Here is a 144,179-nt window from a genome sequence, read left to right on the forward strand (position 1 = left end):
AGATATGTTGCTAAGTTACCTCGTAAGGAGGAACACCACACCGTACTACACAACAAAATTATTGCGCAACGAAGAACAGAAAACGCAATTAAGCGTCTTAGTCGTGAACTTACACCTTTACAGAAAAACGGAAAAATTATAAATGGACAAGAAAAACGTGGATTTATCGAGAGAGTTGATAAACTATCTACCAAAACAAATGTTTATTCCATACTGCACCATCATTTCCGTAAAAAGTCGTCAACCACGCCAGTCTGAATTGTATTTGACTGCAGCTGCAAACATTCACTTTTAGTCTGAGCTTAAATGGTTGTTTGATGGATCTTCGGCCACACTTTACTGATTTAACCGGAATTTTTTCTCCGATTTAGAATGCACAAATACGCCCGTGTCGACAGGTAGAGGAAAAGCCTTTCTTAATATTGGTTGGATGAAGAGGATCGTGATGTTACTAGATTATTTTAGCTTAGCAACCCGGATGACCCAAATAGTTAACTAACCGCAAACAGATTCAAGTCAGTATAATTTGGAGCAACTTAATATCCATTTATTCTTTATGCTGGTATACGTTAACATTTGACTGTAATTCCACAGACTGGACAACTATGTTAAAGAAAGACTTTTATGTTGGCAATATTATTTCGATCTTTAATAAACAAAGAGCTTTGTTAGACTTCTTTCATGCATCACGTTTAGTATTTGTAAATGATTTGTATGATGCGAGAGCATAAGAAATTGAAAATTTTTCAAAATCATCATATGGAACCGAGAAGCTTAATTTTTATGGAACAAGTTTGTTCGGCGGATGGTACGAGAGATTGAGAGGAATAGCGAAAGGACAATCACTTATGGAAACACTCAACACGATAATAACTGCAGTAGAAAGATAACTCAGTGATCGCCCACTAACATACGTTTCATCGGATCAAGCGGACGAAGAATCCCATGCTCCGTCACATTTATCATATTGAAAACGGACCAAGACGCTAACGTATTATGGCATTGAACACTGTAGTTCACAACCAGAAACCAAAAACACTACGCATGAACCAGAAACTTCGAAAATCGAAGTTTTTTTCATTAGTTCTTAAAAATTACATAAAAAGGTGAAAGCAGGAATACATTAATTCCCTATTACTGATACACAGATCGAAAAACATAGAACATTCAAGTCAGAGATGTACATTGTAGTTCAGATTCATGACTATGTATCAAGAGTAAATTGGACTTTGGCGATCACTGACAAATTATTTTACGGCAAAGATGGACTTACACGATCAGCCATATTTAGAACAAAAATTGGTTTGATATCTAGACCAATCATCAAACTTTATCCGTTAGTACTGAATTCTTTGGAACATGAAAGTAGAGCAGCTCAGAGTGAGGCAAAGACAAAAAAAGCATGGACTAACATGTGTTAAATGTTAATTGTGAAAAGTAAAATGATAATGTGTGATTAGCATATGGACATTAAATGAAAATACACCGTGGGCTGCTAAATATTTTACATATAAACTTTAGAGTTTTGATTTATTTTGTTAGAATTTTAATAATTAAAGTTGTGATCATTTTTATTTATTGCAAAGTAATGTAATTCATGTGCGGCCCAAACATGTGAAGAGCAAAATCAGAAACGTAATGTTCTCGCTGCCGCTATTCATTGTAACGTCACCTAAGTGTAAGACATTAGAGCTTGGATAGAGATATTTGTTATTGTTAGCCATAAAGTTGCCAATTTATCCACTAAACGATAGCCTAGACCCGTACGAGTTTATCAGCAGTGGGTTAAAAGGGTAGTTACCCGGTTTACCACGAAGTCGAAATAAACTATTATTGGTTGGCCAAACAAGGAGATTTTCCACGCGAGCAATCATATCAGAGGGAGAGGTATTCATTGCCTCTAAAATGACCCAAATCGTTAATGCCCTAGACTCGTACGACTTAGCCAGGAAAGGATAAGGTTGGTACCTTTATATATCGCAAAGTCGAAATGAACTATTGCCAGCTGGCCAAACCAAGCAGTTTCCACATAGGTCATGGCAACAGAGGTAAATGTAATACCGTATAGCGGGTTATTTTCGCTTATTTTCGCGGATAGAAGATAATCGCCAAAATAAATTCCGCCAAATTAAAGGTGTACATGCAAAGGTATTAATAAAAGTTTTCATCCGCCAAAATAATAACCGCTAAAATATTTCGTATACCTTGTTCAATCAAAATAGCGAAATTTTACACCCGCGAAAATAACCCGCTAAACGGTAATTGTGTAATGGCCCATAGTTATTTTGCCCTAGACCCGTCCGAGTTTGTCAGTAGAGGGTAAAAGGGGGATGTTGTACTCCGATTCATCACGTAGTCGAAATAAACTATTGCCGGATGGCCAATTAAAGAAATTCTCCACGTGGGTCATTATATCAGAGGAAGAGGTAGGCATTGCTTCTAAATTGAACCATACTACTTATTCCCTAGACCCATACGACTTAGTCAGCAAAGATAAAGGCGGGTATTTTTATATAACTCAAAGTCGAATTGAACTATTGACGACTTGCCAAACTAAACGATTCTCCTCATGGACCATGATACAGGGGTTAAGGTAATAATTGCGTTTAAAATGGCCAGCAAGTACGAGAGGGACAAAAGATACCAAAGGGACAGTCAAACTCATAAATCTAAAACAAACTGACAACACCATGGCTAAAAATGAAAAAAAGGTAAATAATCAAATAATAGTACACATGACACAACATAGAAAACTAAAGAACGAACAACACGAACCCCACCAAAAATAAGGGGTGATCTTAGGTGGTCCGGAAGGACAAGCAGATCTTGCTCCACATGTGGCACACGTCGTGTTGCTTATATGATAACAAATCCGGTAAATTGTATAATTCGGTAGGTCACTTTCATAAAAGGGAAGGGAATTGTAGTTACGTCGTAAGGAACATATCCGATATCATTTGAGAAACGGTTATTCCATAACAGTCAACCAACTCGTGATGGCGTCCGTAAAATTTAAGAAGGGATGTTAGAAGTATGTTTGAATATTTTGTTATACAAGAGTACTTTCCCAACCCTTTTCCTACCAATACGTACGGATCTATGATATACGAAATATGGGCCTTTTTTTTTATAGAGAAAACACCTACGTCAATCTTTTTAATAGCCCACAAGGAGAATCTCTTATTTCTTTTTTTATTACCTTTTTAGTCTACGACATAAGAACCATTGGAAATTTTCGAGGCAACATTATATCCTACATTTGATATAATGGACAACGCCATCAGGGTAAGTGCTATGGCCTATCTTAAAGGCAATGACTACCTCTACTACTGCTAAAATGGTCCACGTTTAGAATACATTAGTCAGTCAGCTGCCAATATTTCATTTCGACTTCGTTGTACATCGGGATACAATATCCCCCTTTTAACCGTCTGCTGACAAATTTGTACGGGTCTAGGGTATGAATGTTATGAGCCATTTTATAGGTAATGAACACTTCCACCACTGGTATAAAGGCACACATGGAGAATCTCTTCGTTTAGCCAGCCGCAAATAGTTCATTTTCGAATTTGTGATATACCAGGGTACCCCCCTTCTCCTTTCCTGACTAACTCGTACGGGTCTAGGGCATAAGTGCTATGGGCCATTTTAGAGGCAATACCAACCTCTACCTCTGGTATGATGGTCGATGTGGAGAATCTCTTAGTTTGGCCAGCCGGCAATAGTTCAGTTCGAATTCGTTGTAAACCGGGATACCATATCCCCCCTTTTAACCCTCTACTGACAAACTCGTACGGGTCTAGGGTACAAGTGCTATGGGCCATTTTAAAGGCAATAAGTACCTCTTCCTCTGGTATCATTGCCCACGTGGAGAATCTCTTCGTTTGGCCAGCCGCCAATAGTTCATTTTCGAATTTGTGATATACCAGGGTACCCCCCTTCTCCTTTCCTGACTAACTCGTACGGGTCTAGGGAATAAGTGCTATGGGCCATTTTAGAGGCAATACCAACCTCTACCTCTGGTATGATGGTCGATGTGGAGAATCTCTTAGTTTGGCCAGCCGGCAATAGTTCAGTTCGAATTCGTTGTAAACCGGGATACCATATCCCCCCTTTTAACCCTCTACTGACAAACTCGTACGGGTCTAGGGTACAAGTGCTATGGGCCATTTTAAAGGCAATAAGTACCTCTTCCTCTGGTATCATTGCCCACGTGGAGAATCTCTTCGTTTGGCCAGCCGCCAATAGTTCATTTTCGAATTTGCGATATACCAGGGTACCCCCCTTCTCCTTTCCTGACTAACTCGTACGGGTCTAGGGCATAAGTGCTATGGACCATTTTAGAGGCAATACCAACCTCTACCTCTGGTATTATGGTCGATGTGGAGAATCTCTTAGTTTGGCCAGCCGGCAATAGTTCAGTTCGAATTCGTTGTAAACCGGGATACCATATCCCCCCTTTTAACCCTCTACTGACAACCTCGTACGGGTCTAGGGTACAAGTGCTATGAGCCATTTTAAAGGCAATAAGTACCTCTTCCTCTGGTATCATTGCCCACTTGGAGAATCTCTTCGTTTGGCCAGCCGCCAATAGTTCATTTTCGAATTTGTGATATACCAGGGTACCCCCCTTATCCTTTCCTGACTAACTCGTACGGGTCTAGGGCATAAGTGCTATGGTCCATTTTAGAGGCAATACTATGAATTGTTAATGTTAAGATTAATGACTCAGATTGGTCTCCGTAATTTTGAAGAACCATATGTCATTGAAATAGTAATTGACTGTTTTTTATTTTTCTGTTGATTTTATTTCTGCAAATGACTGTTTGATAGAAAATACTGTCGTATGTATTGTATGTTTTAGTTTCATGATTGGACTATATTTGTAGACAACGAACAAATTATGGAATGCCCATATGACCATCAATTTCTATAATTTCTAAATTTCTATATTTAATCATTTTTTTTTTATTTATTGTAGCTTACATTGATTCAATAATCACAAAATTTAAATAAGAACTGTTCTTTACTTTTTTGTTTGTTGTAATGTCCCGTTTAATTTCTATATTTAATTATATTTTTTTCAACATGTTATTGCTTCAGTTTACATTATCTGTCTTATCACAGAATGTTAAAAGACCATTACTTTGTTCTATATTTATGGAAGCATTTACATTGTTTTTATCACATCTACAATGTTGTTTAAAGACGCAGACCATGAAGAAGACCAAAAGTTGATTTAGTAAACGCGGACCTCGAAGAAGACACCCATTGATGTGCCTGTTTGAAGTAATATCAAATATGAATAGGAACGTTATTTAATCATAATTATCGTTCATAATTTCTAACAACACTTCTTCGAACGCAAGTCATCTCATGAATATTATTGACGGCTCATGAATATTATAAAAGGCTGGCCTCATGAATATTAACGCCGGCTGCTATCGACGGCTAGATCCACACTAGTAGTACTCTCAGATCTGTTATTTGTGTCTTTTTGTGTCGGGATGTATAAGTACCCGACCACGTACTATTGTATTTTTCGTCTATCTGATTAGTTAAAACTTTTTCAACTGATTTTTCTAGTTCGTTCTTATGTTGTACTGTTATACCACTGTCCCAGGTTAGGGGGAGGGTTGGGATCCCGCTAACATGTTTAACACCGCCACATCATTTATGTATGTGCCTGTCCCAAGTCAGGAGCATGTAATTCAGTGGTTGTCGTTTGTTTATGTGTTACATATTTGTTTTTCGTTCATTTTTTTTACATAAATAAGGCCGTTAGTTTCTTCGTTTGAATTGTTTTACATTGTTTTATCGGGGCCTTTTATAGCCGACTATGCGGTATGGGCTTTGCTCATTGTTGAAGGCCGTACGGTGACCTATAGTAACTGTTGTTAATGTTTGTGTTATTTTGGTCTTTTATGGATAGTTGTCTCATTGGCAATCATACCACATCTTCTTTTTTATAAGTTCCGTTCTCACACTGTGGAGACGAAAAGGTTACCGATCATCAATCGTGAAATAAAGATCTTTATGTGACTTCTCTTTGATTTCATAGAGGCATCCAATAAAGCTATTTTCATAATGCTTGTAGTTACATGGTTTTGATGGCTTGTTTGCTTTTTCAGTATAAATGTCTACTCTATCTCAATTACAATGCATAGACATACATGAATACAAACCAATCAAGCAAGTCTTAAGTATGTGCTGTATATAAAGACCGACATCGTAAACTGCTTTTCCTGTAGCAATCATTTGATTAATTTTTTTTTTGGGGGGGGGGGGATTGAGTTACTTGAAATGGCACATTAGTTTAAATAACAACAGATTTCTTTTTGGAAAAAAACCTATATTAATGTACGTGTCACTGAGTTATTGAAGAAAATAAGTATAGTCTAATTTTCAAAATTTTTCAAGGGGCGGGGTAGGACCCAAACCATCCTAGCAGGTTCGGATCACTACGTGAAAAAAATAGTTGTTTTTGATTGACCCTGATAAAATATACAAGTAACTTTGCCTGGAAAAAATTACTGGTTAATGTTTTTACAAGGGGGAATTGTTCTATGATAGATATTTTGTCAGACACTTTTCTTTTTTGATTTGGTTCTTATAATATGCCAAAAATCGGAATATTGAATAAAAATTAACATTACATTGTGTGTTTTACTCTAAACAGACGTATAGCCAACACGATTAACAGACCAATCGCCCATATAACTGCATATTCAATATACATGTTTTTTCGGATATTTAGCATTGTCATAAAAACGGGAGGTTTGACATGCCACAAAACCAGATTCAACCCACCACTTCTTTTTATAAAAAATGTCCTGTATAAAGTTAGGATAATGACCATAGTTACATTACAGTTCGTTTCTATGTGTTTTACATTTTAATGTTGTGTTGCTGTTGTGTCGTAGTTCTTCTCTTATATCGATGTGTTTCCCGCAGTTTTAGTTTGTATCCCGGATTTGTTTTTTCCTTAATCGATTTATGAATTTTGAACAATGAACTTAAACTTTTCTCTATGAATTGATATTAACAGAACTGTTTTCATTATATTAAAACTTACTATATTTGATTATGAATGAGAGAGGCATAAAATGTAAACGAGACATATATGTAAATGTTTTATTACAACTGTTGATGTTTTATTACAACTGTTGATATGATATCATTTCTGTAGATATCACCTCACATATGTGCATTCTGTTGACTTTCATTTTCAGCTCAGGGTATTCCTTATACAGGCTGAAAATAAAATTGTATTTGTTAAACTTTACAAAACGTTGTGAATTAAAAAAATTAAATACTAAAGATCTGGTTGTATGGACATTTCTATTTGCAGCTGGAACAGTGAAAACACACTGTGCTAGCATTTAATCATTTGAAGTAAACTGTTTTAAAATATTCCTTCAATAACAATTATAAACATTTTTTTAACGTATATAGATATAGGAAGATGTGGTATGAGTGCCAATGAGACAACTCTCCATCCAAATAACAATTTAAAAAGTAAACCATTATAGGTTAAAGTACGGCCTTCAACATACATGCATATAAGTGATATGTCAGGCTAATCAAATCAGAAAGCAATAACTCAAATGAAAAAATCAAAAGAAATCTAAATGAAAACAATCAGCGTTCCGTTCAATGAGGTTCCTATTTCACGCACTCCAAATCGTCTGTTGTCTTTCAAAGGTGAATTGATAATAGAAAGACTTCCTATGTTGCCAGACGCCTGTCTACGAACCATTGTAGCGCGAAAGCTATTGCCGGATTGGTAATTTATCGGTAAATCGTATATTTTCCTTTTGATCTTACTGCCTAATATTTTCGAGTATCAACATACTGGCAGTATCACTGAAAATATTAGGCAATACGTTGCGTGACGTTATAATTACCGATAAACAGAATAATAGGTAGTTTAGTTTTTGATACTGACTATATCATGTGGAATATCTTAACTCGCCCTAATGGGCACTTCTAGATATTCCACATGATATAGTCAGTATCAAAAACTCAACTACCTATTATACTATATATATACACTTCCAAACTCTCGATACTCTCAAATAACAAGTGGATATATGCTAAGCGCAATAAAGCGTGAATTCACGCTAGGAAATGCAGGATTTAACTTTGATATCCATTAAATGTAAGGTAAAGGACAAAAAGGAAGCGACCATGTCACAAAAACAGCTAAAAGAGTTTGAAGGTCATTATTTAGGCGAAGAACATCAATGTCAAGTTTGATAAAATGTGAACAATTATCAGAGACTGAAAACATCTGCAACCATCACCAGATTTCCTAAATGATCAATAACGTTAGGCCATGAAAGACACATACACCAACAAGGTTTCCGAATTGGGGTAAAAAAAAATAAGCAAAACTATACTTCCATATAAATTCTTAAAAAAAAACATATTCTCTTATATCTAAAAGTAAGAATTGAAGCTTCAAGTATTTATCCCGCCAAAGAATAAGTTATCCATTTAATTATGATATTCAGTATTGGATGAAAGAAATTATAGAAAACGTGTTGTGTAGACGGATAATCTTTGAATTATGTTTTGTTTATAACTTAAACCTACAACTTCACTGCAACATTTTTTTCCGCAGCAGCCTTCAGTCGTTATTTCATATGCACAGCTGGATCCACAGTAGGTATTAGAATGATTCTGTAGACAACCAGTTTCACTAGGATCACCTGAAATGGAAGCAGGTATATAAAGTGTGTGGTCTGAATTTTTAAAAAATCAATGTTAAGGAAAATCTTTAAAAGAATGTTATGCGATCTAGTCTTTTTTGCTTTGATGTTTTTTTTTTATTTCTGTCTCATTGACATTTTGAATTACTTTTTCTTAGATTGACTGAAAATTTACCATTTATTTTATTCAATGCAATATTGTGTTCTTGTTTATTCCAGAAAACATTCTGAAATACAAGAATAAAAAGAGATTTTTATGATGAATTCATGCATAGGAAAATTAAAACGAATTGATATTCGAAAAAATATTTTGGCAAACATATTCATAAAGTTTAATAAAAAAAAAAGAGAAAATACTAACATTTGTTTTTATCAATGTGCAACTTACATGCAGGAGTAGTTTCAGGGGGTGTGGTAACGGAAGTTGTATCAGGCGTGGTGATAGGCGTAGTAATGGGCGTGGTAGATATAGGTGTACAACACACTCTGTTGCCACAACAACCACTTGTATCTCGGGTTCCATTGCATGTCTCACCTTCACTGATACATGTCGAACCATCAGCACATGCGTCTATGCAAAATAAAATGCAAATTAATTTATTTAATTAAAAAATAGGATACAATTTTTTGTAGATATAAGCATTTTGGCACATAGAAACGGAACGTTTCTTAGCAAATGACAAAATCAAAAGCTAAAACAAATCAAACGAATGGATATTTGATTCAAAACAGAACGTACCTTATGAAATGGAAACCAAGTCTCATACATATCAATGTTTGAAAACAAATGTCATATTCATGAATAAGTAGAGTCATTTCTGAATGTAGATAGACAGTAGAGTAAATGAACAAACAATGGAGCAGCCAAAAGAAAGTCGAATAGTCACAGACTAGCTATTCAGCTAGTCCCTGAACAAAAACGAATACTAGTTCAGTGATAATGGACATCATATTAAACTCAGAAATATACACAAAAACTAAAATCAAAAATCATTCAAGACTAACAAAGGCCAGAGGCTCCTGACTTGGGACAGGCGCAAAAATGCGGCAGGGTTAAACATGTTTTTTTTTTTTTAGATTTCAACCCTCCTTCTATACCTCTAGCCAATGTAATAAAAACAACTTCCACACAATTATTCAAACAATTTACCGAAGAAAAGAAAAAAATGAGACTAAAAAGTCATTTATCATTACTACAATGTCTTTTACAGATCTTTTCAAATATGAGTTGATTCCCTTCGTACAGAAAATAATTTATTTATTAAAAAAGGATACGTAAGGCTAAAATCGTGAAAATTGAAGTTGATATTCATTTCGTCACAGAAAACAGCATGTATGAATTAAATAACATTTGTTCAAACGTTTTATGTAAATAAACGAACACTGTTTGACAGCCGAAACCCGCCCAATCGCATGCATGCCCAACCAAACGCCTGCCTGACGTACAATGCCAACTAAAAGGTGTACTTATTTTATGTATATATATATATGATAATTATCTACTAGATCATAATCATCATTTATCACTCTGGATACGTTAATGATGGCATCAGCCTTCTTTTGCCAAAAGCATCACCTATAATACTATGATATCGAACATAAGAGGTACCAGGAGAGGCCACCAGAGATCATTAACAGAAAAGGGTGAGACAGAGCATATTGGAAAGAATCACAAACAAAAAAATGACAATAGTAAATGACAACCACAGTCAAGGGGAGACGATTCGAATACAATCAAACAAAAAAAGAAAATTGATTTATATATAACAATAACAATAAACATCACAGATTGTATGATGCACACACATGATTGTCCAGTTGTGTTGTGCATCAATTTATGGATAATTATACATAAATAATCATAAAGCTTTAAGTGAGTACAAGAAGAAAGACTTCTCCTCGCATGTAACCTAAGATTTTTTCAAGTTCCCTTTACAATCAAATTTCTCTGTTATTATTTTCTTTACTTACCGGTACATTTGCAGCATGCGCCACATCCACAATTTACTGGCAGTTTTTCTACATTTCCTCCCAAGTCACTACATACTTTTGTGTGAGAACAATATCCACCATAAACTCTAGTACAAGCAAAGTTGGAATTTCCTATGATTTAAACAAACATGTTCATAGATACTAGTGAATACAATACAATATAGACCAACCTACATATAGAATAAACAAAAAATATTACAGATAATTAAATTGCTTCTGGAAAAGTGTGTTTTTCTTTTCGAAATCAAGAAAATGTAATTTGCAGTTAAGAAGACAACCATCTATTAAAATCTTGGATAAAGAAGAACAATTAACATGTCGCCGAGCGGCACTCAACAATTAGTAGACGCATAACATATACTAAGGTGTAAGTTATATTGGTGCAAAGGACTATAAAGGGAAGCCAAAGATTTGAATAGAACATTCATAGTCACAAGTCGAAAATACAACTGACAGCGTTATGTCAATGTCAATGTTTTTTGACGATAAAGTCAATAACCTAAGTATTACTATAACAAAACACTTAAAAAGTAAAATCACAAAAATACTGAACTCTGAGGTAAATATAAAACGAAAAGTCCCTAATCAAATGGCAAAATCAAAACCTCAAACATATCAAACGAATTGACAATAACTGTCATATTCCTGACTTGGTACAGGCATTTTCTTAGGTAGAGGTAACAAGTAAAACCACGAAATTAGGTAAAAGTTATTATTTGCTGTCATCTGAAACCCATGATGGCTAAATACTCTTAATCTACTTTGAACATAGTTAACAGGCATACCATTTTTTGTTGCTGAATAAATGTCTAAAAATGCTATGATTTACCTAATGCAGATCTTTTAAATTAGTAAGTCCCAAAAATACGGTATACTGAACATCGAGGAAAATTCAAAACGGAAAGTCCCTAATCAAAATGTCAAAATATGAAAGGTTTGATTTTTTTGCTATTCTTCTTCATACATTTATTGACTTTTTTCAAAACACAACTTTGATATGCAATCATGGTATTTTGCAAAATTTATTTTTTGGGTAACAGTTTGCATCGAACGTCATCGATAATCGGGAAAAAAACCCATGTATCATATGTTCAAGCTGCCTCATTAGACACCCACACTAAATGTCAAGCTTGTTTAAATAAAACATTTCTTACTAATAAGAGATTATAGATGTTAAATGGAGGCAAACAGATAACAAAAAATAAACAAGATAAGAGTACTTGCCCTGAAGTCATGGAACATTCTAGTTTTTTGTACTCATACTCCAAAATCAACAAATCAAAATGTTGGATTTCATGTTTCGAGCATGATTTTTTTTGTGTGCTCATAGCACAGTTTTATGAATTCAACCCAAGGTCTTACTAGTTTGGAATATTAAAGAAACATAAAAACAAGTAACTCGTTGATTTAGTAAAACTTTCACTGCTTCTTGCAATTTGCATAAAATTATGTTTCAAATTCCATTGGAATCGAGATTTTTTCTCCTTGGAAGAACCAATGCCAAATTATTACCTTAATATTTAAAAAAAATAAATTCTACACATTTTCTCTGAAAAAATAAAAATATATAGAAAATACCGAATTCCAAAATAAATTTAAAAATTCGAAAACTCAAACATATCATTCGGATTTACATAAAAAATGTCATATAAGATATTAATGGTTCTTATACAGGTAAGGAAATGTGGTATATATGTAGGAGAACGTATATTTATTCTAGTGAGTTTCCCCCAGGCATGCTTTGATGATGCTCAGAGCCTCTAAGAGAAGCTTATATCGTTAATACACCATTTCGTTCTCATGAATGTCAATTGTTTCACTAGACAATAACTTAATTGACACAAAACTAGATGCATGCATATCAAAACTTGATTTTAAACAGTTAAGGAACAATTTGTCAAAATTAGTACGAAAAGCTCTAAAAGAAATAAAACATAATGATTATATATCTAAAGCTGATAAAAAATAACACAACTGTTACAATGATTGTGAATAAGATCGATTACAACAAAGCTAGAACAAGTTAACTCAACAGTAATCATTACTTGAAAATAAATTAACACACTAATAGCGTTGTTTTCAAATCTATAAAAGAAATTGTTGAAAAACTATATATTAGAAAAAAGAAATAGCTTCACAAACTTTATATTTCTTGAAGAATAATAACGAATCAAAACATGCATGGACACATATAAAAAAGAAGATATGGTACTTTTTCAAAATTCATAACATCTACTAGAAATAATTAATGAGACATTTCGATCTGGTCATATAGTTGGCAACATAAACATTTCTTTACAATTAATCATAAATAAATATTACTCTACCACGAGACACATTGAAAGATTACTGTATCTAAATTTAAAACCATTATTGAAGAGGCATCACTCTCACATTCAACATACAAAAGACTTTTTCAATAAAATAGAGTCGCACAAGGTCAAGAAATACTACATTCGTATTGTTTATGATGTAACGTAATTGTACAAAAATATGAAGAATGATAACGTAAAAGAAACAGTTATCAATGCATTAGAATCAGTTGCCACACCGACATAAACATTATAAAATTTTAACAAAAAAGATTTAACGGCATTTGTTAAATAATTCTAAGAAACAATGAATTTTAATTCAATGGACAGTTATACACAAAAAAATCATAGGAGCGCCTATATTTTCTCAGACATGTAGTTTTACATCTGTCTTTCTTGTAATTAAATATCTTAGATACGTTCGAATGGAAAGAGAACATCAAATTACAGTATCGATACAGAGACACCAGTTTTAGGGTCTTCTCAGGCACATTAAAACATATTAAAGATTTCTCCAACATAGCGAACAAAATTGACCTCTGCTTAAATTCACATTTGGTGTGTCTAGATTTAGTTTGACCTATTTAGATACCAAAGTTTATAGAGGTGAAAGATTCCTTAATAATGTAAAACAGCCTTTGAATAAAGCGCTTGATACTCCCGTCACATTTTCATAGAATAAAGTTCAATTACTTCGCAATGGCACATTAGAAATGTATGAAAACCAAAAGAGAAGTTACATCAACAGATATAGTCAATTCATCAAAGTTTCATGATAATTGGTGAAAGCTTTTTTTAGTTAATGTCTGAAAACTGGGAAGTCCCCCCTTTGTAATGACAAAAAGCTCCAAAATATAAAATTTTAAATTGATAACATTTAAAGGGATTTCAAATGAAAAGATATAATCAATACACCATAGATTCAGAATAATTGCGTTGTTTAGTAACTTTACGAAAAAATGGCAAATCCCCCCCTTTTTTTAACATTTTACCAAAATTTCTTGCAAGTTGGTGGAAGAATTCTTCGAGTTATTGTCTGAAATCTGGAAAATCTCTCCTTTTTGCCTAGCCTTCTATTTAAGTTAAAAAAAAAAGCTAGACATAGCGATTCTATATTCCGTCTGTGTCGGCATTGGCGCGGCGTCCACACCTATTCACTCTGTGGTTAAAGTTTTTGAGATTTAAATAACTTTCTTTAACTATCCTGAATTTGTACATAACGTGGACAGAAGCTTGTTTATGATCATGAGACAGAATCAAATACAAATGCAAAGTTTTTTATTGTCAATTATGATGCCCAATAATTTCAGCAGTACAATTTAGTTCAATTTCATACAAGTGATTACTAATTGATTACATTGATTATTTAACGATTAAACAAAGTCAAGTCTTTTTCAACAAAATAATTTCTGCAGAAATAATATTTAAAGTTTTACAATATAATATAGACGGACAAACTACCGGTGACTAAGCTGTACCTATGATTGATTTTCTCTCTTTGAATAAAGTACCAAGAAGTAAATTTTGTAAAAACATTGTTTCCATATTTTACTTATAAATGAACTTAGTCTTTCTACCAGAATACCATATATTCATTCTGTGATTAAAATTAAAAAAAAATGTATAATTTATTATTAAATATCCTGGATTTGTACCAAACTTGGACAGATGCTTGTTTGTGATCAAAAGCTAGTATCTATATTACGTTCCGTAAACAGGCGAATAGAAAACTAAACGAATCAATATTTACCAATCACTAGTGCATATCCTAAACACACATTTCAAAGTATTACAGTAAGGGAATTTATACGTCATATTAGGAATAATGATGACATCGTTGAATTAGATAAACGTTAAACTAACTTACAAGAGAAGTTAGTTGAAAGAGGATATTGAGAAAAAATGACAGGAAATGTTATTAAAAACGTTTAAAATAGCACGAATAGAAAAACAATTGTATTGAAGACCAATAAAACAAGGAATTTCCCACTTACTCTCATTGCTAAATATAATCCAATGGTAAAAAAAACTTAGTAAAATTAGGGATTTGTAAAGTCTTCACATACATAGCCTTGTTAAAATTATCAGAAAACATTGGAACAATGACAAAGCCGCACTAAATCTACGATTTCTAAATACCGAAATACAATTAATTACAATTCCAGTGGTAACAATTAACTCATAGTATACTTAATGCATATAAGAAAAGTGTAAAATGCTATGTCATAGATCATGCATGGCGTTATATTATAAAAGAGCTTTAAAAATGCTCTAAAAAGCTCATTATATTAGTTTATTTGCCCTATGAAGCTTCCTCAATAATGCTCATCATTCCATGGTACATTTTATAAATGTTTTAGAACAGCATGTTTATGTAAACTGTTATTCGGTTCAAATAAAGTTTTATAGATTTAGAAACTTTTCTTACTTTCATGCACATATTGATAAATTTCTTATGTGAAAAAATATTAAAGGATTGCACAGCTTATTGCTTGCAGTGTAACATGTGTAAATTATTCAGAAAAGATCAAAAAGGCATTGTTCCTAGTTGAATACACAATTATATAAAAATGTTATCTAAAGAATCAAAACTTTCTTTGAACTTACCAACAAAAAAATATTGCAAATTATTTTTGATAATCATACTTTTATTAATGCATAGACATACTATATTAAATAGGTAATATTTTCATAATGTCAGTAATAGATTGAAACTCTACTCTAAGAAATTGCAATGTCTGTAAAATGTTAATAAGTGTACAGAACAAAGATGTATTTTTAAACTGAAGCTGCTTCTTTCTAATTTATAAACAAGCATCTTTGAAAGGCTTTTTACGAATTGAACTCAGCGTGGATTCTCAATCTGATTGATATTTATGGGATCTTAATGGTGTATTGATTATATAAGCTTTTCTAAAAGACTCGATGCATCCTCCAAGCATGCCTCGGGGAAGCTCATAAAAATAAATATATGTTCCCTAAGACTCAGAGAAACAGCTGCATCCATCAAATCTATCCAGACTTTCGTCAATAAATGTTTGAGAAACATCCTCAACATCAGATGGCCAAACAAAATATCCAACAATGAGCTATGGAGAAGAACCAAACAACAGCCAACAACCCAGACCATAAGAGCAAGAAAGTGGAAGTGGATCGGGCATACCCTAAGAAAGAAAGACACGCACATTACCAAGCAAGCCCTAGAATGGAACCCCCAAGGACATCGAAAAAGGGGAAGGCCAAAACAAAAACTGGCGCAGGGGACTAACAACCGAGCTGAGTAAAATTGGGATGACCTGGAAAGAAACAAAACAAATAGCCATGGACAGGAAGAAATGGAGAGAAACTGTAGTCGCCCTATGTCCCCCTTGGGACGAAGTGGATTAAGTCAAGTAAGTCAAGACTCAGATCGACGTCTGGTCTCTTATCGATGTCCGTTCCTCAAATCTACGTCCAAATATGACGAAACAGAGCAATAATATACCAAATCGACGACCAATATTTTTTGCTTCTCTAATCGCCGTCCTTTTTCCGGACTCGCCGTAATGACGTCACAACTTTATTAAAAGAAAACACCTATCAAATTCCGAATACAAGTGTTTAGTTTAACCTCAAACGCAAAAAGTTGCTAAACATATCTTATAAATGTCAACTTCATCGGTTAGAGACCTAGAATATTGGACACTGATTTGAGAACATAATGTAATAACAAAAAACGAAGTCGACATCGATCTGAGTCTAACATATTTACGATTGAGTCTACACTCCATAAGATACCAAAGGACATTAAAGTTTACATTTTTAATCCATCGTGAGGTCTTTCACAATGAGCAAAACTTATATTGCATGATAAGCTTCGAAATTTCAAATGATTAAATAAACAAAAATGAGAAGAACTACGGTCTAATTTATGTAAACAATAATGAACGAAAAAAACACCAAAAGTGATATTTTAAAGTAACAAACGAAAACAATTAACTACAGCTTTTTTACTAAGGACATGCAGATCCAGAATAATACGGGGTAAACAATGTTTGAAAGCGTCAAAACTTCCTTAACTCGAGAGCGTAGTGTAACGGTGCGAAATAAGAACCCACAATAACATCAATTAAAAAGGAATTAACTCATTAAACTGTTTAAAAAAAGAAAGCCATTCAAAGCAAAAACAGACTTAACATGGCGTCATCAAAACAAAAAGACACTGTGTATAATTCTGAGACTAATAGCAGTTTCTGAATGCCAGTTCAAAGCTTAAGCCAATAGCTACTCCCACAAACCTCACGCAAGTAAATGTCTATGTCCATTCAATTCATATCTTCATTATTCAAATGAATTTTGCATGAAATAAATTGACTGGAAATGTAACTGTACGACAGAATTTGAAAAAAAACCGATAACTTTTGATAATATATTTGAAGTAAAAGTAAAGAACTTCTAAGTTATACTGTTATAACTTTATAACAATTTTAATCTGATCGGCACTGATTAGTCTTATGTAGACGAAACGCGCGTCTGGTGTATATAATTATAATCCTTGTAACTTTGGTTACCATCATTATAAATTGGCAGTTAGTTAAAATTTGCCCATGAATTTTCATGATAATTTTTTGAATCACATCACAATACTACCATAAGAAATAGTTTCGAAATAGTTATCATTAAAAAATATCTTCTTTTTGCAAAATCACATTAGAAATTATAAAAATAAACATAAATTATACATTAACTGTTTAGTAACTGCAGTTTTGGTAAAAGTTTCAATAGTTTTTAACTTAACTAAGAAATTGCCGCCATTCCTGATCCAGAAAGGTTTTGTGTCTACGAATTCAATATCATCATTTGCAATGTTAAGCTACAAAACATTTTGAATCCTATAATAAGGGTACATGTGAGGAATTTCCATCAGTTTAAGATTAAAAAAAAATTCCAAATTAGGCTGATTTAAAGATTCGAATTTACTCTAATTAACACATTAAAAAAAAATTATTTATGGCCTTTTTGACATTTAATGCTCAATTTGAAATTCAAGGCTTGAATTGAACCTTATCCTTTTCTGTTATTCAAACATATTATGACGAATTCGACCGTAATGACCAGAAACAAGTCTTGCTAGCTGCAAATGTGTATATATAAGACAAATTAACCATAAGTAAACATCTCTGTATACTGACATCATTAAATGTATTTATTAAATCATTACAATTTCAAAACTAGTATTAAAAAATATATATCTAACCTTTAATCGTCGTGAAAGCAACAGCCAAAACTAGCAGAGCAATTTTTGACGTCATGATACAATGATTGCAATCTGACAGTTTTCAAAGAATGATTTAAACAACTTGGTTGATAACATAAAAGTTGGTAAATTTATACGAGTCTTGTCAGTGGGTGTTTTCAAATGGTGTGGTATCAAGGTGACGTCATTGTCGATGGAGTGTGATTGGTCTTCACATCAACGACGTGTAATTTATCATTATTTTCATATCGTCAAAACTGGTCATATCGATTAATTGCCAGGATGTAAATACAACTTCCTGGTACAAAAAATATATTAAGAAACATTTATAAAGTTCAGCAGTACTTTGGAAGTATTGTATACTCGTGGTTAATCGTTGTTTTGATAATGTATGCATACATTCCTAAAGAAAAAAATGTAATTCGTTGAACGATTCATTTCGTGGTACCCATTCACAAACGAAATCCACAAAAAATAGTATCCAAAGAAAATTCATGAATCCACAGTATTCTGTTTTTGCGTTAAAATCAAGATATATTCCGGTTTTGTTTCAAGATCAGTATACGCCTCATGCCCTTTTGTGGGCCAATAATTCCTTTAATCAAGCACATACAGTTGTATTACTTTTGGAACTTATATCCATTTAATACTTATCATACCTAATTTCGACTATTTTCTAGAAAAGTATTTGATCAGTATTACATTCTTAATGCGCCTATCCCAGTGCAAGTCGTGGCTATCGTTTGAATTTTGTGTGCCTTACTTGTTTTTCGATATTTTGTATGTTTTAACTAGACTTTTTTTTTTTTTTTTTCATTCCTGTCGTATCAAAAGTAAGATTAACAATGTGAGCATCACTTCTTAATTATAAATGAATAACACTTATTCATACAGACAAGAAAGTTAAGAAATATTGCCACTTACAAAATAGAAAAACGTGTTTTTTTTTATTCCAAATTGTTATTAAATACATTTAAATCATTAAAGGAAATTTTATTTCGTATCTTAAATAACTGTACAATACTTTGCATTCTTGTCTCATGAATTAACTTCACTTTGTTAACTTTATTCAGAGATTACAAATATTTACTAAATTTGCAGCATTTTTATACAATATACTCTCAAAAGACCGTTGCCTACTCAATCCACTGACTTTTATCCCTTTCTACTCAATGCATATGCAGATCAATGTAATATGTCTTCGATAAACTGAACGACGCCATTTTAAATATTACTATTCAACCTTAAAGAGAATCATTATTTCTCGTTCTTTTTTTTTTTTATCAATATTGTCTTTTGATAGATAAGAATGAAAAAGATGCAGTGTTGAACATACTTTTTGTAATTGTTTTAGTTAATATATATTATTTTTAACGTAAGCGTATATTTTAACCATCTGCTGGTAAATCTGAATCAATAGAAATACACTTATCATACATATCTTCCTGGTCTGACAATATGTCGACATCTTTTAAACAAAGTTCAATAAACTTGTCAGACAACTAGCTGTCACACAGTATAAACATTCCATTGCAGGAACAAAGTGTTATATATCTTGACTGGACTAGACTGGACTCTCACATACTTAAATAACAGTTAAGACCAGTCCAGTAAAGACTTTCGTAATCAATTCTAATTGTTTGCGTCCAAAATGGGTATTAATTTGTATTAAATGCAAAGCGTCAGAGCGCAAAAAAATATGTGTTTGTCTTGTTCAGGTTGTTTTGTCTTAATAAGTCTAAAAAATGTCCCTATTTTCTATATGATAATTAATTTGACCAACAAATTGACATTAAGTCAATATATAAAATATTATAGTACAGGACTGTTTTATGAGCTATGTTTCTACAGGGCATGGAGATTGTGTTAGCTATAACAATGTGGAGGGGAAGCATTTTCAATTAAAAACATTAATTTCGATTTATGAGTTTGACTGTCCCTCTGGTATCTTTCGTCCCTACTTTTTTGCTGTTAATCGGAGGCTCAACAAAATTAAGAAAAAAAATAATTAAAATATTCCCCTAGACACTGTTTTGATTGTTAGAACCGTCTGTTCGAGTTTGGTAAAAATCCAGGATAGTTCATGAATCATATAAATGTTTTAAAAACTTTAATTTCAGACTGTATGTAATGTTATCTGGAAGAAAAAGTAAGACATTTATAAGTAAAATGCGTATAAATAGTGTGCTGGTTCCACCAGTAAGTTTAAACCAGGTGATTGGGTTTAAGAAAAAATAAAGAATCAGGTACTGACTTTTATTCTTGTACCAATCCAAAAGTGGTAAATGACTGAAAATACAAAATAAAGTACAATTTCACAATTTGTTCAACAATTATTAAAGTAAATAATTCATCCGGTATGGAGAAGCGGCGTTGTGCGGGTGAAGCAATTTAAAGCTCTGATACGGCGTAGTCCAGAATGATGACATGAAAGTCTTCCAATGAAAAAAAAGATAAATTATAGTTTTGTTGCACACTTAAATTAATCAAGGGCAATTTGAAGACATCAATTAAACTATTTCAAATGTTACTCACGCTCTGGTTAGACAGAAATTGTGATCAAAAAGGAATCCTGCGACAGTCCTTTGTCCAGTGATGTGACGTGCCAAGGTTTACATGCAAAATAAGGATGTAAGGATGAGGAAACAAAAGAATATAATACGTTGAAGTCCAGATAAAGCTCTGGAAACATATAAATTAATCGCGAACACACTCCCCGTCTGATATTACATTAATATCACTATTTAATGATAAAATCACTTCGAATATACAAAACATCAATCCCATTTGAAAACTGGGTACGACACAGTTTTACATTAATTAGAAGGAAGTATCCGACGATAAGATAGTCATTTGATTACATTTGCCAGTACAAGTGTTGTTGTTGCAACGGTAAGAACATGTTTTTCCAACGTTGAAAGACGATGAAGGCGATCGGAGATTGTCCACTTCTAACCTTTCTTTAGTCACATATTGGTGAGTCTCTGACGAAACAAATTGTTTTGCCATTACGTTTAATCCGTTGGATCTATTTGTTCTGTCTATTATATACGATGATCTTGGTATTTGACTTTTTTGGAATCATATCTGACAAAAGGCGTTACTTTGTGATGATGTTCAGATAAAATCACTATTTCCTTTTCAATGAGATTCGAGTCAGACTTAACTATACTGCTTCCTACCCGGAGTAGACGTTGATTGTTCAAAGGCAGATTGTGATTTGCAATAGGTTCTTCTGTCGGAATAGGTTTGTGAATTTGACAGAGACCCTCTCCATAAACTTCAGTACTTACTGATTTCGGAATGAAATTTTCTTTATCCATAAAATGGTCTATAGCTATAGAAGTCTCAGATTTTGCTTCTAGTGACACTAGTGCTGTCCCTTTAATAAAATAATAAAATTCAAGTGTTTTCCAGATTGAGCACTAGATCCTGCACACTCAATGAATTGTATTGAGTGCGGATTTGCAACCGTGGCGTTATATTTAAAGTGTTGGACGTTATCCTGACCGACAATTGGAATTTCATCCGTGAATTATGTTTCCTTTCATGAGGCAAAACCCAGATCTGGTTCCGTGATTGAAATGTTAGTTATCTTGGTGTTGACTTCGAGTTGATCAGTTTGCTTGTCAATATATGTATTTCCAATTATGACCCAACCAAATTTCAACTTTTGGGCAAACGGAGTTTTTGACAGTCCTAGACATTGTTCAAGGACGTGGTGTGCCTCTATCAAGTCTCTTCAAATTAAGAGAAGAATTTGATGATGTTTCTCTATTGGTGGAATGCTTCCTCCGAGTTCTTTTAAATGAGGATGATGCATTGCGTTTTCCGGAGTAGGAATCTCGTCTCGATTATTTGGAATATTAATATTATTACATTCAATTAATTTAGGCAGAACAAATTGTATGTCACCATGTACAGGTTTTAAGACGAAATCTTTTCCTCTTTTCCCGGAAGCAGCTACTCTGCTGGAGCATATTGTAAGAGAGTAGCTTTCAGCTTTATCCTGAACGTTAAAAAGACTGAAGAATTCAGATGAGGCAAGAGACCGGTTGCTTTGGTCGTCAATGATGGCGTACATCAAAATAATCTTGTCTGCCCTGTTCTAGGTAAACATCCACAGGTACTATATTGGCACAAGATTTCTCACTCTAAGGATCCTTGTGGATCTCTGTGCAAGTCGAACTCACAGAGGTTAACTTAGTTTCAGCCAATTCTGTTGACGCCCCGCAATAGGCTTGTCAGGGCGAAATAGACTGAGACACTTGCAGGTTACTGTGGTCTTGGGCTAAGAAGTGCGGTGGTATGTCGTTGACTTCCACACTAATTACAATTGTGTGTGGTTGACTCACAACACTTGTAGCACAAATTGTTCTGTCTTAGTAGTTCCTTGCGTTTCTCGATTGATTTGGCACGGAACGCTCGGCATTTGTTTAAGGAATGCTTTGTTTTATGTAAAATGCAAAGACTTTGTTGTTCACTGCTGTCTCAAGGTTGCTGTTCAACTGCTATCTTGTGAACATTGACTCTAGAATATGTTTGAGGTTTAAACTTTGGCGCAGCACCTTTTGTACTTGGTGTGACGTTTGATGCAAAGATGAACCTAGGATCGTTCTTTATTATGCTAATTTTCCGGATGAAGAAAGATAATTTTATGAAAGGTGGAAAGCAAACTTCATATTTAGACTTGTATCTTGAGGACCTTGTTATCCGCTTTTCCTGGAGTAAGTATGGCAGTTTTCCACAAAAGGATATATCCCGGACGAAGAGTCGAAATAAGCAAGCAAACATCCCAGCTTGGGATTTTCCTTGTGATATTCTATTTTTGTTAGAATATCAGACAAGTCATAAAGGCGTGCGCTATCTTTGTTTGTCAAGGTAGGAAAATTGACAAAGGTGCTTGTGAGAGAGGCTTCCAACATTTCTGGAGCACCATATCGCTCATCCAGTCTCTGCCATACCCTTTGTAGGTCTCTTGTTGGGTTGTTTGCATTTGATGCCCTAATACTCATGGCATGTTTTGCAGACTCTGACCCTAGCCACTTAATCAGTTTATTTTCGATTTATGAGTTTAACTGTTCCTCTGGTATCTTTCGTCCCTCGAGCTCAATAGGTCTATCTGTTCCGAGTCTGAAACTTGTAATTCGTCTATGACGTTTCTAAGGCTGGCTTTCCATGTATGGAAGGATTCTGCCCGGTTGTTAAAGCTTGTCAGCCGGGAGAACAACAGGTGATTACGTAGGAGAAATCTCCATCGTAGGACTGATTTGTTGCTGGTAAGCAACAGGGGTATCTACTATAACGCCTTGTTTTTGGTGTGAAACAGGGATGTCTTTTTGTTTTTGTTGTAAGACATTGATCTCTTCTATATCGCATTGTTTTTGGTGTATGACAGGGATCTTTTCTTTCTAACCCTGTTTTTGGTGTTCAGCAGGGATCTAAACCGAAAGGTCTAGTGTTTGTATGCCGGCTACTATTTCCAGTCTGGAATAATGTAACTTCCGGTGACGAAGTATCAGAAGGCAAGACAGCAGATGTCTGTGGCGGCAAGTTAAGTGCAACAGATGGCACGAACGCTGGTGCTTCATGACTCAGCTTAATCTTAACATGAATTGGTTTATCGTTTGAGGTCCTGTTACTTCCCTCACAGCAGTTGGTACATGATGCGTATTAAAGAACTCTTGCACACGCTGGAGAGGGTCTTCACTTTAATTAGGGAGATCGCTAAATGCTTTGCTGCAGTCGTATTCCAGGATACGAGCCTCGGCTTCTGTGGCTGCAGCTTCCCTTTGTGCTTCTTGAATGTTCATAGCAGCTTTAATTTTGGCCTTTTCCCATGTTGTACGTGCAGCCTTCTGTTCCATTAACGTTTTCCTGCCTTACGTTTCATTTCAGCTTTCTGGTGTGTAGCTTCAGCATTTCTACGTATGGCCTCTTGCTCTGCCGAGGTTTTTCTGCTTGTGGCGTCTTGATCTGCTCTGATGGCTTCTGGTTCCGCCTCGGCCTTTATTTGAAAAGAGTATGTTCTTTTATTATTGCCTCCTGCTTTAGGAGCAAGGCCTGTTTTTAAGCAAAGGCTATACGAGATTTGTCAGCCGCTGCTTTGGTACGCTTCCTCCGTGCAAGACTTGACATGTCAGAGATGTGGGAGCGTCCACTGTGTGAGGTTTTCCTGCCCTTAGATGTCTTTGTTTTTTGTAGATTAAGCTTTTGTGAGTGCAAGACGATGCTCATGTAAGGTTTCCATGACTAGTTTTACTCTTGACAGACGAAAATCCTATGAGAGTCTACACGCAGCTATGTCTTTTTGACTCTCCAATGTCCTGTTTCTATTCAGAAAGTCCAGATTTTCGTCTGTGAGCCTACGATAATTCGTACAGGCTTTTACAAGTTTATCCTGTCCTGTTAACAGTTGCTGGAGTTCATTAGGAGGCTTGGTGATTTCTAATAACTGTGATTGTATATCTGATCAAAATGTCTCTAGTTTCTGAAAAAAACATGTCACGTTTTTCTGTGAAAACTCCTTTACCTTTTTCTGTGAGGTCACGAACTCGTTAAGTATCGACATTTCCATCTGAAAGTGTTGAATTATACGGATTTTATTATAGTTCTTCAGAAATATCTCCGTCTGGGGATTGAACCTCGTCTTGCTGTTCAACGTGACTGGGATCCATGTTGAATCAGCGTTGTTTGGTTGCTGCCTAGTACACACAAGTTATGTACTCCACTGTCAATGTAAAGGTATGTACGTTGCTACGTTGTCGTTCCTTGTATGGATATGTAAAGACAGGTTGTCAAAAATTTACTGTGTTTCAGGGATGCTCAGCCGGTGTCTGGTTGTAGACGGTTTCACTGCCGCAAGGTGTTGTAGCTTATTCACTGTGCTGGATCGACAAGACAGTTTAAACAACTGAAGGTGATTCGGTTAAGAAGAGATAAAGAATCAGGTGCTGACTTTTATTCTAGTACCAATCCAAAAGTGGTAAATGACTGAAAATACAAAATAAAGTACAATTTTACAATGTGTTAAACAATTATTAAAGCTAATAATTCATCCGGTATGGAGTAGCTGCGTAGTCCGGGATGTAGCAAATCAAAGCTTCGACACGGCGTAGTCCAGAATGTAGACATGATATACTTCCAATGTAAAAATAGTTAAAGTATACTTTTGTTGCACACGCAAATGTATCCTGGGCAATTTGAAGGCATCAGTTAAACAATTTCAAATGTTACTAACGCTGTGGTTAGCCACAAATTGTAATCAAGAAGGAATCATGCGGTAGTCCTTTGTCCAGTGATGTGACGTGGCAAGGTTTTTATGCAAAAAGACGGATGTAAGGCTACGGTAACAGTAGAGTATTGTACGTTGAAGTCCAGATCAAGTTCCGGAAAATATAATCTTACTGTGAATATAATTACACAAAAAATGTAGAAAAATTAGGGGATCCAAGGCAACACAAATAGGTACAAAATTTCATTCTAGATACTAGTTTGTGATCATAAACAAGCTTCTGATCAAGTGTGGTACAAATCCAGGATAGTTTAAGATATTTAAAAAAACTTTAACCATAGAGTGAATGTTCTATTTCTTGGCAGTGAAAACCCCATTTATAAGTAAAATACGGGAAAAAATATTTGTTTTACATAATTTACTCCTGGATACTATCTTATGATCATAAACAAGCTTCTGTTCAAGTTTGGTAGAAATCAAGGATAGCTTAAGAAAGTTTATAAAATGGAGTGATAGTTGTGGACAACGACGTAGCCGACGACCACAACGCAGACGGAATGTAGGATCGATATGTCTCGCTTTTTTCGACAAAAGTCAAAGACTCGACAACAACTATACATTTACTTGTAACAGATACAATGGTGGTCTCAAGTTGTAGTATTCGGCTGAATGTCATCACACAGAAGACGACAGCGAGGTTACTAAAGGTTTTACATCACTTAGTAAAAGGGGTTTAAAGCAAAGTTCGGAATGTTTGGTTTAGAATCCTCTTCATTTATGTTATTGATTTCACTGACTTTGGGCTTCCGAAGGTTTTGATTATAAATCTGCAAATGTGTCTTTTGTAGTCGATATTGCCTGGTGTCATAGAATAGAATCCTGGTATATTTTATAAGCGCATATTGTTCATAGCACTAATATTTCGTCCTCTAACATTCAACCAGATCAGTGGTCATCAATTATGTGCTTACATGAAATACCGTCCAAGTGGTTATTTCGTGTCAATCTACTAGTACTTCTCATTTTTTTAAAAGCCAAATCAAATTGTCTAGGTTTTCAAAAACACAATATATTTGCAATAATCAAGATGAACTGCAATTTGTTTTATTTGATATATTTATTGCTCTCATTTCCTCTCATGATTTGTCCATAAAACTGTCATGATAACTCAATAGAAAGAGTAGTATCTTTGACTAGATATATGATACAGGTTTGTTATTGCACAACATTAAAGGATATGCATATCCGTCTGTAGCATCTGATATCCCTCCTGGTTTCGTTTTGATTAACCTTTAGTTTTCTATGTTGTGATTCGTATATTATTGTTTGTATTTTGATCGTCTGTTTATATATTATTGCAATGGCATGATCTTTGTCCGACTAAGTTTGAATTGCCAGCCAGGTGTACAAAAATAAAAGCGTGATATGTTTGATGATTTTTTAGTCGCTTTGGTTGTATTACTCATTAAATATTTTGCTTTCAAAATTTTGGTATCAAGTAATCAAAGCCAGGATTAGGTGCCTACAATCAAACCTTAACCTTTTAAACGAACACTCTATGTTGTATTCCATTGTTCCTATATATTTTTTAAGGCATTTGAGATTCAAACAATTTACAAATTTACTAGGCCCCAATATAATTTGATTGTAAAAAGAAGATGTGCACGATTGACGATGAGACAACACTTCACCAGTTACCAAATGACACCAAAGTTAACAAAAATAGGTCAACAATGTGGAAAACCTTTGCCATATAGTACCTATCAAAGTTCATAAATGACAAATGTAAAATAATTAACACGAACAAACTAACGACCTGAGATATTTGTCTTAAAGCACCACCATTATAATGTGTACGATATAGAAAAGTTGTGTCTTTATGGACTGATCTATGTCTGAGAAATACGAAAAAGACATAACGACAGAATGAATCATCCTCGCTCAAATTTCAATCTAAATTTCAATATAAACATTTTAACCAGTCGGATCATTCCATCATTTATGATAAAGTAAGAGCACTAGGAGAAATCAATCATTCATAAATGATCCTATACATTTACATCTTTCTGAAATTCTAAATAAGAATCTTGCACTTCAGTGTTTTTGTTGTTCCGTTGTTTCCCTCAGTTTTAGTTTGTAACCCGAATTTAGAAAATGGTAGATTGAACCATGTTTTTAAGCTAGCTAAACCTCTCACTTGAATGACAGTCGCATCAAATGTATTATATTGACAACGATGCGTGAACAAAACAAATGTTATATCGAGTTTGAAAAAATTTAACAAATTGAGTAGATTTTGACTATATATCATGTGTGTTGTAACAAGTCATTAAACCGTTGGTTTTCCCGTTTGAATGGTTTTACGCTAGTAATTTTTTAGCCCTTTTTAGCTTGTTGTTCGGTGTGAGCCATGGCTCCGTGTTGAAGGCCGTACATTGACCTATAATGGTTTTCTTTTTTAAATTGTTATTTAAATGGAGAGTTGTCTCATTGGTACTCACACCACATCTTCCTATATCTATGAAATACATTATTTTTTGAAACATTTAGTTCATAATCAAGATAACACAGTGAGAAACTTCTAATATTTCTCTCGATGAATTTGTATCTTTACGGGTGGATATTTTCGCAATTAGATGCAAAAAATAAGAATGTCGGAATATACAAGTAATTTGCACATAGATCGAAATATGCCCTTGTTACATTTATATCGATAATTTTCTAAAATAACTTATTGCAATTAATTTAAATTTTAACTATACACCCATTTTCTCATTTTCTACAGTCGTGTGGTTTGCCTATAACTGCTAACATCCATTTCATTTGATCTTTGGTGTATATTTGTAAATAATACCTCATCTTCATATCTTTGTATTGAAGAATTTAAAATTTATCTATATTAAATAATTTCTTTTGGCGTGAAGTTTATAGTTTATTTTATCTATTTAGGTATAATGAGATGTTCATTATTTGATAATTAATTTTGTTCCAGTTTGAATTAGATGTGGAGTCTTTAAATGTCTTTTTATATCAAATAATTTCTATCTTTTACTCATGCATATTTACAAGATTTGCTATACGATATTATGGTCATAATTATAAATTAGCTTTCTCAGAATCTAATGAATTGTGGGTGAAACGTACACCAACATATTTGAATTTGTTTAAGAACAATATAACGTAACTTCATTGGCCAAAAATTAATTGTTCGTAGACCAAAATTTCAAAAATAATCGTTTTACCTATAGGCCTTTCTTTTGAAACGACGAGATGACTACTACAATTTTTTCTTCTAAATACTAAGGATTTACAATCGCATTACAATACTTTCTTTTTTGGCAAAACCTATCACACTCATGTGTCCTCTTCACCATCGTACTATATTTTGCACCAGTTTAAGTAACTTTATTGATTCAAGCGTCTTGGAGCTGAAACGCACGTCTTGCGTACATCATTTCAATTTTGGTACTTATGATGAGTTTAATGAACGATTTCATAGAATACTATTTTAGAATGGGTTTGTCTAGGGTAAGAGTTTTTGTGGACGCATATTGACATCCATATCATATGTGTATTTTTGTGGATGATTATATTGATTTGGTTTCATTCTTTGTTCACAAGTGATAATTAGAAACATGTGGTACATTTAGATAATTTATTAATTCTGATGAACATAAACATTGATATAGGAATTCTTTAACTGGTAAAGGTTACCATCTTTCAGTCGCCTTTATTTCGGAACGCTATTCCTGCAGGATAACCATATCCGTCATTTCTACGATTTCCATATAACCACAATCCGAATCTTATCCCATTGGTGTTTGTAATTATATGAGCTCCTTCCGGTATGCTACTACTGAATGTTATGTACTTTTTACCAAGAACAGTCTTTTCAAAAACTTTATCAGCCTTCATTTTATGACTGTCGATTTCGAATCCACGAATGGCATCTCCACAAAAGGTAATGCTTACAAAACTCGAAAAGTTACTGGGTATAATAACCTCGTAATCGGATTTGTATTGATTAATGCCGTATACTGTCATCATATATGAATCAAAAATGTGAGCCTCATGAGGAAAAACTGTCACAAGAAGATTGCCGATTGACTGAACCACTGATATATCATTGTGGATAAGGTCATGATACTCCCCCTCATTGAGGTGAACGTCATAACGTCTATCTTTGAGCTGAACATTGATTTGAGCTTTTCCTGGAGATAATAGTCGTCGGTACTTTTTGGTCGCGTTTGGATTAAAGGAATTATAAACTCATTATCGAGCTGGTTGATAGGAAACATCATTTCTGTTGCATGGCTGCAAGCATTATTGTCAACTTTGTTGCATATATTCCCTGAAACAACGCCTATTGGTTTAGATGATGAAACCACCGTTCCCGAAATATCATAATTATGCGATAATTGTAATGTTTGGAAGGCAGACATACTTATTTCTATAATTTCACCGTTTCCAAACTCTTTTCTATTAAATTTAACTGTCCCTTGCTTCATTTTTAGATGCACTTTTATATTTGTATTTCCGCCTAATGATACAACTCCAAAAAAACTATTGTAATAATGTTCATCATGTTTCCACACAGTAAAAGATGAAACTATATATTCAGTTGACATGTATTTGATTGGAATTGCTGCATATCCATCAGATGTACTTGAGTATGTCTGCAAAACATAAACAGTGATAGGGACTGTTGATGTAATATGTATGCCTTTATTTGCTATCCCATCTCTGGTGAAAACATCTTTCTTCAAGATGATTTCATTTTTTCCTCTAGTTATTGACATCCTACTTTTGAAACTGTTTGATTCTATTGTTACGTTTCCATTGTCATGTCCATGAATATACAACACTGGTTTTACAGTAGAGTAACTGTATGGCTCAGTAAAGATGACTGCATATTCATAGTTGCCTGCAAATGGAAAATCATAACATTTTCTTATGATAATGTAAAATAAATTCGTAAATGTATGTGAAACATGTCAGAAAGTAAATACAATAAAAAAGGCGGTTTCTTTTTAAATACTAGTTGCAACATTCGAGATGAAAATAGTTTTAATGTAAGTTCAAAATTAAATCACCAGGCAAAACAGAGGCAGCTATCCAAAATTATTAATTCAGTGAATATTACACCCGTAAACTGGAATCTGACCCGGCATGATTAACGTTTATTTTTAAATAAATTCTACTGTAGACTCATTTATTTTCATTTTGTTCATTTTACCTATGACGACGTTGTCCATTTCATACCACTTGCTTCCTTAGTTTCTATGGATACTTTTTCATATCACTCAACTACGCTAACAGAGTAATTTATCAGTCAGCAAGATCAAAGGCAAATTTCGTAAAATAGCGATAATGATGTAAACCAAATTGAAATGAAAAAAATGCAATGAAATATTTATAATGTCAACTTCATTTGTAATGTTATTTGCATTTTCATCCGGCATATTGCCGCAACTTAAAATAAATATTGAGTGAAGTTGTTTTTCCAAATTCATATCTATGGCGGGAAATTAGTCTGTACCACTGAATACACACTGGGAAACAAGGAAAACAAAGAAAAACAAGATAATTGCAAACATGCGCCCTTACTGCATGCATCAAGGTTGCGGAATTTGGACGAAATATCATAAATGATGCTGATATTTATGGTACTTAATTCGAAAAAACATTATTGAAAACATTTTGTAGGAAAAGTGTCCAACACATTATTCTGTATTTGTCGTGCAAAAACCCTTAATCATGTGCATCTCCAGAGGCATAAAACCAAGAAAAATTATGGATTGTCTCTTAAATTCGAACTTGTCTAAGATATTGCTTATATAATCATTTGACTGATGTTCCAATGATTATTGTAAGAAAGGATATGAAATCTTAATATAATATTTTAAATATTTCTGAGGTATGTGATAAGCTTATAGATAATTTAAGATACATGCAACCAGTGTGTACAATGGAAACCAAAAGGAAATCGTTAAAATAAAACCTGCAAATTTAGAGACACTTATCCCGAATTTGAATTCCAGTTCTTAAGTAATGTCTACCGGGCAGGTGTTGCTCGGTGACAATCCAACAAAAGAGGTATTGTCATATACAGCGCAAGTTTAACCATATAATTAGATTACGGCTTAGTGAATGTATGTTTCCACTCATGCAAATATAGATTTTGTATCTATGTGTCAAAGACATTTTAACAGATTGATTATGACAATGAATATACCTTAATTAATCCCTTGCTACATGTTTATTTTTATATTGTGTTTTATGTAATTGTTAAAAATAATTTACATGCAGTTTTGGAAAGGTTCTTTTATCGTAAACACCGACCTCAATAGTACTGATATTTTTTTTTGTTCTTGCTGGATCGTTTACAAATTGTTAAACGTTATCCCGACTTGAGTCTTCTAATAGTTTAATTATTATAGTATGTATAACCTAGAGTGTAATAAAAATGTGTTTTACATACCTTCACTCTTATCACATGTTTCACTGCAATTATTTTTTTTCTTTTGCAACTCTTCAGTCAATTCTTTCGTAACATTGTCCAATTTCTCATTCATTTTATGCTCCACTGCATATATTTTTTCGGCGAACTGCTTGGACATCACACTTATTTTTGATTTGACCAGTTCCGTAATTTTTTGTTCTATTGAACCTAGTTGCTCAGCGAAACCATTCAGTTTTGTTTGCATTGTTTTATCAACGGTTTTTCCAATTTTTTTTTGCAAAGTTGTGGTAAGATGTTCCGTTGATCTTTCAACTTCTGAGCTTACCATTTGTCTCACGTGTTTCTTAATTAAGGCGGGTAATCGCTCATTGAAGTTTTTGTCTATATACGTTTTTATACTACTCATATTAACATGTGCCATAATTGTTGCATTCAAGTTTAATGGTAGAGAGACGGCGCCGCCTTTTGTACGGTGACAAAACACTGCCAATAGTATTACAACAAACGGTTTCATCTCCAAAGCAATGCCTGCAAAAACATAAATATTCTCTAACAAACCACAAACCATATAGATAAGGAACATTACAACTCTACATCAACTGTAAATAATTTCATAAAAGGTTTATTTTGTAAGATCTAACTATGCTAATTTGATAAACTAAAACTTACATTGAATGATGTTCTAAAGCAATGGAATTGCAATTAGTCTGAACAATGCAACTGTAGACTAAACGTGGAGAAAAATAATATCATATTTCGATCTAAATCTAAACGAACATTTTTGGCCCACAACATGTTAATTCTAATATTAAGGTTTAAACTCAATCCAACCAAACATCAATATATATTTAGTTTGCACAGTTAATTTATGATAATCTATAGCAAAATGAAAGGCGTACCAACATAGCGCGCAATCTTTCTTTGTATAGAATATGTAAAATGTGTGCTCACTTAAATAGTACCCAATTCAGTGGTGAAGCGATTTCAACATAAGTAGCATGATATGCCATTCGATTTTTAGAAAGGGTGGGGGGTAGACTAGCACGACAAATTTTGTCCTGTATTTTTTTTAAGTTGTCATATTTTTGGAGCACAGTTGTTCATCCTGCTTTTCCATTACTTACAACTCTTATCCTTCCGTTTGTCAAATTCCATCCTAGAACTTCCCATAAATCAAATGCTAGCACCCTTAGAGATACTTCATGCTAGTTATCATTAGTTATCATTAGAAGTTTTGTATAATTATACGTTCAAAGAAGTTATATCTAAAAAGATTGATAAATTATTCTGTGCATGCAGGGTTAGGGTTAGTGCTGGTAATAAAGCTAACACTGTCCATTGATTCAAATTCAATGTCTTGTGATGTTAAAACTTTTTTACAACTGGAGCGTAAATAGTTAAACATGTCGTATCTAAAACGGAAAAGCAGGACTCCATTAGTTATTGTTTCCGTTGTCACTTTTTAGACAATGTGTGGTATTGAAACGTTTGAACACACCACATGTAGAAAGAAATAATTGGGATATTTTCTTTATAATATTTTGGGTATACATTTTTAAATAATTCATACATTTTGATGGTCATTTTGAAAAACATATCCCACGGATAATATTTGGATACCGGATTGACACATATTTTATAACACAATAACACGTTTCTCTTTTGTGTTATTTTTTCACCGTAATTTGGACACAGATATATATATAATAACCATACATTGTTTCGAAATATCAATGATATTTTTACAAGGCTTAGAAACAGGTAGAAAGCGAGTCTGTGCCGAGCATTTATACCTGTTTCGAGCCGAATACAAATAACCGATTGATATTTCGAGACATTGTATGGTTATTCTTTATATACTGCAACTCTCATAAGTGTGATAAATGGAGTATTTAGGGTAAAAACCATCATTTTGTAATTTGTGGACGACGTAAATTTTCCGCGAACCTGTATGTTTTATTGACTTCATAAATAAAACTCTACGAAAACGCATTGTCAACGTCATAAACAAGATGATATACGGTCAGTGACTGTATATCACATATGAATATACAGTCAATGCAATTTGACTGCTCAAATAGGACAGCTGCAGTATATAAACAATTTAGCGGCATATTTACGCTATATCAACATAAAATATGAGTTAGCAAGGTTACAAGTTCTAAGAAATCATTTAATATGCACATATCCAGAATCATTATTCTGATGTTTAGTTTGTTGATGTGGTTCATCAGTGTTTCTCGTTTCTCGTTCTTGATATAGATTAGACCGTTGGTTTTCACGTTTGAGTGGTTTTACACTAATATCTTTTAGGGCCCTTTATAGCTTGCGGTTCGATGCGTCGTGTTGAAGACCGTACCTTGATCTATAATGGTTTACTTTTATATATTGTGATTTGGGCGGAGAGTTGTCTCATTGGCACTCAAATAAAGGCAACAGTAGTATACCGCTGTTCAGAACTCATAAATCCATAGACAAAAAACAAAATCGGGGTAACAAACTAAAACCGAGGGAAACGCATTAAATATAAGAGGAGAACAATGACACAACACCAAAACGCAACACACACAGAAACGGACCAAACATCAGACAAAATCCCACGATAATAACACATATAACATCTAAACCAAATGCATGAATTTGGGATAAACAAGTACCGTGCCACGTCATATCTTAATATCTCAAAAATAAGAGAAAACAAACGACACAACATTAAAATGCAACACACACAGCAACGAACAATAATGTAACAATGGCCATCTTCCTGACTTGGTACAGAACATTTTTAAAGGGGAATAAAAATGGTGGGTTGAACCTGGTTTTGTGGCATGCCATACCTCGCACTTTAATGGCCAAGTTAAATATAGCATTGAAATGACAACATAATATTACAGGACTACAATACAAATATTTAGGAGAACATATTAGACAAAGAAACACATGATTAATAGATAACAAAAAGAATCAGGTTTAAAATTCAATACGTCAATATTTTTTGGGGCCCTTTACAGCTTGCGGTTCGAAGCATCGTGTTGAACATCTTCCTTTATGTAGTATTGATATTTAAGTTTTAAATCAAAAGTAAAGAAATTTCAAATCTGCTTAAATTTGGTAAATGACCATTTATGAGATATTGAAGTCTTACATGAAAAGGAAAAATGATGTTTTTGGGCATAATAAGTCCGAAAATCTGAAACAAATTCCAAAGATTAAAACAATAATGATACAATCTCTCTTACTATTCATGCAATAAAATAATCACAAAAGGAGTTTGTTTTCAAATTTAAAATCCAATAATTGTTTAATGTTTCGAAATGAATAAAGGCAAAATCTAAATGATCCATCTATAACAATTTCTGTGGGTTTTTTGTATTGTTTCATGTGTTTATCCGAATATTTTATGAAGAACTAAGTTTTGACCACTCATGTTTTAACAAATTTTCTCATGCTTATATTTCAAAATCCTTGGTATCAATTATATAATGATTTTCTATAGAAATTCTTACTCAAAAAGATATTTCTTTAGATTTAGAATATTTGTATCCCAAAATTATGCTTTTTTTTTTACAAGAATGATACCCCGAGTTTTAATTAAAACAATTCGCCAAAGATCTCTTCAGCCTATAGATCAATGATGTTAATACAGCAATTGGTTTAAGGTGCCAAGGACTTTAGCAGTCGGCACGGTTTTATTTAGAGACCAGACCAAAAAGTATTGAACCATCATAACCTACTATATTATTATTCCCTAACACTAAGTAAACCTGACAAAGTGCAGTCCTTTGATGCACCAGTTACACAAATAATTTATATAATTTATAAAACTAGGATCAATCCACCATTTTCTACATTTGAAAATGCCCGTACCAAGTTAGGAATATGACAGTTGATCCCTATCCGTTTGCTGTGTTTGATTTTTTGATTTTGCCATTTGATATGGGACTTGCCGTTTTTAATTTTTTAATTTTCCTCGGAGTCCAGTATTTTTGTCATTTTACTTTTTGCAGAACATTTTGTTTAATTCTAATTACATTATATCATTTGAATATTTGTTTAAGTAATTTGTATTAATGAATTTTATACTTTATGTGGTAGTAAATGGGAATATTGCAAAGAATATTATTAACTATATTTTAAACTGAATATTTATGATATCCCCCTAACACAACGGAAAATATTACTTTTATAAAATTCTGCTTGTGGAAGTAAAAAATCTTCAAATGTGGTGACTAATGCTATTAATGTGAAGGCATGTGATATCATCTGTACACAATAACTGTTCCTTAAAAATACAAAATAAAGGCCTTATTTATTGTGATATTGCCCACTAGGACATGGTAACTTAAATCAACAACATAAGACTAACCTAAGTGATCTATATTTATATCATACCCTTATGACAAATTAAGTTAATATCTAAATTAAGGAAATTTCTTTTAACCAGACTAAAATCCTACTTTAAAAAGATGTTTCTCAAAATTTTGCTTTTTTTCAAATAGAAAATAAGTTTGTATACATGTACCAGTTTTTCTTATCTTTGGCACCTTCAACTCCTTCACCTATATATAATTGTGTGTTGAAATCCTATAATCTAATCATAAACCTTTTATCAAAACTTGATATTTTCTTTAAAATAATCCTATGTCATCACCACTTCTATCAACCACGTTTAATGTTTAAGTATACATCAATATCCAAACTAATTGTTACATTTAAACTGCTCCGGTATGAGCAAAATATCAAGTTTTAATAAGAGTTTTTTATAATCTTATACACACACATTTTGACCACCCTTCCATGTAAAATTGAACCATATGAACCCCTACATATATAGCAATAATTCTCTAACAAGTACTGGATATAAATAAACGTGTTGCAGAAAATGTTTAAAATCTGAAGTAAACCATGGTATCTTGATCATCGTACATGTACAAATTCCTCCTCCTACGGACCTTAGATTTTAAAAATCATAAATATTCAAAATGAATTTATAAATTGAATTATAGTTTAATCTTTTTTTCCTAACCATGGTGAACTTTTTATGGAAAATCAAACCCCCTTACAGATGTCAGATTGTTATTACCAAAGCTATCAAAACTACTTGATATGATAACAATGGTCAAGTTAGTCTTTTATTACTAAACGATGTTAGAAAAGCTGGTTAAACAATTTTTTTTAGTTATGATAAGTTGACCCCTTCCATGGGAAATTGAACCTTCTCGCAATAAAACCTCAAATTCTCAAATTAAACAATGTTTAGCTATTATTAACAAAGTTGATGCTCCTATATATAATTAACTTAAATAAAAAAATATTTTAGCCGTGGTATAATGAACCCTTTGCTTTAGAAAATTGAACCTTCTACTATTGAATATTAAATCTTCCACCCTATAGACTTCAGATTTGAAATTGTCATAGCTATTTAAACTACCTTATATAGTAATTATGTTTTTGCGCATGAATAAAACATGTCAGAAAAGATGTTTAATTATCTTTACTTAGTTATTGTACTTTGAATCCCAAGAATGTAAAATTAAATCAAACACTCTTAAGATCTCAGATTTCAAATCACATAGCTATTCAAACTACTTAATATAGTAATAATATTGTAATCAGTGTATTGTATGTATAAAACATGTTAAACAAGATGTATGAACACTTTTTCTCAGATTCAGATTTTCAAATTGTCATAGCTATTTAAACTACTTTATAAAATTATAATAACAATGATTCAATGCGTATTTATAGAAATCTTGTCATGTAAAAACAGATGTATAAATATTTCTACTGAGCCATGGTGTTTGAACCCCTACCATGGACCATATAATCGCCCAACCCATAATTCGAAGATATTCAAATTGTCATAGTTATTCAAACTACTTTAAATAATAATAATTATAATACTTGCTATGAATGCAAAAAGTTAGACAAAATGTTCAAACGTTTTATTCGTATTTTTACTTAGCTATTGTATTTTTAACACCTAACCATGAACGTCATATTTTCAAATTCCCAATTGATTGGTCGTGTCAAATATTGGGGGAAAATTCAAAAGTAGTATTGTGAGATATAAAAAATATTCGTAATTGTTCCCTCTGTCAAGTTTGTGGTTAAAATTTATTAAATATGGTTGATAACTATCTTTTCTTTAAATATTATATTATTGAAATATATATATATATATCAAAAAAGAGATTTGGTATGAATGCCAATGAAACAACTTTTTATGCCCATCAAAATAGATAGAAATAAATAATCGTCTAGAAGTAATTGCAGGGGCCTGATTATCAAAACGTTCTTAGGAGTATATATGTCATAAGACCATCTTAAAATAATAAGGTTTTTTTTGTAACTTAAAAATTTCAAAGGAATCAGCTTAAATTCATAGAACCTATTTAAGGTTAAGATAATTTTAGGATGGTCCTAACTTTAGAATATATTCATGATAATTAATCTGTAATAAATAACACAGCCGATTTAATATGTTTATTCAGAGAACATTTCATTTTAGTGAACCGCTCTATCTGAAAAAAAATTGTGGATTTCAATTTTTATTTATTAAGATAATTTAAGGATGGTCCTAACTTTCGAATATATTCATGATAATTAATCTGTAATAAATAAGACAGCCGATTTAATATGTTTATTCTGAGAACATTTCATTTTGTGAACCTCTCTATCTAAATATTTCTTTGTGGATTTCAATTTTCATTTATTAAAAATCCTCATACATTTTAATTTACTTTCACTTGTTCAAATCTTTTTTAACATTTATCCAAAAGATATTACAACGACAGGAGTATTAATTTATGATGTTTCTATAATCTTATTGTCTTCTTGGGAAAAAAAATATCGAGGGGTTTCTTACATTAGAGTATATATCACTCTAAATAAAAAGTCAATATATAAACAAATATAATTTAGAGAAAGGAGCACATTTCAAAAGCGCCTGTCATCCGTTATTAAATAAGTTATGTACTTCGTCTCTAAAACTGAAAATGCGCGATGTTTGTCTTTGAACTCTGATACGTATAAAACCGTGACACTTCAGATCAAACTCATTCAAAATAATATATTAAACTATTGTCTATGGTCATGTTTATTAGTTGTAACTATGAACAAATAATGTGTTCATTGATTTTTTTTTTAAAAACGAGGCTATATTTTTATGGTTTTGTTTATTTTCATAACATTCCAAGTATTAACCATCGTCATAATAATACTTATAAAAATTCTTAATTGTCATCTTATAATAATTACTACTAGAGAAATTTGATGCATTTTAAAACATTTTCAATTTCAGTTTCCTTTTTTCTAAATGCCAACACTGAGGATAGAGGTTAGAACAAACACATGAATTGCGATAGAAATTAATTAAATATAACAAATCGCATAAGGCACCTCAATATATTTACAATATATAGAAACATAAGTTGAAATTAGTCTAAAATTTGTTCTTCAATTGAAAGGCATTGATTTTATCGATCACAACACTGAAGTCGCTGATAATTAAAATTTAGACAGTAACTCTAAAATTAATTTTAGACAAGGTTTTTTTTTCTATGGTTTATTGTACAAGAATATTGATTTTATCAATATATACATGCATAAATAAATATGATAAAAAAAAGTGTTAGCCTATCATGTTAATTGTATATATTTAATGTGTTGGTATATTATAAATTACTATTATGTTGAAATTAAGGTATAATTCTATAAGTTGCTTCTAATATTATGTGGATATATTTTTAAAAATTATTGTAAGTCGACAGTTAAAAGTGGACTGCATTTTTAGCCTTCTATTAGATGGTTCATTTTTCAAACGGGATCCTTAGCAGACTGCTCTCATTTAATTTGGCTTATCTGTATATATGATAAATTCTAGATAACTTAAACACATACACGTTACATTTTTAAGGCATTTGTTTTCATTTTATTTTTTTTTAATTTTCAAATAATGCCTTATATTATTTTGTTTAAAAGTGATGGAGAAATATTTCTTATATTATACTGTATAGGGGAAAATGTTATAGACTAGATTAATTTGTGTTTTACTTTTTTACCTTTATCTTTTTGCAGTTGGTGCAAATTATTGTCGATATACATATTTCAACAATAAAAGCAGAAATATCTTAATAAATAAGAATATGTTTAGGTTGGTCAGGCTTATAATATAAGATTTAGGAAATACTATTTATTATACCTCAGTTATCATTTTATGTATAAAATAAGAACACAATAAATAAAATTGATAAACAAATCAATATCCTATTTTCTTTACGTTAACCCTCAGCTCAGTAAAATTGAGAATATAAATGGGGAATGTACAGACAACAGCTCAGAAGTCAACATTTCGGTACTGACATGATTTAACAAACTTTAATAAAATTGTCCGTTTATAAATTTATAAATTATTAAGAAACTAAGGCTTCAACTCCCCCAGGAAAAAGTTACGTAAGATGAATGTGGCTATTTATTCTATGTATTTTTGACATATAGCTTTTCAACGGTCTAGGTACATCTTCGGATTTTAAATGATTGGCTCTGAGCGTTCCTGATAAAGGTAAATCAAGAAAAGCGGTTTGGACGCAATGAATTTTTAAACGTGTTGATTTCACATATTTAGGACAGCAGTAAGAACATGCCCATGTATTGCGTTGTTTGCACAACGCCAACTGTTAAATAAGTAAAAAAGTGGAAGTTATCTTAAAAAATATATTTTTACTACAAATAATGATGTTAGAAATATTCTTGCTAGTGATGAAAAACTATAAAACGTAATATATAAGACACAAATCGGCCATATTTTTCAATTCCTTATGATGAACCTTAATAGTCTTTGAACGAATGTAAGTTAATTTGACACTGGTGAACTATTGCATTGAGTGTACGGTTCCCAACCGTGTGATCTGTGTAGTTGAAAACTGAATGTGATCTTTTAAACTGACTGGTAAACAAATGAATCAAACGCTTTATAATAAAAGACCATGAATAAAAGTAAAAGAGACACTTATATAAATTAGACAAACAAATCTACATGTCAATTATTGAACAATTTTTAACTGCTAGGTAGTATAAAGGGTTGATAATACATTCCTGTGTAAAAAGTATTTCTAAAATGTTCATATCTTTCTGATCAACTTGTTTTATCCACGTAATTGACAGATAAATTACCCCAAATTTCACCTAGAACGACATTATTCATTCAATAAAAATTAAAGCTTGCGAAAATACAAAAAAGTTAGTAAATCAATGACAAAAAAATATTTCAAAACTTACAAACAACTTCACGATGCTTCGTTTCAGTTAGAAATTACTACCAACTGTTACTGCAATAATAACATGCATATGGTAATTAACCTTTGTACTTAACGGGTCATATTTCCTCATATAATATGTATCGATGAATTAAACAGTATATCAAAACACGCAATGTAAATACCAGCCGTCGTTAAATATAATTCCTTCTTGTCTAAAAAGCAAACGTAGAAGCAGTCGTATTTTGAACATGTTGTAATACTTTTTTCCAAAAGCTATTTGTATTTTTAATTGATAAAACTAAATTTGTAAAAAAACATGTTGTGTATTATGAATTTCCGTTTGTGTTTCCTGTCGTGTAAATCGATTTTGTAAAACACTGTCATTCTCGTTACTTTTATGAACAGACAAAAAAAAAGTTCCATATTGAGTCCACTGAACACCATTTAACAACTACAGTGCGAATATTTGATTTATTTCTGTTCAAACGATTGTAATATATTTACTGCTAGTGGATATCAACAAGGAGTTGTCCACTATTGAATTTAACGTTCAGAGAATTCACACAGTGATAATGTTACCAAAATTGCGGCTCACCTAACCCTACTGTTAGAGATATATAACTTTTGAAATTCGAAAATAAATTTGTAAAAAGTAAAATCACAAAAATACTGAACTCAGAGGAAAATCAATTTGGAAAGCCCATAATCACATGGCAAAATTAAAAAAACAAAACGCATCAAAAACGAATGGATAAGAACTGTCATATTCCTGAATTGGTACAGGCATTTTTAAATGTAGAAAATGGTGGATTAAACCTGGTTCTATAGCGCTAACCCTCTCACTTTAATAACAGTCTCATCAAATTCCGCTACATTTACATGATGCGTTAAATAAACAGTCACAATTAATAAAATAGTCAAAATATGGGTACATCAGTCATCATCGTATAACAATTTAACAGGACACAAAAACATCTACTATCTACGAACACATGGATTGACTTGAGTGTCTGACGTCAGAAAATTTTTATACGTCACATAAATTTGTCGTTCAATGTGCATACAATAGTTATCAAAAGTATCAGGATTATAAACAATTTTAAAATTTACATAGGCAATGAACGCATACAGGGTTAAAAAATCAAAAGTATGTAAGAATAAGTTACAGAAATAGACCGAGATTCAAACTAGTCCAAAAGTATTGTTAATCGACCAAAAGTGAATACAGTAATGCCTCTCTAAAAAAATCTCTGTTTATGCTCATATGATAGGTTTGAGTCGTTTACGGGCATTTGTCTTTGTGTTATTGTGCCATGGTAAATGCTTGTTTACATGTTTGTTTGTTTTCATAGAGATTAAGATATTTACTCAATGTTGACTGCTGTATCCCTATTTTCTCCTTTTATGTCTGTTTGTTTTGTTCACACATCGTTGTCAATATAATGGAATTGTATGCGACTGTCATACAAGTGAGAGGTTTATCTACCTATAAACCAGGTTCAATATTCAATTTTCTACATGAGATAATGCCCATACCAAGTCAGGAATATGACATTGGTTGTCCATTCGTTTGATGTGTTTGTTTGAGCTTTCTATTTTACCGTTTGATGAGGGAAATCACCTATTTTGAATTTTCCTCGAAGTTTAGTATTTTTGCGATTTTCATTTTTTGGTTATTGTGATTTGTGTTTTATTTTTTATTGTTTGTCAGTTGTTATGTTTTTTGGTCTTAACCCTTTTTGCAGTTTTTCACCCATACCGTAAATAGGCATAAATCAATCTAACAATGATCGAAATCCAACAACTGGATAAAAACAATAGTAGCAGACGGTATAATATTTAACTTATAAAAGAGATATCGTACGGTTATAATCAAAATTGACCACAACAAACATATATTCTATTTAGTTTACAATTACATTTTCCATGATACAAGCGTACCTTCAGTTTACACGTACATTTCAGTCAAAATTGTGGCTTCTCACTTATAACAGTAAAATACAAAAAAATTATGTGCTTGTATTTTTCTTTGCTTTCTTCAGATTTAAAACATATCTTATACTTCTTAAATTGCTTTTAATATCAATCATCAATATAACCACTGAATAACAGGCTCCTGGGTTAGAACAGTTGCAAACAAATGCAGCGGGTCTTATTGTTTAAACAGGCACCAACCATCACTCATACATGAACCAGTAATGTAACATTACAGCATTTTTAAATAACACTCTTAAGAACATCATTTGAAATGGCTTAACTTGATCGAAAAGAAATATAAACAAAAACATGCACAAATACACCGAATGAGTAAATTTGATCTATGACACAATATAAATACATTATTAATAACAAAAATTTGTAAGGGTTCCGGGGAACCCAGTGTCTGGCCTACTTTTGCTGTAAATTGCAGGCTTAACAAAAATGAGGGAAAAATCAATAAAAATATTCTGCTTGATACTATCTTTTGATTGTAAGAAGCTTCTGTTCATGTTTTGAAAAAATCCAGGATAGCTTATGAATCTATTAAATGTTTTTAAAACATTAATTATATGGATGTAACGTTAACTGGAAGAAAAACTAAGTTCATTTATAAGTAAAATACATATACACAGGTACAAAATATTCACAAAATGTCCTTCTAGACACTAGCTTTTGATCATAAACAAGCTTCTGTCCAAGTTTGGTACAAATTAAAAATAGTATAAGAGTAAAAAAAAAATTAACCACAGAGTGAATGTGTTGTTTCCAGGCAAAAAATATAAGTCCATTTAAAGTAAAATACAAAAAACATGGATTTATCGTTTGCAAAATTGACCTCTGGATACTATCTTATGATCATAAACAAGCTTCTTTCCAAGTTTGGTACAAACCAAGGATTATTTAAATAAGTTATTCAAATTAAAAAAAAAATTAACCACAGAGTGAAAGTAATGTTTTCCCGCAGAAAAACTAAGTCTATTTATAAGTAAAATATGGAAAAAAGGGAATTTTATTTTACAAAATTTACATCAGGATACTATATTATGATCATAAACAAGCTTCTGACCAAGTTTGGTAGAAATCCAGTATGGTTTAAGAAAGTTATTAAAATTTCAAAAACTTTAACCACAGAGTGAATATTTGTGGACGCCGCCGACGACGACGACACCGACGACGACGGAATGTAGGATCGCTTAGTCTCGCTTTTTCTACTAAAGTCGAAGGCTCGACAAAAATGAGATGAAAATCGAAGTTAAAAAGACAACTCCAACTTAGCGGAAAAAGTACACACCGATGAAATTAAATTGATATGTTTTACTATTTTCTTGTTTTATCATGTACTGTAAGTGTCGCTCTTCTGAGTGCTTGTATCTTTTTATTTGTTTTTGCACTTGTGATCTCTGCTTTGACATGTAAGGACTAAATGTCTGGTACATACCAAGAGACTGCAACTAGTTTCATGGCAATATTGGTGGACAACTTGTTGACCAACAAGCTCAATATTATATAAGGTCCTATATCATATATTTAGCCTTTTCATAATTTTCATTGTCCCTTTGATGTCTTATGAAACTTAGGAAAACAGCCAAAACCAAAAAAAAATTGTAAGGGTTCCGCGGAACCCAGTGTCTCGCCTATTTTTGCTGTATATTGCAGGCTCAACAAAAATGAGGAAAAAAATCAATAAAAATATTTCTCTTGTTACTATTTTATGATTGTAAGAAAATCTAAGTCCATTTAAAAGTAAATTACAGAAAAAACAGAGTAATCTTTTTACAAACTTTACTTCTGGATACAATCTTATGATCATAAATAAGCTTTTGTTCAAGTTTGGTACAAACCCAGGATAGTTTAAAAAAGTTATTAAAGTTTTAATAACTTTAACCACAGAGTGAATGTAATGGTTCCCCGCAGAAAAACTAAGTCCCATTTAAAAGTAAAATATGGAAAAAATGGATTTATTTATTTACAAAATTTACTTCTGGATACTATCTTATGATCATAAACAAGCTTCTGTCCAAGTTTGGTACAAACCCAGGGTAGTTTAAGAAAGTTATTAAAATTCTAAAAACTTTAACCACAGAGTGAATGAAATGTTTCCCCGCAGAAAAAACTAAGTCCATTTATAGTAAAATACGGAAAAAATGGAATTTCATTTTTACAAAATTTACTTCTGGATACTATCTTATGATCATAAACAAACTTCTGTCCAAGTTTGGTACAAACCCAGGATAGTTGGAGAAAGTTATTAAAATACTAAAAACTTTAACCACAGAGTGAATGTTTTGTTTCCCCGCAGAAAAAACTAAGTTCATTTATAGTAAAATACGAAAAAAATGGAATTTTATTTTTACAAAATTTACTTCTGGATACTATCTTATGATCATAAACAAGCTTCTGTCAAAGTTTGGTAGAAATCCAGTATAGTTTAAGAAAGTTATTCAAATTTCAAAAACTTTAACCACAGAGTGAATATTTGTTGACGCCGCCGACGACGCCGACGACGACGGAATGTAGGATCGCTTAGTCTCGCTTTTTCGACTAAAGTCGAAGGCTCGACAAAAAGACAATTTGAATTCTATGTGACTGTCATAAAAGTAACAGAATCAGCTAGGTATATAAAACAGGGTTAATTCAACATATAAAACAGGTTTAATTCAACATGTTATACCCAAGAAAAAAGCCGTAAGGAATATGACAGTGTTGTCTTTCGTTTGATGTGTTTGAGCGATTGATTTTGCCATTTGATAGGGAAATTTCCATTTAGAATTTCCCTTGGAGTTTTGTATTTTTATAATGTCCCTTCTTTAAGGTAGTATTAAATAAAAACATATCATGATTACATGTCAAAGACATATAAGATGTGGAAGATATGTATACCCTTTTTAAGTATTTTCCAAAGTAGGTTCTTGAAGGGTGCTGTGGCCTGTTGAACTGTTAAATGTTTTGGTAATTCCTGTTATTCTTTTGATGTATTTAGGGTTCATAAACAAAATATATTTTATATAACTATTTTGATATGAGCGTCACTGATGCGTCTTATGTAGACGAAACGCGCGTCTGGCGTACTAAATTATAATCCTGGTACCTTTGATAACTAATTATAACTGATACTATAAGTCAAAAGAGCAGTTGTTAAAATACAAAATAAGTTCCAAATAGTGATATATAAAGGCAGCAGTAGTATACCGCTGTTCAAAACTCATAAATCCATGGACAAAATATAAAATCGGAGTAACAAACCTAAACCGAGGGAAACGCACCAAATATAAGAGGAGAACAACGACACAACACTTAAATGTAACACACACAGAAACGGACCAAGCATCAGACAAAATCCCACGAAAATAACAAATATAACATCAAAACCAAATACATGAAATTGGGATGGACAAGTACCGTGACACGTCTTATCGCAATGTAAATTTACACAAAAAAAAATTGGAGAAAACAAACGACGCAACGTGAAAATGTAACACACACACAAACGAACAATAATATAACAATGGCCATATTCCTGACTTGGTACAGAACATTTTTAAAGGAAAAAAGGGTGGGTAATGGAAATCCTTTTCGATGTATTTAACGTCAAGTGTTAAAGAATGGCGAGAGAAAACAGACTTATCCTTTTACCTTATACTTAAACGGAAAGAAATCTAGAATCTGTTAAATTTGGGTTAATGATCTTTATAAGCTATTAAATTCTTATTTGAAAAGAAAATTGGTGTTTTGGGCAAAATCGTTTACCCTGTATCGTCGGGACAAAAACAAAGGGAGTCCGAACCTTTGACAAATTTCCTTAACCTCACATAAGAATATTCTTAAATCAAAAAGCAACAATACCCTGTCTTGTAGTATTCGGTCGGTAAGATTATATCTCTTCGTTAAAACTTTATAAACGACTCCTAGTCATATCTCTGATATATCAATATTTGAATTGACGAACCCGTTTTTGAAACTGGATACTATTAGAGAGTTTTTTTTTGTAGTTTAATAATAGTTTACTCACAGATTCTTCCTTTGATAACTATATATTCTAACAATAACGTGTGAGGTATTTCGTTTCAAAGTTGGGATAACAATAAAAAAAAATAAAAAAAAATATTGACTTACACATAATGTATCAAATGCTACAGTACCTAACACTGTTTTCCTATGTACTTTCGATGATTAAGAAAGATGAATTCTTACTTTGTCTTTTTCATGATATTGTCAGTTATAATTTGACTTATGTTAAACAAATATTTGGTAAATTAAAAAATACACTGAGGCAGTGGAAATTCATAATATAAGTTTGTAAATATAAACCCTAAATTGGGAAGGTCACATTATATACTGTCTGAGACACGAATGATATTTCATAGTTTATCCAATTATCACAAAGAAGACCTGCTTGGACGAATAAAACGTCTGAGTTGAAATAATTCATGTTTACTTTTTAAAAATGTATTTTAAAAAAGTATTTTTATTCTGCATCTAGGTTTCTGTAAATTCACCTAGTACATACTATACGTATACCTTTTGTTCAAGTAACTCATACAATTTATTGATTGTCCCTCCCTTTTTTGTAGAACAAACTACTATCTAAAGCATCGTCGGGTCGACAAGATGTTCGACAAAGATTTTATCTTAAATTCTAAATCTCATTCTTTCTACAATAAAACGATGGCATCTGGAATTATTATAGTGATGTATGCGAAACAAATACACTAAATAGAGTTTGGAAGATTTAAATCAAACAATCTGTCGATTTGCCGATATAACCTATTTGATTGACCAAAATGGTCGATTTATTGTGTTCTTTGACTCATCTTTAGATTCATGATGTCCAGTCACCCGATAGTCCACATTTCAGTGAGTGCTTGATTTAGGATATCACCAAATGTAGAAATATGTAAAAGAAGATGTGGTATGATTGGCAACGAGACAACTCTCTACAAGAGACCAAATGCCACAGATATTTCAACAACCATAGGTCACTCTACGGTCTTTAACAATGAGCAAGGCCCATACCGGATAGTCAACTATAAAAGGCCTCGGAATGACAAATGTAAAATAATTCAAACGAAAAAACTAACGGCCTTATTTATTTACAAAAAGTAGAAAGTTTGCATAATCTCTACTGTGGATTCATTTATTTCCGTGGTTATCAATTTTTGAGATTGCTGAAAACTTGCATGTTCGTGGATATTTGATTTCGTGGTTTGGTCAATCTCTGTATGCATAACCCATTGAAAATATGTTATTTGTTGAGCATTTGAATTCGTGTTTCAACTGTATCCATGAAATCCACAAATTTGGTATCTAGTGAATTATTATGAATCCACAGTGAGTCCTTTGATATTGACGCATATGGGTGCCTCCAATCTATGATCTATGACAAAAGTTATGATTTGAAGTTTTCAATTGTGTATAAACAATTTTGCAGTAGTAACATACCCTATGTACCATTGTATAGCATTTACATGTACATATTACTATTAAAACGTTACTCTCGTGTATCTTTATGGGATAATTTAAAATTGGACTCGGACTTCTCTTAAACCTAATTACTGTGTGTATTACTTAGTGTTTCTTTATTCTACGTTGGATAGAGGTATAAGGGGAGGATTGAGATCTCAAAACAATGTTTAACCCCAATGCAAGTCAGGAACCTCTGGTCTTTGTTGGTCTTGTATGTTTCTTAATTTTAGTTAATTAACATGTTTTGGAGTTTATAATATGACATCAATTGTAACTGAACTAGTGCACATTTGTATTGAGGGGCCGGCTGACCACTGGGTGCAAGATTTTCTCGCTGCATTTAAGACCCATTGGTAGCCTTTAGCTGTTATTTGCTCTTTTGTCGGCTTGTTTTGTCTTTGACACATTCCCAATATCCATTCTTAATTTTAAACTTAAACAACAGTCGTATGCTCCTGACGCGACCAGTCTCGCTTTTTGTTTAGTTCATATAATTCTATCAGGTTTCATAAGCTTGATTTGGACTTTCTTAATCGACGTATGAAACATGAACATCAATTTTAAACGGTGTCGTCTAGTTCCACTTATTCAATATTATACATAAATGAAGAAAAACCCAAACAAGTTGAGTGTATTATAACCAATATCATGTCTGTTGGAACAATGCATGAAATGCATTATTCTTTAAAGCTTTTAGTTTATCTTTAATGTAACTCAGTGTTCTTACTGAATTAATATTTCTACGGGTAGCTAATTTCGCGATTTTGCTGACTAGAATTGTTGCATGTTTTTGTTTAATTCACACATAGACCGACAAGTTTGCTCTTCACATTTATCTCGATGACTTGCATTCTACGTTACGAAAAGGATAACAAAAAACTTCCTCATGTTAATTTTAACGTACAAATATATGTAACAGATTTAAAAGTGTTTCTTTATTAAGATACCTTTTTTATGTAATCTATTCAAGTTTTGTTCAGTACTCATGCAATTTTGTTCCATATCAGTTGTGGATACTCATAAAGTCTAGAGTGTGTACACAAATGTTACATTTACAACAATCTTTACTTTTTACTTATTCTTAATCACATTATTGGCTATGAAATAGTATTGCTATAATTATAAATGTACTGTTAAAAAACATAGCTTTTTCAAGAATACTTACATTTACCACGATTTGCCCTTAATGCTGATATTTTATTTCTACTGTCGCTCGAGGTAAAATATTAGCATAAAGGGCAATCACGTGGTAAAATTCGTTTAAATTTAAACCCCCATGAATTATTGTTTATTAATTCGAATGTTACTGCTAAGTCATTTGTAGGTGAAAAGCACGTCTTGCGTATTTATTTGTAATCCTGATCCTGGTATTTCTGATGAGTTTAATATATGAATTCATCGTTTAATATTTGAGAAGGGTTTTGTCTGGCTTCAGGGTGATGTTTCCCGTGTTCATACTGATATAATTAATATTATATGTGTATTTATTTTAGAAGGTCCTATTGCTTTGGTGTCCCCCTTTGCATAAATATGACTATAAGAAACATGCAGTACATTTACAAATTCTTATTAACATAACTTTGGTAACAACATTGGATAGGATGTATAGGAAATGTTCTTTTAACCTTCATTTCTACGAAAAGCTATTCCAGCAGGATAACCATATCCGTCATTAAAGCGATTTCCATATAACCACAATCCGAACCTGATTCCCATATAGTTATTGATCCTATGAGCTCCTTCCGTTATGTTATAACTGAATGTAATATACTTTTTACCATGAACAATCTTTTGAAATTTTTTATGAACCTTCATTCCATTACCGTCGATCTCGAATCCACGAATGTCATCTCCATAAAAGGTAATGCTTACAAAACTCGAAAAGTTACTCGGAATAATAAAACTGTAATCAGATTTGTATTGATTAATGCCATATACCGTCATCATGTATGAATCAAAACCGTGAGCCTCATGAGGAAAAACTGTCACAAGAAGATTGCCGATTGACTGAACCACTGATATGTCATTGTGGATAAGGTCATGATACTCCCCCTCATTAAGTTGAGTTTCGTAATGTCTATCTTCATGGTGAACTTTGATTTGACCTTTTCCTGGAGATAATAATCGGACGGTACTTTTTGGTCGCGTTTGGATTATAGGAATAATAAACTCATTATCTAGCTGATTAATAGGTAATATCATTTCTGTTGCATGGTTACAAGCATGATTGTCAACTAGGTTGCATATATTCCCGGAAACAACGCCTATTGGTTTAGATGATGAAACCGCCGTTCCCGAAATATCATAATTATGCGATAATTGTAATGTTTGGAAGGCAGACATTCTTATTTCTATAATTTTACCATTTCCAAACTCTTTTCCATTAAATTGAACTGTCCCTTGCTTCATTTTTAGTTTAACTTTTACATTTGTATATTCGCTTAATGAAACAATTCCAAAAAAACTATTGTAATATCGTTCATTATGTTTCCACACAGTAAAAGATGAAACTATATATTCTGTTGACATGTATTTGATTGGAATTGCTGCATATCCATCAGATGAATGTTTGTGTGTCTGAAAAACATAAACAGTGATAGGGACTGTTGATGTTATATGTATGCCTTTATTTTCTATTCCATCTCTGAGGAAAACTCCTTTCTTTAAGATCATTTCATTTTTTCCTTTAGTAATTGACATGTTACTATTGAAACTATTATATTTGATTGTTACGTTTCCATCGTCGTGTCCATGAATATACAACACTGGTGTTGTAGCAGAGTAACTGAGTGGCTCAGTAAAAATAGCTGCATATTCGTAAAAACCTGCAAATAGAAAAAAAAGGACAACATTATGTGTTCTTTTGTAAGATAAACTACGAAGATAGATGTTCAAATTGTTCAAATGGGACTGTAATAAAAAAAAAAGATGTAAAATAAATCGGAAGTAATTTCTAATTACTAATAGCAACTTAGCAAACAAGTAATGAAGTGCAAAATACAACTCGATAACCCAAATTCGAATGCACCATATACATGATATACATTTCAAACGTTTTTTTCTCTTCGATTGCAGACTTATTTACGCATCTTCTGTATTTTTTGGCATTATATTTCGTTTTTTTATTCTTCAAAAGTTAGAAAATCATTGTAAACACACATTTCACATCTATATCTAGGCATCCAATAAAATAACAAAATGTGAATATAACTTAATTTTGCTGCATCTGCTAACGCTTGATTCTGCAAATAGTCACTGGGCATTACCGTTCATATCTGTTATCATGTTAAAGTCATGAATATACTATTGTTTGCCATTCGTTTGATGCGTATGAGTGTTTAACTTTGCGCAACATTACATCAACAAAAAAGCGTTCAATTCCAAAATATCATTTTAATACTACAACCAAGAAATTTAAAGTTGCATTCATTTTAAAATATATGACTTCCCCGTCAAACAAGGCCATGATCGCACTTTGATCTCTGATAAAAATCAAATGTGACGATCGTAAGGATTGTAGCAAGCCCATGCCGTCCTCATCGTGCTCTTCTTTCACACTGACTACGTTTATACTACGACCATTTCGAGTTTTAATCGTCAATACTGGATCAGAATTCGTATCAGAAGTCCCACTTCACAATACCTTTCCTCGTGCCCCCACAACCACGAGTTCTGGTTGATTTTGGTTTCATGACTGCGTTATTTCAGAGAAATCTACATGTTTATAAGAAATAGAAGGAATTGAACAGCATTTAAAAAAATGGACAGGATGTTGACGTTTGAGCTGAGAACGTAGTTAGATCGCCGTATGGATGTGGTATGAACGACGTATAATTGTGATAAGACCGTGCTATAATCGCAGTATAAGAGTGGTATGATCGTGTCATCAGATATGACATGGTACGGTGGTAGTGAGAACGTGATGAACAATAATAAATCTGCGAAATACTGTTATAGCTATAGTCTATGACAACTTAAACAAGGTGACGTCATATGTCTGATTCCGGTGTCAAATGTCAAAAAGCGGGCATTTTCAGGCTTCTTATCAATCTCCGGCGCAGATATCATATTCTATACTTCGTTCCACTCACTTCAAGTGAAGTATTGCAATGCAGATAGAGAGTTTGAATTAACTCGGAGATTTGCTTGTCATAAGCCTCAGCATGTAATGAAATTATATAACAAAACCATTTTTAGGGGATCAATTTGATGTCTACGTTTATTATTGAAGAAATAATTAAAGGGGTATTAGTGTCAAAATATATATTCACCGGTTTGATTTTTGCATCGGATTTTGGTATGTCTGTTTTATTTCATGGAAAAAGCTAAAACATAAGTTAACTATCAATTGGACATATACATGTATAATTTTTTTTATGGATTGAATCGGTCAACGAAATGGTTCTTCTTTGTGTCACTTTCAATGTTGACATTCTTCTCCTTTTAATTGTTAAAAACGACTTAAACATGCGTAAATATTCTCTAGCTCATGGGTTAAAAATTGAAGGTCCCATGAATAAGGATTCGATAATGTCGAACTGATCACTTGCAAGATTATTTAATTCATTAAGTAAACTCATTCTAAAAAGTTACAAGTTCAACACAGACTGCAATAAGATTAAGAAAGGCAACAGTAGAATACAGCTGGTCAATTTTAGATCTTGGAATATTGTTTTCATTGGTATAAATATTGATTTTGTAATCAGTAAATTAAACCATCCTACGTAGTATTGTTTTACACATATGCACTTCAAATTTATACCTTTTTTGTACTACAAAAGGTCATTTTTTTCTCTGACTAAACTTCTTTTTAATTTAAATTCATTGAATGTATGATGTGTACTGAATAATATTTTTTTCTTATATAGATATAAGAAACTGTGGTATGAGTTCCAATGAGACAACTCTCCATCCAAGTCACAATTTGTAAAAGTAAATAATTATAGGTCATATTATGGTCTTCAACACGGCGTCTTGTCTCACTCGGAAAATCAATCTATCAAGGGCCCCAAAAAAATACAATTGTAAAACACTCCAAACAGGAAAGTCAACGGTCTTACCTATACAAAAAATAAGAAACGAGAAACATTTAAACACAAGATCAACAAACGACAACCACTGAACGTCAGGTATACATGCTTTATTTATTAGTTGTAGGTGTCCTTCCTTGTCTTTTTTAGTTGTTAGGGATGATGTTGGGGTATAAACCCTGCCATCTCCAATCTATCTTTGTACCGATCTGATACATGAAGCGATTTTCCACTTATTTTGTTCTTTTGTTGTGGCGTATCAACATTGTTCTAGTAAAGGGGAGGGTTGATCGCTCACAAACCTTTTTTTACACCAGCACATTCTTTATGTGCCTTCCAATGGTAGGAGCCTGTGGGTTTTTAGTTGATTTCGTTGGTTTATGTCTGTCATGGCTGATTTTTGTAAATTGTTTATTATAAATAAGGGCGTAAGAGTCTTTAGGAAGATATATCACTCGTCTCAGAAAAGTTTTCTATTCTCCTAAAATTCGCCTGTTTAGATGTGAAGAAGCAGACACTTCAAATATCTATTCGACAAAGCAAGAGATCAAACATACGACCCTAGACTATCACATAACAACGATGTCATAGTCATGATGCATTGACAGCATACACTTTGCATGCTTTGGCAGTATGTTGTCGTTTTTGAGTTGTGGATATTTTTTAAACGACTACATAATGTGTTTCCTTTCAATTTTATATATGACGTCGTAAAGTGTAAGTTCGCATCAGCCAGAAGAAGTGTGTTTCTCTTTTTGTTATAATAGTTCAATTTACCTTGTTCCGGGAGGTCATAAATCTGGTTTTGTAAATCTGAAAATTTTAAATTGTTTCGGTATTCCGTTTCCTCATTTCTCTTTTCAATATTTGCCAATTTCTGATGAAGCTGAGCTGAAATAATAATAATAAAAAGCATTTTAAACAAGGGGAAAAGTTAAACTGTAAATAGCATCTAGTTCATTTGTCATAAAATGAATTCAGTATCATCAATTTAAAAACAGATTTCCATTTATTAATGAAATTTTGGACGACTCCGTTAGAAATTTGACCGACTCCGCGAAATATGTTGGTACAACAACTGCAATAAAGATACTGGACACGACAGAATGGGACCACATACTTTAAACGTGTTTGATATTTTGGCCAAAATACCAATGTCCAAAAAGTTATGGAAAACAGATTACTTTTTCAGTATTTTCTAAGTCAAAGGACCATAACACTGTAAAAATCATTCAAACAAAACAGAATTCGAACTTGATCTATTACGTGCATAATTAGTATATCTTACAAAGTTTCAAATCAATTTCTGTAAGCATTTTAAAGAAAATAGATAAAAAAAAATAATGGCTGGAACTTTCTATGACCGATGATTATAACTCAACAAAAAATCATCAGACCGGGACACAATACAAAGTTGATATGTAACTGGCCACAATAAAACTACATGCTAAATATCAAATCACTACCTTCAAGAACGAAGGAAAAGAAGAGTGAAAACTAATGTACCGGACCGACGGACTGACAGACAGATAGATCCAACCGACCGACCGATCAACCAACTGACCATTCAAACGTGAAAACAACCGACGGACAAACCGACAATCAGATCGAAAGACAGGCGGACGGATATACAGACAGACATAATCTTAAGTCACATTCGGCTTTGTCGGTATTAGACTAATAAATATGTATTAAGACGATTCTATCGATTATATATTACTTTTTCATTAGTATTTGAAAATGCATCCTAGGCATTTAATTATAAATAGAACACAACCGCGAAATCGCGGGCATTTAGAGCGTAGTTTAAAGGCATAAGAAACGAGTGACCGGTGAAAAATAATGTTCTTCCAATTCTTGAACCAATGCATTCAAACATCATAAACTTAGTCTTCTGTGCTCGAATTTATCATTTTTTTTGTGTAAATTTCGTATAATTGTCAATTTTCTTTTCAATCGGTCAGCGTTGTTGTGAAAATATGGCAGGTAATTAAAGTTCGTGTTTTGAAGCCGAAGTTTAACGATTGTCACCTGTTTGTCAACAATTGACGAAAAATAAACAAAAAAGCATGGAAATTGAGCACGTGTTTAACATGTAAATTCAGATAATAGTTTATTTTAAGGACATCCATGCGTATTGTGGTCACCGGATTTTTACGAGATGGGTCACACTGAGGTCACCTTGCATACGGAAAATATATCGGGGGAATTGCTTGCTGGAAGGAAGCTATTCAAATAAAGTAAACTTCTTCTAAATATGAATAAATTAAAGAATTTTCTTCAGAAAAAAGTATATGTACATAAGTTTTATAATGAAAACTATCCATTGAGTTATAAAGATCATATGCATTATTTTTTTTTATTTGAGGTTTCTTATGACTTTAAAGTATGTAAAGTGTTGTTGGAAGAATGGTGTAAAATATTGAATAACTGGAGAATTTCAGCAAAAGTATCTCAAGTCATAGGTTCTTGTGGACAGGAAAATGTTTTTTTTTCCCTCCTCCTTCATTTTCAAAATTCCCAATTTTTGGTTTTCTATCAATTTCAATATGAACATAATACATTTAGTATGTTATGAACATTTAAGTCAGGAGCCTGTAATTCGGTGGTTGTCGTTTATTTATGTGTTACATATTTGTTTTTCGTTCATTTTTAAGTACATGAATAAGGCCGCTAGTTTTCTGGTTTGAATTGATTTACATTTGTCAGTTCGGGACCTTTAAAGATGAGTATGCGATATGGGCTTTGCTCGTTGTTGAAGGTCGTAGAGTGACCTATAGTTGTTAATGTCTGTGTCATTTTGGTCTCTTGTGGAGAGTTGTCTCAACATGGCAATCATACCACATCTTCGTTTTTTGTAATCAATGAATTTTGATTTATATTAATGGTTGGAGAATTTCAGAAAAAGTATTAAAAGTTAATATGAATAATTTTAGCGCTCATCTGTATATTATGAACATTCATTACTGTTTGAATATAGTGTATTTACTTTCAATTCTAAGTTTACTAATTGATCCATGGTGGTCATTGATATAGTATACAGACCCTCTCTATTTAATTAACTCTGTGACCGCCGTGGGTGGTAAACTTGAAAATGATAGCAGATAGAATTCTGAAAATACACTTTATTCTTATTTTATGTATGTTCAAAGTATACAGAAAAACGCAAACCGGAAGTCTAATCAGACTTAAAATTTCGTCCAATGACGGGACAATATCCGGATGCCTTTTTCTCGTTTTTCTTCCAAAATAACTCTATCTGAAAAATCATATGAATGGGTGACAAATGCGACTATAGGACACAGAGGCATGTTGATTAATTTATTGTGGAAAGAAGAGAAGCGACACACAAAATAAGGTCTTCTCGTTTAATAGTATAGATGATAACACGATATAGAACTTTTCAACTGAGATTTGCTATTGGTCTTATGTTGTGCTTCTATACCACGGTACCACGTTAGCTAGAGGGTTGAACGTTCCCAAATTTGTTAAAACCCGCTGATTGTCCCAAATCAGGCACAGGAGTCTGTAATTCACTTATTGTTGTTAGTTGTTGTCTATCATATTAGATCTTTGTATATTGTAATAGATTTGTTTATAAATCAGGTCGGTATTTTTTCAGACGTAGTCGGTATAGGTTCGGTTTGTGCCTTTTGAACTTAAGGACGCTTAACTATGGCAACAGAATACGCATGCTCGAAAATCCTTTCTGTGATTAGACAAAATGTTGTCATGGTGGGTGATTTGGTTGTGTTTGAAAAAACGTCTCGTTAATCATATCGTGATGGAAAGCAAGTGAAAAACTATTAATATTTGAACTAGATTTTACAAAGATTTATATTTTTATTAAAATAATTGTTTCATCAATAGCTCTTTGCATCCATGACAGCTGTTTATTCGGGACAATTATATAATTTTTAATGTAAACTTTGTTGTACGAACGTACATGACTTTTAGAACGCACCTACGTATGTGAGATTTCCGCGGGGATTTGGTGAATGTAAACAGAAAGGTTATCGAAATGATAGTTTAAAACATATACTAAAACTTAAATACGTCGGATATCTTTTTTCATGATAGTTCTTGTTTAGTTTGAATTGTATAACGGGGCAATTTATAGTTTAGTATACGATATTGGTAAGGTTCATTGCTGAATGTCGTACGATGATCTGTAGATATTAAATCTACGACATTTGTTCTCTAATTAATACATTGTCAATTATACCACATCTTCTTTTTATGCAAGGTGTAGGATATATTGCACCGTATTTTGATTGTACAAAATGATCGTTATCTTCACCATCATATGCATACTTAACTTTGCTCATCTCAAATTTATACCCTCTTAATGTATGCTATGTATTTTTTTCCTTCAAACACACAATTCACCGGATTTATTATTACATAAGACTAAACGACGGATGCCATATGTGGAGCAGGATCTGCTTTCCCTCCAGGACCACATATGATCATCCCCAGTTTTTTGTGGGGGTCGTCTTGCCTAGTCTTTAGTTTTCTATGTTGTGTCTTGTGTACAATTATTTCTCTGTCTGTCTGTTTGTTTTTTTCCTTTTTAGCCATGACGTTGTCAGTTTATTTTCGATCTATGAGTTTGACTGTTCCTGCGGTATATTTCGGCATGGGACGTTTACGCTTTTTCATAGGACATTTGCGCTTTTTTTGTGGACACTTGCGCTTCAAAACATAGGACATTTGCGCTTTTTAGCTCACCTGGCCCAAAGGGCCAAGTGAGCTTTTCTCATCACTTTGCGTCCGGCGTCCGTCGTCCGTCGTCCGGCGTTAGCTTTTACAAAAATCTTCTCCTCTGAAACTACTGGGCCAAATCAAACCAAACTTGGCCACAATCATCATTGGGGTATCTAGTTTAAAAAATGTGTGGCGTGACCTGGTCAACCAACCAAGATGGCCGCCACGGCTAAAAATAGAACAAACGGGTAAAATACAGTTTTTGGCTTATTACTCAAAAACCAAAGCATTTTGAGGAAATCTGACATGGGGTAAAAATGTTTATCAGGTCAAGATCTATCTGCCCTGAAATTTTCAGATGAATCGGTCAATCGGTTGTTGGGTTGCTGCCCCTGAATTGGTAATTTTGAAGAAATTTTGCTGTTTTTGGTTATTATCTTGAATATTATTATAGTTACAGATAAACTGTAAACAGCAATAATGTTCAGCAAAGTAAGATCTACAAATAAGTCAACATGACCAAAATGGTCAGTTGACCCGTTTAGGAGTTATTGCCCTTTATAGTCAATTTTTAACCATTTTTCGTAAATTAAAGTAATCTTTTACAAAAATCTTCTCCTCTGAAACTACTGGAAACTACTGGGCCACAACCATACAAGTGATTGACCTCGGACCTTCCAATTTGAGTTCACTGACCCATGACCTTGAAATTGAGGTCCTTTGCTTTAAATTTGTTTTTGTTCATTATAAAACAATTAAATCTTCTAAATATACCTATATTTAATCTTATTTTTCTATATCAGTTGAGGTACCAAATTACATCAACAAGGAGTGACCCTTTCTAACTTTTTTTTCTAAATTCCATTCTAATTATCGAGGTGGAAAGACCTTCAATTGTTCTCTGAAGAATTGGTTTTTAATATATGTTATAGTTCTTCTTATTTACCTAGTTCTGTTAAAATCTTTAAATTAACATTTTCCTGCAGTTGTGTGTTATTTATCTCTTCAGCATTTGCCAATTGTGTTTCAAGTAAATCCGATTTCTGCTGTTGCTGAGCTGAAATAAGAAAGAAAAAATCCGTTTAAAATATTGGAAAGTGTGCAACTAAAATATCATGTAATTTATTCACCAATATAATTTCACTATCAGTAAATATAACATGTATAAATTAAATTACAATTTAACTATTTTTTGGAAATGCTGAACACCAAGAAAATAAATCATATAGCAGTCTAAGTGTCTCAATTGTTAGTTTTAGATGCATATATGCTGTTTTAGTCATATCTCGAGGTATAAATATACAGCTGCCCAATGAGCGCATGATATGCTCTTCGTCTTGTGTGAGAAATGTTATGCAGTAATCATAAATAGTTTCTGAGATACGTCGCGACATGTGAAAAAAAAACTTATATTACAAAAAACTCAATAACTCTAAAATAAATTTTGAACCATCATCCAAAAATATACAGATCTTAAGATTAATATAACTAAGAGGTGTGAAAAGTTTTGAGCAATATGGTTTTTAAGATACAATGCATTATGTGAAAACCCCTTTCTTTTTTACAAACAAGAGTGCACACGTTGAAATTTCTCACCTTCTTTAATAATCATTGATAGTATGTTGATATTCCCAAACATAAAGCTTTATTACAACTGTCAAATAAACATAACATTAACCTAGAAAACTAAACTTTGACCAATGAACGATGAAAATGAGGTCAAGGTCAACTGACATATAAATCATAAAATATTTCCATATAACAAATATAGATGATCTATGACATAAAGTATCAGAAGAAAAAACAACTAAAAAACTTAACTTTGACCACTGAACCATGAAAATGAGGTCAAGGTCAGATGGCACGTACAGCTAAATATGATCACCATACATTCATTTTTAAAACACCAAATAGAGTATACAGTACTAGAAAAACAGACAAAAACAACTTAACTATTACCACTGAAACATGACAATGAGGTCAAGGTCAGATGACACCTGCCAGTTGGACATGTACACCTAACAATCCTTCCATACACCGAATATACTACTTCTATTGCTTTTGGTATCTGAGATACGAACTTGAACACCAAACCTTAACCTTGTTCACTGATCCATGAAATGAGGTCGAGGTTAAGTGAAAACGGTCTGATGGGCATGAGGACCTTGCAAGGTACGCACATACCAAATATAGTTATCCTATTACTTATAATAAGAGAGAATTTATCATTACAAAAAATCGTAACTTTTTTTTCAAGTAGTCACTGAACCATGAAAATGAGGTCAAGGACATATGACATGTGACTGATGGAAACTTCGTAACATGATGTATCTATATACAAAGTATGAAGCATCAAGGTCTTCCACCTTTAAAAAAATATGCTAACGCCGCCGCCGCCGCCGCCGTAGCCGCGCCCGCCGGATCACTACCCCTATGTCGAACTTTCTGTGACAAAACTCGCAGGCTCGACAAAAACTCAATGACTCCAAAATAAAATTTTGAATCATCACCAAAAAGGTATACAGATCTTTAGATTAATATACATGTAACTCAAAAGTTATGAGATATGGCGCGACATGTGAAAACACCCCCCTTTTTGACAAAAAAACTCAATAACTCTAAAATAAAATTTTGAATCATCACCAAAAAGTATACAGATCTTTGATTAATATCATTAAGAAGTGTGTGAAATCTGTGAAGTTTGAAGCAATAATCAGAAATCGTTTTTGAGATACATCGCGACATGTGAAAATTCACATCTCTGTTTTAGCTATACAGTCCTGTAACTCAAAATGTTTAAATTCACCAAAAAGTATGCAGATCGTTTGACCACCATAAGAAACAACTATATTAAGTTTCATGAAATTTGGATAAGCGGTTCTCAAGTTACGGTGCGACATGTGGACGCCGAATAAACAGACAGACATGCAGACAAATGGACATACAGACAAACGGACAGTCAGACGCCAGACATTTGTATATCATAATACGTTGACGGGCGTATATAAATGAGATGTAGTATGTTTGACAATGAACTTTCAGATTGAAAGCAAAATACCCTTATTTTTAGAGCCACGTGTAAAAAATAAACCTTGGTTTACTTTAAAAACATTTCATTTAAAAAAGCATGTACCTTACACAATTAAACAAATAACTACATATAACAAAAGTATTACATTAATACTAATATTGAATACCGTGTTGGTGATAACATATCAATGACCGCTGTGGATGGTCAACTTGGAATTGATAGTATGTAAATAGCAAATACATGTTATTTCCAGTATACATGGTATATGTATGATCATATTGTACTGTGTAATACACGAAAATAATTGAAATTAACGTAAATCAAAAAAATTACAAATTTCAGAAACTGAAGGGGGAGGGCAAAACAAAATAGTCCTGTCCCCAAGTACCTATTATATACAAAATGAAATATAAGTGTACATCATTAAGTATACAATGCATGCAAAATAACACCGTACGCGACGTCGAAGGGATTCGGAAAAAAAGCTTTCCTTATAATAATCCGTCTCCCTGTAAAGTATTGGTTCGCCGTTCACCATGTTCACCTACATGTATGCTATTGGTACGTCTTAATATTTTCTTTTTAGAAGATAAGGTAACATAACTGCCCTTAATAGGTAGCAAGATGTTGCTGAAACATACATTTTAATATATAAATATGAAATTAAAAAAAATAACATGTTTTTGCTTTCAATTTAAAAGTTGCTATACGCAATCGAATACCAATTTTCAATTTAACCATGTTGACTGTTTAATAATACAAAATGGTTTTTTTTTTACAGAATTTTGATTTGTGTTGGCTCTTTTATATGAATGTAATAGACAACAAAACCAACTTCGGAATCAGATAACAAAAATTATTTTAGATTGATATTTTCCTTTTTATAAATATAAAAAAGGAGATGTGGTATGATTGCCAATGAGACAACTCTCTACAAGATACCAAATGAAACAGAAATTAACAGCTATAGGTCACCGTACGGCCTTCAACAATGAGCAAAGCCCCTACCACATAGTCAGCTGTAAAAGGCCCGAAATGACAATGTTAAACAAATCAAACAAGAAAACTAACGGCCTTATTTGTGTATAAAAAATGAATGGAAAAAATGTTGTAACACATATATCGACAGAATAATTTGACATACAGAGTATCTTATATTCAAAATAAAATAATTGGGCGTTTTTCGAAAATGTTATATATGCATTTATAACTTATTGACTTGGACCTAAAGGAAAAGTAACATGTACGCTTCTGCGATAATCTAATTACAAAAGTTTGAAAATGTATATAAATGAATAGGACTTCTATTAAAATCGATGATAAGTGACCACTACTGTCTTACACAGTTTACAATAGAATCGAGTTTAAATTCGACACAACAGTCCAGAAAATAAGGAAAACTTATGGAATGAAGTTTACTCTGCTTATTTTGAGCTTTTGCTACATAGCTGAAATCCAACATTGGCTCTCACTATAGCTATTAGACAAATCTTAACATAGAAACCTACGAAAAAGACTTAGAAAATGCTCGAAAACATCTAGGGGAGTCACCAACATACTTTAATTTCCTGTGAAAAGATTTTAAAACAATAAAATATCATATAATATACTCGTATTACAATAAAGTACTTCCAAGGGCTAACTAACTATAACATTTATCAAACAAGTACTATCCACACTGATCTGTGTCCACACTTGTAATGAATAGTCAACGTTCAATTTTGTATTAACTAATAATTACATTAGATGTATGTTTCATTACAATACGTTTTTCTGATTGGCTACACTGCAATTTCGCGTTATTCCTTTATCAACCTCATTGCACTATAAACTTAAATATTCATGATGACACGAGGTCCAACAATAAAGTGCACAGGCTAATAATATAAAAATCGTGTTTTCATGGTTCTAGCTAAAAATTATAATTATAAGAATTGAATGCTTCGATTTGTAACTCCAAAAGGGTTGTAAAAGCTTTGACCGTGCACACATTTTAAGAATTAAGCGCGGACGCGCCTCATACAAAATGTGCTTCTGTCAACGCTTTTAGACCTCAAAGAAGTTACAAAAAGAAGCATTCAATTCTTAAGTGAACTTACCTCTTGAATTTATGGCATTTAAACTAGCATTTAGGTCGTCTAGCCTTGAGCTGTGTCCCCCTAATCTAATTGAATGCTGTTCCAGTTGTTCTGCTAGTTCAGATTGCATGATTTCCACATTGTTGGTTAAATTCTTCACTTTTCCAACTAGGTTTTTGTTCACAGTATTGACAATTTTAGTAAAATTCGTAATGTTTTCAAGAATATCATGCGATATTTTTTCCTCCATTTCTCTCCTTAATGTCGCAACGTCCTGTTGAAGCACAGTAAATTGGTGCCGGTTATCTTTAATATGTTTGTCGATCTTCTTTTGTACTTCTGACTGCACGAAAACCACATTTCTACTTAAATTATTCATCTTTTTATCGAGATTCGATTTCAGGGTATTTACAAGCTTGGTCAAATCCTCCTTATGTTCAAGAATTTCATGTGAAATGGTATCTTCCGTGTCCTTTCTCAATGACACAATGTCCTGGTTAACTACCGTGAATTGGTTACTGAGATCTTCAATATGTTTGTCAATCTTGTGTTGTAAGGTTTCTAGCTGACCATTTACATTCCTCTGACTGGAAACAGCATATTTTTCTAGTTCTTCTTTTATTTTGCATTGTGTAGTTGAATTTATAATCTCCCGTAATGGGATTTCGATAGACCGGACAATATGCGAACTTATATTTCTTGTATCAACTATTGCAACAAGTGGTGCGTTTTGATTGTCCAGTATCGGGGCAACAAACTTCTCTAAATACTGACATTTGCACGAATATATTATCCAATTGAAATACAATATAGACAAATATTTCTGACTAAACATTTTAGATTATAGTGAAAGTGGTTACTAGTATTAAACTTTAATTCCAATAACTTGAAAAGTCAAAGAAAATTATCTGTTGCATAACACTGTTTGCTGTATAATGCCTAGTTCTTTAACGATTAGATTTTAAATAATTACCAAAATAATGATTAAATTTACGAATGTCAGACTCAAGATAAAGGATACAAGATTAGTTCACCTGTTTATATTTTTGTCGGTCATCAGTCTCAATTTAAAAAAAACTTTAAAAAAAACAAATTCTTGGCGGATGGCAGATATAAGATAAACATATTTCTAAAGATAACTTATAAATTTATTGTGTATATATATCACAGCTGTTACTGATAAGAAGCTGTGCAATTTGTTTTTAGATAGTTTCAAATAGACATACTGATTTGTCGACGCAATAAAGTAGTTGAATGCATTTTCACTGTTTATAATCTCATGTCCGCCCTTTGTATCACTAAGTAAATTGTTTTGAAATGCATTCCTTGAACATGTAAACAAATGAACAGTTTCTACAGAAACTTGGAGTGCAACTAAAACAAATCGATGCAACCAATATTTTTTAACAGCATATTAATTAAATATTTATTTCAAATATTGGCTTGATACAATATCACTGGTGTCAGTCGGTTTAACTTTCGATGTGAAGTGTTGAATTAAAAATAATAATAACTTTAAAGTTCATTCTTATCAAAATAGCTACAGGTTTGAACCAGTTGCAGGTATATAAAATGGTAAAAGAAATATTGATAACTGATAACTAGTATTAAGTCTAATGGTCACGCATTATCTTTCACGATCAAGATAATGCGTTGCCTGATCTTTCACGATCAAGTTTGATGAAAAGTCAACAAATTTCAAAGTTTTCGTAAACAAATTAATACTTTAAACGAAAGAGCATACTTTAATTTGATGGTACTATCACATCCACCAAAGATTGAATTTCAAATATCATGATATATTGAAATATGTCCATTATAGGTAGAAATAGCGTGTTTTTTCTATTTTTTTCCATAGACATGCATTGCGCCTTTACTGTACTGAAATTTTCTTTATCTTATTGCACATCTATGTTGAGGAAGTTCAACCATAGTGACAGACTTGTTTTTTTTTACGGATTTGTTCAGCGTTTTGAAAATTAAGCGATTTTTCACAAATTCTGACCTAGAATTTACATTAAAATTCTTTCACGATCCGGTACCACATCTTCGCCCGAGATTGAAGTGACGTGATATGAATGGATATATTGTCAACACCTCAGATTAAAGTGGTGTGATAGGAACAGATATATGATCTCTAAGCCGGAGATAGAAGTGGTGTGATAGGAAAAGATATATGATCTCTAAGCCGGAGATTGAAGTGGTGTGATAGGAACAGATATATGATCTCTAAGCCGGAGATTGAAGTGGTGTGATAGGAACAGATATATGATCTCTAAGCCGGAGATTGAAGTGGTGTGATAGGAAAAGATATATGATCTCTAAGCCGGAGATTGAAGTGGTGTGATAGGAACAGATATATGATCTCTAAGCCGGAGATTGAAGTGGTGTGATAGGAACAGATATATGATCTCAACGCCCGAGATTGAAGTGGTGTGATAGGAACAGATATGATCTCAACGCCCGAGGTTGAAGTGGTGTGATAGGAACAGATAAGATATCAACGCCCGAGATTGAAGTGGTGTGATAGGAACAGATATATGATCTCTAAGCCGGAGATTAAAGTGGTGTGATAGGAACAGATATGATCTCAACGCCCGAGGTTGAAGTGGTGTGATAGGAACAGATATATGATCTCTAAGCCGGAGATTAAAGTGGTGTGATAGGAACAGATATATGATCTCTAAGCCGGAGATTGAAGTGGTGTGATAGGAACAGATATATGATCTCTAAGCCGGAGATTGAAGTGGTGTGATAGGAACAGATATATGATCTCTAAGCCGGAGATTGAAGTGGTGTGATAGGAACATATATATAATCTCTAAGCCGGAGATTGAAGTGGTGTGATATGAACAGATATATGATCTCAACGCCCGAGATTGAAGTGGTGTGATAGGAACAGATATGATCTCAACGCCCGAGATTGAAGTGGTGTGATAGGAACATATATATGATCTCTAAGCCGGAGATTGAAGTGGTGTGATAGGAACAGATATATAATCTCTAAGCTGGAGATTAAAGTGGTGTGATAGGAACAGATATGATCTCAACGCCCGAGATTGAAGTGGTGTGATAGGAACAGATATATGATCTCTAAGCCGGAGATTGAAGTGGTGTGATAGGAACAGATATGATCTCAACGCCCGAGATTGAAGTGGTGTGATAGGAACAGATATGATCTCAACGCCCGAGATTGAAGTGGTGTGATAGGAACAGATATGATCTCAACGCCCGAGATTGAAGTGGTGTGATAGGAACAGATATGATCTCAACGCCCGAGATTGAAGTGGTGTGATAGGAACAGATATGATCTCAACGCCCGAGATTGAAGTGGTGTGATAGGAACAGATATGATCTCAACGCCCGAGATTGAAGTGGTGTGATAGGAAGATATGATCTCAACGCCCGAGATTGAAGTGGTGTGATAGGAACAGATATATGATCTCTAAGCCAGAGATTAAAGTGGTGTGATAGGAACAGATATGATCTCAACGCCCGAGATTGAAGTGGTGTGATAGGAACAGATATGATCTCAACGCCCGAGATTGAAGTGGTGTGATAGGAACAGATATGATCTCAACGCCCGAGATTAAAGTGGTGTGATAGGAACAGATATGATCTCAACGCCTGAGATTGAAGTGGTGTGATAGGAACAGATATGATCTCAACGCCCGAGATTGAAGTGGTGTGATAGGAACAGATATGATCTCAACGCCCGAGATTGAAGTGGTGTGATAGGAACAGATATGATCTCTGCACCAAAGGGTGAATACTAGTAGTTAATTCTGAATAATGAAGAAGTGTTCATCATTTATCATTTAATTTTTAGGAATGAATACATATAATTTAATAGTTTATTTAACAGAGGGACGAAATATACACGAGGGACAGTCAAACTCATAGATCGAAAAAAAAAACGGACAACGTCACAGCTAAAAAACAAAAAGACAAACAGACAAATAATAGAACTCAATACACAACATAGAAAACTAAAGACTTAGCAACACGAACCCCACCAACTACGAGTGATCTCAAGTGCTATCGAAGGGTAAGCAGATTCTGCTCTACATGTGGCACACGTCGTGTTGCTCATGTTATTACAAACCCGGTCTGTTATAGTCTAATTCGGTAGAACATATTCGTGAAAAGGGAACGGGATTGTAGTTATACGTCACCAGGAACATATCCGTGATCATCTGTGAAACTGTTCCATAACGGTCAACCAACTCTTAATGGCGTCCGTAAAATTTCCGATGGGATGATTTCAACTTCATCATTTGAAACTTTTGGTTTAAAAGTCTTCTTTTGAGCAGCTAGATGGCGTGAATTGTCCCGATTTTTTAATAAAAACATTTGGTGACAGATAAAAAAGAATTGCCAATGAAACAATTCTCCAAATGACAAAGAAATTAACAGCCAGGTTTGTCTGTTAAATTTATTAATAACAGTTTTCTTAGTATGTACTAGCTGTGCATTTGTACTAATGTGAAGAATAACTCGTACAAAGCCTTCTCAAATGAAAAAAAGAAAAAAAAACGTTTTTCTCGGCTGATATGAATGTCACAGGCAAGGTGACTACAAATTCTGCTAAGCCAGCGTGAAATAGACAAGGATACTGAAAACATCGAAAGATCTGTTCGAGTGCATAATATTTTCGTATAAATATTACACAAGTTAACAATAGAAAACGAGACCGTGAAACGCCTATGAACTTCACCAGAAAACGACAACCACTGATCGTGATGTAAAAATAGCAGTTAAACATCTTTCGTACGGTTTTCTATTGGAGCAATATGTAATTGACTACTATAGTTCAAACTATGAAAGTAAAAAAAACTGATAAAACCAAATGCTTAAACAACAAAGAAGTGAAAACCAATTGCCATACGCTAAAAATTTGGCACATGTAGCGTGCCAAGATAAAGTGTTGTTAAATATGACTTGGTGCACAAAGTTTGAATATCTATGAGATGGCACCCCATATTCCCCCTTTTTTCAACCCGGTACAGTGGTGTAACAATATTTGTGGGTTTTCAGTTTTATCATTTGTCTTAGCAAGCCTGTAATTGGATGGTTAGTTTTACCGTGATAGGTCTAGGTGAACACAATTGTGATGTTTAGTTTTATCATTGGTCTTAGGTAGACTGAATTGTGATGTTGTGTTTTATCATTGGTCTTAGGTAGACTGAATTGTGATGTTGTGTTTTATCATTGGTCTTAGGTAGACTGAATTCTAATGTTTCGTTCTATCATTGGTCTTAGGTAGACTGAATTGTGATGTTTAGTTCTATCATTGGTCTTAGGTAGACTGAATTGTGATGTTTAGTTTTGTCATTGGTTCATAGGTAGACTGAATTGTGATGTTTAGTTCTATCATTGGTCTTAGATAGACTGAATTGTGATGTTAAGTTCTATCATTGGTCTTAGATAGACTAAATTGTGATGTTGTGTTTTATCATTGGTCTTAGGTAGACTGAATTCTAATGTTTCGTTCTATCATTGGTCTTAGGTAGACTGAATTGTGATGTTTAGTTCTATCATTGGTCTTAGGTAGACTGAATTGTGATGTTTAGTTCTATCATTGGTCTTAGGTAGACTGAATTGTGATGTTTAGTTTTGTCATTGGTTCATAGGTAGACTGAATTGTGATGTTTAGTTCTATCATTGGTCTTAGATAGACTGAATTGTGATGTTAAGTTCTATCATTGGTCTTAGATAGACTAAATTGTGATGTTGTGTTTTATCATTGGTCTTAGGTAGACTGAATTCTAATGTTTCGTTCTATCATTGGTCTTAGGTAGACTGAATTGTGATGTTTAGTTCTATCATTGGTCTTAGGTAGACTGAATTGTGATGTTTAGTTCTATCATTGGTCTTAGGTAGACTGAATTGTGATGTTTAGTTTTGTCATTGGTTCATAGGTAGACTGAATTGTGATGTTTAGTTCTATCATTGGTCTTAGATAGACTGAATTGTGATGTTAAGTTCTATCATTGGTCTTAGATAGACTAAATTGTGATGTTGTGTTTTATCATTGGTCTTAGGTAGACTGAATTCTAATGTTTCGTTCTATCATTGGTCTTAGGTAGACTGAATTGTGATGTTTAGTTCTATCATTGGTCTTAGGTAGAATTAAATTGTGATGTTGTGTTTTATCATTGGTCTTAGGTAGAGTGAATTGTGATATTTAGTTCTATCTATGGTGTTAGGTAGACTAAATTGTGATGTTAAGTTATATCATTGGTCTTAGATAGACTAAATTGTGATGTTTAGTTTTATCATTGGTCTTAGGTAGACTGAATTCTAATGTTTCGTTCTATCATTGGTCTTAGGTAGAGTGAAGTGTGATGTTTAGTTCTATCATTGGTCTTAGATAGACTCAATTGTGATGTTTAGTTCTAGCATTGGTCTTAGGTAGACTAAATTGTGATGTTAAGTTATATCATTGGTCTTAGGTAGACTCAATTGTGATGTTTAGTTCTAGCATTGGTCTTAGGTAGACTAAATTGTGATGTTTAGTTCTATCATTGGTCTTAGGTAGACTCAATTGTGATGTTTAGTTCTAGCATTGGTCTTAGGTAGACTAAATTGTGATGTTTAGTTCTATCATTTGTCTTAGGTAGACTCAATTGTGATGTTTAGTTTTGTCATTGGTCTTAGATAGACTGAATTGTGATGTTTAGTTTTGTCATTGGTCTTAGGTAGACTGAATTGTGATGTTTAGTTTTGTCATTGGTGTTAGGTAGAGTGAAATGTGATGTTTAGTTCTATCATTGGTCTTAGATAGACTCAATTGTGATGTTTAGTTATATCATTGGTCTTAGGTAGACTCAATTGTGATGTATAGTCTTATCATTGGTCTTAGATAGACTCAATTGTGATGTTTAGTTCTATCATTGGTCTTATGTAGACTCAATTGTGATGTTTAGTTTTATCATTGGTCTTAGGTAGACTGAATTCTAATGTTTCGTTCTATCATTGGTCTTAGATAGACTGAATTGTGATGTTTAGTTCTATCATTGGTCTTAGGTAGACTCAATTGTGATGTTTAGTTTTGTCATTGGTGTTAGGTAGACTGAATTGTGATGTTTAGTTCTATCATTGGTCTCAGATAGACTGAATTCTGATGTTTAGTTATATCATTGGTCTTAGGTAGACTTAATTGTGATGTTTAGTTATAGCATTGGTCTGAGGTAGACTGAATTGTGATGTTAAGTTATATCATTGGTCTTAGGTAGACTGAATTCTAACGTTTCGTTCTATCATTGGTCTTAGATAGACTAAAGTGTGATGTGTAGTTTTGTCATTGGTCTTAGGTAGACTCAATTGTGATGTTTAGTTATAGCATTGGTCTGAGGTAGACTGAATTGTGATGTTTAGTTCTATCATTGGTCTAAGGTAGACTTAATTGTGATGTTTAATTCTGTCATTGGTCTTAGATAGACTGAATTGTGATGTTTAGTTTTATCATTGGTGTTAGGTAGACTGAATTGTGATGTTTAGTTCTATCATTGGTCTTAGATAGACTGAATTGTGATGTTTAGTTATATCATTGGTCTTAGGTAGACTGAATTCTAATGTTTCGTTCTATCATTGGTCTTAGATAGACTAAATTGTGATGTTTAGTTTTATCATTGGTCTTAGATAGACTGAATTGTGATGTTTAGTTATATCAATGGTCTTAGATAGACTAAATTGTGATGTTTAGTTTTATCATTGGTCTTAGGTAGACTGAATTGTGATGTTTAGTTCTATCATTGGTCTTAGGTAGACTCAATTGTGATGTTTAGTTCTATCATTGGTCTTAGATAGACTGAATTGTGATGTTTAGTTTTATCATTGGTCTTAGATAGACTGAATTGTGATGTTAAGTTCTATCATTGGTCTTAGGTAGACTCAATTCTAATGTTTCGTTCTATCATTGGTCTTAGATAGACTGAATTGTGATGTTTAGTTTTATCATTGGTCTTAGATAGACTGAATTGTGATGTTTAGTTTTATCATTGGTCTTAGGTGGAGTGAAATGTGATGTTTAGTTATATCATTGGTCTTAGATAGACTAAATTGTGATGTTTAGTTATATCATTGGTCTTAGGTAGACTGAATTGTGATGTTTAGTTCTTTCGTTGGTCTTAGGTAGACTGAATTCTGATGTTTAGTTATATCATTGGTGTTAGGTAGACTGGATTGTGATGTTTAGTTTTATCATTGGTCTTAAATAGACTGAATTGTGATGTTTAGTTTTATCATTGGTCTTAGGTAGAGTGAAATGTGATGTTTAGTTATATCATTGGTCTTAGATAGACTAAATTGTGATGTTTAGTTATATCATTGGTCTTAGGTAGACTGAATTGTGATGTTTAGTTCTATCGTTGGTCTTAGGTAGACTCAATTGTGATGTTTAGTTCTATCATTGGTCTTAGATAGACTGAATTGTGATGTTTAGTTTTATCATTGGTCTTAGATAGACTGAATTGTGATGTTTAGTTTTATCATTGGTCTTAGGTAGAGTGAAATGTGATGTTTAGTTATATCATTGGTCTTAGATAGACTAAATTGTGATGTTTAGTTATATCATTGGTCTTAGGTAGACTGAATTGTGATGTTTAGTTCTATTGTTGGTCTTAGGTAGACTGAATTCTGATGTTTAGTTATATCATTGGTGTTAGGTAGACTGAAATGTGATGTTTAGTTATATCATTGGTGTTAGGTAGACTGAATTGTGATGTTTAGTTATATCATTGGTCTTAGGTAGACTGAATTCTAATGTTTCGTTTTATCATTGGTCTTAGGTAAACTAAATTGTGATGTATAGTTATATCATTGGTCTTAGGCAGACTGAAATGTGGTGTTTAGTTATATCATTGGTGTTAGGTAGACTGAATTGTGATGTTTAGTTATATCATTGGTCTTAGGTAGACTGAATTCTAATGTTTCGTTCTATCATTGGTCTTAGGTAGACTGAATTGTGATGTATAGTTATATCATTGGTCTTAGGTAGACTGAAATGTGATGTTTAGTTATATCATTGGTGTTAGGTAGACTGAATTGTGATGTTTAGTTATATCATTGGTCTTAGGTAGACTGAATTCTAATGTTTCGTTTTATCATTGGTCTTAGGTAAACTAAATTGTGATGTATAGTTATATCATTGGTCTTAGGCAGACTGAAATGTGGTGTTTAGTTATATCATTGGTGTTAGGTAGACTGAATTGTGATGTTTAGTTATATCATTGGTCTTAGGTAGACTGAATTCTAATGTTTCGTTCTATCATTGGTCTTAGGTAGACTGAATTGTGATGTTGTGTTTTATCATTGGTCTTAGGTAGACTTAATTGTGATGTTTAGTTCTATCATTGGTCTTAGATAGACTGAATTCTAATGTTTAGTTATATCATTGGTCTTAGATAGACTGAATTGTGATGTTTAGTTTTATCATTGGTCTTAGGTAGACTTAATTGTGATGTTTAGTTATATCATTGGTCTTAGGTAGACTGAATTGTGATGTTTAGTTCTATCATTGGTCTTTGATAGACTCAATTGTGATGTTTAGTTCTATCATTGGTCTTAGATAGACTAAATTGTGATGTTTAGTTATATCATTGGTCTTAGGTAGACTCAATTGTGTTGTTTAGTTATATCATTGGTCTTAGGTAGACTGAATTGTGATGTTTAGTTATATCATTGGTGTTAGGTAGACTGAATTGTGATGTTTAGTTTTATCATTGGTCTTAGGTAGACTGAATTCTGATGTTTAGTTATATCATTGGTCTTAGGTAGACTGAATTGTGATGTTAAGTTCTTTCATTGGTCTTAGGTAGACTGAATTGTGATGTTTAGTTCTTTCGTTGGTCTTAGGTAGACTGAATTCTGATGTTTAGTTATATCATTGGTGTTAGGTAGACTGGATTGTGATGTTTAGTTTTATCATTGGTCTTAAATAGACTGAATTGTGATGTTTAGTTTTATCATTGGTCTCAATTTGTACCATTAGTTTTAGATGAACTACGTTCGGATGCTTAGACAACAAGGGGGGATAGGATCTTTATTGGGACTCCGTGATCGGGTGTTTTAAACTCGGGCTTTCGGGATTGACCCTCCGGGTATTTTTTTTAATTTCGGGATGTCGGGATTGACGTTTATCTAAATTCGGGACCGATGGGTTTCGTGTTTTTAAATCCGGGATTTCGAGATCAGGACCCTCGATCCTACCCCCCCCCCCCCCCCCCCCTCCCCAAAAAATCAATAATCGACTGGGACTGAGTCATACATCAACACATATGCAAATGAATAAATCCTGATTTGACAAGAACCGAAATATAATTCATATTATAAGTTGCTGCCAAATTATCCCTCACATGTCAACATCTTTCTATGATGTGTTGCAAATATACATTTTGAAATATTAATTATGTCATTAAAAATGTTAAGTTTGTTCTATTTGCATATTTATATTCATATGTTGGCCTATATATGATACACTGGTGACTGTAAAAGACGAACTGAGATATTCGTATGTCATCAAGTCCAAATAGTTGAGAGCGATAATTACATTTTAAAAAATAAAATTCTAAAAATAAGGCCGTTAGTTTTCGCGTTTGAATTGTTTTACATTGTCATATGGGGCCTTTTATATCTGACTATGCGGTATGGAATTTGCTCATTGTTGAAAGCCGTACGGTGACCTATAGCTGTTAATGTCTGTGTCATTTTGGGGTCTTGTGGATAAGTGTCTTATTTTTTTATATTGTTCCATCTTATAAAGTGGTACAGAACATACACAGCCTGATTTTGATATCATACTTGAAAAATGAATATCACAAAAAAAATTATATATTAATAGTTCGTGGTCCAATTGATCTTTACAGTTCAACTTTAAAGAAATATTTGCCATATTTAATTTTGTTCTATTTACATGATTTATATTTGGCTCTTTCGGGTATACATAAGAGGTTTTGAAAATGTTTTATTGTGTTATATTGTGACAAGACCATAGGTATTTGGGGACAGGACAATGTTTTAGTCTTCCCTTTTTAGCTCACCGGGCCCGAAGGGCCAAGTGAGCTTTTCCTATCACTTGGCGTCCGTCGTCCGTCGTCGTCCGTCGTCCGGTGTTAACTTTTACAAAAATCTACTCCTCTGAAACTACAGGGCCAAATTAAACCAAACTTGGCCATAATCATCATTGATGTATCTAGTTTAAAGTTTGTGTTTTTTTACCCGGTCAACCATTCAAGATGGCCGCCATGGCTAAAAATAGAACATAGGGGTAAAATGCAGTTTTTGGCTTATAACTAAAAAACCAAAGCATTTAGAGCAAATCTGACACGTGGTAAAATTGTTTATCAGGTCAAAATTTATCTGCCCTGAAATTTTCAGATGAATCAGACAACCCATTGTTGGGTTGCTGCCCCTAAATTGGTAATTTTAAGGAAATTTTACTGTTTTTGGTTATTATCTTGAATATTATTATAGATGGAGATAAACTGTAAACAGCAATAATGTTCAGCAAAGTAAGATTTACAAATAAGTCAACATGACCAAAAGGGTCAGTTGACCCCTTTTGAAGTGATTGCCCTTTATAGTCAATTTTTTAACCATTTTCGTAAATATCCATGATCTTTTACAAAAATCTTCTCCTCTGAAACTACCGGGCCAAATTAATTCAAACTTGGCCACAATCATCATTGATGTATGTAGTTTAGAGTTTGTGTTTTTTTACCCAGTCAACCATCCAAGATGGCCGCCATGGCTAAAAATAGAACATAGGGGTAAAATGCAGTTTTTGGCTTATAACTCAAAAACCAAAGCATTTACAGCAAATCTGACAATGCGAAAAATTGTTTATCAGGTAAAGATCTATCTGCCCTGAAATTTTCAGATGAATCAGACAACCCATGGTTGGGTTGCTGCCCCTAAATTGGTAATTTTAAGGAAATTTTACTGTTTTTGGTTATTATCTTGAATATTATTATAGATGGAGATAAACTGTAAGTAACAATAATGTTCAGCAAAGTAAGATTTACAATTAAGTCAACATGACCAAAAGGGTCAGTTGACCCCTTTAGGAGTGATTGCCCTTTATAGTCAATTTTTTAACCATTTTCGTAAATATCCATGATCTTTTACAAAAATTTTCTCCTCTGAAACTACCGGGCCAAATTAATTCAAACTTGGCCACAATCATCATTGATGTATCTAGTTTAGAGTTTGTGTTTTTTTACCCAGTCAACCATCCAAGATGGCCGCCATGGCTAACAATAGAACATAAGGGTAAAATGCAGTTTTTGGCTTATAACTCAAAAACCAAAGCATTTAGAGCAAATTTGAGATGGGGTAAATTTGTTTATCAGGTCTAGATCTATCTGCCCTGAAATTTTCAGATGAATCAGACAACCCATTGTTGGTTTGCTGCCCCTAAATTGGTAATTTTAAGGAAATTTTACTGTTTTTGGTTATTATCTTGAATATTATTATAGATGGAGATAAACTGTTAGTAGCAATACTGTTCAGCAAAGTAAGATTTACAAATAAGTCAACATGACCAAAATGGTCAGTTGACCCCTGTAGGAGTTATTGCCCTTTATAGTCAATTTTTTAACCATGTTTCGTAAATATTCATGATCTTTTACAAAAAATCTTCTCCTCTGAAACTACCGGGCCAAATTAATCCAAACTTGGCCACAATCATCATTGATGTATCTAGTTTAAAAATTGTGTTTTTTTACCTGACTAACTAACCAAGATGGCGGCCACGGCTAAAAATAGAACATGGAGATTAAATGCAGTTTTTGGTTATTACTAAAAAACAAAAGCATTTAGAGCAAATCTAAAAAGTGGTAAAATTGTTTATCTGGTCAAGATCTATCTGCCCTGAAATTTTAAGATGAATGGGACAACTCGTTGTTAGGGTGCTGCCCCTAAATTGGTAATTTTAAGGAAATTTTGCTGTTTTGGGTTATTATCTTGAATATTATTATAGATAGAGATAAACTGTAAACAGTAATAATGTACAGCAATTTAAGAGTAAAAAATAAGTCAAAATGACCAAAATGGTCAATTGACCCCCTAAGAAGTTATTGTCTTTTATAATCAATTTTTAACAATTTTCATAAAATTTGTAAATTTTTACTAACATTTTCCACTGAAACTACACGGACAAGTTCATTATAGATAGAGATAATTGTAAGCAGCAAGAATGTTCAGTAAAGTAAGATGTAGAAACACATCACAATCACCTAAACACAATTTTGTCATGAACTGTCTGCTTCCTTTGTTTAATTTACATACACCAAGGTGAGCGACAAACTTTAAGGCTCTTTAGAGCCTTTAGTTTATTTCGAAAATCCGTTTTATTTTTATCCCCGGCGGTCATATCGGAATATCAGAAATTCTCAAATACCCCCCGCCCCCTTTTTCCAAAAAAAAGACTCAGAATGACTTAGAAATAAAGAACAGAAAGAAACATTAAAAAGGCTTCTGCAGTCTAGCAAAAAAAATGAATAAAAAGAAAACAAAAACTGTTACTCTGTAGAAAATCCCAGGTAATCTACAAGTAAATAGTTGTAAAAAAAATAACAACGACGATATATCTCTGAAAGTGTTGCATGACCATTTCTAGAATTCTTATTGAATATGTCAATCCCACAAAGGATAAGAACAAAATTTTAAGTTTGATACTATGACAGACGAATTGAGTTATTTTAAAAGTCTAGTAACCAAAGAAGAAATTGAATACTTAAAGGATTTCGAATTTCGAAGAATAAAATTGACGCTTTGATGGCAATTTATACCAGAAAAAAGAGGCTGTCACAACGACAGCAAACCGGATTTATTAATATTTATTTGTGTCCTGGCACTATCACAAGAACCATTACTGATGAATGGTGAAATTGAAAATAGTCAATATCAAATTTGACCTCCATTTTGTCATCAGTATCAACATATCAAAATTTGAAAAGCTTAGATTGAATGGTTCATGAGTAAATGCAACAACGTGAATAGAAACGCCATTTTACGATCTTTCAAGAACCATAACTCCTGAACGGTAAAAGTCAAAATCGTCATTATTGAACTTGACCTTTATTTTGTCATCAGTAACAACATATAGCAATATAAAATCTTTGGTTCAATGGTTCATGAAAAAATGCACGGACACGACTGGAAACACCATTTTTAAATCTTTCAAGAACCATTACTCCTGAACGGTAAAAGTCAAAGTCGTCATTATTGATCTTGACCTTTATTTAGTTGTCAGTAACAACATATTAAAATTTTAAAAGCTTTGGTTGAACAGTTCATGAGTTAAGACAAAATTTGATTGCCGCACGCCCGGCCGCCCGCCGTACATCCCAAAATCAATAACCGACATTTTTGTCACAAAAATCCTGTAAAAAAATCCTGTAAAAAAATCAATATTATAAATCTATCATTGACAGACCTACCTAGATGAAACTTAAAAGTGTATGAAAATGTAACTTGGTAAGCCTAGATGTGCAGACAGTCTATAAAAGTTCCAAAATGGCCGCCATAGTCATGGAAACAGGGAGGAAGTTTAACATTGATCCTATGGGAAGATACATTAAAGCTGTATTTTAGTAAAGACTATAACACATAGATAAATGAAACTGTATGAATATAGATATCACGGCGTGATGTGTCAATGTGGCGACTGCTTTTGGAATTTATGAAATGGTCGTTGATCATTGTTACCATGGAAATATAAAAAAAAAATCGAAATGATTCAAATTTTCTCAAAATTTACCATAATGATAACTTACATATGTAGATGCGATCTTAGACATTGGAATATTCAAAATTGCCCTTATCCTGGCAATGGTGGGACAAGGATGTCAACCGTTATTGCTAGTAGTTACAAATCTAGTTATTCTTCCAATGATTTTTGTCCAGCAGTTTTTTTGGAAACAATAAAGCCAATCTAAATGACGACATAAAGAAAATATGTTTTTGGATAATTATTATTGTAACAGGGTAAATGTAATTATTACAAACTACACACATACTGAATAAAATAAAAATTAGATGTAAATCTATATACTAGGTTATAAATTCACTAACAGGTCCTCCTTGTTAGTCTTTGTCTTCTTTGTTTTCTACATTAATAGCAAAAGATCTTGTAAAATACTTGTCATGGGCACACTTTATCTTGTAAACTATCATGTATTATTATTTCATTCTTTGATACAATGTGTATATAGTGGTTTTACAGAATATAATTGTTTGTCTGCAGGGGTGGATCTAGCCATTTTAAAAAGGGGGGTCCCAACCAAGGACAAAAGGGGGTCAAACGTTTTATCCCAATTCAAATGAATTGATCGGCCAAAAAGGGGGTTCCAACCCCCGGACCCCCTGGATCCGACAATCGTATGTCTGTCTGATCTTAGTATCTTATGTATCTATACATGCATGTCTACAAAAGAAACAAATTATTTCACAGGTGTAGGTGCAAGTGATTAATAATGTTCAATAAAAAATGTCAGAAATAATAATACATGATTAATATATGTTCTCTGTCTAAATATACAATCATGCATAAATATCCATTAGTTAACCTGTGAAAAGGTTAGTAGTTTACAAGCCGATGTAAAAAAATGTCGGTGATAAAATTTGTGGCTTTAAACGTAATATCTGCATTATATTTTTCTTCTCTTGCAAAAGGAGACGCAGGTAAGATATTCAAAATTTCTACAGATAATTTTTTAAAGGAATAATTTCAATTTTTTATTTGACATGCACCTTTTTTGCTCTACGATTTTTTGTCGTGTCACTGTCTTGTGTCTGTCGTGGGAGCGTCTTACCATAATCGTGTCACTGTCGTGCGATAAACTCGAATGATTGTCTCACGAATACCAAATTTCATACGATGCTCGCACGACATTGATTGTCTGTCGTACAACAGTGGTACGATCGTCGTGCAACATATTTTCGTTTTATTAAGAAGAATACAATTTAGCGGGAATTATGTTTGGAAAACATACCGTCTGCTGTTGAATGAGGATAGCTATTCCACCAGGCCCTTCTAAAAATGCGCCTTCTCAGACTCCAACAAGAGTAAAATATCATCCATTTTTTTTTCGGGGGAATCCTGGTTTAAATTCGCTGAACAATTATAATATAAACTAAAATCGAAACACGTCGTTTACTTAGACAAAACTTATAATGACACAAAACTATATTGAAAGCAAATTGCAAGACGCTTGCAATAAATCGGGCCTTCTATATATACTAGTAGCCCGGTCCCCGGAGTCAAACGTGCGAGTGCCCCACAATAAGACAGTCATACGATAGTGGCATGACAGTGGCAGGCGCATACCATGACATGAACACCTGAAAAACAGCCCAAAAACGGGCAGAATCAATTTGCGCCAATTGCGGTTTTGAAAAGGTATTAATTGCGCCACTCTCTTTTATTTTGATGGTATTAATTGCGCCAATAAATGAAATGAAATTGCGCCACATTTACCTGTTAATATTTTTTACCTATATCATACCTGTACATGTACATGTTTTACCAATATCAAGACAAGACAAGACAAGACAAATACTTTATGAAAGTCTCACCACTTGTTACATATAAAATGTACAGCTTTTTTAAACACTAGATAACAACAAGAGCCACTCGATAAAGAGTTTTGAGAGACTATAAAACAATTTTTCTTAAAGTTGTATTAAGAATTGAATGCTTCTTTTTGTAAATTTATTGGGGTGTAAAAGCGTTGACCGAAGTACATTTTGTATGAAGTGCGGGAGCGCTTCATACTAAAAATATGCGCACGGTGAAACATACATCTAATGTAATAATATAGAAATACAAGTCAACTATCACGAGTATAAAATACATTTTCGCTTTATGAAAATTTCATAGCAAATTTTGGCAGTATACAATACCACATTTTCATTTGTAAAAAGAAATATAATTATTTCATTATCAGTCTCCAGAAATTAGAACGTTAAATTTTGAGATCTGCAAGCATAAGAAAAGCAACCAATCTGTTCTCAGAGCGACCTTCAAAAATAATAAATTCAGAGAAAATTTAGAAACGAAAGATTTAAAATATGTGCGTCAGTCTATGTATAGAGAGAGAAGAAAACTGCGTCCGGCTTAACCTATAAAATCAAGCAGAATTTCAGAATATTGTATGATATTGGTGTTGTAACAAACAAAGATGATGACTTTGTAATGTGTAACGACCCACAAAGCGGGATAATTTTATTCGGATGCGAGGCTATTTTCTGTGTACAATGTCAGAGGAATTTTTTGCTGATGGTACCTAGTCAATCATTTAGTTGGTATATAAAAATAGATAAAATTGGCGCAATTAGAGGATTATTTCATTGGCGCAAATGATACCTATAGTTTTGAAAATTAGGTGGCGCAAAAGAAGTATTGGCGCAATTTTAAAAGTTGTGGCCCAAATGAGTTACTTTTTGGCGCAAAAAGATATCGCCCCAAAAACAACTTAGTGGCCTACGACTGTCGCACGACCGACTTGTGACAAACCAACGACAGTACAATTACAAAAAAAATTCTGTCCAGTAGTCATCGTGAAACCATCGTGACCATGTAATAGCTGATGTGACTACTCGAAATAATTTTTTGACATTTTGTACGACAGTGCCACGACAATTTTTTTATAGATCTTCCACGAACAAAAACTCGTACGGTCTGTTGTGACCGGGGCTTTAGGTTAACGAAAGTCTCATAAAATAAGATATGTCATAAATTTAGACCTAAAGTTAGGTTAAATAAATAGGTGTCTAAGGAAGGAGCTTAAAGTTTCACGATATCTCATGGTCAAAATAAAATCAACTAATATGGCATAAAGAAAATAATAAAATACTAGTACAATTTTTAACTATTACACGGAAGCGTATTAGCGCCACACAACTTTTTTTTAATGTTTCTTATAACGAAAACCTTTGCGAAATAACGCAAACCGTTAAAGGACTTTTACAATATGTTTGTTAGTGACTTGGTCCAGTTTATACACCAATAAATTCTTTTTAAATAGCGTTAAATTCTGGGAAAATTTTCAAATTGGAGAAAGGGAATCCAATTTTCCAAACTCTTTACCTGATTCTTTTTGAAACCGAAAGATCATTTTGTCTATTTGACTTGAAAGTTTCACATGTATGACATTTTTTTTTTAATTTTCAAATTAGATTATATGCAAATATACTACACAATATCTATTTTGTTGTTAAATTATATACTTTTCTGATGAACAAATCATTCTATGTATATGTATAGTCTATGTATAATTGCACTTTCATTATTCCCTTATTTCTATGCAGATTCACTATAATGATTTAGCCTTGTATTTATATTTCTTTTTTATCTACTTGTACATGACAACTGCAATAATATATATGTTCCAGACCGTATGCGTACTTTTAAAAAATACTGGAACGGTCGGACCGTACGCGTACGGTCTGAATAATATTAAGAATTTGGAAAAGATAATTAGATGCACATAACAGATCAATATAACTTAACTCTCAAATTGAAATAAAAAAGTTTAATTGTAATTGAAAAAAAAATCACGCTTATTGAATCTGTTAGTCAATTGTATTTAGCATGTCAATCACTCAGTAACATAATTTAATTATGATCACTAAAATTAAAATATCGGAAGTAAATATAATGTTTGAGGACAATTGTTTTAGAATATTTAGCAACTTTCCAAAAAATGCAAATGCTGAGGATTATACAAGAACTGCAAATATGTATTATAAAAAATATTAGTTCGTTACTTGTGGTAGCAAGTGTAACAGTAGTTGAGAGTACAGATTAGGATCAAGATAAACAATTAAACAAATATTTAATTTCAATCGTTCCTTTGTTAATTTATCCGTGTTATTGTAATAATAATAAATAGTAAAACTAAAAAAGTAAGATAATTTGTTAGAATTTAACCCATATGATCTTATAACATGTATGGTCAGCTCGTACTGGACCATACTCGGATACTCATACGGTCCGACCGTACGCGTACGGTCCAAATACTCATTGATCTGGAACATATACAAAACTTAATGAATAATTAGAATCAAGATATGTGCGTTACAACGCAAATGTTTGCGTTATAAGGTCATGGTTTGCGTTTCAAAGCAACTTTAGGGAGAAATTTTTTTTTTTTAAAAGTTGTGTTAGTATAACGTTAAGGTTCATGTGGACCCTTTGCTGAAACAGCTGCCTGCATTTTCAACTCAAAATATATTGTGAATACAAACAAACATGTGTATCTAGGACATGCTATGCTTTAAAACTTTACCATGCAGATGCACAGGTTTGTCTGTACTCAGAGTAAACTTTGAGGTAAAAATGCAACAATTTTAACTTCAATCAAAGAATCCGGTCCTAAGATAGCTTTGTTTTATATAAGACATGTACTAGACATGTCATAAGACCATCGATCATAAACAAGGTTCTAAGACATATCTTGGGACATATTCTAAGATATTTTTTGACACGACCCAATTTACTAATTGCATCAACCCACGCATATTGAATTAAAGTGAAAAATTATTACTTTCTCATAAACATAAAACTTAAATAATAATCATATTGTCATCTTTGTCCAATTTGTGTCAAATATCTGTCACAATAATTATTCCTTAAAAAAAGACATAATAAATGCAAATAGGTTGCTAAAAATAAGGCCGTTAGTTTTCTCGTTTGAATTTTTTTACATTGTCTTAACGGGGGCCTTTTGTAGCTGACAATGCGGTATGGGCTTTGTTCATTGTTGAAGGTCGTAAAGTGACCTATAGTTGTTAATGTCTGTGTAATTTTGGTCTCTTGTGGATAGTTGTCTCATGGGCAATGATACCACATCTTCTTTTTTATATGATAATTAAAGGACAACACTTAACAGGAGCGGATTCAACCAATTTGAAAAGGAGATTTCCAACCAAAGACAAAAAGGGGGGGGGTACACCCCGGACCCCTACCCTCTGGATCCCCCACTGCTTTAACAGTTTCATTTAAAGTATAAAAGTGTGTTTTTTAGACTTTGGTCCGTTTGGAATTAATTATGTTATTAATAACGACACGTGTTGTTGTTGAAACCAGTATGCTTAACTCTTAAGGCAGCAACCATTTTATTTTCCAGGGGGGCTATGGATTTCATTTCTTGACAAACTTTTTTTACTCCTTCGGCGAAAGACAATCTATTTTTTTGGCGACAAGTCGAAATCATTTTTTTCTTTCAAAATTAGCATTACATATAGTGACAGCTGAGTGTGAAACAAACATTTTTTTCTCAGGGTCAAAAACAAATTATTTTTTTCTCCAAAAACGGGAAACAAACTTTTTTCCCAAAAATATCCATAGACTCCGCCCCCCCCCCCCCCCACTCCCCCAAAAATCAATGGGTTGCTGCCTAAGAATATAAAAAAGAAAGAGCTGTGGCATGATAACTAATGAGACAACTATGATTCATCACCTTTCGAAAAAAAAGGATGGAATTAATTATAGACATTTAACAATGAAAAATCCATATCAAATGCTCAACTGTACAGGCCCGTGTATCAAAAATATACTTTACAAATCAGTTGAGAAAACATATTTATTAAAAAGCAATTGACGAAAAGGAATAGGACAGATACGACCTACGATAACCACGGAAATACAGGCTCTCATAACTTGGTACATTGTGAGATAGCATTAACCTTGTTATATTGCCTTTAATACATTATTGGTTTATAAAGGATATATATAATAGTCTATAAAGAATTTTTTGATTTTCATGTTGTTTTTTTTATATTACAGGTAACACGTGGGGTTATCAAGATGGAATACGTAAGTCACATGGTTTGTTCATACATACAAACGACTGTTTGTACGCTATTGTGGTTGAAATATAAAAAAAAGAAGATATGGTATGATTGCCAATGAGACAACTCTCTACAATAAACAAAAATGACATAGAAATTAACAATGTACATGTATGTCATTGAACTGCCTTAAACAGTAAGCAAAACCCATACGGCACATTCAGTTATAAAAGACCCCGAAATGATAATGTCAGACAATTCAAACGAGAAAATTAACGACCTTATTTTTGAGTTTGGCAAGAAAATACATTTGTTTCTTTTTAAACAATGCTTTGAAACCTCGCATTGCACAGGGAATCCACGTACGAGTAATTACCAAAAGCTTAAATGGATGATTTAGATATATATATATATATATATTAAATAAATATATCTAAATCATCCATTTAAGCTTTATATATAGATTCTTACATTGATACCAGTGGATTATCGGATTTATCCAATCGAGATAGTAAATTATCAATTTTAAAGTTCGAGCCGCCTCGGCGAGTACTTTAAAATTTATAATTTAACTATCGAGATTGGATAAATCCGATAATCCACGAGTAACTATGTAAGAATCTGTTTCTCTAATGATTAAAAAGACATTTTCTTTTTTCGTTTACCGAAAATCCCCTTCGAGTGCCTTTCACATTGCACGAAGTTGTCAATTTCATTAACACCTGTTATCATATTTTGGTTCATCCAGTCAGCCAAAAAGGTCATGACCCTTAAAATCAACCAATGATCTTCTGAGATCACCAGCAACCACACGTTGATTAAATTTTTTTATACAATGGGTTCGAAAAGGGATAAATTTCCATAGAATTAGAGAAAAATATATATACGAGTCTAAATTGAAAACTATAAATATATATATATGTATTATTTCTACTTGGATACTAAAATGAGACCAAAACAACCAAAAACATAGTACTATGAAAAAAGAACTGTTAAACATAACGTTTGTTATATAATTGATCCAACTTGTTGTTTACTATACACGTGTATTTAGTTTTCTATTTTCTTTCTGTGCTGCTTGTTTGTTATCTATATCAAACACACGTGCATTAAAATGTATTCGAATTTAAATTCTAATACATTTAAATGCACGTGTGGTTGATATAGATTAAAAAAAAAACCAACATATTACAGATTCTTTATCTACGTGTTCTTTTTAAAGAGTCATTCTCTGTAAGCATCAAAGGATTTCAAAGAAAATGAGAAATACATACTCATGGATATCCTTTATTTTCAGATCATGGGTTAGAAATGGTGCACTGACAACAAAAATAATACTCATTTAAAAATTTGAAGTGTTGGTTGCCATGGAAACAAGTTGCTCTGATTTTGGTTGAAAAACGCCAAAAATGCTCGATGAAAACTCTATTTTTACCCTTTTTTACCGCTTTTTTCCTATTACACTGGACACATATATCCCCAATTTTCTTTTGCTCTTCAGCTATTATATATTAGTGTTTCAAAATACATTTGAAAGTTTCGAAAGTTTTTTCATCTAAAGTAAAAAATTTGAAATTTAAAATTTGATGTTTTTCAAAAAATCAAGATTTGCAAAAAATCACAAAATAACCCAATTTTATGGCTTCAAAATTTTTTTTTCCAGATTTTTTGGCATAAACGAAGATGATCATTATAAAATATTGCATATGATGCATTATTGACAAAAATATCTCAGAGGGTATATTTTTTATTTTTTTTTTAATTTTGTTTGAAAAAAGGTCACTTTTGAATTTTTGGATTTTTTTTTTTTATTTTAGGGAAAAAAATCCAGGCATAACTGTTATTATTGCAATCCTTATCACATCAGATGATTAGTCAATGAAAAAAATTAAAATGAGATATAAATATCATGTTTTTTATATGAAAAATGACAAAAAAAAATCCTTCTAATGATATTGTCTTAACTTTTTTCATACATTCCCTGATTATACATCTGAAATCTACATTTTGCATGCCAGTTGGTAACTTTATAATGAACGACTGAATTGCAAGCTTTCAATTATCTGCCTTTTCTTTTAACATAGTATGTGTCGCAATTGTTTTTTCATCACCATTCTAAACTATTGCTATCAAAGCTTATGTTTCGATAACTTGACGTGTTTGAATTAACTTGCATTATTTATTGTGCTATTGATCATGACAACTGATCTCTGTCAAATAATGCATACATTTGTTGATCCAAATACTATAAAAGGTTTAAATCCAACATAGTAAGATTAAGATATTGTAGTTTTTATTCAGAGAAATATTTTTAATTTCTACAAAATTAGTAGAGCAATGATTATAGTAAGATAAAAAGTAAATGAAGCAAAGAATGAATAACGAGTAAGCTAAGTTGTTATAACGAGTGAAATTAGCTAAGTCGTTATAACAAGTAAGCTTAGTCGTTATAACAAGTAAGCTTAGTCGTTATAACAAGTAAGCTAAGATGTTTAAACAAGCTAACTAAGTTGTTTAAACTAGTAAGCTAAGTCGTTAAAACAAGTTAGCTAAGTTGTTATAACCAGATAAATATGCTGAGTCGTTGAAACAACTTAGCTAAGTTGTTAAAACAAGTAAGCTAAGTAGTTAAAACAAGTTAGCTAAGTTGTTAAAACAAGATAAATATGCTTGTTCGTTATAACAACTTAGCTAAGTTGTTTAAACAAGTAAGCTAAGTCGTTAAACAAGTTAGCTAAGTTGTTATAACAAGATAAATATGCTAACTCAGTATAACAACTTAGCTAAGTTGTTTAAACAAGTAAGTTAGGTCGTTAAAACAAGTTATCCAAGTTGTTATAACAAGATAAATATGCTAAGTCGTTATAACGACTTAGCTTACTTGTTTAAACGACTTAGCTTAGTTGTGATAACGACTTACCATATTTATCTTGTTATAACAACTTAGCCAACTCGTTTAAACAAGTTAGCTAAGTTGTTATAACAAGATAAATATGCTAAGTCGTTATAACAACTTAGCTAAGTCGTTTCGACAAGTTAGCTTAGTTTAAAAATAAAACTCTACCCTGACACTTATCGGCTTCCCTACATTTTTTTACCCTAAATCAGACACATTTTCCCTCGGACACTAACTTCGGGGGAAACATGGTGAACAAATTAACATATCTCCCTTGGGCCAGGGAACCAATTGTAATTTGTATAATATTTAATGTTGATTCTGGTCGGTTGAGAACTAATATTCAGGACATCTAATTGCATCCAAAACATCTCGAAATATCACAATATTGCTGAAAGCGGCATACAAACCATCTATCATTGTTAACCTAGTTAATTTTATAATGCTTTAAATGATAAATTGATCTATCAACCTTTTCAAAAATTAACAGTGGGCAAATTATACATTTAATCTTCAGTAAAATTATAAATTAAATCAACAGATATGAATATAGAATACAAATTCATCACCGGGCTCCGTCCAAGTATGGCGATTTTTAGGAAATTTTTACCGCAAAGTGAAACATGAAAGCAATGGGTTTTTTCCGTTATTTAAATAAATTCCATTGGACACATATAATGACCTTGCTTGCATAAAGTTATAATAAGACATAATTCAGGGATGTTGAAAGTGATGCAATGTGTACTTGGTCCGATTGTGTGGCAATAAGTATTGAGTATACAATTCATAACATTTTGTTTAGGTAAACTTACATATAAGTTGGAGAACTGAATTGAAAAATTTAGAAATTCTTCTATATGTTAAAGGACATATAACTGGCAGTCTGTGCACTAAACTACAAGTAAAATTCTTCTTTTCCAACTAAACTTTTTAAATAATTATTCTTCCGGCTTGTAGTCGAAAAGGTTTAGCATACAGGCAAACTCTTGAATAGTTAAAGTGACATCACAAAAATTCAAACTTGATCTGCATTTTGTAGTAATTATCATTGTGTATAAGTTTGATCACATTTTGTTGAGGCTAACTTTAGAAAATTGAAATACATGTCCTGACCACATGATACGCTCGTCACGTTTTCAAAGCATAAAGATCAATAACAGCTGTTTAGTCAACAACAGAATTGTGCTACTTTTTATACGCCTGTTTACAGGATGTATTTTGGTATACTGCATTGTACTTTGGTTTATGAGAATAAAGATATATATTGACGACTTATTGCTGGCCATCAGCTTTTGTCTACTCTATGGTTGGGTTGTTGTCTCTTTGACACATTTTCAGTCTCAATTTCATTGTCCGTCCGTCATCAACATTTGGGACATTTAACTCAAAAACGCTTTTATCAATTTGCATTAAACTTTGGTGAATTGTTTATATTTATTGACCTGAGCTCCCTTTTGTTTTTGATTTTTTTAGATTTTACCTTTCTAAGTTTATAGGGTTTTATTCATTAAAAAGGATAATTTTCCAGTTTTCGGACAAAAATCAAAAATGCTTTTACCAACTTGCAAATGATTTTAGTGAATTGTTTATATCTTTTGACATGGACTCCTTTTTGTTTTTTAATTCTAGATTTTACATTTCCAGTATCATACCTGTTTAGGCTGTTAACTTTTTAAAATGCCCATGGCAGTTTAGCGTGCAATATTGCTTTTACAGTCTTACAAAACCTTCAAGGGGGCCTTAATATATATTTTAATGTTGTTTTTAGGCTTCTTCATTCTGTTACAATCCTATAGCCCTTGTAAAATCAAATGTTTTGTTTAAAATTGTGAACAAAATTGCTCTTTCAAAATTTCCATTTCGGAGCCTTCATGGGGGAAATCACCCGCAAATAGTGACAGTTGGCAGGTATGCAGTATACAGGATTTTATTCAAAAAACTAGAGGCTATAAAGAGCACGTGTCGCTCACCTTGGTATATGTGCATGTTAAACAAAGGACATAGATGAATTCATGACAAAATAGTGTTTTGGTGATGGTAACGTGTATGTAGATCTTACGTTAATGAACATTATTGTTGCTTACAATTATCTCTATCTATAATGAACTTGGCCTAGTAGTTACAGTGGGAAATACTATGAAAATATTTAAAAAAAAATGTATACAATTCATAAAAGTTATTTAAAAGTGAATATTAAGGGCAATAAATCCTTAAGGGGTCAATTGACCATCTTGGGTATGTTGACTTATTTTAAGGTCTTACTTTTACTGTTCATTATTGCTGATACAGTTTATCTCTTTCTATAATAATATTCAAGATAATAACAAAAAGCTGTAAATTTTTCTTAAAATTACCAATTAAGGGGCTGCAACCCAACAACGGGTTAGTTTAAACATATTTATTTATAGTGGATTGGGAAACAACGGGTTGTCCAATTATCTGAAAATTTCAGTGTAGATAGAACTTGACCTGATTAACAATTCCCCCCTTCCAGGTCGATTTGCTCTAAATGCTTTGGTTTCAGAGATATAAGCAAAAACCTACAGTTTACCCCTATGTTGTATTTTTAGTCATGGCGGCCATCATGGTTGGCGGGCCGGGTCACCGGACACATTTTTTTTTAAATTGATACCCCAATGATGATTGTGGACAAGTTTGGTAAAATTTGGCCCATTAGTTCAGAGGAGCAGGTTTTTTTAAAAGTTAACGGCGACGGACGCCGGACCAAAGTGATGAGAAATGCTCACTTGGCCCTTCGGGTCAGGTGAGTCAAAAAGGGGGATTTTCCACTTTTCAGACAATATCTCTAAAATGCTTTCAGAAATTCTTATGAAACTTTGATGAATTATTTATATCTATTGATGTAAGCTTCCTTTATAATTTTACAAATTTTACAATTTACATTTCCAAGTCATAAGGTTTTAGTCATAAGATAGGGGGATTTATAAGTTTTTTTTTAATAATAACTCAAAAATGCTTTCGGCAATATCATCAAACTTTGGTGAATTGTTTATATCTATTGATGCAAGTTAACTTTTGATTTTCATACATTAGCTAATATGACATTGAAAAGTAATTGAACTTTATTCTTTGAAAATATGACGGACGTATCATGCACTCATGGCGCAGCTGTTTGATAGACAGGTAGATACATGTACTGCTATAAATGGTGATCTTGGCTTGAAGTCCCGTTCCTTGTACCAACCCCCACATCAATAATTTCATACAGTTAAAGATTTGATATTGTTTTAGTTTCACAAGTATGTCTCTTTCTGGAAGAACTTTTCCTCTTGTCATCAGATTCACAGCAAGTACTGCTAGCCCCAATCTCTTCTTTTTCTTGTCTACATGTTTGGTGTGTTCCAATTTTCACTCAACACCAGGCACAGAGTTTTCCTTTTCCTTTCTCCATTAAATGGCATTTTGCATGAGCAATTGTTGGGAATGTGTTAAACATTACAAAAAAAACATTTGTAAAATTTCAATTAAAATAATTTAGCACAATAACCAATTGATGGAATGATTTCATTTTCACAAGTTCAGTAAAGCACCAGGAATGTTTTCAACAGTCTTATTTGTGATTAAACCGAGAGCGGTAAACAAAACACATTCTATTGTGTTTATAGTACTTTAAATACATTTGTCATCGTCCTACACTATTGGAATTGTTTTCTGTAGACAAACAAAAACGTTTGTATATAAAAAGAAGAAGATCTGGTATGATTGCCAATGAGACAACTATCCATAAAAGACCAAAATGTCACAAACATTAACAATTATAGGTCACCGTACGGCCTTCAACAATGAGCAAAGCCCATACCGCATATAGTCAGCTATAAAAGGCCCCGATAAGACAATGTAAAACAAATTCAAGCGAGAAAACTAACAGCCTTATTTATATAAAAAAATTGAACGAAAAACAAATAGGTAACACATAAACAAACGACAACCACTCAATTACATGCTACTGACTTGGGACAGGCACATACATAAATAATGTAGCGGGGTTAAACATGTTAGCGGGATCCCAACCCTCCCCTAACCTGGGACAGTGGTATAACAGTACAACATAAGAACGAACCATAAAAATCAGTAGAAAAAGGCTTAACTCATCAGATAGACAAACAATAAAAGTGTCTTCTTGTCTGAAGAGTGATTCAGGGGAAACTACTCCTGATACACAGGAATAACTAAAAGGGGCTTTAAATTGAGCTTTTAGGGTTCAGCAGTTGTTATATTTAATTTTGATAACATGTATTTTTTCTGAGATCAAGATTAAGTATTTGCAGACATTTAAAGCATTTTTGTCAATTTCAATATTATTTTTGTAACAATATGAAAAACAGCAATTTCGAAAAACCATGTTTTCAAAAAATTGAATTTAGCAAAATTTTCAAATTTACCCCTCCCAATTTTTTGTATTTTGATTACGCAATGGTTAATCTATTCAAAAATTATTTTAACCATATTGGGAAAATCTGGGTTGAAAATTTTCGATGCTTTCAAAACAGGGTAAAATTGGATTTTCAATACACATGGAATTTGACCCTTTTTGGAGCTAGGTTCTTGACATACATGCTTTTAAATATATTTTTTTAAATGCAATTTTTAAATATGTCGTTACCATACTTATTCATAATAGCAAACAAAATTTTCTTTTTTATTCTCTTGAAGGTCGTATTTATCTAACTGAAATTGCACATTTTTAGCCTTTTTTCCTTGCCAAAATTGACCAAAAAGTGTTCAAGTCGTTACCATAGCAACCACAAAATTTTTCACGAAACTGGTTGTATTTTTCAGTATATCTCAACTGTTAGATCATTTTTACAAATTTTGAACTAATTCTGTGACATGTCATTTCCACATGATTTTGATGCTTACAGAGAATGACTCTTTTAAGAACTTAAATAGTTTTCATTGATCTTTTTGCTATATCATTGTTTATATTGTAGCGATTTTAGTTTGACTGTATAATTTATTATTATGTAACATATCTTTTTATTAATACGTTTGGGTTAAATTACATTTCTACAGGGCAATGCCCAGTATTTTTATTTATTTGAACGGTTTCTATATCATTTAAATTCACCGCCCGGTATCTATGGAACCGCCCGGTACCCCATCTTTGGAACCGTCGGGGTACCGTCCGGTAACCTCATCTTTGAAACTGTCAAGGTACCGCCCGGTAGCCAAGCTTTAGAACCGTTGAGGTACCGCCCGGTATCTAAAGAACCGCCCGGTACCCCATCTTTGGAACCGTCGGGGTACCGCCTGTAAATAGGTATATAAGGGGATGCGAGAGAGATCAGAGTAATAAAAAGAGGAGAATATATATAGAGTGGAGATTGTAAGCTAGAAGTGTTGGAGTAATATTGTGTTAGTGAATTGGGATTATTGTTCAACTGTTGTATCACGTCAAACTGATAAACATTTAACAGATTACATAGTGATTTGATTTGAAACTTTGTGTTTTGGTTTGTTTTTCTTTGTGCCATTTGAATATGGATTTTACGTAATTTACGCTACCAAAATAACACATCGACAAACACGAATCCATACAAAAACGACAACGCTACAATATAGTATAATTATGAAAATCATTGATTTTTAATATTTATGCCCTTTGGGGCCCATAATTGGAAATAAAACATCTTTCTTCTTCTTCTCTAAACAACCAATAGACACATTGTTTTAACATATGTAAAACAAGGCGCATTACAATACATTATTAGATTAACATTTGTCAAATAGTTTGTGTAAAGTGTATTGTCATGTTAGGACACATTTTATTACATGTTTTACATAAGGCCAGTTTTTTTCTAAAATTTTGAACAAGTTACTGGTTAAATTCTAACTGAAATATGCTTAAGTTGAAACCATAAATATGTTAAAATGGAGAAAAAAAAAACCCACAACGGTCGAAAAAAATGTTTAAGCTATAAACAATTTTGAAAATATCTAAAAAATCTTTTGATCACGATTGAAATGGTCTCCCTTTTCCCGCGGCAGATTGTGTGTAGGCAAAATAACTGTTTGGGTATATGCGCGTTGATTAAAAAAATGTTCGGGAATAATATATGCAAGTAGACAAAAATAATCTGATCGACATACAAACCAGCATAACACGGTTTACATCTTTTATCTGTAGCTCCTGCTGAATGGCCAAGAGAATATAGAACATGTGGTGGACGACATCAATCCCCGATCGATGTACAAACCAACCAAATACGTCTGAATCAACGATTGGGCAGATTTGATCTGAGTGATCTGAATAATGTCAACAATATTCGGCTGACCCTTGAAAATAATGGACACACAGGTATTTTAAAAATAAGGAATTCAAAATGAATAATGGATTTAGGAAATATTAACTTATTTACTTAGACTTCCAACGAACGGAAATAATTTAGAAAGAAAACAGAACATTTTCAGTTTACTTTGTTACAAATGTATCAGCTCGATACGACAGAATATAAAAGAGGGACGAATGGTACCAAAGGGACAGTAAAACTTATGATTATAAAACAAACTGACAACGCCATGACTAAAAACAAAAAAGACAAACAGACAAACAGACAAACAATAGTACACATGACACAACGTAGAAAACTAAAGAATAAACAACACGAACCCCACAAAAAACTAGGGTATTGAAGTGAAAGAACAAAATCTTTACAATTATCCGGCAATCTGTTAGATTCTGGTATTGACCTCAGACTTCGTTCTCGGATCTATATGATATGGTCAGGTCGGTATATAAACAGTACATTTCTTTCTCTGTTTTATAGCTGAAGTCGATGTTGAAGGACTAAACAATCGGCTGGTAGTAAGAGGTGGAGGTCTTCCAGGTCCTTATACTGTTAAACAGTTTCACTTCCATTGGGGATCACAAGACAGTCGCGGATCAGAACACGACATAAATGGTAGATTCTTCCCCATGGAGGTAAAACAACAGTAAAGAAACATCCCCACAAAAAAAACAACCCAATAATATGAGCAAAAGTCAAAATAGTATGAATCGTGCATCAAATTAAAAGATCCTCACATTTATTTTAAACAATAATTGAAATAATTGCAGATAAGATACATGTATAAGTCCAGAAATTAGAGTAAACAAGTTTTTATACACATGTAGATGTGTTCTTATTAGATTTTTCGTTTAAACTGGAAAAAAAGAACGGCAAATAAAACCAGAAAGACTCAGCGAACGTTATAGGAACTTTATAGACTTTATTCGTCAATACATTATATACTATACCTGCACCAAGTTCGGAATATGACGGTTGTTGTTCATTTGTTTGGTGTATTTGGGCTTGGTTTTGCCGTTTAGTTGAGGACTTTCCGTTTTGAATTTTTCTCAGAGTTAAGTTTTTTTTATTAGTGATTTTACTCTCTTTTCATGATTAATCCAAAAACTTTTAAATCTCTTTATGGTTAATAAAGTATGTAATAATATTTAAGAAATTAGTAAAAGTTATACACCCTTAACCACGAGCGCTGCATATGTGTAGTACGCTGTCTAATCCTATTTGCTGTTTTTCGTAAATCTAGATGCACGTTGTCACCTACTCACAAAGATACAGAATGTTTGAAGAAGCTAAAAATGCAACAGGAGGACTCGCTGTGCTGTCGTTTCTATTTGATGTACGTATATTGTAGGCATTATATACTAAACATTTAAGGCAAACCATATTGTTTATTTATCTAAAATGACATAGTATTACAAATATATCTTTAAGTTTGAAAGTGATATCTACTTAACTATACGGTGACATTACATCCCAGCTCCTTTGTTCTACCATGGGTGATCTGATCCGGGTCAACAGTACTACATCACCCCCCCCCTTTTTTTTTTTTGCATGTTTTCCTTTGTTTAGTAACATTTTGGCGGGGATGCCTAATCCACAATCAAACTTTGAATCATTTCTTCGGAAAAGACCTACTATCAAAATTTATGTACAAAAAGTCCAGTATGACGACCGAGGAAATTTATATTGGACATTATATAGCAAGGTTAACAAGTAAAAGAATTAATTGATTGCGTTCCACATCGGATCTTGAATACACATACTGTAATTTTTCCGTTTGGCGAATCTCCTGTTTTGTGCATGGTCCAATTTAATATCTTGTTCTAGCAAATAGAGCCTTTCCCATAAATATCAGACAACCAATTCAAAATGGCGTGAATATTGCATGAAACTAATGATTTTATACCGTGTCACACTTTATTTCAGGTCGGTGCTCATAATCCGGCATTTGACAAAATAATTGGTCATTTGAACGATGTTAGACACAAAGGTAACATTGATTACTGAGATAAGCGTGTAGATATGTATATCATTATTTCCACCTTTTTAGAGTAACCCTTTCATTTGAAGGTAGTAATTTTAATGCTAATGGTGATAGTATATATACCTTATCTGCTTTGATTTATTATCTCCGTTGAGAAGTTAGATTGGTTTAAAAACATCATACCACGTTGGAAACCCTATTCTAAATTCATAACTTTGTATTTAAGGAATGACTGTAATATTGTTTTATATTTCATGATTGGTTCTAATTCACTATTTGCTACTGAACTTAAGCAAACAACACTTTAATTTTTTTCAGACGACCATGTAAATATTCAAGCATTTGCTTTAGGATCCTTGTTTCCACGTTCCACTGATGTATTTTATAGATATTACGGTGGATTGACAACGCCGCCATGTTATGAGAGTGTAATCTGGACAATATTTCAAGAACACATACGAATATCTGAAAGACAGGTGATTTGAGAAATAATATACTTTATACTATTCTGCTTAAGGTGGTACCCAACACTTTCACTAAAATTAATTTGTCTCGTTGAATTCACATGAAATTTTGACAAAGTATTTACTTTGACCCTTTAACAAAAATTTCAAAATTTCAAAAATTTTGAACCAAGCGTTTTGTCAGATTTTTTTTTTACACTGGTTATATAGCAGTTTGACAAATACTTATTTTGATCATTGAGAAGCTTAACATTGCCTTTACAACACAACGTAATTAAAACGTTTAGCTGATTTTACAGAGTTATCTCCCTGTAGTGTTAGGTACCACCTCAAAACAACAAGCTTTTTATAAGATCGTTATACATTGATAGTATCATAAATAAAGAAACCTAAAAAGCAGAAACAGATGAAGGGTATTTGTGCTTGTTTTCGAGACAGTCGCAACTCGTTGTGTCGAACTCGGTTATGTCGAAAACTCGGATGAGTCGAAGTAATTCCTCGGTCCCAGTAAAATTCCCGTTTGATCAATGTTTATTTAGTTACCGAACTTGGTTGATTCGGATACTCGGTTAAGTCGAGTAAACATTATAGTCCCGTCGAAGTAAAATTAAATTAAATGGTAATTGACCCTGATGTCTCGAAGTTCGAAAGGTGAATATCTAATGATAAATAATTAAATCAGATGTACTTTTTACGCCACCTAAAACAATTAAAATGACATGTTTATGGTGACGGCTAATTAACACATTTGTTGATCGTTCAAGCGGAATGTAAGTGTGTTGATCATTTTCACCTGAGATAAATACCGGTGTTTTGCATTTGCGCCGATCTGCATTTCATTTGCGCCGATGTGTTCTTTCATTTGCGCCGATTTTGTTTTTCACGAATTTAAATGACCAAAGCAAAGATTAAATGAATCGTCAGATTTAAAACTAAATAACTAAAACAAATAAAAGGATTGTGACAATTGTAATGAATTAATCATCAGTTAATGTAAAGCAGACGACCCCATCAGAGACCTTCAGAACATATTTTATGACGACACAATTGACCTCAAATGAGTCAAAACTTGGATAAGTTGAATATTTTGGTCTGGTTCTTCGACTTCGACTCATCGATGTCGAGTATGTCGTCATAAATTCAGCCATTGGAAATTTGGCGGGAAATGAATCTCTCTAGATTTTGTATACGCTAAACATAGGCACTTTTATTCTTTAAAACACGATGAAAAAATAACTAGGATTTTATAAGATTTTCAAATATGACATTTCAAATTATATGTAACCAAATTTTGAAAAGAAAAGTAGGGGTTAGTGGGCTATGTTATTAGTTGTCCTACATCGATAAAATCAGAGGATTCTAAATATTAAAAAATAAGAGGAGCACACATCCTTAATGCAAATTCATAAATCATATGGTTAAGGTGGTACCTACTGGTAGATAACTCTGTAAAATCAGTTAAACGTTTTAATTATGTTGTGTTGTTGAGGGAATTTTAAGCTTCTCAATGATCAAAATTAGTGTTTGTCAAACTGCTATATAACCAGTGTAATTTTTTGGATAAATTGGTTGGTTCAAATTTTTAGAATTTTTTATATTTTTGTCAAGGGTGAAAGTAAATACTTAGTAAAAAATTTATGAAAATTAAACGAGCCAAATTATTTTTAGTGAAAGTGTTGGATACCATATAAAAACTGTAACGGATCAGAACTGGTAATGAAAACTAGAAAAAGCATAGAACTTCAGAACAATTATTTAAAGCTGCGTCAGACAGAGATCGATCAAACTGCAAACTGTATGTAATGTTAACTGGAAGATAAATCCATTTATAAGTAAAATACGGATACACAGGTAAAAAAAATTTCTTTCTACATACTAGCTTTTGATAATAAACAAGGTTCTGCCAAAGTTTCGTACACATCCAGGATTGTTAAAGAAAGTTTTTAAAATTCATAAAACTTTAATCAGAGTGAATGTAATGTTTCCCGGCAGAAAAAAAACTTAATTCATTTATTAGTAAGATACGCCAAAAATGGATTCTTTATTTTACAAAATTTACTTTTTGATACTATCTTATGATCATAAACAAGCTTCTTTCAAGGTTTAATAAATCTAGGAGTTTAAGAAAGTTATTAAAATTTTTAGAAATTTTTATATTTTGTCAAAGGGTCAAAGTAAATACTTTGTCAAAACTTTATGAAAATTAAACGAGCCAAATTAATTTTAGTGAAAGTGTTGGGTACCATATAAAAACTGTAACGGATCAGAACTGGCAATGAAAACTAGAAAAAGCATAGAATTTCAGAACAATTATTTAAAGCTGCGTCAGACAGAGATCGATCAAACTGCAAACTGTATGTAATGTTAACTGGAAGATAAATCCATTTATAAGTAAAAATCGGATACACAGGTAAAAAAAAATGTCTTTCTACATACTAGCTTTTGATAATAAACAAGGTTCTGCCAAAGTTTCGTACACATCCAGGATTGTTAAAGAAAGTTTTTAAAATTCATAAAACTTTAATCAGAGTGAATGTAATGTTTCCCGGCAGAAAAAAACTTAATTCATTTATTAGTAAGATACGCCAAAAATGGATTCTTTATTTTACAAAATTTACTTTTTGATACTATCTTATGATCATAAACAAGCTTCTTTCAAGGTTTAATAAATCTAGGAGTTTAAGAAAGTTATTAAAATTACAAAAACTTAAACCACAGAGTTATAATATGTGGACGACTCCGCCGACGATGAAATATAAGATCACTATATCTCACTTTTTCGACAGAAGTCGAAGGCTCGAGACAAAAATCAAAAGCCACCTAAGATCTGTATGACTGTTGTGTGACTTTTTTTTTTTTTTATTGATATACCAATTCAGACATCTATGCGCCATTCGGCAATACTCGGTAGAATCCGCTACTCTCCTTCTATTAGATGAGGGTACGGAATCACCCGAGTTGAGACAAATGATCTATGCGATTGTTAATGATAATTGATTTTTTTTCAAGTTAGATAACCCAAAGCAGACACCTTTCTGATTTTCTTTTCCGTCCTTTCTGGAGTTTATTTTGTCGTTTCTGAGAATTTTGTAGATAACCTAATTCAGACATCTAGCGTAGCCATTTTCGTCGTTTCTGGGCAGTTTATAGATAAACATATTAAAAAATCTACGCGAAAAACTGATTCAAACATGTCTACTAGTATTACTATTGAATGACCAATTGTATAAAAGATAAACCAATTCAGACTTCTAGGCGTCCATGACTAGTATTATATTACACATTGTTTTACAGATTAACATATGCAACTATTACAGTCATAATCACGTTCGATAACTCTGCATGTGACTGGTTCAATTAGGATTTTTTTTACTGGTTACCTGATGAATTATTTAAAGAAAATTGAAAAATATATTTAGTTCACCTCGGTTTATATCCATTCGATGTCTTCTTTTATGAATATAAAATAATATTGCAAAGAATTTCATTGATAATCGGACAACACTAACCGGCAAAGGTATTGTCAAAACTTGCATTTAAATGGGTATTGTCAAAACTTACATCGTGATTAGGTGCCATGTTTGTTTTCTTTGATCACGTTGATGTTATGACTTAATTAATATGTCCTTAATCTTGCTATGTCTAAGGCTATTCTTATAGTTACAATAACGTGTCATATTTAATTGCAATATAAACAGAGAAAATAAATTGAATTATGTGCATTAACAAAATAAGTGTCGAACATCCTCTACGTTTGAAAATTATTTGTTCGCCATTTTTCAAAATTATAAAAGTAACAACAGCATGTTTAAGCTTGATAAAAAGGAACCAATGTTCGATTACATGCTGCTTTAAGGTAAGACAATCAATGAAAACGCGAGCATCCAACGGTTATTTAATTTTCATAGTAAAAATCGTCCAAATAATATTTTTACCATGTCGCCCCACGCTGTCAATCTGGTCGCCATCTTGAAAAATAATAGCAGATTTTCTGAAAATAGCTTATTTTCAAATCAATTTGGAAGGGACATACTAGAAAATTAAACTATTCTATATACTATATTTCAAATATTTATGAATATAATAATAAGCACAAAGACCCACAATTATTCCATCTGTTTTGTTTAAATCGCAATTCAAGGTTAAAGACGACAGAAAATCCAATATTTATCGTAGTTGTATGATTTAACAGTGTGAACTATCGAGGCAACAAGACAAATTTTCAAAAGCATTTGGAAGGGAGAAGATCAAAATTTAAACTATTCCAAAAGGAATATTTATATTTCTAAATATATGAGGAATTACTACAAAGACCCACACTTTTAGTATCATGAACTTAAAGTAATGTATTTCATCGATTCCAGAAAGCCCCTATGCGTTTCTATACAATTTACTTGGGCTTGATACGGGTGATGTGTGACGTCACAAAAGTCACGTGATGACTGCTATAGTTGGATATGCCAATTCAGACTTCTAGGCGTCCATGACTAGTATTATAATACACATTGTTTTACAGATTAACCAATTCAGACTTCTAGGCGTCCATGACTAGTATTATATTACACATTGTTTTACAGATTAACCAATTCAGACTTCTAGGCGTCCATGACTAGTATTATAATACACATTGTTTTACAGATTAACCAATTCAGACTTCTAGGCGTCCATGACTAGTATTATAATACACATTGTTTTACAGATTAACCAATTCAGACTTCTAGGCGTCCATGACTAGTATTATAATACACATTGTTTTACAGATTAACCAATTCAGACTTCTAGGCGTCCATGACTAGTATTATATTACACATTGTTTTACAGATTAACCAATTCAGACTTCTAGGCGTCCATGACTAGTATTATAATACACATTGTTTTACAGATTAACCAATTCAGACTTCTAGGCGTCCATGACTAGTATTATAATACACATTGTTTTACAGATTAACCAATTCAGACTTCTAGGCGTCCATGACTAGTATTATAATACACATTGTTTTACAGATTAACCAATTCAGACTTCTAGGCGTCCATGACTAGTATTATATTACACATTGTTTTACAGATTAACCAATTCAGACTTCTGAGCGATCGTCATTTCCGTCGTTTCCGACCTCTGTCAGATAACTTTCGACCAACCCAGCCTTTAAATGGAAGATATGTGTATACCAATGACCGAAGAGGTTATCAATACCAAAGACAAGGTACATTCGGAAGACAACCTAAGCAACTAGAAACTGCTCCAAACAGACCGTTTGTTAACTGGCCACAGGTAATGTATTTAATGTTATCCTGCAATTGGGTGTCCTACTATACAGATACAGCCCTACATTTATCGCTATGCTGTATCTGTATACTCTTATACTATACAGATATCGCTTTAAATCTCCGCCCACTGCCGGACTGAGTATTGTTTGAACCTGTGTGACTTCGGCATGTGTATTCCAGTTGCATTCCAATGACGTTGACAATTGTCGATTTCAAAACTTGAATGTGTTACACAATCAACCATATCAATTTCAGCATGCATGTTTATTGAATGTCAAGTCTGAAGCAAAGGGCAATTCGTACACTTCTGTTTCAAATTTGACAATGTTTTGTTAATTGTTTTTACTGTTGAAATTAGTTGTTGTGTTAAAATAGATAATTATTCACCTTGAGCGATGCATTTTTGTTGACCATTCGAGATTTTTTTTTTGCGAACCCGTCTTCAGCGTAAAGTGTGGATTTTGATAATACTACGCAGGCCTCAAGGGATTACAAATTGAAAATAAATGCTAAATATGTTAGTTTTTGTGTGAACACAAACAATATACAGAATTAATTGCAGGCTAAAGCACAGGTGTCATTCGGTTTATCGAGAGAAATGATCGTGAAAGAATATCTAACGGCGGCCAAGTATTGAGAGACGATCGTGAAAGTTCTGGTAACGGATCGTGAAAGACATTTAATCGAGAAGACATATGAAAGGTCAATACATATTCTAATTTAATTAATTACACACACAAATTTACGACAAAATAAAACTGTCTGTCAATATAATTCAACATTATGATCAGTATGTGAGAATGTCCAGTTTTAAAAGTACATAGATATTACAAAACAACAAAAGGCAGATTGCTTCTCGACATTTCAGTCACATAAAAAATGTAAACAAACATGATTTTTTCACAAATTCGACAAGAAAAAATACTTTAATACAAATAAGGGCATTCTGTATGAATTAATCAAGTGGTTCTCATAGTTATTTTGTATAAACATAATCTGAAACTTGGTAAATAAAGAACTGTTTACACAAAAATTGATTTTTCGGATCGTGAAAGATCACGTACCGCATTTTTGAAGATCGTGAAAAGGATCGTGAAATATCTGATGCTACAAAGACGTTCAAATTATTCTTCAATTATATCATAATTAATATTTGTTATTTATATTGAGAAAAGCTATAAAGGTCAACATCCTAAATAGGTTTAAGCTTTTCAAATGTAAAATAGTTGGATGATTGTAGGATGAAGCTTTTTATTGTCATGTGAAGAACTCACTTATTACGAGTTATAGGATACCAACATTTTGTATATTGGATCCTATAAGTTACATGTCTGTCAGACAGGATTCATCTGACCCCGAATTTGCATTATTATTTTATGGATGAAGATTCATTTTTGTGCTCAATATAAAAAAAAAGATGTGGTATGATTTACACTGAGACAACTATCCACAAAAGACCAAAATAACACAGACATTAACAACTATAGGTAACCGTACGGCCTTCAACTATGAGCAAAGCCCATACCGCATAATCAGCTATAAAAGGCCCCGATAAGACAATGTAAAACAATTCAAACGAGAAAACTAACGGCCTTATTTGTATAAAAAATAAACAAACGAAAAACAAATATGTAACACATAAACAAACGACAACCACCGAATTACAGGCACCTGACTTTGGACAGACACATTAATAAATAATGTGGCGGGGTTAGACATGTTACCGGGATCCCAACCCTCCCATAACCTGATACTTATAGATTATTTATGTTTTTTTAAACGAGATGCATTTTCTCATTCTCATCTCATCGAAGGGCGGAGCCCTGAGATGAGATGAGAATGAGAAAATGCATCGAGTTTAAAAAAAACATAAATAATCTATTTATCGCTATTATTTGTATTTTCGAATATCATTTAATTTAAATTTCAGTAAAAAAAAGTATCTTATACGATGATAATGCATTTTCTTTTGTGGTACTATTTTATTTGGCGTAGGCTCATTTGATATATATATGTAGTCGCTCAGGTAGTTCATTCATTTGAAAAAAGATGACTCATCTGACCATCCGGCGTGTTCAAATATGGCAAAAACCATTTTCACTGTTGATAAGCTGTAATTTGGTGTTTCTACGTATTAAAATGAAATGAACGGTTGAATATATTATGTATTTTCAAAGCAGACGAAGAAATATACATGCATGAAGAAATGTACATGCAGACAGACCTACGATGATTTGAAGTAGACTTATGTAAAAAAAAAAAAGGATTTTTTTTATTTGTTAATAACATGATTTGATTACTTTTATTAACTTCCAATAAATTATTTAACGGCGAAATTCGCGGTAAAATATTAAAACGAGAAATCATCTTTTATTGTTGACATTTCAGCGAAGTCATCCGATAACAGTTTTTTGTATAGTTCTGGCTAATCTTTTCTGATTGGTCAACACTCTAGCGCATGAATTATATTAATACGCTGTTGCTAAGGACCTTAGAAACTAGCGATAATTTTCATTCTCACTCTACACGAGTGATATGAAAATTATCACAAAAAAACATCAAAGGAAAAATACAGATAATAGCGATAAAGTGGTATAACAGTAAAACATAAGAACGAACTATAAAAATCAATTGAAAAGGCGAAATTCATCAGATGGACAAAAAATACATTAAGCGCATTAAGCGTATTTGACACTTAGAGTAAAACCCTTGATATTATAGACGTCCCAAAAATTAACTATCATAATTAAAGCAGACGCTGCAGACGAGACATTAAAGCATTTGCGCTCTGGTATTCTATAGTCTATAGTATAAAGTTAAATCAATTCACATCTGCGTTGTAATATACAGAACTTAAGAAAGTACTGTTGCACAAAATGTTGGTTATCGAACAATCTCAAATTACTCGAAAAAGATACTGTTTTGTTGTAATTTTTTGTTTGATGGATAAACGTTTTAAACGTTGCATATCCATAGTATTGGCTAACTAGTGTCAGTCTGCCTGAATTGCACTTGACCGATTCTCAGAGCTGAATCTTTCAAACTTATTTAAAGACGTTTTAGTTTTTGTTTTTTTTTACTTTCGAGGTTAAGCGTTGAATAAATTTTTTTAGCTTTAATGTTCATCCTTATCAAAATAGTTACAGGCTTCAACCAGTTGCAAGTTTATCAAATGGTAAAACTAATACTGATTTCTGATTACTAGTGATAAGTCGGGTCACGCATTATCTTTCACGATCAAAATAATACGTTGCCTTATCTTTCACGATCAAGTTTTATGGATATTCAACAAATTCAAGGTTTTCATATACAAATTAATGCTTTTAAGAGAAGAACATACATTAGTTTTACTGTATCATTACTATCAGTTTATCAAAGATTAAATTTAAAATTTATCCCGATAAACTGAAATATGACCATCATAGGTACAAAAAGCGTGTAATTTGTAATTAATTTCATAGACACGCATTGCGCCTTTTGTGTTTTTTCAAAAAGTACTGCATATTTTCTTTATCTTCTTTCACAGTTATGTTGAGGAAGTTAAACCATTTTGACAGACATATTTTTTTGTTCGCATTTGTTCCGCGTTTTGAAAATTAAGCGATTTTTTTCAAAGATTCGGAACTAGAATGTGTATTAAATGTCTTTAACGATCCGTTTCCAGAACTTTCACGATCGTCTCTCAATACTTGACCGCCGTTAGATATTCTTTCACGATCATTTCTCTCGATAAACCGAATGATACCCGTGTAAAGACAATAACTGTTTAGTGTCTTTAAATATCAGCTGTATTGGTACTCGGCTCGAAACAGCTGTAGTAGCTCGCTAAAAGCTCGCATACACCTTGTTTCCTAGCCTCGTTCAAATACAGCTGATATTAAACAGTTAATGTCTATGTATAAACACAGTTGGAACATACACGTAGATGTGACAGCAACACTACACCAAAATCATTAAGATTGATGAAAAGAAGATGTGGTAAAATTGCCAAGAGACCAAAATGACACAGAAAATAACAGTTACTTACATGTAGCAAAGCACATATAGTCAGCTATAAACGGTTTAAAATTACAAATGTAAAACAATTCAAACAAGAAAACTAACGGCCTAATTAGTGTTTAAAAAAATGAACGAAACAAAAATGTAACACAGCAACAAACGACAGCTGCTGCATGAATACCAGGGTCCTGACTTTTGACAGGCACGCTCATACGTAATATGGCGAGTTTATACATGTTAAAACCCACTAAACCTGGACAAGAGGGCCGTGTTGTAGTAGTTAGTATACGGACTACTAACACAAAGGTTCCTGGTTCGTGCCCCACTTCAGGGAGAAGATTTCACGGACTGAATTTTCGGCTCTCTTTTGACACCATTTGCGACTATGTTCTAGAGAAAGCGATGATAGTCCGTCGGCAGGGGATGATAAATGGCTGACCAGTGTTAAGAGAGAGCCATATATAACTCACGTAAAAGACACCCTTATGGATTTAAATATATATATATAAATGAATGCGTTTCAACTAAACCGTGAAAACCCAACAGTTTTTCTTAAAATGTCATGTATCAAGGCAGGAAAATAACAGTTGTAATCTTATATATACACATGGAAAAAAGTATTGCAACACCAAATTGAAATTGAAATAAAAAACACTCTTTATTTTTTGTGATATAATTTGGTAAAATAGCATTTATTAGTTAAACATTATTTAAATATCACCTGAGTTTAATCAATAAATGTCGACTCGATCAGTTCATATCTGCACATTCAGGACTGTACCCGTAAACAACAAAACAGATGTTTTTATCCTCATTGTTTACAACACTTAAAATAACTAAGTTTTTAAAGTTATGTGATTGATACCTTGTAATGGGTCCCCGACAACTCTTAACTGCAACAAGATGGCAGATTATCAGCATGAGAGAAGCAGGGATGTCGCTGTAACAATTGCACGTATTGTTGGTCATCACCATTCCACTATAAGTCGTTTTGAGCATAACAATCAGGCAATAAACGATGTTAAAGACCTTCCGAGATAAAGAAATCCTGGTCACGGCACCAAATGTGGCAATATTGGAATTAAGAGTAATTTATTAGCTCCCTTTTAAGTTTAAGCATATTTACATTTTATATAATTACTATTGTTTACATGAAAACTTTCACCTGTGTTTATGTACACAATAACTGTACTCCTTTTCTAAACCGGTTATTAATAGTTAAAGGTAAGATTGTGTTGGTTAAATTGCAAATCTTATTTTAAGAAAGTACCATTTGTTAAGTCATTTTGTTATTAATTATATACTGAATTCACATTTAATACATTGTCCAGAATTCATACTTTCCTCGAAGGTAATTATCAGTTTTCATTACAGCCATGCTGTTTACTACTACTGTTCTGGACCACTTCGTCTATTAAATGTTTTGGCACTATTTAGGGTTTAAACGTTAGGACTTGGGACTAAAATGGTTTAAATGGTACAATTTAAAAGCCCCACTTACAGTAAGATATTTTCCCCCCTTTATTTAACTTCTGTATTGTTGTACAACTTACTGTCATAATATAAGAATATTTATTGTGTATTTTGGTATGAAATAAATATGATAATTTAGGTATTATTTCTTTAAGACTTCCCTTCCTAGAATGCTGGCTTATACTTGTCATAATCATTTCCCGGTCAAGTATTAGCTTTGTCCTCCCAGAGAATTGTCCGTTATGTCGGTTGTTGTAGACACTTGTCCCCTAGTGTGACAAGGTGTCCAGGGCAGAACTGGTCTTCATTGTTTATGTAAAGAACCTGGGTTTATTTGGTTATTTCGTGACTGCGCTAGCATTAAGTAAGAAGGTATCCAGGAAACGTTACTTTTACTTGAATGTTAGATCAGTCCGTTCACATTTTGGTGCCGTGACCATACAAATTGCCCTTAAACATTTCTGTTATTTTGTAAAATGGCATATTCAATGGATTATGCAAGCGGTATAAGCCAGCAAGATAAAGCAAAAATTGAGCATTCTGATAGATTTTCAGATAAAGATGAAGTTAAGTATAGACATGAAAAAGATTTAAATTTTAGTACTCCATTAAAATCATTTGTTACTTTATCTGAAACCTATGATGATTCAATAAGGGATAAATCTATATTGAAACATCCAGATTATAAAGTAGATAGAAAATTTACTCCAAAAAGATACCAAGAGCCACATTTTAGTAGGAGACCAAGCTATGAATTGTATGATGATAGGGATAGATTAAATAAGAACCAAGGATCAGATTATCTCCCAAACAAGAGATATGTTGATAAGGATACATTTTCAGAGGACTATCAACCCTTAAATAGGTATTCAACTGAAAAATACCCCAGTTATGATTTAAATAGGCATGAAGGGGTTAAGCACACATCTTTTCTTGATAATTTGCCAAACCCTGTTACCTTACATGAAAAACGTAAAGTAAGAAGAGAAAAAGAGCCTCAATCATTTGATGGCAAAACTATCGACTGGCAAGACTATTTGGTTCATTTTGAAAAAGTTGCAGAATGGAATGAATGGAATGATTTAGAAAGAGCTAAACAAATTGTTATGAGTCTAAGAGGTCCTGCTCAGAAAATTTTGAGTACTTTAAGTAAACAAGACCTTGGAAATTATAATAAAATAAAAGAAAGTTTAAATAATAGATTTAATCCTAGAGAAAGAGAAGCCGCATATGTTTGCGAATTTGAAGCAAGGAGACATTCTAAAGATGAAACTGTTTCTGAGTATGGTCAAGCTTTAAGAAGGTTAGGTTACTTGGCTTTTCCAAATGAAAAACAAGATTCTGAAATGATGGAAAAAGTTCTTATAAATAAATTCATTAGAGGATTAAATAACTTGGATTTACAAAAGCATGTCCAGTTCCAACGTGCAAAAACGTTGGATTCTGCAATTTCATACGCAATTGAATATGAAGCATTTATCAATCCTCAAAATAATATGAGAAAGCCAATGCTAACTAGCAATGAAGTCCCCATTCAAGCAATCAAGGATAATAAAAAGGAAAGTACAGAGTTATTAACTCTTGATCAAGTTGCTAAACTAATTGATGAAAAATTAAGTCAACTTAAACATGTTAATACAGAATCTGAAAATAGGAACGGATATTATCAAAATAGGCCTCCTAGGTTTAATAATAGGGGCAGAGGAAGGTATTATAGGAATCAAAATAGCACGACTGACAGAGTCTGCTATAAATGTAATGAGATAGGACACATTCAGTACTATTGTCCATTGAACAATCAGGGAAACGATTAAAAGCTGATTTAGAGGCCAATACTTCAGCTGTTAAAAATTTAGAAAGGCCACAAACCAAAATTGAAAGTTTGATATCAGATCCAATTAAGAGAGTCCAAATAAATTTAGTGAATCAAAATTGTCTTTTTGCCTTTTGCAAAATTGATGAAATTGATGTTAAATTTCTTGTTGATACTGGATCACCAGTTTCTTTGATTTCTTTTGATACTTTTGAGAAATTAAAACTAAGTTCTCAGTTGATTAGCCTAGATAGTATATTAACAACTGCAAATGGCAATGTTTTAAGTGTTAAAGGCAAATGTATTTTGAATATAGCAATAGGTCCTTTATTAGTTAAACAAGAAGTTATTGTAGCTGATATAAAAGGGTCATCTGGGATCTTAGGAATGAATTTCTTTGAACAAAATGAAATTGATATTCAAATTAAAAGCCAATGCTTAAGTATCAATGGTCAGAGTATTCCTCTTTTTAAAGAAAGTAGTTCCCAGTGTTCACGAATTCAGATAGCTAGGCAAGTTTCAATTCCTGCAAATAGTGAAATGATTATTGAAGCTTCTAAAAGAGATTCATTTGTAGATGGTATTGGCATTATTGAACCATTAGAATGGGTGAAAAGTAAAGGTCTTTTGGTGGCAAAAAGCCTAGTTGATACAGAAAATACAATTTACCTAGCTATCATGAATTTGAATTCAAAATCAGTTAAACTTAAACAAGGTGAACAGATTGCACACTTGATGACAATTGAACAAGTTTTTGATGAGAATAATGCTGAGTCACAAACAGATTCAAAATCTAATAACATATCAGAACAAGTTAATACTTTAAAAGATAATGAATTCCCCGAGCATTTAAAATCTATGTTAGATAAAGTATCATCAGACTTAAAAGATGAAGAGAAGCAAAAACTGTCTTCACTTATCCATGAGTATAAAGATATATTCGTTGGTCCTGATGGTTCTCTTGGGCGAACTGATAGAGTAAAACACTATATAGATACAGGTGATTCAAAACCTGTAAAGATATCCCCACGAAGAGTAGCTTTGAAACAGAGGGATGTACTTGAAGAAGAATTGAAAAAAATGATTGACAAAAATTTGATTGAACCCAGTTGTAGTCCATGGGCAGCACCAGTGTGCCTTGTGAAGAAAAGGGACGGGTCTATTCGATTCTGTGTGGACTTTAGGAAATTAAATGAGAGAACTGTAAAAGACGCATACCCTTTACCACGTATTGATGACACTCTTGATACCTTGAGCGGCGGAAAGTGGTTTTCATGCGTTGATTTAGCCAGTGGTTATTTTCAGGTAGAGGTTGCTGAAGAAGACAAATACAAAACTGCCTTTTCGACACATAAAGGCTTGTATCAGTTTCTTGTAATGCCGATGGGTTTATGCAACTCTCCCGCTACATTTAGCCGGCTCATGAACCAGGTTTTGGGTGGTTTACAATGGCATCGTTGTCTCTGCTATTTGGATGACGTCATAATTTATGGAAAAGACTTTGAAACAGCTTTTGATAATTTGAAAACCGTATTTCAGTGTTTTAGAGAAGCAAATCTTAAACTGAAACCGAGTAAATGCTCGTTTTTTCAAACAGAAGTCAAATTTTTGGGACACATTGTCTCTGCAGAAGGCATTAAATGCGATTCAGAAAAGATTCAATCCGTTCAGAATTGGCACACACCATCAAATGTCAAAGAGTTACGAAGTTTTTTAGGCTTTGCGGGTTATTACCGCCGGTTCATACCAGATTTTGCAACTATCGCTCATCCTCTGACACAGCTAACTCAAAAGAATAAATCATTTATTTGGGATGATAAATGTAAAATCGCGTTTGAGACTTTAAAAGAATGCTTAACAACTGCGCCAACATTATCATTTCCAAGTGAAGATGGCGCTTACATACTAGATACAGATGCTAGTCAAACAGGAGTTGGGGCTGTTCTTTCGCAAATCCAGAATGGTGAGGAACATGTCATTGCGTATTCCAGCCGGACTTTAAACAGAGCACAAAAACAGTATTGTACTACAAAGCGTGAACTGCTCGCGGTCATTATTTTTTTGTGCCAATTCAGACATTATTTATATGGCCAAAAATTTACTTTACGTACTGATCATGCGTCGCTCAAGTGGCTCAAAAATTTCAAAAACCCGGAAGGTATGATCGCAAGATGGATTTCTATCATAGACACCTACGACATGGAAATTCAACACCGCAAGGGTTCATTGCATACAAACGCAGATGGTTTATCTCGCACACCAAAACGGAAATGTAAACGAAGCAATTGTCCTGAATGTACCGAAATGAAAACAGATATAGAATATTTTGAAAATGTCAAAACTACGGATTGTATTGATGACTTGAATACCGTCAAGGATGGCCATGCCTCCTGCTTAAGTATTCAATCAGTTATCAATGACACGGAAACTGACGGCGACACTGATAGCGTCAGAGGTTGTCTTGCGACCCATTTAGCTATCAGACCGGTCAATGTCAATACAGAAGAACTTAGTTTTGACATAACATCAAACTGGCTCAGTTATTGGTCGAATTCGCAATTAAGAGAAATGCAAGAGAATGACCAAAATATAAGTTTTATATTGAACAATTTGTTACAATCTGATGAAAAACCCAAAAAGTCCGAAATTCAAAACAAATCAAAAGAAACAAAAATTCTTTATGGGTTATGGGAATCCTTGACAATTCAGAATAACCTGTTATGTAAATTTTTTGAAAGAGAAAATCAGGGGCTTGTTTATCAATTTGTAGCTCCGGATCAGATACGAAATTTCATTTTTCAACAGTTACATTGTACAAAATATTCAGCTCATTTTGGAAGAGACAAAACTTTAGATCTCATAAAGAAAAGATTTTATTGGCCAAATATGTCAGATTCTATAAAGTTATGGATTAATAGTTGTGATATTTGTGCTAAAGGGAAACCTGGACCAGGGAAAGGGAAATCACCTTTGAAATCCAGTGTTTCTACATATCCTTTAGACAGAATAGCAATTGACATCATAGGTCCTTTGCCCATCACTACGGGTGGAAATGAATACATTATGGTAGTGGAAGATTATTTCACTAAATGGACAGAATCTTATGCAATACCAAATCACCAAGCTCTTACAGTAGCTGACAAACTTGTTACAGAATTCATTTGCAGATTTGGTTGTCCATTCCAAATTCATACAGATCAAGGCCGAGAATTTGAATCTGGCCTATTTGCCGCCATTTGTGACAAATTAGGAATTGACAAAACTCGAACGTGTCCATACAGACCCCAGTCTGACGGAATGGTTGAACGTTTCAATCAAACTTTACAATCAATTCTACGTTTATTTGTTAATGAACATAGAAATGATTGGGACGATCACATTCCATTTATTAACATGGCATACAGAGCCACTCAACATGCAAGCACAAAATGTTCTCCAAATCTCTTGATGTTTGGACATGAATTAAGATGTCCAATTGATGTATCCAATGTAGTGCAGAGCTCGCCAAAGTTGAAAATTAGCATCGTACAGGAAGATCAATTGTTTCAATAGAAATCGGTTCATCTTCCTTGGCCCGATAGTAGCCCGGATTTGAACCAAATCGAGCATATATGGGAACACTATTGGGCGGAAAGTGTACGAAAGGACACCCCAGTTCAAAAAAATCATGAAATAAACAATTGCCCTTCATCAGAAATGGTTGCTGATACCTGAGCAACAAATAAGTCGATTTATGGCAGGAATCAGAAGACGATATGATACGCTTATCCGTTTGGATGGAGGCTGCGCACAACGTACTAATTCTTTGGCGTATAACAATCACCCATGATGTGAACAATCATCTGAAAATTAATTTTGAAATGTCTGACATTGTAAAGTTTGACTACAGTAAAAGTTGTAAAATGTATTTTTTTCGTACAAAAAACACTTCATTTTGTTATTATAATTGTGGTTATATAAATCAGTTTTATTTCAAACATGTTTTGTTCGTTTAAATGCCAATGTTATCATAAACTATGTTGCAATAATATTATACAAATATTTTATTATATTTCATCCAAAATAAGAGGCTGATTTTTCAAGTTTTAAAAAAACAAGGTGTTGCAATACTTTTTTCCATGTGTATATAAAGTGTCTGTGTGTGTTGCATTGTCGTTTTAGTTTTTTCTTGTAATTTAGTGTTTTTGGTTGTTTCGTTATTTTCGTTTCATAGTTGATGTGTTTACCTCAATTTAGTTTACAAAACTTTGAATTTTTCGAAATACTAAGGATTTTCTTACCCAAGGAGTAGATTACCTTAGCCGTATTTGGCACAACTTTTTGGAATTTTGGATCCGCAATGCTCTTCAACTTTGTATTTATTTGGCTTTTTAACAATTTTGATCTGAGCGTCACTGATGAGTCTTATGTAGACGAAACGCGCGTCTGGCGTATAAAATTATAATCCTGGTACTTTTGATAACTATTTACACCACTGGGTCGATGCCACTGCTGGTGGACGTTTCGTCCCCGAGGGTATCACCAGCCCAGTAGTCAGCATTTCGGTGTTGACATGAATATCAATTATATGGTCATTTTTATAAATTTTCTGTTTACAAAACTTTGAATTTTTCGAAATACTAAGGATTTTCTTACCCCAGGAGTAGATTACCTTAGCCGTATTTGGCACAACTTTTTGGAATTTTGGATCCTCAATGCTCTTCAACTTTGTATTTATTTGGCTTTTTAACTATTTTGATCTGAGCGTCACTGATGAGTCTTATGTAGACGAAACGCGCGTCTGGCGTATAAAATTATAATCCTGGTACTTTTGATAACTATTTACACCACTGGGTCGATGCCACTGCTGGTGGACGTTTCGTCCCCGAGGGTATCACCAGCCCAGTAGTCAGCATTTCGGTGTTGACATGAATATCAATTATATGGTCATTTTTATAAATTTTCTGTTTACAAAACTTTGAATTTTTCGAAATACTAAGGATTTTCTTACCCCAGGAGTAGATTACCTTAGCCGTATTTGGCACAACTTTTTGGAATTTTGGATCCTCAATGCTCTTCAACTTTGTATTTATTTGGCTTTTTAACTATTTTGATCTGAGCGTCACTGATGAGTCTTATGTAGACGAAACGCGCGTCTGGCGTATAAAATTATAATCCTGGTACTTTTGATAACTATTTACACCACTGGGTCGATGCCACTGCTGGTGGACGTTTCGTCCCCGAGGGTATCACCAGCCCAGTAGTCAGCATTTCGGTGTTGACATGAATATCAATTATATGGTCATTTTTATAAATTTTCTGTTTACAAAACTTTGAATTTTTCGAAATACTAAGGATTTTCTTACCCCAGGAGTAGATTACCTTAGCCGTATTTGGCACAACTTTTTGGAATTTTGGATCCTCAATGCTCTTCAACTTTGTATTTATTTGGCTTTTTAACTATTTTGATCTGAGCGTCACTGATGAGTCTTATGTAGACGAAACGCGCGTCTGGCGTATAAAATTACAATCCTGGTACTTTTGATAACTATTTACACCACTGGGTCGATGCCACTGCTGGTGGACGTTTCGTCCCCGAGGGTATCACCAGCCCAGTAGTCAGCATTTCGGTGTTGACATGAATATCAATTATATGGTCATTTTTATAAATTTTCTGTTTACAAAACTTTGAATTTTTCGAAATACTAAGGATTTTCTTACCCCAGGAGTAGATTACCTTAGCCGTATTTGGCACAACTTTTTGGAATTTTGGATCCTCAATGCTCTTCAACTTTGTATTTATTTGGCTGTTTAACTATTTTGATCTGAGCGTCACTGATGAGTCTTATGTAGACGAAACGCGCGTCTGGCGTATAAAATTATAATCCTGGTACTTTTGATAACTATTTACACCACTGGGTCGATGCCACTGCTGGTGGACGTTTCGTCCCCGAGGGTATCACCAGCCCAGTAGTCAGCATTTCGGTGTTGACATGAATATCAATTATATGGTCATTTTTATAAATTTTCTGTTTACAAAACTTTGAATTTTTCGAAATACTAAGGATTTTCTTACCCCAGGAGTAGATTACCTTAGCCGTATTTGGCACAACTTTTTGGAATTTTGGATCCTCAATGCTCTTAAACTTTGTATTTATTTGGCTTTTTAACTATTTTGATCTGAGCGTCACTGATGAGTCTTATGTAGACGAAACGCGCGTCTGGCGTATAAAATTATAATCCTGGTACTTTTGATAACTATTTACACCACTGGGTCGATGCCACTGCTGGTGGACGTTTCGTCCCCGAGGGTATCACCAGCCCAGTAGTCAGCATTTCGGTGTTGACATGAATATCAATTATATGGTCATTTTTATAAATTTTCTGTTTACAAAACTTTGAATTTTTCGAAATACTAAGGATTTTCTTACCCCAGGAGTAGATTACCTTAGCCGTATTTGGCACAACTTTTTGGAATTTTGGATCCTCAATGCTCTTCAACTTTGTATTTATTTGGCTTTTTAACTATTTTGATCTGAGCGTCACTGATGAGTCTTATGTAGACGAAACGCGCGTCTGGCGTATAAAATTACAATCCTGGTACTTTTGATAACTATTTACACCACTGGGTCGATGCCACTGCTGGTGGACGTTTCGTCCCCGAGGGTATCACCAGCCCAGTAGTCAGCATTTCGGTGTTGACATGAATATCAATTATATGGTCATTTTTATAAATTTTCTGTTTACAAAACTTTGAATTTTTCGAAATACTAAGGATTTTCTTACCCCAGGAGTAGATTACCTTAGCCGTATTTGGCACAACTTTTTGGAATTTTGGATCCTCAATGCTCTTCAACTTTGTATTTATTTGGCTGTTTAACTATTTTGATCTGAGCGTCACTGATGAGTCTTATGTAGACGAAACGCGCGTCTGGCGTATAAAATTATAATCCTGGTACTTTTGATAACTATTTACACCACTGGGTCGATGCCACTGCTGGTGGACGTTTCGTCCCCGAGGGTATCACCAGCCCAGTAGTCAGCATTTCGGTGTTGACATGAATATCAATTATATGGTCATTTTTATAAATTTTCTGTTTACAAAACTTTGAATTTTTCGAAATACTAAGGATTTTCTTACCCCAGGAGTAGATTACCTTAGCCGTATTTGGCACAACTTTTTGGAATTTTGGATCCTCAATGCTCTTCAACTTTGTATTTATTTGGCTTTTTAACTATTTTGATCTGAGCGTCACTGATGAGTCTTATGTAGACGAAACGCGCGTCTGGCGTATAAAATTATAATCCTGGTACTTTTGATAACTATTTACACCACTGGGTCGATGCCACTGCTGGTGGACGTTTCGTCCCCGAGGGTATCACCAGCCCAGTAGTCAGCATTTCGGTGTTGACATGAATATCAATTATATGGTCATTTTTATAAATTTTCTGTTTACAAAACTTTGAATTTTTCGAAATACTAAGGATTTTCTTACCCCAGGAGTAGATTACCTTAGCCGTATTTGGCACAACTTTTTGGAATTTTGGATCCTCAATGCTCTTCAACTTTGTATTTATTTGGCTTTTTAACTATTTTGATCTGAGCGTCACTGATGAGTCTTATGTAGACGAAACGCGCGTCTGGCGTATAAAATTATAATCCTGGTACTTTTGATAACTATTTACACCACTGGGTCGATGCCACTGCTGGTGGACGTTTCGTCCCCGAGGGTATCACCAGCCCAGTAGTCAGCATTTCGGTGTTGACATGAATATCAATTATATGGTCATTTTTATAAATTTTCTGTTTACAAAACTTTGAATTTTTCGAAATACTAAGGATTTTCTTACCCCAGGAGTAGATTACCTTAGCCGTATTTGGCACAACTTTTTGGAATTTTGGATCCTCAATGCTCTTCAACTTTGTATTTATTTGGCTTTTTAACTATTTTGATCTGAGCGTCACTGATGAGTCTTATGTAGACGAAACGCGCGTCTGGCGTATAAAATTACAATCCTGGTACTTTTGATAACTATTTACACCACTGGGTCGATGCCACTGCTGGTGGACGTTTCGTCCCCGAGGGTATCACCAGCCCAGTAGTCAGCATTTCGGTGTTGACATGAATATCAATTATATGGTCATTTTTATAAATTTTCTGTTTACAAAACTTTGAATTTTTCGAAATACTAAGGATTTTCTTACCCCAGGAGTAGATTACCTTAGCCGTATTTGGCACAACTTTTTGGAATTTTGGATCCTCAATGCTCTTCAACTTTGTATTTATTTGGCTGTTTAACTATTTTGATCTGAGCGTCACTGATGAGTCTTATGTAGACGAAACGCGCGTCTGGCGAATAAAATTATAATCCTGGTACTTTTGATAACTATTTACACCACTGGGTCGATGCCACTGCTGGTGGACGTTTCGTCCCCGAGGGTATCACCAGCCCAGTAGTCAGCATTTCGGTGTTGACATGAATATCAATTATATGGTCATTTTTATAAATTTTCTGTTTACAAAACTTTGAATTTTTCGAAATACTAAGGATTTTCTTACCCCAGGAGTAGATTACCTTAGCCGTATTTGGCACAACTTTTTGGAATTTTGGATCCTCAATGCTCTTCAACTTTGTATTTATTTTGCTGTTTAACTATTTTTATCTGAGCGTCACTGATGAGTCTTATGTAGACGAAACGCGCGTCTGGCGTATAAAATTATAATCCTGGTACTTTTGATAACTATTTAGTGTATAGCCCTGATTTGTTTTCTTTTAATCGATTTAGGACTTTTGAGCATCGATATACTACTGTTGCCTTTATTTGTGGAACAGTTTGTCGATGCTCTGATCTATAATGCAATTGAGGTTTTAAGTAATTAGGTATTTCTAAAACTTTTTACTTTGAAAAAAAAGAAAACAACACATACTGAATTGCATATGTCCGACGCACTCTTCACGGTTTACCTTCATCAGGCATACGCATAGACAAAGATTTGCAGCCATGGGCGTATAGGAACAAAAACAAAATGAAGAGCTATATGACCATAAGAAGTTTTGATGTGTTTCGAAAATCTCAACTGCATTTTACGTCTCCTTGTGTGTTTTTATGCCCCAACTACGATAGTAGAGGGGCATTATGTTTTCTGGTCTGTACGTTTGTTCGTCCGTCCGTCTGTGCGTCCGTTCGCCAGGATTCAGGTTAAAGTTTTTGGTCAAGGTAGTTTTTGATGAAGTTGAAGTCCAATCAACTTTAAACTTAGTACACATGTTTCCCATGATATGATCTTTCTAATTCGAATGCCAAATTAAAGTTTTGACGCCAATTGGACGGTCCACTGAACATAGAAAATGATAGCGCGAAGTTCAGGTTAAAGTTTTTGGTTAAGGTAGTTTTTGATGAAGTTGTAGTCCATTTTACTTGAATATAAGTATACATGTTCCCTATGATATTATCTTTCTAATTTAAATGCAAAATTAGAATTTTGACTCCAATTTCAAGGTCCACTGAACATGGAAAATTATAGTGAGAGTGGGGCATCCGTGTACTACATGTACGGACACATTCTTGTTTTTTGCATTTTTAAACCTTTTTTAATATTTCATATGAAATTTCCTTAATGTTACTAGAAATTGAAGCGTAGGTTACTAAACTTTGAATTTTTCGAAATACTAAGGATTTTCTTACCCCAGGAGTAGATTACCTTAGCCGTATTTGGCACAACTTTTTGGAATTTTGGATCCTCAATGCTCTTCAACTTTGTATTTATTTGGCTTTTTAACTATTTTGATCTGAGCGTCACTGATGAGTCTTGTGTAGACGAAACGCGCGTCTGGCGTATAAAATTATAATCCTGGTACTTTTGATAACTATTTACTACTCATCCGAACTAGATAATACTACTTATATTTTTGCAAGGTAAATAACGTTTGAAATTATAAATCATGTGGATAGAAAGATAGAGATTACAATTTGATTAAAAATAGAATAAGACCTTTTGACATTTGGTGTATCGACAGTCTTCACATCAGGAAAGCTCGAGAAAAATAGAGGCCAATGATTTATGAAGATTACAATAACATAAAAAGGCTATATAAAATTCCACCTAACGTTCAGGTGAGTTTACAGAGATATCTCCCTGTACATGATGGTATGTACAACCTTCAGTTTTTTTCATTAATGAGACACTGTCTTGAAACACACAAATAAAAATCGCGGCATGGAATAAAGATGATTCGAGCGATAAGCCCTTCTCCTATCTGGGTCTGCGTTGTACAAGTCAACATAAAAATGAACTTTTCCAAGTAATAAAATTGAACCAACCTCTTCAAACATTTTACTAGTGTCATCATAAGTGGGTTAAATATCTAACGACACTCTCTGTTCGTCGAATGTGCCAAACCTGAATTGGTAGTTGCAAGAACAACAGGATGGGTGTCTAATGTAGAGCAAGATCTGCTTAAACTTCTGCAGATTGTCATATCCTGAGCATCTGACCTACTTTCAGGTATATAATAGGATTTATTAGTAAACTAGTTTTACGTCTCACAGTTGAAAAATATCCTTCTCTTTGTAAGGCAAACACACGTCTGATATCAGTGGGGCTATCATCTCACAGTTAGTAGATATCATTCTCTTTGTGATGCAGACACAAGTCGGTAGTTCTTGCCCACCAGTGCATAGGTGAAAAGAGGAGGAAATAAACCGTACGATTAAAAAAAAAAGAGGTATGAATATCAAAATGTAAGGACAATGTCAATGACACACAATGATAAAACAAATATCAGCAGGAAACAGTGATCTAGATCTCGGTTGACACAATTAAAACAATGAACAGAGCAAAGGAATTATTGCAGCATGATTATTTTATATTAAAATATAATTTGATTTTTTTCAGTTTCCTGTATCTAAAGCCAGATCCAATGGGTTTCCTGTCTATAAAACCAGATTTATTGGGTTTCCGGTCTCTATAAATACCAGATCCATTGGTTTTCCTGTATCTAAAACTAGATCCATTGGTTTTCCCATATCTAAAACCAGAACCAATGGCAGACGACGAAATATGAGGAGGACTTCACAAAGACGACGTTTAAGCCTGAAAGGCCGCTTATTTGGATATTAGCTGTAACAGTTCTATTTTTTAGGGTTCCAGGTTCTTACATGTATATACAACGCATTCATATTATAATTATAGTTATTGTATGATGTATAAATTATATAAGGGAGACATAAAGGATGCTACAATGTTTTGAAAAAGTAATGTGAAATAAATCTAGAAAAAATAAATTTTGTAATTAAGTTTTTTTTTCTCTATAAAATTAAATGTTATCGTGGTTAAATGTGGAAAATGTAATGTGACTCTTGTGGTTGCAGGCAACAACTGTGAAACTATAACTTTAATTTCAAATCCAGTTAAATATGATCGTAACAAATATAAAAAGAAGATGTGGTGTGATTGCCAATGAGACAAGTCTCCAAAGGAGACCAAAAGATACAGAAATTAACAACTGTTCACATTATTAAATAGGCATTTAATGGCTTAAAAAAGGAGAAAAAACAAACAAGTTGTGGGAGCAACTCTTTAACTTAAAAGGGGGAGGGATTATGTGTGGTGTTTTTTTAGTCTGAGTCGGAATGTTTTTCTTTGTTTTTCGACGCTTTAAATCTTTTTTTTTCTCAAAATTTTATATGAAAAACATTATAAGGTACAGGGAAGATCTGGAATTTTTTGCTTGAAATCTCCATGACCACAATATTTTTTCTCTCGTTAAATTGAGAATCAGCTTTTTTTTTAGGAAAAAACATGATTCCCTTGAAGTTAAATGCTCGTTCCCTTACACTAAAAGCAACAAAGAAACCCTACGGTGTTTTGGAAAATTTAGATCTAGATTTGTAGTTTCGGAATGTGTTTTTTTGAGTAGAGGTTCTCCTAAATCTAGGATAGACACACAATAGTCGCCCAACGTCCAGTGGCTAATATGTCATGTGAAATTTCAGGACCAAAACGCAATAATACGCTAAAATAATGGTTCTATATAGGAGAGCCAAACTTTGATGTATGGACATATCACAAGGTGACAATGATTAATACACAGAGAGAGGCGGTTATTCATAAGTTATGAAACGAGCACCAGCATATGGATTAGTTTGAAGGTCATCTATTTTCCTCATTTCATTATTTGGGCGTTGCAATTTTAAAATAACGAAGTTCCATGACGATTATTAAGTTATGTCAAAATAGAGGATCCCTTAACTGAGTCTTGGGTATACCGTATAGCGGGTTATTTTCGCGGGGTGTAAATTTTCGCTTATTTTCGCGGATAGAACAAAATCGCCAAAATAAATTCCGCCAATTTAAAAGTGTACATGCAAAGGTATTGATGAAAGTTTCGAAACCGCATAAATAATAATAACCGCAAAAATATTTCGTATACCTTATTCAATGAAAATCGCGAAATTTTACACCCGCGAAAATAACCCGCTATACGGTAATTTGATAAGCGTAAGTACCTTTTGTCAAACTGAAGGAAAGCTCTAATAAGACGTTCCATGACGAACCATCCATATATATTTGTTTTAATTTAAAGTCTCACGTCAGAATTATTGTGAACTCGAAATGATACATCAGTTTGAGCATATAATATTATTGTATCTTTTTGTTAAATATGTTGTGCCAGGTCTTTCGGGTGTTAATATGTTGAGGCATACCAGTGCACATTGCATGTCCCGATCACAATTACCAGGATACTGTATTTTTCCAAGTACCAAAATATAAGAGAAATTAATAAATAAAAAATAGAAGACCAAAATGACACAGAAATTAACACTAAAAGATCACCGCACGGCCTTCGACAATGAGCAAAGCCCAAACCGCATAGTCAGCTATAACAGGACCCAAAATCACAAATGTAAGGCAACTCAAATAAATTATAAACAGCCAAATTTATGTTCAAAAAATAAACGGAAAACAAACGACAACCGTTGATTTACAGGCTCCTGACTAGGGACATGTACATACATATAAAAAAAAAAGGTTGCGGGTTTTACGGTGGTATATAGTCGTTCGGTTCAGGCATTAGCCATAACCTATTTCATTAAAATCAACAATCAACGCTGATGCAGATTCATACTTAGAAAATGTAAGCTTTCTAGAACCTTGGTAATCAAGTCATAGTTACAGTCAATTAAATAAATATGATACAACTCTTTCTAAAAGAAGATGTGGCATGAGTGTCAATGAGACAGATATACAAGTACATCCAAATAACAATTTGTAACGGTAAACCATTTAAGGTCAAGTTACGGCCCTCAACACGGACAAAAATGGCTATTGTAAAAACCTTCAAACAGGAGAACAAATGGTCTAATGTATATAAAAAACGAGAAACGAGATGTCCAGGCCCGTATGCACAAAGCTACCTAAGTTTTAAAAAAATCTTAGTTGGTTTAAGTCATGCCCACATAACTTGCGCATGTGCATGGTACAATGTATGCATACAATTCTTTGTACAACACAGTCAATTTAACATAGGTACTATGTCTGTACCAAAAATCTGTAGTGCTGGAAATCTACTTCTAATATTCAGTACTATTTTGTTACTCTAAAATTATTGTAATATTTAGGTACCTGAATTTTACAGTACTTGATTTGTACATGAAAATTTAAGTTCTACATATTTTTGGTTATAAAGTTACATTTTCAGCATTTTGATAGTATGCCTATTTCAAATCTCTTTAAATTATGATTTTCAAACATGGAATATTGTACAGGTACGTAAATAGTACAATAATTTTAAAGTAAAGAAATAGTACTTAATATCAAAAGTAAATTTTCAGTACTACATATTTAAGTACAAAAATAGTACCTATGCAAAATTGGCTGTGTATAAGAAAACGCCTGAGATTACACTTAAGTTTTATAAGGTACAGCTACCTGAAAATTTGAAAAACAGTTAAAAAATAATTGAAAATATGCATTTTTTGTCGATCATTAACCAATATCCTACAATTTAATTGATGAACAATAATATCAGTAATCAGTCTATGGAAGAAGCGTATCGATACATACTTTTCTTATATCACATAGCGATATTGTCTAATATCAATTGTAAATATGCAGACATTCCATGCGGAAAATGTTGTTTTCGGCAACGAAAAATTAAGAAAATACTAACTTTAAAACTTATTGTTTAAATATAAAAAAAAACAATTGAGTCTAAATATACATTCAGAAGGTAGCTAGAAGCAAACGTTTATGTCCGTGTAAAATTTGAAGTGCTGTGTTTTTCTTCTATACATAAATATACAAATGCTATTATTTCTGATATCAATGCGATATTTTAAAATATCATAGCGGTGTCATTATAATATCAATATTAGAACTTATTGGAATTAATATTTGACTGCTGAACCCATATTTTGACAAATTTACCTATAATGTCTGTTTTGTTCACGCATCGTTGTAAATATGACAGAATTTGATGAGACTGTCATACACGTGAGAGGTCAAGCGCAATAAAACCAGGTTCAATCCACCATTTTTAAAATTTGAAAATGCCAGTACCGAGTCAGAAATATGACAGTTGTTATCCATTCGTTTGGTGTGTTTTATCATTCGATATTACCATTTGATAAGCATGATAAGGGACTTTCTGTTTTGAATTTTCCTCAGAGTTCAGTATTTTTTTAATTTTACTTCTGAGTAGAATTGTATGTAAATAAGCAGTTTTAAGACCATTGCTTCAATTCAAATTGTTTTTGGTAAAATCTTACAAATTTCTCAATTGGTTTTGGAAGCAAAACTAATCAAATAAGGATTAATTAAACAATGCCGTAATCAAATAGCTAAGTATCAAGATGGTTGTTCACATATATAACATTTAGCAAATTTCATAATGAACGCACCGAAATAATATATATCTGATATGATCACAACGCACGCATGGAAGACTTTCCTTATTGATAACAATGAAACTAACTTGTGACAAAGATTAACAGGTCAGGACCACTACCTTATATGGAAATGCATAAATTAGCATACTTATGTTCTCGCACATGTAATTGTTTATTTACATGTGACGCATTTTTTTTTACCTAGGTTTTTGACCAATCCATTTAATGAGTCACAATGCATGATGGGCTACTACGTGTTTACAATCAACCATGAACACGTGTTATTTACTGAAATACAACACATTTTTTCGTGCAATGCGGGATTCACAATTTCGCTTAGTTTTTCATTTTATGTATCCTCATTTATAGTTCGTGATATAACTCATTACTTCCATGCTCAGATTAACGAAGAATTGTTTCTATGCGAAGAAAAAAGGGGTTGAATTACCCGATATATAGCCATTAACATGTTTGATGATGGCACATAGATTTCATGTATTTGTCCAAGAAACAGCAAGGAAACAACAGCGAAAAACACAATTTAATACCCATGAGACAAACTCACTAGTGCAAAGTAAGCCGTCGATAACAGCCGGTGCTGATATTCACGAGTACTGCAATGTGCGTATAGATAATTAAAGACAAATGTGGGATCCTTGAATTTTGTGTTCCTTAAAAAGGCAAAGAAATATTTACATACATTGCAGTCACGGTTAACAAAATCTATAAGTATTTTTTTTGGGTCACATTTCAGTATATGGGACTTCCAAACTGTTCCCTTTGGTTTTGAAGGTAGTGAAGTCAGCAACTGTAGTTTCAGTATGTTTGTTTTTAACGGGCTCGAACATTTGCCAAACTGAATAAACTCATTACAGCTGATTTCTTATACCTGCAAACTAAAACTTTGGTTGGGTTGCTTGCTTTGTTTGTATAGTTGTTTATACAAGCTTTGAAAATAAGATTGACATCTTTAAAAAAAATATATATATAGGCATAGTTTAACTTGTATATCTTATAATTTGTACAATATACAAACAAAGCAAGCAAGCTAACCAAAGTTTTGCTCTACATGCATTAGGAAATAAGCTGTAATGATTTTATCCATATGTATGTGCGGATCCAGAGGGGCTGGGATTCCGGGGGGACCCTTTTTTTACGATCAGTGCATTTGGATGGGGACATGTAGTCCAGGGTTAGGACCCCCTTTTTAAAATGGCTGAATCCGCCCCGGCCGCTTTCATAACACTTATTTTTAGCATACTGAATATTATGATGTTCTTTATACTATTAGTTCAGATCCTGATAAATAAACAATACACATTTAGTACAGAGAGAAGAGTTTCAATGAAAGTTTTCGTGTTTTTCTAGGCAGAAATGATTTTGGAATGACATTATACAGGTTTAAAAAAGCTCAAATGATTTTCTTACTGGACAGTGGTCACTTCATTGGATATTTCACTGTGTCATGTCGTGAAATTAATGCAGGTTCAATTCATAATAATGCACAAAACCGGTTCAACTACTTTTGGAAGGCGAAAAAGAAAGTCGAGTCGTGAAGCCAATAAACAATATTTTTTTAATCTGAGCATGCAAATTGAAGATTTCGTTATATATTTTACATTAAATATAGTTACAGAATAAAAACTTTGGTAATGAGAGTCCCAGACAATATATTAGTTGACTGTTTTCCTACTAATTCCACGTGTTTTAAGTAGTAGTTTACTCGTAGTAGCCCACAATGCATTGTAGTTCATTGAGCCCATTGGTCAGTTTTTCAAGGCCATATTGGCCTTGTGTTTTGGAAATTACTATGCAAATATATTCTGACGTCAGAAAATCTAGAGTTCTCGACCTGAAAAAGGGCTCGCCAAAGAATTCACACACGTATGTACCCCGTGTCTCCGTTGCCCTGCACATCTACTGCATTAACATGAACGTCCCCCCATTTTTTTGCAGTATCATTATAGTCTCTTAAAAATATAATGGAAATTATTAATATATGTTTCTTTTTAAATGTTATTGAATATTCGTTCCATATGGAATTGCCTGCAAAAGGATCAATGCAGTTTTCAAATAAAATCCAATGTATACACAGGTAATCTCTTTGGTGTTGTGAAACAGTCCCCACGTTTAAAGTGTAATTTGTCAACCTCAGCGTCGTGAATATACCTTTTCGTAACATGTCTATTTATTTGTGTACTAAACATTTTTTTAGTACTCATTGAAGAAATGAATTTATAAAAAGCGATACGGACTGTTATTTTGTTCGCGTATTTATACGATCGGTTACTAGTCAAAAACGAAAGTCAAATCTCTGTAGCAACAATACATCGGAATGCCCTAACGGTCATCACGATGTAAAAGAGCGTCCACGCGGCGAGCTGATTATGTTCATAGAGATATCGATTTACCAGTGGGAAACGTCTTGATATCCAAAAAAGAACTGTTTTCCTTCTCATTTTTTTTCTATGTTAATAATTAATACATTTTCTGTTTGACAAGATCTTTGATTTTCGTTGTATCTGAAGTTGTCCAATTTATAGTCTGAGGCTACTAAGTTGGTATCTCAAAGTTCGGGACATCAGCATTTGTACATTTTAATTTGTTTGGATTATTTATTTTACCATTTGAATATTCATTGTAATTTGAATCTGTATTGGATTGGATTGTTTGAATGAATGTTTCTTTAAGTAATGATATTTTATGTCTATTTCGATATTACCAAGATAGTTAAGCAGCTTACCACGCAAATCATGCAAATGGTGATACAAACATGAAACTTTGTAAGAACATGCCTTTAGGTGTATGTAATCATATGAGGGGGGTAACCGCGAAAAATAATCATCCAATCATGGCGGCCATCTTGGATTTTCGAAATGACGTCTTCACAGGAAAAAGACCACAATAATCAGAATTTCCTCCATCTTTATCTCAAATTGTAAAAATCAATATTGGTGTCAAATTACAGCTAATGGAAATCCTAGAAGCTAAGGGAGATTTACCAAGAGAAGAACCTCAGACAGACATGGTAGTTGTTCATGGTGCGGCTATGGTCAATTCAAGACCACCGCGTTGAACATACACTTTTGATGAATACGCAAAAGATGTGATTTTGCCGAAAATTATCCACCTTACTTCAAAACATGCCAGAGTAGATATTATCTATGATATTTACATAGAAAACAGTCTAAAAAAACTCATGAGGGATGCTGGATCCAGGAGGAAAGTTGTCGGCACCAGTAAGACTCTGAAAGTGTGGTCAAGCTTCCTTCGAGTGGACAAACACAAAACGGATTTGTTTTATTCCCTTGCCGACAACATTTGCTCGATTAAATCTGACAAATTCTAATGATGAACATAATGATCTCAGTCCGTGTAATCACGAAGAAGCAGACACAAAGATAGTTGATCATATTAAAAGTGCAGCTGAAAAAAGGTGAGAGTCTCCACTGATAATCAGCTCAGACACTGATGCAGTGGTTTTTGCGGTGTCTCTTTTCAAAACACTTCAAGTAGAAAATCTTTAGGTTACCTTGGAAATGTAAAAGACCTGAGATGGCTTCCGATTCACGAAATTAATCATGCTATTGGCCATGTATGGGGACAGACAGTCATACATGATCAACATCTACCTATTCCTGGTGATTGGGGATGGGTTAAGGAGAACGCAGATGACACGTAGATTCCTCATTGAACAATAAGCAGCAATTTCTACATCTTTCCATGAGTTTTGCTTGCCAAAAAACTTGTTCTGGTAGATGTAAGTGTTACAAAGCTGACTTGACCTGTACAGCATTGTGTTCTTGTAGCTGTTAAAACGGAATAATCGTAAATATCGTAGATTTTTACACTGATCAATCCTCCAGCATGTCTAACATAATTACCGATATATCAAACGGACATTTTTATCGTATATCTATTCCACTATTATTTTACTCGAGTGTACGAACTTTTCGACCTAAACCGGAAGTGGTGTTTATTTTACAATTATTGTCTGTTTGACATATTTTTATTTCATTTTATTGTATTTTAAATAGTTTTCATGTCATATATAGCGTTAAAAATGGTGAGGACAGTTTTTCAGTCTCCACGTTGGAGCAAAATTATGTTTATTTTTAATTTAAGATGGCCGCCGTGAAAAAAATCGAAAACATGTTGGCTACCCCTCTAGTATGATTAAGTACTTCCTAATGAACGTCTATGCAAAATCCCTTGCTTGTATCACAATTTGCATGATTTTGTGAAATTTCGGTACTAAGCCGCCCCACTAAGATGGGTAGGCTATAGCAGTGTGACCAGTATATTAGAATCTAATAGGTCGGTAGACGTATTTTCAACCGTTTTTCAATTCCGCCATTGCATCATCACTTCATAAAAAAAATTAAAAAAGGAAGATGTGGTAAGATTGCCAATGAAACAACTGTCCACAAGAGACCAAAATAACGCAGACATTAACAACTATAGGTCACCGAATGACCATCAACAACTACGCATAGTCAGCTATAAAACTCTATAAAAGGCCCCGATAAGACAATGTAAAACAATTCAAACGAGAAAACTAACGGCCTTATTTATATAAATAAAAAATGAACGAAAAACAAATATGTAACACATAAACAAACGACAACCACTGAATCAACTGTGAATTACAGGCTCCTGACTTGGGACAGGCACATACATAAATAATGTGGCGGGGTTAAACATGTTAGTTAGTCGGTTAAACCATGTGATTGAAAACAATAGACTGAACAGGTTGTTAACACTTTCAACTATCAAAAAAGGTCAAGCAACATTTTCGAAATGATAAGTTCATGTAAGCGTTAATTTTGTTACAGTTACGAAATTTTAGTGATGTTGATCCAAAAACATTAAACCGGTCATGATCTAAGTTTGTGAATTAGGTTTGCAGTTTTTTTAACATGCATTTTGACGTGTCATCGTATTCATCCTATATTAGAAAACTAAAGGAGTTATATTAGAAAAGTATCGCATTCATATTTTTTTATATTAAAAAATCATCTCTATGATATAAGACAAATATCGCATTGATATTTTTAAATATAGCAGTATCGTTGACTTATAGGTGATTTTGGCGTAGCAAACAATTGAATTCATCTCAATTGCATTCCACTAAATTTGCTACATAATATTTATAGAATGTGTACATCTACAAAATGATAAATCGTGCATTTATATTTCATTTATTCAATAATTAAATTTTTCTCGTTTATATACACCTTACTTGTTATTACATAAAATAACTCATGAAAATTATACACCAGACGTATGTCGTGTTAAATGTTACCCTGTTTTAAGAAAAAGATTCATTTCTTTATACCGAGAAATCTGCCTTTCGTTGTACAAATGCTAACATTCGTCTGAAATTTCCCACAATGCAACTCGTTAATATAAGTCAATATCGATCGTTGATATAAGAAAAGCTTTTATCGAATCGCTTCTTATATAGACTGGTACACGGCCGACACTCGGCTAACCGAGAGATAGGTCGGTTAATCTATATTGAGTATGCGGCTATATCGGCGGTGGGTCTGTTAATCGGGTTGGCTAAAGTCTGTTAAGAGTAAAACTCACAATTTGATGTTAAACTCTGTTAAATATACAGATTTTTTGGCATATTATGAGAATCACATCAAAAAAAGAAAAGTGTCTGACAAAATGATATCTATCATAGAACATTTTTCACCAGTAAAAAAAATGCATAGCCTGCTCAATTCTAAGTAAAACGAAAAGGCGTCGCGCAAGTATGTGGTTTTTATACTTGTACGCATAGCAATATTTTAGATAAAAGGCCAAAAAACATTTTTAGATATGATTTAAAGGACACAAAGTAGTACTTTGGTTCTAAAAAATCAATTGTCGTTGATAAATATTTCATAATTGTTATATAAATTGAGTTATACCACATTTTAGTGAATATTAGTGGAATACAGTCTGTTAATGGGTTGGACAATTTAAATCGTGTCAGTTAAGAGTTATTTAGCCACGTCAATAGTCTTACTACCTTGAATCTGGAAAACAGTATATCAATATATATGTTCCTGCTTGAATTTATATTTTCACATTAAAAAAAATGAGATGTACTTGTGACGAAAAAATTACAATACGTTGCAACAGTATCCTTATAGAAAGAGCACTTTAAAAAAAATCCATTTTATTAAAAGGGCGTGTCACTTCAAATTAGCGTTATATGGACTGATTGGCCGCTCGAATTCGCATGAATATATTATTTACGCCAAGTTATCAATCAGCCTTATTGTTTTTGGTCTGTTCAAAATCTGTAACATCTATGAATCTGTCATATGTTGCAATGCAGCTGGTTAAATTCCATGCGTTTTCTTTGGAATACTAAGGCTTTTCTACCTCATGAATGGATTACCTTACCGGCGTCACACACTGGCGGACAGACCGGCGTGCACCAAACGTACAGAGAAAACGTTATACGTTAGTGGCACGCCATAAGAACGCTTAGCAATCGTTCAAAGCGCTTTGCATAAGTTTCAAGGCTCATGGCCTTCCATCCAGGAAAATGCACTACTGTAACCATCACACACAAAAAATAACCATTTGGACACGATTACATCCTTCTTAACCATACTTTAGAACTAGTAACATCTGCAAAATATCTCGGCGTAACCCTACAGTCTAACTTAAAATAGAACAATCACTACAACAACATCATATTAAATGCAAATAAATCTCTTGGCTTTCTGAGGCGAAACTTAAAAATTTCTAACCAGTATCTAATCCCGTGCTTACCAATCAATAGTGAGACCAAAACTTGAATATGCCTGTAGTCTATAGGATCCACACACTGCAGATTATAAAAATAAGCTAGAAATGGTACAGAGGAGTGCGGCCCGATATGTATGTTAAACGAACTACTATGGCCCTCACTCACTGAGCGCCGCCTCAAAACCAGACTTATCATGTTCTACAAGGTCATCCATGGACTCATTGCAATCCCATCACTAGTCCTCATACCATCAAATACTAGAACAAGAAAATTACATACTCAAACATTTAGGAAAATATCCACCTCTAAAGACAGCTACAAATGGTCATTCTTTCCGCAAACAATCATCCAATGGAACTTGTTGCCACAAGTTGTGGTAGCAAGTCAAACCATTAAAATTCACAGAGATCAGTTGACACCAACTGTTCTCCACAACATAATTTAATTCTATAAATAACAATGTACATATTTTTAATCACTTGTTGTTTTCTTTCATGTAAATATCACCAAGTATTCTACAAATTTAAAGATGAATTTTTGTTCATATTTTTTAACCATACATGCAACAGTTCGTAATCTTCAATATTAATGAAGCTGAAACTATATATCAGAAGAAGAAGAAGAAGAAGAAGTACGTCGAAATACAAAGGTAAAATTGAGAAAGGAAATGGGGAATGTGTCAAAGCGACAACAACCCGACCAGAGAACAGGCAACAGACAAATGGGTCTTCAATGTTGAGAAAAACCCGTAGGCGTCCTTCAGCTGGCCCCTTAAAAAATATGTACTTGTATACTAGAACAGTGATAATGGACGTCGCAATAAACTCCGAATTATACACACGAAACTAAAATTAAAAATCATATAAGACTGACAAAGGCCAGAGGCTCCTGACTTGGGACAGGCGCAAAATTTCGGAGGGGATGAACATGTTTATGAGATATCAACCCTCCCCTATACTTCTAGCCACTGAAGGAAAGTAAATACGCTTGATGAACGCTACAACCCGAGGAAATTTTTATGCAGCATAAAAAGCATAAAACATACGCAAACATACGTTTCTTGAACGCCGGATAAACGCTTAGCCTTAGCCTCTAGTACGCCCAACACACGCTTAAAGCATATCCGCAGCGTAAATTAAGGAATAATTCCTTCATGTCATGCTCTATGCTCATTTTAACAATGGTACGCATTATATTTGTCGATATTTTACACTGAGCGTTAGCGAGGTGTAAATTGTGGTCAAATATAATGCCTTATTCATGTGAAAATGAGCATAGAGCATGACTTGAAGGGATTTTTGCGATTCTAATATGACAAATACAGTATTTTTTATATAGGTCGAAGCGTACGAAAATACCGTAAATATGTTTAGCTGTTCCCGTTTCCTCCCCGAGGAGTCAGTACGTTACATTTCATATTTGATAAGTTACGAGCAGGGTAAATATATGTTGTTCGATATAACATGTCATGTATTATAAAAGTTTATGTATGCTACTTGAATGTTTATATTTTAAAGGATAACGATGGAAATAACTTTAATATAAAAATAAATGTGTGCGCATGTGTCAAACATTAGAACACGGCTTTGTTTACAAAACGAAATAATTGTTAACACGCCGGAGCTATACGCTAATGTGTAACGCTGGTATTAGTTGCATTTCATCAATGCTTTTCAACTTTGTTTTTGGCCTTTTAAACATTTTTTTCGAGCGTCACTGATGAGTTTTTCGTAGACGAAACGCGTGTCTGGCGTAAATATAAGGTGCACATATCAAATTTCAATCCTGGTATCTATTAATGAGGAGTTTATTTCCGGTATGTATTTTCCTTTGTACCGAGTCATCATTTTCATTTTCTGCCGCCTAAGGAAATGTCTGTACCAATTTAGTTCTAAACCGTGGTTCTAAACAAGAAAGAGACATTAGGAAGTTTTTTTATATTAGTGTTGGGTGCTGATTTAATGTGTAACAACAAGACAATTGTATATTCCTGTTAATCACAATACATGTATAATATTAATTCTTTTTTTCGAGTAATGATGTATTCCTATAATATCGTAAGTCATTTAGCCGACTCGCAGTTCGCAAACGTGCTTTTTTTTCTATCGAGTGACATTGAAGGTGGTGTAGAGAAAGTTTTGTCTATATTTGTTTGCATTATAAACATATTTCAGTTCATTTGATAAAAAAAAACATTACGAAGTTTATCTCTGATTTATGTACTTGTTAACTATGTAAATGACAAATTGGAACCATTCATATCAACGAAACAGAATCCACATGATATATGCGCCCATTCTTAGATGAAATTAATATTACTTTGATTTTACACTTTTTAAAATCATTTCTATCAATTTTCAGATTCCAATGTCTTAACTTATGTTTCATTGTTCATGTTTTGTTTCCATTTATTCTAGCCACTAATCTTGAGCCTATCTCTTTATTCAGATAACACCACATATAGCAATTAAATAATACTTGTAATGTCATTCATAACTCTTAACAGACCAATTCACAGACCGAGTTTTATACACCCGACCCATTAACAGACCATATTTTTATCAAAAATTGATTTATATCACCAAAATACAGTTTTTCGTGTAGATTTTTCACATATTGATGTTAATATGGTAAACAAAGATAATGCCAGTCTTTTTTCGATGTTCAAAAGATTGCATGCCAGCAAACTCAACCAACTTGTCATTTTTGTGTACATTTTGTGTGTGTAAAATGTGTATAAATTTACTGATGAGTAACTTGCCTTTTCATTTTATGGATCGTTTATTGAAGCTAGAAAAAAAAAAGAATTACACCACTGAATTCAGTACTCCAAATCATTTTGTCAGACAGGAATTGTTTTTATGATATAAATATAATTAAAAAGTTATACAATGAAACATAATCACCTTGCACTGGTTTTCACGATAACACCTGATTAACAGACTTTAGCCAACCCGATTAACAGACCAACCGCCGATATAGCCGCATACTCAATATAGATTAACAGACCTATCTCTCGGTTAGCCGAGTGTCGGCCGTGTGGTAATACAACACTTATAATTCGTTTCTTCATTGCTAAAGTAACGATCGTTGTTATTCTCTACAGATAACGTATAATCGGCAAATTAAATGAGAACAGTGGGTAATTATTATTGTTGTATACTTGATTTTACGCTTATTTCCAAATCTCGTTGTTGTGCATACCGAAAAGTACCCAGTTTTAACACGCATGTAATTCATGCTACTAATTTTTGTTTGTTACCTCTATACGTGCTTTTTTATGTTCCAGACCATATGAGTGTTTGGACCGTACGCGTACCGTCCGGACCGTATACGTTTACTCATACGGTCCGACCATACGCGTACGGTCGGACCGTATAAGTATACGCGTACGGTCCAGCTGATCATACATGTTTTGGTATCATAAATTTAAACAAACATTTATCAAAATCTTTATTTTTAGTTATACAAATTGTTATTATTACAAAATAGATGGATAAAAATGAATAAGCGAACAATTTAAAATAAAAATTTGTTTAATTGTATATTCGTGAATTATATTTTGATACTATGGCCGAAGGTGACACTTGCTTTTATCAAGAACGTCGTATTTTTTTTACATTTACATGTTTTGTTAATGCATTTTCCTTTGCGTTTGCATTTCTTTTGTAAAGTTCATAAATATTCTAAAACAACTGTCCTACCACATTATGTTTACGTCCGATAACTTCAATTTCAATGAGCATACTGAGTGCAATAAATGAATTACTGGCCTGTAAAATACAGAAGATTAACAAATTAAATAAGCGTGATCTTTATAAATAGTTAAAATATTAAGAATTTAGGTCAAAAACTGTTCAACTTTTTACATTAACTGGAGATATAAGTTATGTTGATCTGTTATGTTGATGATCCGTTTCTGTGTGTGTTGCGTTTCGGTGTTGTGTCGTTGTTCTCCTCTTATATTAAATGCGTTTCCCTCGGTTTTGGTTTGTTACCCCGATTTTGTTTTTTGTCCATGGATTTATGAGTTTTGAACAGCGGTATACTACTGTTGCCTTTATATACATTTGTATCTCATAAACTTGACCAACTTCTTAATATCAGTCAGACTGTACGCGTGCGGTCCATCACCGCGTGGTATCAATTGTAACTTTTATAGTTAAAACAGAAGGAGGGAAGAGCTGAGGACTGCAAGTATGCAAAACACTGTTTTTGATGTGTGTGTGTGTGTGTGTGTGTGTGTGTGTGTGTGTGTGTGTGTGTGTGTGTGTGTGTGCGTTTGTCAGTCGTGTCAACTGGGGACACACACGTGTAGGAAACCCTTCAATTGGGGACACATATCAAACGGGGACGTCCCCAATTGTCAAAGTGCTGTAAATCGAATTTTTTGGCGTCCTTTTCTATCAGAAACAAATTTTCTTTCAAAAACAATTTTAAAAACATTTGTCCTCAATTCAACTATTTCAACCGGACATAGTTTGTGTGACGGCTTACATGTTGGTAACTTGCAAAGCGCGGACGTGATACACTCGGTCCCCGTTTGCACCATTTTATTCATATCATGTGACCAAGACCAAAATGGCGACCCATTAACTAGCAGCGAGGTAAAGTTTATTTGTGTTGCACTATTGCATGTATTATCATGGGCGGATCAATGGTTTTAGATTAGGGGACCTAACCACTTAAATTAGAATGAGATGCTTTCAAAGATATTTTTATTTTAATGGGATCCTTTGTAATATGGAATTACGGGTTGGGGCCTTTTTGACCTGTCAACGTATATTTGTATATATAATAATAATGATACAAAATAATAAACTAACCTTTTGTTTGAACCAGTATTTCTATCTTTCATTAAGGAAGCACCCATTAGATTTCCTGGGGGAGGGGGGGTATGGATTTTTTTCTGGACAAACTTTTTTTTTTGCCTTTGGCTATTTTTTGGCCACAAGTTGAACACAATTTTTTTCTTTCAATTTTAGCATTACATATAGCATGTATAGTGGCAGCTGAGGGTGAAACAAACAATATTTTTTTTCTCCAATAACTGGAAACAAACTTTGTTAGTAATCATGTTGATTCTGTTAAACTTACTGTTTTATATAATTCTTTGAATGTTAACAGACAAATGACAGATGTAATGCGACAACATTAATTTTTCGTCGTCTGCTCAGATACTTTATTGAGCTGACATGGCTGAAGACAACCAATGCTTTGCGAATTTTAGAGCCCTCGCCCGCCAACCCCCGCCTTAATCTACCCCTGATTATCCATCTATGATGTCTTTTCTTTTCAAAGATTTACAGGTTATGTAAAATGCCTCGTATGGAGAATGGGTCCAGGAACAGATTCATACCGTCAGTTTCCATTTAACGTAATAATTCTAATCTTTAATATATTGTATAACATGGTAAATGTTGGCTTTGCGGAAAATATATTATGTATATATATATATATACAAGTTGCAATTGATGCCAGGGTATTAATTAGCGTACCAGCTCATTAGCCATTTGCAAATAATTTCTAAGCCCTCATGTTAAAATCATGTTTTCGGGACAAATAAGTGTCCTTGTGATATTAATCAATTTTCAAATACTCTGTGAAATTATGGTACCATTGCTTTGCTAAGTGCTGTACGGTTAATAGATTTGTTTGGGATCCTCTTCTATCAGTGACAAATTTCTAACAAAAACAATAATTTAAATAATTGTCCTCAGTTTAACTATTTCAACCAGACATACATATAGTTTGTGTAACGGCTTCCATGTTTGAAACAAGCAAACCGTAGACAGGCCACACTCAGTCCGCATTTGCACCATCTTATACATATCACTTGATTGAACCATACATGTAATGGCGACCTGTCTGCATGAAAATAACAGTGGTGAGGAAAACTTATTTTTTTCAGTAGTCCTTTTGGGTCTCATTGGGGGAACCAGTTCTAACCCTTGATCCCACTTACTGTTTTGACAGATTCCCCTTTCCTGCTTACACCATGTACTTAAAACAATTCTCATTTTTTGTCATTTCCCCAGGTCCCGCTGGACTCCATTTCCTGTTTAAACGGCATAATAATTCGGCTTTTACGTGTCACACTTACAAAAAATCAGCAATGCTGTGTCACGCTTCGACCCCAATGAGACCCACGTTGAAGACTTTGACCTACCATGGTTTTTCTTTAACAAATTGTGACTTAGAGAGTTGTCTCATTGGCACTCAAACCACATCTTATATCTGTTTAAATATAGGGGATCTCCATGACCTGTTTTAAGATGGCGCACCACCATTGTTAAGATATCATCTACCACCGTCCAACATGTCCAATGATCACCGCCATCATTAAATTATCATCCGCCATTCTCAAACAATGTAAAAAAAACTGCTGTTGTACATTTATAAAAAAATGTTTTTGTTTCTTTAGCGACCCCCATTTTCGCGGTTAGCAACCATAATCAATTTACCCTTAAGCTTTTTGTATTACAATCCAAAGGGTCCTCCTGATTACAAATTTCATGCCCTAAGGGATATCCGGCTAAAATTACTTTCGTCACCCTCAAAGGCAATGCACTGGGTGTGGTGGTCTATATATGATGTAGATGATATTTACCAGTAGTGACATTCTCACTTACGGAATAAAATATTACTTATAACGATGAAACTTAAATTAAATTGACCGACCCATCTGCGGAGGAACTGATAATCTGAAACGAAGCATGCTAAGAAATTTGGTTTCTGTTGACATGTTTGATAAAAATCGACAAGAAATGAAAAAAAGTTAAGTTGGTAACTGCTTAAAGGGAAATGATGTGAAACTGGCTTGACAGGTACATTGTATGTCATGTATGTAATGTAAAATTGCTTTTTATTATGGTTATCAGTTTTTCAAAAGTCAATTAAACTACATATTTACAGGAAAAAAAGACAGTAATTGTTTTATTTCATTTTCTGGGAGAAATGTATGTATTGGCAAGTATTTACCAAAACCATTTGAAAACCGATTGTACATAGAATTTTTTTTTTAACAAAATTATGCACATAAAAGCTCCTGACGTTTTCCAAGGTGAATGTACTTTTTCCGCAGGTGAATATATGCTTATTTATTCAAAATCCCATTCATATACATGTAGAAAAACTTACTTAAATTTTATCAATATGGAATGAGAGTTTATATTTAGGATAGTAGGTACCCATTAGCATGATTAGCATGAATAGGGATTAATGAGAATTAGTTGGTAACCATTTTGGATTAACATGATTACTGAAAACTAACTATATATAGTACTTATCCATTTAATGATAAGGGTTTAATAGAGCTTTTTTACAAATTGACGAAAGGTACGAATGAACGTAAAGGAAGCATGTATTTCATTTCCACAATAACAGTTAAAAGAGTCTTTGTTTATCCAGTAAAAAATCATTCTTTTCTAAATCAAGTTTATTTTTCAATAATAATATTGTAAATAATACACGATTTTAATATAATCAAACAGAAAAATAGTGTCAAATACACTTACGTCCGATACGTTAATTTATACGTAAACAACGAGTACACATTTCCCTGGGAATTTTTAAGCACGACTTTCACGATTCACATTTCAAAGGCGACATTATTGAAGAAGTTAAAGTCTTAATTTAACGACAAGTGACGACAAGCTTCAAATTTATTTTTATTTTTTATAGTACACTTTCAGCAAATTGTCAAAGTGGAATATCAAGATTTACTAAAAAATGATGCTACAATGTTTTTAAAAAGTAATGTTGAATAAATCTAGAAAAAACAGATTTTATACAACAGGAAAATAAATCTAAAATTTTGCACCGTATATATTGTGGATCTTATAATGACGATTTAACAGTACACATGTTTGGAAGATAGATGCGAAGTTGTCACTTATCGTCCAGTGGCTAATATTTCATGAATGTTCAGGACTATAGACAAAACGCAATTATACTACGCTAAAATAACCGTTCCATTGCTCTGGTGTATCATATATACACATTAAGGGGGGCAACGAATATTACCAGGGGAGAGGCGCCTATGAATTTAAAGTTATTAAACGAGCACCAGTATATGACATAGTACAAATGTAGTATAAAGATCATCTTTTTTCCTTCATTTTCATTTTATTTTTTTGAGCATTGCAAATTTTGAATCAAGGAAGTATCTGTGTTTTAATTTGTCTTACTTTGCTGTAAGGGAGGAAGACAATGTATTTGCTTTGACATTTTCTTAGGTTAAATAGTGCAACATTGTAATATTGAAGAGTGGGGAGGGCCGGTTTTTGGTCTTTTAGAGGCATTTTTTTCAGTCTGACTACTCTAGAATTAGGATTATTTTTTTATTTTTTAAGCACGATGCTTGCCTAGCTTTTTAAATAATTCAAGTTTAACAGTTGAGAGTGGAGAAATATTGTAATACACTAGCTATAGTGGTGGAATTGTTTCTCTAATGATTTTTATCCTTTCTTTTCAAAGAATTATTTGTTATAATCCTATGCCTTAGGACTTGTGGTTAGGCATGAAGACTGGTTACTAGAACATTATAGATCCTTGACCTACATAATTCGCCTTATTTCAATAAAATTGCGAATGGAAATGGGGAATAGATCAAAGAGACAACAACCCGACCAAAGAGTGCTCAGTCAACAGCAGAAGGCCACCAAAGGGTCTTTAATGCTGTGAGAAAATTTGGCGCCCAGAGGTGGTCCTCAGCTGGCCCCTAAATCATGTAAATAAAAGTGTGTACTAGTTCATTGAAAATGGACATCATTAGGTTAGGGCATTTTAGGTGGAGGGTTGGGATCCTGCAAACATGTTTAACCCCGCCACATTATTTATGTATGTGCCTGTCCCAAGTCAGGAGCCTGTAATTCAGTGGTTGTCTTTTGTTTATGTGTTGCATATTTGTTTTTCATTCATTTTTTACATAGATAAGGCTGTTAGTTTTCTTGTTTGAATTGTTTTACATTGTCTTATCAGGGCCTTTTACAGCTGACTATGCGGTATGGGCTTTGCTCATTGTTGAAGGCTGTATGGTGACCTATAGTTGTCAATGTCTGTGTCATTTTTGTCTTTTGTGTATAGTTGTCTCATTGGCAATCATACCACATCTTCTTTTTTATATATTTTTAAACATTTGCAAAGGACAGACAATTAAAAAAGTCTGTTAAGGCACAAAGAAGTTCTAAGAGTTCAAGAAAAGATAGGATGACATTTTTACTTGTATACATTTGTAAGTAAAAAAACATTGAAAACTAAGGAACATAACTAAGCCTATTTTTGTTTACCTATACAAGTCAATAGAATACACTTGTATATACATATGTGTACCCCACAAATTTACTTATATAAGTATATAATACTTACTTCTTCAAGTAAATAAAAAATACTTGTACAAGAAGGTACCCTGACTGATATACAAAAAATGTACATGCCGTTAAGCTCAAAACATAAATTTTATATTTTAAACAAAATATTTGTTGGTTTATTGTTTTGCTCTTGAAGCCATTTTGTGGTCATGTAAATGTATAGGACAACAGAGTTGGTGTATGTGGGTTCGATTCCCACCCTAGGCATTAATTTATATAGGCTGGTGCAAAGTGGGCAGTTGAGCTTAGTGGCCCTGCGCTGACTCTGTTGTTCCTATATCAAAATGTCAACTTGCCATGGGTGGGCTTGATTGCTTTCTATCTCCTTTTTTTCAAAGTCTCAAACAACCAAACCCTGCAGGTACATTGTATATATATTTTGAAATTTTTTACATTGTATATTGTGAAATTCGTGTTTTGGTTATTTAGATTATACTCTGGTTGCATTACCATCTTGACCATAAGGGTCCATTGAACAGCAAAAGGTTAATGATTAGCAACAGACAGATTTTACTTTTTGCTCTGCTCTGCTCTGCTCTGCTGTGCTAATTATGATAAAATTATATTGGCTTTGGAATTTGAAAATTTCCTGAAATTAACAGTTATACGGACTTCTTTTCAAATGCCTTCAGATATTCAGCTGATATTTGTATATATCAGTCTACTATGAGACGTTTAACAGATCAAGTAACTATGTTTCATTCTATTCTGCTTTTTTTGTTAAAACTATGGATTTTTTACTTAAAGTTATGAAAATAAGATATTTCCAGAATTTCTTTCTATATATACAGCCCGTAACAGAGAAGTGATCGAATTGATGTTTCTTTACCGTCAAAATTAGCTACGTTATCGACAAACTTAATTGAGTAGTGACGGAACTATTGGTAGATTTGTACTTTAACGTTAAAAAGATTGACAATGCTGACAAACTTTCATGTGTCGATAATCAAGTTTAATACCGATAATATTGAAAATAATTCTAATAATATGAAACAAAATATGTCCATGCACCATTTCGATTGGGCGAAAAGTAGTCAATTTTCTTCAAAGTCAGAACAGAAAAAAAAGATTTATGGAAGGACGTCTTGAAAGTATTATTTCCTTTACAATTTTACCCAAAACTAAAAGAAATATACTGGTAAACAATTAAAAATATAAAAAAAGAAGATATGGTATGATTGCCAAAGTGACAACTATCTACAAAAGACCAAAATGACACAAACATTAACAACTATAGGTCACCGTACGGCCTTCAACAATGAGCAAAGCCCATACCGCATAGTCAGCTATAAAAGGCCCCTATAAGACAATGTAAAAGAATTCAAACGAGAAAACTAATGGCTTCATTTATGTAAAAAATTCAATCTATAACTTTGAAATGTTTTCTCATATGTATACACAAAAGGGAGGACTGGTATTTGTACTTCTGTTAGAATATAAGTCTTCGTCCTTTTCCCCATGTTCACATGCCAAACTTTTTCTAGTACAGTTTAAACAGGAAAATTTTGTTGAGAATTTTTTTTAATACGACAAAATAACGAGCAAAACTATTTCTTGCAATGGCACACACAGAGAATATTTTTTTTAGTAAAAATCAGTAAAAAAAAATTCTCCAAAATATACTATGGCCAGGACAAATATAAATGAAGAATCATGAATTCTCAAATTTTCCACTAAACAGCCCATCTGCCATTAAATGTTATGTAAGCTTGTGACTCAACTTGGTGTCTGTGGTAATCCATTACTTCTCCGATTCAGAACTACCAAAAAACTATTATGAGAAAATAAAAATCAGGATTCAAGATTTCTCCAAATTTCCACTAAAAATATGTCCTCATTTAGTAGGACTCTATCATATGTGTGTCCCCACTTGATGGTACTAAGACAATCATATGTGTGTCCCATATTGAATTTATTAGAAAATGTTGTGTTATCACCTTTCAGCTCACATGGCATAAAGGGTCATATGAGCTTGGCTGATGTTCAACATTTCTTTTATTTCAGGAGCTTTAAAGATAAGTTATGTCTATTCATCTGTCCGTCCAAATACATTTTTAATATATCACATTATACTGTCAATCACTAATCTTTTTGGTAGTGATGGTCTGATAATTCACAAAAGTGTCAAATTATCCTGTCATTAGTGGAGAAGATAGCAGCATGATACCTTAACTTTTCTTTCCTCAAATAACCAGAAAAAACATATTGGCAATAAATATAAATGAAGAATCATGATTTCTCAAAATTTCCCCTTAACAGCTTATCTGACATTATATGTCATGTGAGCTTGTGACTCAATTTGGTGTCTGTGGTAATCCATTACCTCTCCGATTCAGAATTACCAAACAACTATTATAAGAAAATAAAAATAAAGATTCAAGATTTCTTCAAATTTCCACTAAACATGTCCTCATTTAGTAGGACTCTATCATGTGTGTCCCCACTTGATGGTACTTGGACAATCATATGTGTGTCCCATATTGAATTTGTTAGACAATGTTGTGTTATAACCTTTCAGCTCACCTGGCATAAAAGGTCATATGAGCTTGGCTGATGTTCAACATTTCTATTATTTTAGGAGCTTCTCTGATTTAGACGAACTCAAAATACTATTATCAGCAGATATAAATATAGAATCAAGATTTCTCCACATTTCCTATAAACATGTCCTCATTTAGTAGGACTCTATCATGTGTGTCCACAATTGATGATACTTGGACAATTATCTGTGTGTCCCACATTGAAATTGTTAGAAAATGTTTTGTTATCACCTTTCAGCTCACCTGACATAAAAGGTCATATGAGCTTGGCTGATGTTCAACATTTCTATTATTTTAGGAGCTTCTCTGATTTAGACACACTCAAAATACTATTATCAGCAGATATAAATATAGAATCAAGATTTCTCCACATTTTCTATAAACTTGTCCTCATTTAGTAGGACTCTATCATGTGTGTCCCCACTTGATGATACTTGGACAATTATCTGTGTGTCCCACATTGAAATTGTTAGAAAATGTTTTGTTATCACCTTTCATCTCACCTGGCATAAAAGGTCATATGAGCTCGGCTGATGTTCAACATTTCTTTTATTTCAGGAGCTTCTCTGATTTAGACACACTCAAAATACTATTATCAGCAGATATAAATATAGAATCAAGATTTTTCCACATTTCCTATAAACATGTCCTCATTTAGTAGGACTCTATCATGTGTGTCCCCACTTGATGATACTTGGACAATTATCTGTGTGTCCCACATTGAAATTGTTAGAAAATGCTGTGTTATCACCTTTCAGCTCACCTGACATAACAGGTCATATGAGCTTGGCTGATGTTCAACATTTCTATTATTTTAGGAGCTTCTCTGATTTAGACACACTCAAAATACTATTATCAGCAGATATAAATATAGAATCAAGATTTCTCCACATTTCATATAAACATGTCCTCATTTAGTAGGACTCTATCATGTGTGTCCCCACTTGATGATACTTGGACAATTATCTGTGTGTCCCACATTGAAATTGTTAGAAAATGTTGTGTTATCACCTTTCAGCTCACCTGACATAAAATGTCAAGTGAGCTTGTGCTGATGTTCAACATTTTTTTCGTTTAAGGGGCTTTAAAGATTTACTAATGTCTGTTTATCTGTACCCCCCAATACATTTTCAATACTAGTATATCAATTGATGTTGTCAATCACAGATCTTGTTGGTAGTGAAGGTCTGATGATTGACAAAACTTTCAAATTCTCCATTCATTTTCTGATCTCAAATAACCAGAAAAAAACATATTGGCAACACATATAAATTTCCACTAAACAGCTCACTTGGCATTAACAGTCATGTAAGCTTGTGACACAACTTGGTGTCTGTGGTAATTCATTACTTCTCCAATTCAGAATTACTAAAAAACTATTATCAGAGAAAAAAAAATGAAGATTCAAGATATATCCACATTTCCACTTAACATGTCCTCATTCAGCAGGACTCTATCATGTGTGTCCCCACTTGATGGTACTTGGACAATCATATGTGTGTCCCATATTGAATTTGTAAGACAATGCTGTGTTATCACCTTTCAGCTCACCTGGCATAAAGGGTCATATGAGCTTGGCTGAGGTTCAACATTTCTTTTATTTCAGGAGCTTTAAAGATAAGTTATGTCTATTCATCTGTCCGTCCAAATACATTTTTAATATATCACATTATACTGTCAATCACTAATCTTTTTGGTAGTGATGGTCTGATGATTCACAAAAGTGTCAAATTCTCCTGTCATTGGTGGAGAAGATAGCAGCATGATACCTTAACTTTTCTTTCCTCAAATAACCAGAAAAAACATATTGGCAATAAATATAAATGAAGAATCATGATTTCTCAAAATTTCCCCTTAACAGCTTATCTGACATTATATGTCATGTGAGCTTGTGACTCAATTTGGTGTCTGTGGTAATCCATTACCTCTCCGATTCAGAATTACCAAACAACTATTATAAGAAAATAAAAATAAAGATTCAAGATTTCTTCAAATTTCCACTAAACATGTCCTCATTTAGTAGGACTCTATCATGTGTGTCCCCACTTGATGGTACTTGGACAATCATATGTGTGTCCCATATTGAATTTGTTGGACAATGTTGTGTTATCACCTTTCAGCTCACCTGGCATAAAAGG

General features: G+C 33.2%; 5 protein-coding genes across 5 annotated transcripts; 1 reads left to right on the plus strand and 4 right to left on the minus strand.

Moving 5' to 3' along the window:
• Positions 1-9,070: 9,070 nt before the first annotated feature.
• Positions 9,071-18,340, minus strand: LOC134727821 (uncharacterized). Its single transcript, XM_063592212.1, has 3 exons — positions 18,255-18,340; positions 10,686-10,817; positions 9,071-9,285 (listed from the first exon to the last, which is right to left on the minus strand). The coding sequence occupies exons 1-3, from the start codon at positions 18,307-18,309 to the stop codon at positions 9,071-9,073; spliced, it is 402 nt and encodes a 133-aa protein (XP_063448282.1). The 5' UTR covers positions 18,310-18,340.
• A 10,868-nt stretch (positions 18,341-29,208) lies between these two features.
• Positions 29,209-29,532, minus strand: LOC134727822 (uncharacterized). Its single transcript, XM_063592213.1, has one exon. The coding sequence runs from the start codon at positions 29,530-29,532 to the stop codon at positions 29,209-29,211; it is 324 nt and encodes a 107-aa protein (XP_063448283.1).
• Positions 29,533-29,555: 23 nt separating this feature from the next.
• On the minus strand, positions 29,556-41,252 carry LOC134682012 (uncharacterized). The gene is made up of 3 exons (XM_063541619.1): positions 41,231-41,252; positions 31,970-32,479; positions 29,556-30,412 (listed from the first exon to the last, which is right to left on the minus strand). The coding sequence occupies exons 2-3, from the start codon at positions 32,463-32,465 to the stop codon at positions 29,574-29,576; spliced, it is 1,335 nt and encodes a 444-aa protein (XP_063397689.1). The 5' UTR covers positions 32,466-32,479; positions 41,231-41,252; the 3' UTR covers positions 29,556-29,573.
• An 8,740-nt stretch (positions 41,253-49,992) lies between these two features.
• On the minus strand, positions 49,993-64,335 carry LOC134727823 (uncharacterized). Its single transcript, XM_063592214.1, has 4 exons — positions 63,522-64,335; positions 59,338-59,448; positions 54,462-54,575; positions 49,993-51,479 (listed from the first exon to the last, which is right to left on the minus strand). The coding sequence occupies exons 1-4, from the start codon at positions 64,333-64,335 to the stop codon at positions 50,275-50,277; spliced, it is 2,244 nt and encodes a 747-aa protein (XP_063448284.1). The 3' UTR covers positions 49,993-50,274.
• A 14,742-nt stretch (positions 64,336-79,077) lies between these two features.
• On the plus strand, positions 79,078-119,731 carry LOC134727824 (carbonic anhydrase 1-like). Its single transcript, XM_063592215.1, has 9 exons — positions 79,078-79,187; positions 84,295-84,324; positions 93,344-93,514; positions 93,984-94,138; positions 94,747-94,839; positions 95,430-95,493; positions 95,806-95,963; positions 101,017-101,223; positions 119,382-119,731. The coding sequence occupies exons 1-9, from the start codon at positions 79,112-79,114 to the stop codon at positions 119,604-119,606; spliced, it is 1,179 nt and encodes a 392-aa protein (XP_063448285.1). The 5' UTR covers positions 79,078-79,111; the 3' UTR covers positions 119,607-119,731.
• Positions 119,732-144,179: the final 24,448 nt, after the last annotated feature.

Source organism: Mytilus trossulus, chromosome 8 (genome assembly GCF_036588685.1).
Source record: "Mytilus trossulus isolate FHL-02 chromosome 8, PNRI_Mtr1.1.1.hap1, whole genome shotgun sequence".
Lineage (NCBI taxonomy): Eukaryota > Metazoa > Mollusca > Bivalvia > Mytilida > Mytilidae > Mytilus > Mytilus trossulus.

Bases quoted from the DNA above. Each gene is read 5' to 3' on its own strand.
- LOC134727821 (XM_063592212.1), bottom strand. From the start codon at position 18,309: ATGACGTCAAAAATTGCTCTGCTAGTTTTGGCTGTTGCTTTCACGACG. The intron at 10,818-18,254 runs GTTAGATATATA...TTTAAATCATAG, and splicing joins TGCTTTCACGACGATTAAAG to GAAATTCCAACTTTGCTTGT. The intron at 9,286-10,685 runs GTAAGTAAAGAA...TATTTTGCATAG, and splicing joins CGCATGCTGCAAATGTACCG to ACGCATGTGCTGATGGTTCG.
- LOC134727822 (XM_063592213.1), bottom strand. From the start codon at position 29,532: ATGACAGTATACGGCATTAATCAATACAAATCCGATTACGAGGTTATT.
- LOC134682012 (XM_063541619.1), bottom strand. From the start codon at position 32,465: ATGAAACCGTTTGTTGTAATACTATTGGCAGTGTTTTGTCACCGTACA. The intron at 30,413-31,969 runs GTATGTAAAACA...TTCCATTTGCAG, and splicing joins AACATGTGATAAGAGTGAAG to GCAACTATGAATATGCAGTC.
- LOC134727823 (XM_063592214.1), bottom strand. From the start codon at position 64,335: ATGTTTAGTCAGAAATATTTGTCTATATTGTATTTCAATTGGATAATA. The intron at 59,449-63,521 runs GTAAGTTCACTT...TTCTTATTTCAG, and splicing joins AAATGCCATAAATTCAAGAG to CTCAGCAACAGCAGAAATCG. The intron at 51,480-54,461 runs GTAAATTGAACT...TTCTATTTGCAG, and splicing joins TTATGACCTCCCGGAACAAG to GTTTTTACGAATATGCAGCT.
- LOC134727824 (XM_063592215.1), top strand. From the start codon at position 79,112: ATGTCGGTGATAAAATTTGTGGCTTTAAACGTAATATCTGCATTATAT. The intron at 84,325-93,343 runs GTAAGTCACATG...TTTTATCTGTAG, and splicing joins GGGTTATCAAGATGGAATAC to CTCCTGCTGAATGGCCAAGA. The intron at 93,515-93,983 runs GTATTTTAAAAA...TCTGTTTTATAG, and splicing joins TGAAAATAATGGACACACAG to CTGAAGTCGATGTTGAAGGA.